Genomic DNA, 104,626 nt, shown 5'->3' with positions numbered 1-104,626 from the left:
AATTCAGTGCAAGGTATCATATGGGTATAAAGTATATTTAATTATATTCAGTATGATGACCCAACACCATACAGATTTCATACATATGTTTTAAAATTTTATACATTCTAGTATACATTTTCTTATTTGGTTCACCAGAATTTTTTTTTTTAATTTCTTCGTGTTCCTATTGTGAATGTATTTTTTTAATGCAGGATGGATGAAGAGTAATATGTAATTGACTACCGTGAAGGTTAATTTTTTTGTGTTTTGGGGAGTTTTGCTAAACTACTCCATAATATTCCTGCCTCAGCATCCATTATTTATGGCCAAGAGTCCTGCAGGAACCTTGAACTGACACTTGCCCTCCCAAGAATGCCTTCCCTAGGTAACAGCCCACAGAGTTACAAATGTAAGTTCCTGATATGACTACCTCAACTGCTCTTGTGATAAGCATGCTCCCCATCTGCCAGAGCCTTCCCCTTCTACGCCTCTTATATAAGACCCCCAAGAAACTTACCAAAACCCTGCTCTTTTTGGTTTGTGTTGTCCAATCTGACCTTAGCCTGAGAACCCCAAAGCACTCTACCTGCAGACCCTAATAAAGGCATGTGCCCCAGGTCCTTCCCTGCTCTCTCTGCCTGCACCCTGCCTTGAACTCCCCTGTGTAGCCTCTTGAGGATGCTATGCACCTCTTCCAGGACCTGTGAATAACGAAGTTCTCTATTTCACTTTCCCTTGCGGTCTTTTGTTGAGCTGTGAATCACCATTTGACAACGTGCAGTTCTTAACAAATGTTAATTTAACAAAGCTACAGCAGGCTTCAACTTGACTGGGCTTAGTGATGCCCAGATAGCTGTTAAAACATTTTTTTTCTTGGTGTGTCTGTGAGGGTGTATCCAGAAGAGATTAATATTTGATTCAGTAGACTAAATAAAGAATATCTTACACCTATGTGGGTGGGCACCATCCAATCTGTTGAGGGCCTGAATAGCACAAAAAGACAAAGGAATTCTCTCTCCTGCTCTCAGACATTGGAACTCCTCTTTCCCAGGCTTCAGACGCCAAGACTTCTACCAGCACCTCACCCCCCTCCCCTAGACTTTCTTTTTTTTAAGATTTTATTTATTTATTTGACAGAGAGAGAGAGAGAGAGCAGCAGAAGGAGAAGCAGACTCCCCGCTGAGCAGGGAGCCTGATGCCGGACTCCATCCCAGGACCCTGAGATCAGAACCTGAGCCGAAGGCAGATGCTTAACCAACTGAGCCACCCAGGCGCCACTTCCCTAGACTTTCAATCTTGACTAAGAGTTAAACCATTGTTTCACCTGGTTCCCAGAACTTCAGACTCAGACTGAATTATACCACCAGATTTTCCATTTGTCCAGTTTACAGACAGCACATCATAGGACTTCTACATGAACCAAATCCTGTAATAAATCTCCTTTTATACATTTGTATATATGTGTGTGTATTTATGTATATATATACACACATATATGATATATATCTGTATATATATTTGATATATATGTATATATACATATATATTTATCTGATATATATCACAAATAAACACACACACACACACACACATATCAGAAACAGAACACTATTTCTCTGAAGACCCAGGCTAATACAACAACCTTATGTGTGTGTAAAGTGAAGTAGTAAATAACACTTTCAAATTTAAATCTCAGGGCTTAGAATGCTCAAATTAATTTTGGAAGACTAATTTTTTTTTTTTTTTTTTTTTTTTTTTTTTTTTTTAGTTCATGTCTTTTATTATTAACCCATATACAATTACTTGTCTTCTGGTTTGTTGAAGCAGTAAGTCAGACAACATTTGCCACAATAATGTCTGTCGAAGTGGCTAGCCATGAAAACTCCAGCACCACACTCATCTGAAGGGCACTCCCGACGAAGGCGACTGATTTTGCCATTCTCATCCACCTTATAGTATTTCAGGACGGCCAGTTTAACCTTCTTTCTCTTATGCTTATTCTTCTTGGGAGTGGTGTAAGACTTCTTCTTCCTTTTCTTAGCACCACCACGAAGTCTCAACACAAGATGAAGAGTGGACTCCTTTTGAATGTTGTAGTCAGACAAAGTGCGTCCATCTTCCAGTTGCTTGCCAGCAAAGATCAGTCTCTGCTGATCAGGAGGAATTCCTTCCTTATCCTGAATCTTGGCCTTTACATTTTCTATTGTATCCGAGGGTTCAACCTCGAGAGTGATGGTCTTCCCCGTAAGGGTTTTCACGAAAATCTGCATCTTGGCGGCGGTTCCACCTGAAGTTGAGGAAAAGGAAGAGAGGGGTCAAAAGTGGGAACATAAGGGGGCGCCCGGTAGGCCACTGGCCGGAGAGAGGCCAAGAACACACACTCTGGAAGACTAATTTTTAACCGTTAGATTAAAATTCTCATTTCTATTTCTTAATATTGTCAAATGTTAACATTAAAAGGTTAAGAACAATTATAATTAGAAAAATTTACCAGTAGATGGGGTGTCTGGGTCGCTCAGTCATTTAAGAGTCTGACTCTTGATTTTGGCTCAGGTTATGATCTCAGTGTTGTGAGATTGAGCCCTGCGTTGGGCTCTGTGCTGGGCGTGGAGCCTGCTTAAGATTCTCTCCCTCTCCCTATCCCCCCCCCGCCGCTAAAAATGAAAAAGAAAAATTTACCAGTAGAGCAATTACACTTCACTCTGGCAAATTTATTTGAGAACCATTATAACCACTTATTAGTGTTCTTAAGTTGGGCTATATTAATAATACCTTATCCCCAAAATAAAATATTTTCTAATATATTCAGAAGTGTCTGCCATCAAGATTTTTTTGTAGACTAATAGAAATAAAGTTAATGTTTTGTTGTGTTTTTTTTTTACTGTAACACTATTAAATGTGCCAATTATTATTGAAGACTAAATTGCAATTGTAGGCATTAATAAAAACATTGGAAAGCAAATAAATTACTTTATAAACAGAGTTCAAAGTACCTGGGTATTTTCTTTTTTTTTTTTTTAAGATTTTATATATTTATTTGACAGAGACAGCAAGAGAGGAAACACAAGCAGGGGGAGTGAGAGAGGGAGACGCAGGCTTCCCGCTGAGCAGGGAGCCTGATGTGGGGCTCTATCCCAGGACCCTGGGATCATGACCTCAGCTGAAGGCAGACGCTTAACGACTGAGTCACCCAGGCGCCCCAGCTGGGTATTTTCTTAAGTCTGGGAAATATGTCTATGTAACAACACCCCTTGGTCCTGTCATTTTTCAGTATAAATTTGTAGCAAACAGACCATAAGGTAACCCCTAGTGATTTCTTATCTACTAATATTCACACCTTTGTTTATTCCCTTCTCCTTGTGTGCACACAGTACCTGTGACTTCTAACCAAATAGCAAATTATAAACGATGGCAAAGTTGATGGAATGTCACTCCCTAGATTAGGTTATGTTACATGGCAAAAATCACTTCTATAATTGCATCATGTTGTATAAGATTGTCTTAGAGTGGAGGAAAAGATTCTCGTTGCTGGTTTGACAATGTAAGCAGTTATGTAAGAGAAGCAAATGGGAATGAGAACTGTGTGTATCATTTCGGATCTGAAGACCATCTCCTGCTAGCAGCCAGCAAAAAGCTTGAAACTTTGGTTACATGGCCACAAGAACATGAATTCTGCCAACAACGTGAATGAACTTGGAAGTATATTCTTCCGTAGTCATTTTTCCAGATGAGAATGCAGTCCGGCTAACACCTTGATTACAGTCTTGTGAGACCCTAAACAGAGGATGCAACTAAGCTGTCACAAAACCTTGGCCCATAGAAAACATGGTGGAATATATGTGTGTTGTTTAAAGCTGTTAAGTTAGTGTTAATTTTTAGGCAAGAATAGAAAACAAATACAGAGCTTAATGTGAATCTTAGCTGGTTCTCTGTAAATAACCTATCTTTCAAAAAAATCATTTCCCAAGGTAAATATTTAATTGTGATTTACCCTATAGGGAACCAAATGAAGAATTCCCATGACATACAATGGGAAGAGGCTATTTTGTCTTGAATGACATTTTCTAAATATTAAACATACCCACAAAGACCTCTATATCATTGAAGATTGTCTTCATATTAAGTGGCATGGGAAGCTGTTGTATAAATAAGCCAAAGATGGCCCCTGTATATTTCCAGTATTTCCTTCACAACAGGCCAGAACAGTTAGCTTAAACGCCCACTAGTGGCAAACTCAATTTTTTACACATTTAAAAATTCGTACAATTTTTACAAATGTATACATTTTATGCAGTTGCTTTAAATGTAGCCCTTATAAGCATATGGTTAGCCCTTTGGGGCTTGCCTGATTTGCATGCTTTGTGAAACTGCCCTTATAAATCTGCTGGCCACAGATAAAGTAAACCCCAGTGCTATAAATGACTCCAAGCCACTTCTGCCCTGTGGAGCTCTCTGACCAAGAGTCCCCATCTTGATGCTGAGTGGTATTACCTAGACAGTAAGACCCCTTTCCTATTCCCTTCTTTCCTTGAAGTTTCTTTGCTTCCTCCTTTTCTGAGTGTGAGACTCTGGAAGTTCCCATGCTGTAAGGAACTAACCCATCCCCTATTCTTCATAGAAATCTATTAAAGTACTACCTGAATAAAGCTCATGGTATGCTACTGCCACCTTGTGGTCACATATTTTTCCTAGATCAGCTCAGAAACTTCCAAACTCACTAGAGAAACTGACCCTCTGCTTATAAATGTTCTCTCCTTCTCTATAGAGATCATTTCAGAAGTATAACACATAGTTGTCAAGAACTATATCTAGAATCCATTTGAATAGGCTTTGACCTGATAATATTTGATTAGCACTGGAAACGATTATCATCTCTTATATTTTTCAGGACTGCTCTTTAAAAAAGTTTAATCTTCTTTTTGTATAAGAGGGTTCATGAGCTATCTACTGTTCTGTAACAAACATCGCCCAAAATTTAGTGGCTTAAGACAACAAACATTAATTACATAGTTTGTAGGAGTTAGAAATTTGGGTGTAGCTTAGTTGATAGTTCTGGCACAGCATCTCTTGGGCTCTTAGAGATAGGGAGTCTGCTCAGACTGCAGTTATCTTGAAGGTTTGACTGGGTTGTAGGATTAACTTATAAGATTGTTCAATCACATTGTTTTGGGTAGAAATACTCCCTTCTATGTGGGCCACACCATGTAGCAGTTGGCTTTCCCAAGAGTGAATAATCCAAGAGAGAGAGAGACAGAGCAAGAGAGATGCTTTTTGTGACTTAGTCCTTCTGAGTCATGTATCATCACTTCCAGTTTTTTCTATTTATTATGATTGAGTCACTAAATACAACCCACATTTATAGAATGATAGCCTCCACCATTTAAAGAATGAATGCTAGAGAGATTGTAGACTTTTTTTTTTAGAGAGAGAGACACACAGAAAAGTAAGCAGGCTCCACTCCCAGTGTGAGCCTGATGCAGGGCTTGATCTCACAACCTTGAGATCATGACCTCAGCTGAAATCAAGAGTTGGACACTTAACCAACTGAGCCACCCAGGTGCCCCTGTAGACATGTTTTTAGACTATTATAGGAGAGATGTCAGCAATCATGACAGAGTAAAAGACTCATAATCTTGTCCCTCCACAAAATCAATGAACAAATGGACAAAAATTGTCAAAATCAACATTTTTTTGAACTGTGGAAATTAACCAAAGTCTTAAATCAACCTGGACAATGCTTATTCCAAAAACTGTAGTTGATTCTCAACAAGAACAGCAAATTGTGCCATTTTAATTTACCAATAAATCCTTTATCTTGGGGAAGTAATCCCTAATCAGATCCAGGAAACACAGAGAGCCCCTAACAAGATTACCCTAATGAGGTCCATGCACAGATACATAATTAAAATGGCAAAAAGTAATGATAAAGAGAACATTTTAAGAAAAGCAAAAGAAAACAGTTACATACATAGGGCTCTCAGTTGATTTGTCAGAAGAAACTTTGCAGGTCAGAAGAGAGTGGCATGAAATATGCAAAGTACTGAAAGGAAAAAACCCTGCAGCCAAGAATAATGTATCCAGCAAGGTTTATATTCAAAATAGGAGAGAGAAAGAGTTTCCCAGAAAAAAACAAATTTAAAGGAGTTCATCACCACTAAACCAGCCTTACAAGAAACATTAAAGGGCATTCTTTGAGTGGAAAGAAAAGGCCATAACTAGAAGTAGGAAAATTATAAAAGGAAAGAATTTCACAGGTAAATGCAAACTTGTACTAAAGGTAGAAGATAAGTCATTTATAAAGCCACTACAGAGAATAAAGCACAAAAGTAGTAAAATAATTTCTGTCTACAAAAGTCAGTCAAGGGATACACAAAATTAAAAGATGTAAGATATGACATCATATATGTAAACATGGAAAGGAAAATAAAAATTTAGTGCTTCTAAAATGTTTTTGAACTTAAAGAACCATCAACTTAGTATAGACTGCTATACATATAATATGTTAATATGAGCCTAATGGTAACCACAAATCAAAAAACTATAATACACACACAAAAAGAATGGAATCCAAGTATAATACTAAATAAAGGTATCATCCACAGGGGAAGAGAGCAAGAGAAGAAGAAAGGAAGAGAGAACTATAAAAATAATGAGGAAACAATTAACAAAACAACATAGCTATCAATAATTAATGTAAATGGTCTAAATATGTCAGTTAAAAGACAGAGTAATGGACTAGGTTAAAAAAGACTCTGTAGATGGCGGTAGAGTAGGAGGACCCTAGGCTCATCTTGTCCCATGAACACAACTAGATAACTATCAAATCACTGTAATTACCCCAGAAATCGACCTGAAGACTGATAGAACAAACTGCACAACTAAAAGGAGAGAAGAGGCCACTTTGAAGAAAGTAGGAAGTGTGGAGACTTGGTTTAGGGGAGAAATGGATCATGGGTGCTGCGGAGGGGAGGGAGCTATGGTTGAAGAGAAGGGCAAGAGAGAGTACAACACACATGGGAACATGGAGGAGAACATTTCCCTAAAGCCATTGGCTGGAAAAATGAGAGAGGCTGATTTCCTGAGTTCTTGAAACCAGCAGGTCTTGAGTTTTAAAGGTCAGCAGGCTTGGTTGGGATAGAGCACTGAGGGCACTGCCCTGCTCCTGGAGAGAAGGGAGGCAAACAACCTGGGGGCAGACAGCATGGAAACAGCTATCTGAAGAACACCTGGGGCACACAGGGGTTAGATTATTTGCTCTTCTCCCAGTGCATCCCTGAGAGGCAGTGTTTACAGAGACACCTCTCCAGGGACAAAGGAGCTGGCTAGCACCATTTCTCTCCCCCACTCCTCAGCATAAACACAGAGCCATCTGTGGGAAGCAGGGCAGTGCTGATACTGGCTACTTAACTTGCTTACACCAAGCCCCACATCCCTGCACTCTGATGGGACTGCCTTCCTCGGTCAAGCTTGCCTCAGTCCCAGTGCGGTGGGATCCTTCCCCAGGAGACTCTGCCCACAACGTATCTCCCAACCAGAGAGTTCTGCAGGGCTTCAGTTCTAGTGGAAGTAGTATCAGGTCTCATTTAACAAGCAGGCCAGAGCACACCTAGTTAAAACTTGCTGCATTTAGGCCAAGGACCAAACACTGGCCCACTGCAGGCAAGGAGAGCTTCTGCAGACAACTGGCCTGAAGGATAGAGCAGCCAAAATACAACAGCAGAGTGCACACAGCACACACTAGAGACACTCCCTGAAGCACTAGGCCATGGATACTACATGACCTCTTCATAAAGCCATTACTCTCAGAAGCAGAAAACAAAACTGGCTTTTCTAACACAAAGAAGGCAGACACTTAGACAAAATGCCAAGATGGAGGAATTCATTCCAAATGAAAGAATAAGATAAGGCTATGGCCAGAGATCTAAGTGAAACAAATATAAGTACCATGCCTGATGGAGAGGTTAAAGCATAAGGGTACTCACTGGGCTTGAGAAAGAATGGAAAACATCAGGGAGACCCTTACCACAGAGATAAAAGAGTTAAAAAAAGAATCAGTCAGAAATCAAGAACGTAATAAATGAAATTAGAAACAGACTGGATGCAATGAATAGCAGGCTGGAAGAAGGAGAGGAAGGAGTTAGTGACCAAGGAGTCAAAATAATTGAAATCAATGAAGCAGAACAAAAGAGAGAAATAGTTATGGAACATAATAGACTTAGAGAACTCAGTGACTCCATCAATCATAATAGCATTCATATTATAGGAGTCCTAAAAGAAGAAGAGAGAAAAATGGGGGCAAAAATTTATTTGAGGAAATCATAACTTAAAACTTCCCTAATCTGGGGAAGGAAACAGACATGCAGATTCAGAAGGCACAGAGAACTCTCATTAAAATGAACAAAAGCAGACCAACACCAAGAAATATTATAATTAAATTTGCAAAATACAGCAATAAAGAAAAAAATCTCAAAAGCAGCAATGCAAAAATTACTTTTTAACTTACAAGGGAATACCCTTAAGACTATCTGGGGATCTTGCAACAGAAACTTGGCAAGCCAGAAGAAAGTGGCATGACATATATTCAATGTGCCGAATGGGAAAAATCTACAGCCAAAAATATTCTATCTGGCAAGGCTATCATTCGGAATAGAAGGAGAAAGAGATTCCCAGGGAAACAAACAATAAAAGAATTCATGACCGCTAAACCAGCCCTGCAAGAAATATTAAAGGAGACTCTGAGTGAGAAAGACCAAAAGTGACAAAGACAAGAAGGGATCAGAGAAAATCTCCAGAAACAGTGAAATAACAGTTAATATAATGGCACTAACTTCATATCTATCAATAATTACTCTGAATGTAAATGGACTAAATGCTGCAAAGACGTAAGTTGTCAGAATGGATTTAAAAAAAAAAAGCAAGACCCATCCATATGCTGCCAACAAGAGACTCATTTTAGACCTAAAGACACCTTCCGATTAAAAGTGAGGGGGTGGAGAAACATTTACCATGCAAGAGGATGTCAAAAGTAAGCTGGAGTAGTAATACTTATATCAGACAAACTAGACTTTAAAACAAAGACTGTAACAAGAGATAAAGGGCAATATATCATAATAAAGAGGACAATCCAACAAGAAGATCTAACAATTGTAAATATTTATGCAGCCAACATAGGAGACCCAAATATATAGCACAGTTAATAACAAACATGAAGGAACTCATTCATAATAATACCATAATAGTAGGAGACTTTAACACCCTACTAACATCAATGGGCAGATCATCTAAACAGAAAATCAGCCAGGAAACTATGGCTTTGAATGACACACTGGACTAGATGGACTTAACAGATATATTCACAACATTCCATCCTGAAACACCAGAATACATATTCTTTTCAAGTATACATGGACATTCTCCAGAATAGATCATATATTGGGTCAGAAATCAGACCTCAACAAATACAAAAAGATTAAGATCATACCATGCAACTTTTCTGACCAAAATACAACAAAACTTGAAGTCAACCAGAAGAAAAAATTTGGAAAGACCAGAAATACATGGAGGTTAAACAATGTGCTGGTAAACAATGGATGGGTCAACCAGGAAATCAAAGAAGAAATTAAAAAAAAAAAAAAAAAAACAAATGGAAACAAATGAAACCGAAAACACGGTGGTACAAAACCTTTGGGATATAGCAAAAGCAGTCCTAAGAGGGAAGTATATAGCAATACAGGCCTACCTCAAGGAGCAAGAAAAATCTCAAATAAGCAACCTAACCCTACACCTAAAGGAGCTAGAAAAAGAACAAACAAACGAAGCCTAAAGCCAGCAAGAGGGAAATAATAAAGATTTGAGCAGAGGGGTGCCTGGGTGGCTTGGTCATTAAGCATCTGCCTTTGGCTCAGGTCATGATCCTGGGGTCCTGGGATCGAGCTCTGCATCAGGCTCCCTGCTCCGTGGGAAGCCTGCTTCTCCCTCTCCCACTCCCCCTGCTTGTGTTCCCTCTCTCGCTGTCTCTCTCTCTGTCAAATAAATAAAATCTTAAAAAAAAGATTCGAGCAGAAATAAACGAATAGAAACTAGAGACACAATAGAACAGATCAAAGAAACCAGGAGTTTAGTACATAGAAAAAATTAATAAAACTGATAAACCTCAAAAAAATGATAAACCTGTATGTAGCTAGACTTATCAAAAAGAAAAGAGAAAGGACCCAAATAAATAAAATCATAAAGGAGAGAGGAGAAAGAAAAACCAACACCACAGAAATACAAAAATTATAAGAGAATATTATGAAAAAGTATATACCAACAAATTGGAGAACCTGGAAGAAATGGATGAATTCCTAGAAACATATAAAATACCTAAACTGAATGAAGAAGAAACAGAAAACTTGAACAGACTGATAACCAGCAAAGAAATTGAATCAGTAATCAAAAATCTCCCAAAAACAAAAGTCCAGGGCCAGTTAGCTTCAAAAGTGAATTCTACCAAACATTTAAAGAATAGTTAGCACTTATTCTCAAACTATTCCAAAAAATAGAAAAGGAAATAAAACTTCCAAATTCATTCTATAAGGCCAGCATTACCCTGATACCAAAACCATACATACATACTAACTGTATGTTTAACTGGAATTTAAATAAAAACTTCTAAAAAATTTCTACCATCTGTCCTCATACAACACTATCAAAATATCATTGAATATATTCCTTATGCTGTAACTTTTATTCCTGTGTGTGTGTGTGTGTGTGTGTGTATGTGTGTGTATATATATATATATATATATATATATATATATATATATATATATATATATATATATATACTTGGATTACTTCCAAGTATATATATATCTTCCACTTGGATTACTCCCATATTTTGGCTATTGTAAATAATGCTGCAATAAACAAAGGGGTGTATATATCTTTTCAAATTAGTGTTTTAATTTAATTTGGGTAAATACCCAGTAGTGGTATTATTGGATCATATGGTATTTCTATTTTTAATTTTTTGAGGAAACTCCATAGTGTTTTCCACTCAGCTGTACCAATTGACATTCCCACTAAGGGTTCCTTTCTCTCCACATCCTTCCCAACACTTGTTATTGCTTGTCTGTTTGATTCTGGCCATTCTGACAGGCATGGGTAATATCTCATTGTGGTTTTGATTTGCATTTCCCTGATGATTAGTGATGTTGAACATCTTTTCATGTGTTTTTGGCCATCTATATGAGGGGAAGACATAACAATTACCTCCTAATAACAGATCCTCAAAATGTATGAAGCAAAAATGAACAGAATTGAAAGGAGAAACAGACATTCTTCAGTAAGAAGTGGGAGGCTTCAAAAGTCTACTTTCTATAATGGATAGACAACCAAAGAGAAGATAAGTAAAGAAAGAGAAGACTCAAACAACTCACTGGACCAAATAAACCTAATAGACATATAAAGTACACTCAGCTCAAGAATAAGAGAATAAACATTTTCTCATATGCACATGGAACATTCTCCAGGATAGAGTACATAGTAAACCACAAGTCTCGATGTAAAAAGATGGATATGATACAAAATATATTAACTGACCACAGCAGGATAAAGTTAGAAATCAATAACAGAAGAAACTAGAAAATTCACAAATATATTAAAATTAAACTCTTAATTTTAAACAATCAATCAATGGGTAAAAGAAGGATTCACAAGGGAAATTAGAAAATACCTAAAGACAAGTGTAAATGAAAGCACAATATATCAAAATAATAGGATGCAGACAAAATAGTTCTCACAGGGAAATTTATAGTTGTGAATGTCTACATCCGAAAAGAATAAAGATCAAATCAATAACCTTACTTCAACCCTGAAGGAACCAGAAAAGAAAGAGTGAGCTACCCCAAAGCTAAAGAAAAAAGGAAATAATAAAGATTAAAGTAGTGATAGCAGTGCCTGGGTGGCTCAGTCATTACGCGTCTGCCTTTGGCTCAGCTCATGATCCTGGGGTCCTGGGGTCGAGCCCTGCATGGGAGCTCCTGCTTCTCCCTCTCCCACTCCCCCTGCTTGTGTTCCCTCTCTTGCTGTGTGTCTCTCTCTCTCTGTCAAAGAAATAAATAAAATCTTAAAAAAAAATTAAAGTAGTGATAAACAAAATAAAGACTAAGCAAACAATAAAGAAAATCAATGAAATCAAAAGATGATTCTTTGAAAAGAAAAACAGAATCACCAAATGGTTAGCTAGACTGAGAAAAAGACGAGAAGATACAAATAACTAAAATGAGAAATGAAAGTGGCAGCATTACTACTGACTTTAACAAAATTAAATGAATTATAAGAAAACAGTATGAAAAATTGTACACCAAATTAGATAACAGAAAAATGGACAAATTCCTTGAAAAGCACAACTTACTCAAACTAACTCAAGAAGAAATAGAAAATCTCAACAGACCCATAACAAGTAGAAAGATTCAATAACTAATATAACACCCAACAAAATAAAATCCTGAGTTAAATGGCTTCACTGGTGATTTCTACCAAACATTTAAAGAAGATATAATACCAGTACTTTTAGAACTCTTTCAAAAAATTAAAGAGAAGAGGACACTTGTTAGTATATCCCATAAGGCTGGCATTACTCTGATCCAAAGCCAAATAAAAGCACTACAAGAGGGGCTCCTGGGTGGCTCAGTCAGTTGGGCATCTGACTCTTGGTTTCAGCTCAGGTCATGATCTTGGGGTCGTGGGATTGTGGGGCTCGTTGCTCAGCAGGGAGTCTGCTGGAGATCCTCTTCTTTCCTCTCCCTCTGCCCCTCCCCTCCCACTCTCTCTTTCTCTCAAATAAATAAATCTTTAAAAAGACACTACAAGAAAGAAAACTACAAATCAATGTTCTTTATGAATATAGATGCAAAAGTATTCAACAAAATAATAGCAAACCAAATCCAGTAGCATATTAAAAGGATCATTCACCATGACCAAGTGGAATTTATCTCAGCTATGCAAGGGTGTTTCAACATAAGGAAATCAATGTAAGATATCAGATGAATAGAACAAAGAAAGAAATCCTCATGATCATCTTAATTGATTCAGGAATGGCATTTGACAAAATCCAACATGCTTTTGTGATAAACACTTTCAGAAAACTGGGAACAGGGGAAATTTCTCAACATAAGAAAGGGCATTTATGAGAACCCCACAGTTAACATCATATTCAGTGCTGAAACAATGAAAACTATACTCCTAAGGTCACTAGCAAGAAAAGATGCCCACCTTCACCCTTTGCAATTGAATGTTTTACCAGAAGTACTAGTCAGAGCTATTAGAAAAGAAAAATGGAAAGGGCATCAGAATTGGAAATGAAGGAGTAAAATTATCTATATTCATAGATTATATGATCCAATTTTTAGAAAACCCTAAAGAATCCACTAGAAGCTACTAGAACCAGAAAACAAATTCTTTAAAGTTGGAGGGTACAAATCAACATATAAAAATCATTTATATTTCTATATGCCAGCAACAAACATTCCAAAAATGAAGAATGCAGTTCCACTGATAATATTTTAAAATATTAGATCTAAGGAGAGTATAGCAGGAGAAGCTGTGGCCTCTGACACTTTCACCAGAACAGCCATGCCAGAACCAAGGGGAGGCCCAAGCTGCCACCCTATTGTTCCTCCTTTCTGCTGATTGCTCCTGCATCCTCGGACTCATTCCAACAGCCTGTTAAAACATGTGAATTACTATGAAGTTCTAGGCATGCAGACACATGCCTCAGCCAAGAATATCAAAAAGGCATATTGAATACTGGCCCTGAAGTGGCATCCAGATAAAAATCCCAAGAATAAAGAAGAAGCAGAGAGAAAATTCAAACAAGTAGCTGAGGCATATAAGGTGTTAACAGATGCTAAAAAATGGGACATCTATGACAAATATGCAAAGAAAGATTAAATTATGGAGGTGGAAATGGAAGTAATTTTTTTAAAGATTTTATTTATTTATTTGACAGAGGGAGAGAGCAGGGAGAGTGTCAAGCAGAGGGAGGGGGAGAAGCAGACTCCCCACTGAGCAGGGAGCCTGATGCGGGACTTGATCCTGGGACTCCAGGATCATGACCTGAGCCGAAGGCAGTTGCTTAACCAACTGAGCCACCCAGGCGCCCGGAAATGGAAGTAATTTTGACAGTCTGCTTGAGTTTGGCTTCACATTCCATAATCCAGATGACTTTTTTCAGGGAATTTTGTGGTGGAAGACACCTGTTTTCATTTGATTTTCTCAGAAACCCTTTTGAGGACTTTTCTGGGAATCAAAGGAGCCCCTTCACCGTGGGAGCAGGAGGCAAGGCACGGGGTTGGTTTTCTCTGCCTTCAGTGGATTTCCATTTTTTGGAGGTGGGCTTTTTTTCTTCTGATTCAGGATTTACTTCCTTTGGTTTACTAGGTCAGAAATGGGGGGGTGCTCAATTCATTTTTTTCCATGTCATTTGGTGGTAGTGGGATGAGCAACTTCAAATCTATATCAACTTCTACTAAAATGGTTCATGGCAGAGAAATCACTACAAAGAAAATTGTCAAAAATGCTCAGGAAAGAAATTAAAGAGGGCCAGTTAAGTCCTTAACAATAAATGGCAAAGAGCAGCAGCTATGCTTGGGTAACAAGTAATTCAATGCATGCAGTTAACAGAAATGTTAAGCTATAACAAGCATCATTTGAGGATTAACAGGAACATTTTTTGAAGATTTCAAAAGAGTTCAACTCTCAGTATAAGTGCACCTTATCTACAGTTTTTATAAACAGCTCATCAGAGCCCCTATTTGTTATAGACTTTTGAGTTTATTTTGGGACTACATGATAGTAGCATTTTTTATCTTTGAAATTGTTGTAAACTCTGTATGTACTTTGCTTTTTTTTATTAAATGTAATCAAAGGTGGCCCTGACACTTTCATTCACTAACACCCATCAGAGACTTGCTTTTCCATTGTGTTTGAAATGTGAGCTAAGTAGTGTCAGTGTTCTGTGAAGTTAATAGTGCCAGGATGAATCTTCTACAAAAATAATTTCAATTATTTTTAGTATTACTATTAGTAGTGAAAAATATTAATGTATTAATCATAATACATGTCTGGTTTAATGTAAATTGAGGATTTTTCTAGTTGTGTATGAATACTGGCATCTTAGCAAGTTTTAACAATTGTTCAAGTATGTAACATTAAGCTTATGTTTAAAAAAGTGTAACTGGTAAACTGGGTCTTTGTCATTTGCTTAAAAAAAGAAATGTGAATGTGTTTGGTGCATACTTTCCTAAGTGAGACGTGTAAAAAGTAAATTAATTAAAAATTAAATAATTAGCAATAAATCTAGCCAAGGAGGCAAATGACTTGTACACTGAGAACTATAAAACATTCCTGAAAGAAATCAAAGAAGACCTAAATAACCACAAAGACATTTTGTATTTATGGATTGGAAGACTTAATATTCTTTTTTTTTTTTGTATTGATTGCTATGTTTACTTTTTTTTTTACTTTTTTATTGTTATGTTAATCACCATATATTACATCATTAGTTTTTTGGTGCAGTGTTCCATGATTCATTGTTTGTTCATAACACCCAGTGCTCCATGCAGAACATGCCCTCCTCAATACCCATCACCAGGCTAACCCATCCCCCTACCCCCTCCCCTCTAGAACCCTCAGTTTGTTTTTCAGAGTCCATCATCTCTCATGGTTCGTCTCCCCCTCTGACATACTCCCCTTTTCTTCCTCTCCTGTTATCTTCTTCTTTTTCTTTTTCTTAAAATATGTTGCGTTATTTGTTTCAGAAGTACAGATCTGTGATTCAAGAGTCTTGCACAATTCACAGTGCTCACCGTAGCACATACCCTCCCCATTGTCTATCACCCAGCCACCCCATCCCTCCCACCCCCAACCACTCCAGTAACACTCAGTTTGTTTCCTGAGATTAAGAATTCCTCATATCAGTGAGGTCATGTGATACATGTCTTTCTCTGATTGACTTATTTCACTCAGCATAACACCCTCCAGTTCCATCCACGTTGTTGCAAATGGCAAGATCTCATTCCTTTTGATGGCTGCATAATATTCCATTGTGTATATATACCACATCTTCTTTATCCATTCATCTGTCGATGGGCATCTTGGCTCTTGTCACAGTTTGGCTATGGTGGACATTGCTGCTATAAACATTGGGGTACATGTACCCCTTCAGGTCCCTACATTTGTATCTTTGTGGTAAATACCCAGTAGTGCAATTGCTGGATCGAACGGTAGCTCTAATTTCAACTGTTTGAGGAACCTCCATACTGTTTTCCAGAGTGGTTGCACCAGCTTGCATTCCCACCAACAGTGTAGGAGGGTTCCCCTTTCTCCACATCCCCGCCAACATCTGTCGTTCCCTGACTTGTTAATTTTAGCCATTCTGACGGGTGTGAGGTGGTATCTCATTGAGGTTTTGATTTGGATTTCCCTGATGCCGAGCGATGTTGAGCACTTTTTCATGTGCCTGTTGGCCATTTGGATGTCTTCTTTGGAGAAATGTCTGTTCATGTCTTCTGCCCATTTCTTGATTGGATTATTTGTTCTTTGGGTGTTGAGTTTGATAAGTTCTTTATAGATTTTGGATACTAGCCCTTTATCTGATATGTCGTTTGCAAATATTTTCTCCCATTCTGTCGGTTGTCTTTTGGTTTTGTGGACTGTTTCTTTTGCTGTGCAAAAGCTTTTTATCTTGATGAAATCCCAATAGTTCATTTTTGCCCTGGCTTCCCGTGCCTTTGGCGATGTTTCTAGGAAGAAGTTGCTGCGGCTAAGGTCGAAAAGGTTGCTACCTGTGTTCTCCTTTAGGATTTGGATGGACTCCTGTCTCACGTTTAGGTCTTTCAACCATTTGGAGTCTATTTTTGTGTGTGGTGTAAGGAAATGGTCCAGTTTCATTCTGCATGTGGCTGTCCAATTTTCCCAACACCATTTGTTGAAGAGACTGTCTTTTTGCCATTGGACATTCTTTCCTGCTTTGTCAAAAATAAGTTGACCATAGAGTTGAGGGTCCATTTCTGGGCTCTCGATTCTGTTCCATTGATCTATGTGTCTGTTTTTGTGCCAGTACCATACTGTCTTGATGATGACAGCTTTGTAATAGAGCTGGAAGTCCGGAATTGTGATGCCGCCAGCTTTGCTTTTCTTTTTCAGTATTCCTCTGGCTATTCTGGGTCTCTTCTGGTTCCATACAAATTTTAGGATTATTTGTTCCATTTCTTTGAAAAAAGTGGATGGTATTTTGATGGGGATTGCATTGAATGTGTAGATTGCTCTAGGTAGCATTGACATCTTCACAATGTTGGTTCTCCCAATCCATGAGCATGGAACGTTTTTCCATTTCTTTGTGTCTTCTTCAATTTTTTTCATGAGTATTTTATAGTTTTCTGAGTACAGATCCTTTGCCTCTTTGGTTAGATTTATTCCTAGGTATCTAATGGTTTTGGGTGCAATTGTAAATGGGATAGACTCCTTGATTTGTCTCTCTTCTGTCTTGTTGTTGGTGTATAGGAATGCCACTGATTTCTGTGCATTGATTTTATATCCTGCTACTTTACTGAATTCCTGTATGAGTTCTAGCAGTTTTGGGGTGGAGTCTTTTGGGTTTTCCAGATACAGTATCATATCATCTGCAAAGAGTGAGAGTTTGACTTCCTCTTTGCCGATTTGGATGCCTTTGATTTCTTTTTGTTGTCTGATTGCTGTGGCTAGGACTTCTAATACTATGTTGAATAGCAGTGGTGAGAGTGGACATCCCTGCCGCGTTCCTGACCTTAGGGGAAAAGCTCTCAGCCTTTCCCCATTGAGAATGATATTCGTTGTAGGTTTTTCATAGATGGCTTTTATGATATTGAGGTATGTACCCTCTATCCCTATACTCTGAAGAGTTTTGATTAAGAAAGGATGTTGTACTTTGTCAAATGCTTTTTCTGCATCTATTGAGAGGATCATATGATTCTTGCTCTTTCTTTTGTTAATGTATTGTATCACGTTGATTGATTTGCGGATGTTGAACCAGCCTTGCAGCCCAGGAATAAATCCCACTTGGTCATGGTGAATAATCCTTTTAATGTACTGTTGGATCCTATTGGCTAGTATTTTGGTGAGAATTTTTGCATCCATGTTCATCAGGGATATTGGTCTGTAATTCTCCTTTTGGATGGGGTCTTTGTCTGGTTTTGGGATCAAGGTAATGCTGGCCTCATAAAATGAGTTTGGAAGTTTCCCTTCCATTTCTATTTTTTGGAACAGTTTCAGGAGAATAGGTATTAATTCTTCTTGAAATATCTGATAGAATTCCCCTGGGAAGCCATCTGGCCCTGGGCTTTTGTTTCTTGGGAGATTTTTGATGACTGTTTCAATTTCCTTAGTGGTTATAGGTCTGTTCAGGTTTTCTATTTCTTCCTGGTTCAATTTTGGTAGTTGATACATCTCTAGGAATGCACCCATTTCTTCCAGGTTATCTAATTTGCTGGCATATAGTTGCTCATAATATGTTCTTATAATTGTTTGGATTTCTTTGGTGTTGGTTGTGATCTCTCCTCTTTCATTCATGATTTTGTTGATTTGGGTCATTTCTCTTTTCTTTTTGATCAGTCTGGCCAGGGGTTTATCAATCTTGTTAATTCTTTCAAAGAACCAGCTCCTAGTTTCGTTGATCTGTTCTACTGTTCTTTTGATTTCTATTTCATTGATTTCTGCTCTGATCTTTATGATTTCTCTTCTCCTGCTGGGTTTAGGCTTTATTTGCTGTTCTTTCTCCAGCTCCTTTAGGTGTAGGGTTAGGTTGTGTATTTGAGACCTTTCTTGTTTCTTGAGAAAGGCTTGTATTGCTATATACTTTCCTCTCAGGACTGCCTTTGCTGTATCCCAAAGATTTTGAACAGTTGTGTTTTCATTTTCATTGGTTTCCATGAATTTTTTTAATTCTTCTTTAATTTCTTGGTTGACCCATTCATTCTTTAGTAGGATGCTCTTTAGCCTCCATGTATTTGAGTTCTTTCCGACTTTCCTCTTGTGGTTGAGTTCTAGTTTCAAAGCATTGTGGTCTGAAAATATGCAGGGAATGATCCCAATCTTTTGGTACCGATTGAGACCTGATTTGTGACCTAGGATGTGATCAATTCTGGAGAATGTTCCATGGGCACTAGAGAAGAATGTGTATTCCGTTGCTTTGGGATGGAATGTTCTGAATATGTCTGTGAAGTCCATTTGGTCCAGTGTGTCATTTAAAGTCTTTATTTCCTTGTTGATCTTTTGCTTAGATGATCTGTCCATTTCAGTCAGGGGGTGTTAAAGTCCCCCACTATTATTGTATTGTTGTCAATGTGTTTCTTTGCTTTTGTTATTAATTGCCTTATATAATTGGCTGCTCCCATGTTCGGGGCATAGATATTTACAATTGTTAGATCTTCTTGTTGGATAGACCCTTTAAGTAGGATATAGTGTCCTTCCTCATCTCTTATTACAGTCTTTGTTTTAAAATCTAGTTTGTCTGATATAAGGATTGCCACCCTAGCTTTCTTTTGGTGTCCATTAGCATGGTAAATGGTTTTCCACCCCCTCACTTTCAATCTGGGGGTGTCTTTGGGTCTAAAATGAGTCTCTTGCAGACAGCATATTGATGGGTCTTGTTTTTTAATCCAATCTGATAACCTGTGTCTTTTGATTGGGGCATTTAGCCCATTTACATTCAGGGTAACTATTGAAAGGTATGAATTTAGTGCCATTGTATTTCCTGTAAGGTGACTGTTAACTGTCTGTTGTCTGTGTTCGTTTCTGCTCTTTGCTGCTTTTAGGTTCTCTCTTTGCTTAGAGGACCCCTCTCAATATTTCTTGGAGGGCTGGTTTCGTGTTTGCAAATTCCTTTAGTTTTTGTTTGTTCTGGAAGCTTTTTATCTCTCCTTCTATTTTCAGTGATAGCCTAGCTGGATATAGTATTCTTGGCTGCATATTTTTCTCGTTTAGTGCTCTGAAGATATCTTGCCAGTCCTTTCTGGCCTGCCAGGTCTCTGTGGATAGGTCTGTTGCCAATCTAATGTTTCTACCATTGTAGGTTACATCTCTCTTCTCCCGAGCTGCTTTCAGGATTTTCTCTTTGTCTCTGAGACTCGTAAGTTTTACTACTAGATGTCGGGGTGTTGACCTATTATTATTGATTTTGAGAGGGGTTCTCTGTGCCTCCTGGATTTTGATGCCTGTTTCCTTCCTCACATTAGGGAAGTTCTCTGCTATTATTTGCTCCAATATGCCTTCTGCCCCTCTCTCTCTCTCTTCTTCTTCTGGGATCCCAATTATTCTAATGTTGTTTCGTCTTATCGTATCACTTATTTCTCGAATTCTGCCCTCGTGTTCCTGTAGTTGTTTCTCTTTTTCTCAGCCTCTTTATTTTCCATCATTTGGTCTTCTATATCGCTGATTCTCTCTTCTGCCTCATTTATCCTAGCATTTAGTGCCCCCATTTTTGATTGCACCTCATCAATAGCCTTTTTGATTTCGATTTGGTTAGATTTTAGTTCTTTTATTTCTCCAGAAAGGGTTTCTCTAATAACTTCCACGCTTTTTTCAAGCCCAGCTAGTATCTTTAAAGTCATGATTCTGAACTCTAGGTCCGACATCGTACTAATGTCCGTATTGAGTAGGTCCCTGGCTGACGGTACTACCTCTTGTTCTTTTTGCTGAGGTGATTTCTTTCGTCTTGTCATTTTGTCCAGAGGAGAATAGATGAATGAGAGGACAAAATGCTAACAGGTTTACAACGTCTCCAGGAAATATACTGTATACAAATCAGAAAAGACCTGAAACCAGGGGAAAAGAAAGGGAAAGAAAGAAAAAAGAAAGAGAAAAAGAAGAAAAAATAAAAAAAGAAAAAAAAGATAAAAACAAAAACAAAACAATACAAAAAAAAGCAGAATATGATCAAATATGATCAGGCTAGTGCATAGATCAGTGCCACACACTAGATTTTGGGCGTATTTTGGTCTGTTAGAAAAAAGTGCCTCCTAAAATTTTAAAGGAAGAAAGACATATATGTACAAAATAAGGGTTGATACAATGAAGGGATGGAAGATGACTCTAAAGATGAAAGTTATAAAAGATTTTATAAAAGGACTTGGTAAGATAAGTTGTTTGAAAAAAGAAAGAAGATTTAAGAAAAAAAAGAAAAAAAAAAAGGAAAAAGGGAGAGAATGTGATCAGGCAGGAGACTAGAACAAAGCCATACACTAGTGATTTAGGGTATATTTTGATCTGTTAGAAGAAACTGTACCTCAAAATTTTAAAGAGAGAACAACTTATATATATATGCCAAAAATAAGGGTAACTACTATGAAGGGATAAAATATGACTCTAAAAATGAAAAATAAAAAATGTTTTTTTTCTTTTTAAAAAAAAGGGATTGATAAGATGTTGGTTGAAAAGGGGAAAAAGAAAAATAAAAAAAAAACAGTCAACAAAAATTAACTTTGATGAAATAATGAATCATGGTAAAAAAAAAAAAAAAAAAAGCCATGAATCTATGTGCAGTATTCCCCTAGCGCTGGAGTTCTCCCATTCTCCTTGATCGATCAACTTGGTCTTGGCTTGCTGGCTGTTTGTGCTGATCTTCTGGGGGAGGGGCCTGTTGCTGTGGTTTCCAAATGTCTTTGCCGGAGGTGGAATTGCCCTGCCCTTGTCGGTCCGGGCTAAGGAAGCTGCTCCGGTTTGCTCTCAGGAGCTTTTGTTCCCTGCAAGCTCTCGGTACAGCTTTGGAGGACCAGGGCAGAAATGGTGGCCTCCCAATCTCCGCCCGGAGGAGCTGAGAACTTGGGGCCCCGCTCCTCAGTGTGCCCCCAGAGAAAAGCAGTCACTTCCGTGTCCCCGGTCTCCGGCCACACTCCGTGCTCACCCGGCCTGTGACCGAGTATTGCTATCTCTGGCACCCGACCCCGCACGGAGTCTCCAAACCCAGCAGATCCCTGCAGTGCGTTCCCGCACCACTCCTCCCCGGGAAGGAAGGGGAGTCTCCCCGGATCTGCTGCTTGTTGGGTCCCTGCTGGGGGAGCCGTGCCCCGACTGGGCCGCGGATCACAGTTTATGGCAACCCCGAGCTGAGAGCCCACGACTCTGCTCCGTCTCTGCAGCCGGCCTCCCCGCTCTGATATCTGGGAGCTCTGGCGCACTCAGGCACCCCCGGTCTCTCTGTGACCCCAAGGGTCCTGAGACCACACTGTCCCGGGAGGATTCCACCCCCCGCTTAGCCACTGCAGCGACGTCCCTCCGCCGAGCCAACTTCTAAAAGGTCCGATTTTGTGCTCCGCGGCTTTATCACTTGCCAGAAGCGGCCGGCGGAGGCCCCTCCCCCGCCGTCTATCCTCCCGAATATCGCCTCGGATTCACTTCTCCGCACGTCCTACCTTCCAGTAAGTGGTCGCTTCTCTGTTCAGAGAGTTGTTGCTACTCTCCTGTTCGATCTCCTGTTGAGTTCGTAGGTGTTCAGAATGGTTTGATCCCTATTCAGCTGAATTCCTGAGACCAGACGAAATCTAGGTCTCCTACTCCTCCGCCATCTTGCTCCGCCCCGCCTTAATATTCTTAATATGAAAATACTACCCAAGATGATCTACAGATTCAATGTAATCCATATCAAAATTTCAATGACTTTCTTTGTAGAAATAGAAAAACCTATCCTAAAATTCATATAAAACTCAGGAGACCCATGTTAGTGCAAACAATTTGAAAGAAATGAATAAATTTGGAGGACTTAGAATTCTGAACTTCAAAACTTACTACGAAACTACAGTACGTAAAACAGTATGGTATAGGTATTATGGACAGACATATAGAGCAATGGGATAGGATAAAATCCCAGAAATAAACCTGCACATATATGATTAATTCCTTTTTGACAAAGTTGCCAAGATTCAATGGGGGAAAGACAGTTTTTTCACAAATGTGCTTGAAAAACTGGATATCCACATGTAAAAGAATAAAATTAGATCTTTAACTTACACCATATATGCAAATTAACTCAATGCATCAAAGACCTAAAATTATAAGGTAAAACTATAAAACTCTTAGAAGAAAACCCTGAAGAAAATTCTAATAACATTGGATCTGGTGATTTCATGGATGTGATACCAAATACACAAGAAACAAATGAAAGAATAAATTGGATTTCATGAAAATTAAGAAATTTTGTGCATCAAAGGATGCTATAAAGAAACCAGAAAAACAACCTTTAAGCCATATATCTGATAAGAGATTAGTATCTAGGGTAAATAGAGAACACCTAAAACTCAACAACAAAAAGACAAAGAACCCGATTCAAAATTGGGCAAATGACTTAGACATTTTTCCAAAGAGGATATACAAATTGCCAATAAGCTCATGAGAAGAGGCTTAACATTATATGTCACTAGGGAAATGTAAGTAAAAACCACAGTGAGATGCTATTTCACACCTACAAAGATGTCTATAGTTAAAAAAAGAACAAGTGTTGGCGAGGATATGGAGAATTTGTAACCCTTGTGCATTCATTGCTGGTGGAAATATAAAAAGGTACAGCTGCCATGGAAAACAGTTAGGCAATTTCTCAATAGGTTCAACGTTGAACTACCATATGACATAGCAATTCCACTCCTAGGCATATATCCAAAAGAATTCAAAACACGGACTCAAACAGATATTTGTACAGTGTTCATTACAGCTGTATTCACAATAGCCAAAAGATGGAACCAACCCAGTGTCAACCAACAGAGGAAAAGAATATTATTTGGTCATAAAAAGGAATGAAATTTTGATATGTGATATAACATGGGTGAACCTTGAAAACATTATGCTTAGTGAAATAAGCCAGACACAGATGACAAATACGGTGTCCTTTCAATTTTATGACATACCTAGAATAGGCAAATTCCAAGACTGATAGTAGAATAGAGGTTACCAGAGACTGGAATTGGGGGAAGGGCAAGTCTTTGTTTACTTGGTACAGAGAGTTTTTGTTGGGATGATGAAAAAGTTTTGGGTATTGATTTAGTGGTGATGCTTACAGAACATTGTGGAGTGTATTTAATGCCACTGAATTTTACACTTACAAATGGTTAAAATGATTAAAAAATACATATATTTTACCACAATGAAAAAATGAAGGAGAAATTAAGGCATACTCAGATCTATAAAAACCGAGAGTTTGTCACTACCAGACCTGCCCTTCAACAAATGCTAAAAGGAGTCCTTTAGGCTGATACGAAAGGATACTAGATGATAACTCAACTCCACATAAAGAAATGAAGAACAGCAGGGAAGATAACTAAATAGGTAAATGTAAAAGCCCAAAATTTTGGGCTTATAGCACCTTTTCCTTTATACATGTACATGTATGACATATACATACATCATACCTGATGATTTATAGCAGCATTATTCATAATAGCCAAAAAAGAAAACAACCCAAATGTCCATCAACTCTTGAGTGGATAAATAAAATGTGGTATAACCATACAGTAGAATATTATTCAGCAATTAAAAAAATGAAGTACTGAGACATGCTGCAACATGGATAAACCTTGAAAACATTACACTGAGTGAAAGAAGCCAGATACAAAAGGCCACCTGTGGTATGAAATAATCAGAATAGACAAACACATAGAGATACAAAGTGGATTAATTAATTGCCAGCATATGAGAGGAAAGATGAATGTGGACTGCTAGTAGGTATGGTTCTTTCTTTTGGGGGTTGTCCATTGAAGTATTCTGGAGTTAGATAGTGGTGATGGTTGCAAAACTAGTGAATATACCACAAACCACTGAATTATTTAAAATGGTGAATTTTTTGTCATGTAGTTTATTTGGATTAAAAAACCCTATAGGTGTTTCTATGGCCACAAGTTATTTACAACCCTCCCACATGCAAAATACACTCACCTCCTACAAAGGCCCACAAAAGCCTCCTCTCATTACATCTCATTACACCATTAGCTCAAAGTCCATGATTTCATCATCTAAATCAGATTCGTGTGCAGATGAAGTTTCTCAGGTGTACTTTCTTAAGTAAATCACCTCAAGTATGGTTCCCCTGAATCTGAAGTTGTGTGCATTTCCTTCATTCAACATACAGGGTGAGACTATGAAAAGGAAACCCCAATAGACATTCCTATTCAAATAGGGAGAAAATGTGAGGCACGGAGGAATACATAGAAATTCTGAAATGTAAGCAGGAAAATTTTAGAAGTTTCTTTATTAGGACTCAGTCCCATTCCTGCCCAAGAATAACTTTCCATGGGGGTGCCTGGGTGACTCAGTTGTTAGGCGTCTGCCTTCGGCTCAGGTCATGATCTCAGGGTCCTGGGATTGAGCCCCACATCAGGCTCCCTGCTCTGCTTCTCCCTCTCCCACTCCCTCTGCTTATGTTCCCTCTCTCACTGTGTCTCTCTCTGTCAAATATATAAATAAATAATCTTTTTTTTTTCCCCAAAAAGTAATTTTCCATGGTTCTTGGTTCTCCCTCAGGGTTCTTTGTTCCACCCTCTATGTCATCTTTCCTTATATGATAGGTAACCTGTACTTTCAACTGTGTAGCTTTTGCAGTTTGCTCACTGCAAGTAGGTTTTGAGGGTTCAAAGTCCTTTTTCTCTTTTTTTTGTGGTATTTCTATCCTTATCATTAAAAGTTGGTGATGTGTCTGGAAATACAATTATTTCAAAATAATTTTTGGTCTCCTGTGAATAAACACCACACCCCGAAATCGCTTCCATTAAGCCCTTCTTCACCTTGGTCTTCTTTTGGGAGGTTTGTATAATAAAGTCTTTACATTTCTTTTTTTTTTAATTTTTTACATTTTTTAAAATTTTTAAAAATTTAATTTAATTTTATTATGTTATGTTAGTCACCATACAATACATCATTAGTTTTCAAAGGTACAGGTCTTTTACCTCTTTGGTTAGGTTTGTTCCTAGGTATCTTATTATTTTGGGTGCAGTTGTAAATGGGATTGATAATCCTTGATTTCTCTTTCTGTTGCTTCATTATTGGTGAATAGAAATGCAATAGATTTCTGTGCATTGATTTTGTATCCTGCGACTTTGCTGAATTTGTTCTGTTCTAGCAGTTTTTTGGTTGAGTCTTTCAGGTTTTCTATGTATAGTATCATGTCATCTGCAAATAGTGAAAGTTTTCCTTCTTCCTTGCCTATTTGGATGCCTTCTGTTTCTTTGTGTTGTCTGATTGCTGGGGCTAGTACAATGTTGAATAAAAGTGGTGAGGGTGGACATCCCCATCTTGTTCCTGCCTACAGAGGAAAAGGTCTCAATTTTTCCCCATTGAGGATGATATTAGCTGTGGGTTTTTCATATATGGCCATTTTGTTGAGGTTTATTCCCTCTAAAACCTACTTTGTTGAGACTTTTTATCATGAATGAATGTACTTTTTCTGCACCTATTTTTTTTTTTTATCATGAATGAATGGATATTGTACCTTTTTCTGCACCTATTGAAATGATCATATGGTTCTTATTCTCTCTTCTTTTTGTGATGTATCACGTTGATTGAATTGTGAATATTGAACCACCCTTGCATTCCAGGAATAAATCCCACTTGATTGGGTGAATTTTTAAAAAAAATGTATTGTTCCATTTCGTTTGCTAGTATTTTACTGAGAATTTTTGCATCCATGTAGAGGGATATTGGCCTGTAGTTTTCTCTCTCTCTCTCTCTTTTGTGGTGTCTCTTACCTGGTTTTGGTATCAGGGTAATGCTGGCCTTATAGAATGAATTTGGAAGCTTTCCTTCTTTTTCTAGTTTTTGGAATAGTTTGAGAAGAATAGGTATTAACTCTTCTTTAAATGTTTGGTAGAATTTGCCTGTAAAGCCATCTGGTCATGGACTTTTGTTTGTCCAGAGTTTTTAGATTATTGATTTAATTTCTTTGCTGGTTATCAGTCTATTCAGATTTTCTATTTCTTCCTGCTTCAGTTTTGGTAGTTTATATGTTTCTAGGAATTTATCCATTTCTTCTAGGTTTCCAATTTGTTGGTATATAGTTTTTCATAATATTCTCTCTTTCCTTTATTTCTTTAGGCATAGTTTCCTTTAGTTCTTTGAAGTGAATTTCTTTGAACTAATGGTTACTTTTAAGTCTTTGTCTCTTAAATATGTCATCTGCTTTCTTTCACAGGCAGTTTTTCTTACCTACTTCTCTCTCCCCCCTCTCCGCCCCCTCCCCCCCCCCCGGTTTATGAGTTAGATGTTCTTATTTCCTTGAGTATCTCATTTTTTTAAAAAAAGACACATTCATTCAGCATCATGATCAGACTATTACATTTAGCAATCAATAGCATGGGTGCAAAAAAAAATCTACATTAAAACCCTTTGTTGGAATGCTTTACACTTTCCACAGAACAGAAACTAAAATAACCTGTTATACAATTAGTCACAAATACAGTCCTCGAGTTTTTTGCCCATACACATGAGTATCGTCTAAAACATGTCTTCTTTGTAGCAGCTAGGCCCTGCCACCACTGTGCTTGGCTGAGTTCACAAATCTCTTGTAACCTGCAGCTTCCCTGTCACTTCTCTGGCTCTCCTCTCCTGCTCAGCTTTGTTTCCTGGCAGTAATTAAAACCTTCTGCCACTGCCATAGCTACTGCTGCTGCTGGAACCACCATAGCCACCTTGGTTTTGTGGTTTGGCAAAGTATTGGCCTCCACCACCATAGGGGCCAGAGCTTCTGCCTCCAAAATTTCCTCCTTTCATGGGTCCAAAATTTGAGGATTGATTGTTGTAATTGCCAAAATCATTATAGCTTCCGCCACCTCCAAAGCTGCTTCCATCATTACCAAATCCGTTATAGCGATCCCCACTGCCACCATATCCACCACCACCTCGACTGCCACCAAAGCCACCTCGACCACTGAGGTTCCCTCCACCACCAAAGTTGTCATTCCCACCAAAACCACCTCCACGACCACCACCAAAGCTTCCAGAACCACTTTGACCTCTTTGGCTAGATGAAGCACTAGCCATCTCTTGCTTAGATAGGGCTTTCCTTACTTCACAGTTGTGGCCATTCACAGTATGGTATTTTTGAATGACAATCTTGTCTACAGAGTCATGGTCATCAAATGTTACAAAAGCAAAATCTCTCTTTTTGCCACTGCCTCAGTCAGTCATGATCTCGATCACTTCAATTTTCCCATACTGTCCAAAATAATCTAGATGATATTCGTCAGTGTCTTCTTTAATGTCACCAACCAATGTCACCAAAAAGATTTTTATCTTTTTCACAGTTAAGTGGGCACCAGGTCCTTGAGAATCTTCTCTTGAGACAGCTCTCTTTGGTTCCACAACTCCTTCCATCCACCTTGTGTGGCCTTGTATTCATGGCTGCATCCACCTCCTCCACAGTAGCATACGTGACAAACCCAAAGCCTCTGGAGCGCTTGGTGTTTGCATCTCTCATTACCACACAGTCTGTAAGCGTTCCCCATTGCTCAAAATGGCTCCTCAGACTCTCATCGGTTATTTCAAAGCTCAAACCTCTGATGAAGAGCTTCCGCAGCTGTTCAGGCTCTTTGGGAGACTCTGACTTAGACATGACAGTGGTGGGAGGGGAGACTTTAACGATGCTTACTCGGCGGCATCCACGGGTAGAAAGCGAATATCTCCTTATTTTTTGTGAAAACTAGACATCTTAGGTAATATGTTGAATACTGGATCCTAACTTCTAACCCTCTCCAAGACTCATTTTTATTCTTGTTTACTTGGTTGTTGTTGTTTTATGGCTCAGCTGTTTTAGTGAAGTCTATTTCTTTGTGGTGTGAAGCACTTGTATTGTTCTTCACAGGGTGAAGACTTGAGCATGTGCGTAGTCATCTTGGGATCACAGAGAGTGTAGCAGTGCTTTTTGACTCTTTTTCTGACCTCTCTTCTCAGCTGTCTGCTTTATTATACTTCACCTATTAGGCTCCACTAATTACCAACTGACTGTTATGTTTTCAACAGTGCTCTGAAGCATAAATTGCTTAGCAGTCTGATTTAATTAAATTCACATAGGTATAGTTTGAAGCCAATCTTTGTAGTTTATTCCACTCTCAGGAAAGTTCTTTTTAGCTGTATCTTTCCCTGGTTTCTCCGGCAAAGTAGCCAGCTTATGGTATAACGTCTTGCTCTTAAAGGGGAGAAACTAATTTTTTAAAAAAAGATTTTATTTATTTGTTTGTCAGAAAGAGAGTGAGCAAGCGAGAGAGCACAAGCAGGAGGAGTGGCAGGCGGAGGTAGAAGCAGACTCTCCACTAAGCAGGGAGCCCAACTTGGGACTCGATCCCAGGATCCTGGGATCATGACCTGAGAAGGCAGACGCTTAACCAACTGAGCCACCCAGGCATCCCAAAACTAATTGTTTCAAGAGTGCCTCTTAGATTTGAACTTCCTACATTCTCAAATAGTCATTTGCCTTGGGTATCGCTTGGAGCTCACTTTTCTTATGGACTGTCTCTGCCCCTGGAAAACCCTCTGAAAAACTACTATGGGTACTGGGTGAAGTGGTAGTCTCTTGGCTTTTTCTCTCCCTGCATGGACCCTCTGCCCCATGAAAAAGCTGGAGCAAGGATGAGAAGTTAGGGTTCCAGGGTTCTAGTCCTGCCATACCTGGAGTAAAATCTCCATCCTATCAATAGGAACTGGTTGAAGGAAAAGAGCCCTCAGACCCTTGGCTGTACTCACCAGGAATTTGATCTTTACAACTTGGAATTGGAGGGCAGAAGAAATTCTGGCAGCCAGGTGAGATATGGTAAACCTTGACTGGGAGCTATACACAGACCTTATATGCTCCACAAAAATTTACCTAAAATGCATCATAGACCTATATGTAAAATGCAAAACTATAAAAATTCTATAAGATAGAAGAAAATCTATATAACCTTGGTTTGACAGTGGCTTTTTAAGATACAATGCCAAAGGCATAATCCATCAAAGAAAGAAGAGATAAAGTGGACTTTTTTAAAATTAAAAATTTCTGCCCTACAAAAGGCACTGTCAAGAGAATGAGCAGATAAGCCACAGACTGGGAGAAAATATCTTCAAAAGATATACCAGATAAAGGACTGTTATCCAAAATGTACGAAGAACTCTTAAATCTCAACAGTAAGAAAATGAACCTGATTTTAAAATGGGAAAAAAATCTGAACAGACATCTTACCATAGAAAATATACATATGGAAAATAAGTGTATGAGAAAATGCTCACCATCATGTCATTAGGGAATTGCAAATTAAAACAACAGTGAGATATCATTACATATCATTCTATGGCTAAAATCCTAAATACCGGCAATACCAGATATTGTCAAGGATTTGGAGCAAGAGGAACTCATTCTGGGGGGAATGTAAAATGGTAGAGTCACTTTGGAAGAAGGTTTGGCAGTTTCTCATAAAGCTAAACATAGACTTAACCATGTCATACAGCAATTGCCCTTCTAGGTATTTATCCAAATGAATGAAAACTTATGCTTACACACAAAAATGTACACATGAATATTTATACTAGCTTTATTAATAGTGGCCCCAAATTGAAAGCAACCAAGATGTCCCATAATAGGTGAATGGTTAAACTGGGATTCATCCATAAAATGGAATGTTATCTAGGGATAAAAAGAAATGAGATATTAAGCCCTGAAGAGACATGGAGGACATTTAAATTTATATTAAGTGAAAGAAGCCAGTCTGTTAGTTTATGAATTAGGATATAGTTTATCATGGTGAACATTCCATGTGAATTCTACTTTTAATGGGTATAGTGTTCTACAAATGTCAGTTATTATAAGTTGATTCTAGTGTTGTTTAGATTTATTCTTATTAACTTTCTAGCTAATTCTTCTGTTACTTCTTCAAAGTATTGAAATCTCCAAATACAATTGTGGATTTGTCTGTGTCTCCTTGCAGTCTGTCAGTTTTTGCTTCAGGTATTGTTATGTTTTCTTGGTAAATTGCCCTCCTTATCACTGTGTAATGCCCCCTCTTTATCCTGAGAATATTCTCCTTCTGAAATCTACTTTTTGATTTAATATAGCCATTCCAACTTTCCTTTGAATAGTGTTTGCATAATATAACTTACCCATGCATTTTTATTTAAATTGTGTTTCTGATAGAAAGCGTATAGTTTGGTATTGAGGAAGATTTGAATAACTACTTAAATTATCTTAATGTTTTATGTGACTATACAAGCTATTTTTTATTGTCAGTTTTGTCATTACATTTTTGTAAGAATTTATTTCCTCTAAATTTACAATAATACTAGCATGAATTATTAATACTGTTCCCTAATCTTTGTGTTTTTATGTTCCCTCTTTTTTCATATTATTACTATGTACCTTATATTAATGAATCAGCCAAACATTTGTCTATTTTATTATTTTTTAAAATAATTTATTTGAGAGAGTGAGTGAGAGCAGGAGAGAGGGAGAGAATCTCAGGCAGACTCTGCACTGAGCACAGAGCCCAACACGGGGCTTGATCTCATGACCCTGAGATCATGACCAGAGCCAAAACCAAGAGTCAGATGCTTAACCGACTGAGCCACCAGATACCCCTTATTAGTTTTGTAAAAGAAACAATTGTGGGGTTTTATTTTACTTATTTTTCCAATGTTAGGTTTTATTGATCTTCTTTAACGTGTCTTTGTTTTCTATTTCATGAACTGATGCTTTTACCTTTAATACCTCCTTTTCCCTTTTCCTGTTGTTCTTACTATATTCTTAGCCTGGATACTAAGCTCATTAATTTTCACCCCCTTTTCTTTTCTAAGTATTTAAGGCTATAAATTTCCCTTGAAACATGCTTTCACCATGTCTCATAGGTTTTTAATGTATTTTCATTATCGTTAAATTTTAAGATGTCCCTCATGATTTATTTGATCCATAGAAGGAACCCTCATGTGCTGTTGATGGGAAAACAAGCTGGTGCAGCCTTTGTGGAAAACAGTATGGGTGTTCCTCAAAAAATTAAAAATAGAATTACCACATGATCCAGTAATTCCACTACTGGATATAGTTTTTAAAGATTTTATTTATTTATTTCAGAGAGAAAAAGAGTGAGCACACAGACAAGCTGGGGAGATAGGCAGAGGGAGAGGGAGAAGCCGACTCCCAACTGAACAGGGAGCTGATGTGCTGCGCTATCCCAGGAGCCTGAGATCATGACCTGAGCTGAAGGCAGATGCTTAACTGACTGAGCCACCCAGGCACTCCCCTCCACTACTGGATATTTACCCAAAGAAAATGAAAACACTAATTCAAAAGGGTATGTGCACCCATTTATTGCATTTACAATAGCCAAGCTATGGAAGCAACCCAAGTGCCCATCCAGAGATGAATAGATAAAGAAAATGTGGCATAAATACGCAATGGAATATTGTTCAGCCATGAAGAAGAATGAAATCTTGACATTTGCAACATGGATGGAGCTAGAGTACAAATAATGCTAAGTGAAATAAGCCCATCAGAGAAAGACAAGTACCGTATTTAGAAATGTGCTTTAAATTATGAAATATGTGTAGATGTCTTATTTACCTTTATCAGTGTGGTAAGACAGCCATGAATCCTATAATGCCAGTTCTTTAAATTATGAAGTAATCTTTCTGATCTAATGCAGAATCATTTCTTGTGACTATTGCAAATGTGCCTCAGATGAATTATTTCTGTAATTCTTGAAAGCAGAAGTGCATATGTTTCCATTTCCATTTGGTGAGGCTTATGGATTGGGTTGTTTAAATCTTCTGTATACTGTTGATTTGTATGTGTGATTTCTCAATAATTGAAAAGGTGTTGAATTATTTCACTCACTTTGTGGATCTGCAATTTCTCCATGGACTTCTATTAATGCTTTGTATATTTTGAGGGTATTTCTAAATGTATATGCAATATTACATAACATTTTCATGGAAGTAACATCCCATCAACTTTGCCATACCCTGTTGGTTAGAAGCAAGACACAGATCCTGCCCACTTTTAAGGGAAGGAGATTACACAGTGTAAGGGTCATGATAGATCTTTTAGATCTACCTTTAGAGTCATAGTTTTACAATAAATATTTGTTATGATTAAACACCTCCTGGATCATTTAAGTGGCTTAGAACACTTACACTTCAACTCCATTTATACCCATCCCAACTTACATTGTCATATATTTGACAAGGTAGACTTCATTAAATTAAACACTTTTGCTCTGAGCAAAGTATTGTTAATGGAAAGACAAGCCACAGACTCAGAAAACCCATTTCCAAATAACACACCTGGCAAAGGACTTGTATCAAGAATATATGAGGATTGCACTCACATGTGGAATTTAAGAAACAAAACAAGCAAAGGGGACAAAAATTGAGAGGGAGACAAAGCAAGAAACAGACTCAATTACAGAGAACAATCTGATGGTTACCAGAGGGGAGGGGGGTTGGGGGATGAGTGAAACAGGTGATGGGGATTAAGGAGGGCACTTGTGATGAGCACGGGGTGTTGTATGGAAGTGTTGAATCACTATATTGTACACCTGAAACTGATATAATACTGTGTTAAATGGAATTAAAAAACCTAAAGAATAGGGGTGCCTGCGTGGCACAGTAGGTTGGGCTTGAATTCAACTCTTGGTTTCGGCTTGGGTCATGATCTTGGGGGCATGGCACTGAGCCCTGCATTGGGTTCTGCACGCAGTGCGGATTCTGCTTGGGTTTCTCTCTCCCTCTCCCTCCGACTCTCTCTCCAAAATAAAGAGGTAGATCTTAAAAAAAAAAAATACATAAGGAAACCTAAACATGGAATAGTAAGGAACAACCCAAGAAAAACGGGAGGCAAAAGATAAGAAGATACTCAGATGCAGGCGCCTGGGTGGCTCAGTTGTTAAGCGCCTGCCTTCAGCTCAGGTCATGATCCCAGCGTCCTGGGATCGAGTCCCACATTGGGCTCCCTCCTTGGCGGGAAGCCTGCTCTCCCTCTCCCACTCCCGCTGCTTGTGTTCCTGCTCTCACTATCTCTCTGTCAAATAAATAAATAAAATCTTTTAAAAAAAGATATTCAGATGCCAAATAAGCATATGAAAAGATGCTGAAACTCATATGCCATTAGGGAACTGCAAGTTAAATCTACAGTGAGATAACACTATATACCTAGTAGAATGACTACAAATTTATTTTTTAATTAAATAATTTTTCTTTTTATTTTTGTTAATCACCATATATTACATCATTAGTTTTTGATGTAGTGTTCCATGATTCATTCTTTGCATATAACACCCAGTGCTCCATTCAATATGTGCCCTCTTTAATACCCATCACCTTTAAAAAATATATATTTCCAAATTCCGGGGAAGATGTGGAGCAACTGGAACTCATGTATTTGTGGTGGAAATGCAAAATGACACAGGAAGTTTGGAAAAGCCTGGTGCTCATTCCCACTCCTAGGCATTTACCCTATAGAAATGAACATTTATGTTGACACAAAACCAGTACTGAAAGTTTATAGCAGCTTTATTCATAATTGCCCAAACTGGAAACATCTCACACGCCCATCAATTAGTGAATGTATAAAATACTGTGGCACAGTCCTAAAATGAAGTACAACAATAAAAAGGGATAAACCAATGATTCTCATAACATGGATGAACCTTTTTTTTTTTTTTTTAAGGCTGGAGAAATCATTTTTCATTAGCTCAGAGAACCTTGTACATATATCTCTCAGAACAGGATCCCACTGAGGTGAAAGAGAAATGTCACTCTCACTGCAAAGATGATCATGACCTCACATAGTGGTCTCCTTTTTTTTTTTTATTATGTTATGTTAATCACCATACATTACATCATTAGTTTTTGATGTAGTGTTCCATGATTCATTGTTTGTGTATAACACCCAGTGCTCCATTCAATACATGCCCTCTTTAATACCCATCACCAGGCTAACACATGCCCCCACCCCCTTCCCCTCTAGAATCCTCAGTTTGTTTCTGAGTCCATAGTCTCTCATGGTTCGTCTCCCCCTCCGATTCCCCCCCTTCATTTTTCCCTTCCTGCTGTCTTCTTCTTTTTTTTAAACATATAATGTATTACTTGTTTCAGAGGTACAGGTCTGTGATTCAACAGTCTTACACAATTCAGAGCACTCACCATAGCACATACCCTCCCCAATGTCTATCACCCAGCCACCCCATCCCTCCCACCCCACACCACTACAGCAACCCTCAGTTTGTTTCCTGAGATTAAGAATTCCTCATATCAGTGAGATCATATGATACATGTCTTTCTCTGATTGACTTATTTCGCTCCGCGTAATATCTTCCGGTTCCATCTATGTCGTTGCAAATGGCAAGATCTCATTCCTTTTGATGGCTGCATAATATTCCATCATATATACATACCATGTCTTCTTTATCCATTCATCTGCCGATGGACATCTTGGCTCTTTCCATAGTTTGGCTATTGTGGACATTGCTGCTATAAACATCAGGGTGCATGTACCCCTTCGGATCCCTACATTTGTATCTTTGGGGTAAATATCCAGTAGTACAATTGCTGGGTCATATGGTAGCTCTATTTTCAACTTTTTGAGGAACCTCCATACTGTTTTCCAGAGTGGCTGCACCAGCTTGCATTCTTACCAACAGTGTAGGAGGGTTCCCCTTTCTCCGCATCACCGCCAACATCTGTCATTTCCTGACTTGTTAATTTTAGCCATTCTGACTGGTGTGAGGTGGTATCTCACTGAGGTTTTGATTTGGATTTCCCTAATGCTGAGCGATGTTGAGCACTTTTTCATGTGTCTGTTGGCCATTTGGATGCCTTCTTTGGAAAAATGTCTGTTCATGCCTTCTGCCCATTTCTTGATTGGATCATTTGTTCTTTGGGTGTTGAGTTTGATAAGTTCTTTATAGATTTTGGATACTAGCCCTTTATCTGATATGTCATTTGCAAATATCTTCTCCCATTCTATCGGTTGTCTTTTGGTTTTGTTGACTGTTTCTTTTGCTGTGCAAAAGCTTTTTATTCTAATGAAGTCCCAATAGTTCATTTTTGCCCTTGCTTCCCTTGCCTTTGGCGATGTTTCTAGGAAGAAGTTGCTGTGGCTGAGGTCGAAGAGGTTCCTGCCTGTGTTCTCCTTTAGGATTTTGATGGACTCCTGTCTCACACTGAGGTTTTTCAACCGCTGTGAGTCTATTTTTGTGTGTGGTGTAAGGAAATGGTCCAGTTTCATTCTTCTGCATGTGGCTGTCCAATTTTCCCAACACCATTTGTTGAAGAGACTGTCTTTTTGCCATTGGACATTCTTTCCTGCTTTGTCGAAGATTAGTTGACCATAGAGTTGAGGGTCCATTTCTGGGCTCTCTATTCTGTTCCATTGATCTAAGTGTCTGTTTTTGTGCCAGTACCATACTGTCTTGATGATGACAGCTTTGTAATAGAGCTTGAAGTCCGGAATTGTGATGCCGCCAGCTTTGCTTTTCTTTTTCAACATTCCTCTGGCTATTAGGGGTCTTTTCTGGTTCCATACAAATTTTAGGATTATTTGTTCCATTTCTTTGAAAAAAGTGGATGGTATTTTGGTAGGGATTGCATTAAATGTGTACATTGCTCAAGGTAGCATTGACATCTTCACAATATTTGTTCTTCCAATCCATGAGCATGGAACGTTTTTCCATTTCTTTGTGTCTTCCTCAATTTCTTTCATGAGTATTTTATAGTTTTCTGAATACAGACTCTTTGCCTCTTTGGTTAGATTTATTCCTAGGTATCTTATGGTTTGGGTGCAATTGTAAATGGGATCGACTCCTTAATTTCTCTTTCTTCTGTCTTGTTGGTGTATAGAAATGCCACTGATTTCTGTGCATTGATTTTATATCCTGCCACTTTACTGAATTCCTATAATAGTTCTAGCAGTTTTTGGATGGAGTCTTTGGGTTTTCCACATAAAGTATCATATAATCTACAAAAAGTGAGAGTTTCACTTCTAGAATTGCCGATTCGGATGCCTTCTATTTCTTTTTGTTGTCTGATTGCTGAGGCTAGGACTTCTAGTACTATGTTGAATAGCAGTGGTGATGGTGGACATCCCTGCCATGATCCTGACCTTAGGGGACAAGCTTTTAGTTTTTCCCCATTGAAAATGATATTTGCTGTGGGTTTTTCATAGATGGCTTTTATGATATTGAGGTATGTACCCTTTATCCTTACACTGTGAAGAGTTTTAATCAAGAAAGGATGCTGTACTTTGTCAAATGCTTTTTCTGCATCTATTGAGAGGATCATATGATTCTTGTTCTTTCTTTTATTAATGTATTGTATCACATTGATTGATTTGTGGATGTTGAACCAAACTTGCAGCCCAGGAATAAATCCCATGTTGTCATGGTGAGTAATCCTTTTAATGTACTGTTGGAGCCTATTGGCTAGTATTTTGGTGAGAATTTTTGCATCCATGTTCATCAGGGATATTGGACTGTAATTCTTTTTGATGGGGGGGTCTTTAGTTTTGGGATCAAGGTAATGCTGGCCTCATAAAATGAGTTTGGAAGTTTTCCTTCCATTTCTATTTTTTGGAAGAGTCTCAGAAGAATAGGTATTAATTCTTCTTTAAATGTTTGGTAGAATTCCCCTGGAAAGCCATCTGGCCCTGGGCTCTTGTTTGTTGGGAGATTTTTGATGACTGCTTCAATTTCCTTAGTGGTTATAGGTCTGTTCAGCTTTTCTATTTCTTCCTGGTTCATTTTTGGTAGTTGATACATCTCTAGGAATGCATCCATTTCTTCCAGATTATCTAACTTGCTGGCATATAGTTGCTCATAATACGTTCTTATAGTTGTTTGTATTTCTCTCCTCTTTCACTCATGATTTTATTTATTTGGGTCATTTCTCTTTTCTTTTTGATAAGTCTGGCCAGGGGTTTATCAATCTTATTACTTCTTTCAGAGAACCAGCTCCTAGTTTCGTTGATCTGTTCTACTGTTCTTTTGGTTTCTATTTCATTGATTTCTGCTCTGATCTTTATTATTTCTCTTCTCCTGCTGGGTTTAGGCTTTATTTGCTCTTCTTTCTCCAGCACCTTTAGGTGTAGGGTTTGGTTGTGTATTTGAGACCTTTCTTGTTCCTTGAGAAAGGCTTATATTGCTATATACTTTCCTCTTAGGACTGCCTTTGCTGCATCCCAAAGATTTTGTACAGTTGTGTTTTCATTTTCATTTGTTTCCTGGTTGACCCATTCATTCTTTAGTAGGATACTCTTTAGCCTCCATGTCTTTGAGTTCTTTCCAACTTTCCTCTTGTGACTGAGTTCTAGCTTCAAAGCACTGTGGTCCAAAAATATTCAGGGAATGATCCCAATCTTTTGGTACTGGTTGAGACCTGATTTCTGACCTAGGATGTGATCTATTCTGGAGAATGTTCCATGGGCATTAGAGAAGAATGTGTATTCTGTTGCTTTGGGATGGAATGTTCTGAATATATTTATGAAGTCCATTTGGTCCCCTGTGTCATTTAAAGTCTTTATTTCCTTGTTGATCTTTTGCTTAGATCTGTCCATTTCAGTGAGGGGGGTGTTAAAGTCCCCCACTATTATTGTATTGTTGTCGATGTGTTTCTTTGCTTTTGTTATTAATTGCCTTATATAATTGGCTGCTCCCATGTTAGGGGCATAGATATTTACAATTGTTAATCTTCTTGTTGAATAGACCCTTTAAGTAGGATATAGTGTCCTTCCTCATTTCTCATTATAGTCTTTGGTTTAAAATCTAATTTGTCTGATATAAAGATTGCCATCCCAGCTTTCTTTTGGTGTCCATTAGCATGGTAAATGGTTTTCCACCCCCTCACTTTCAATCTGCGGGTGTCTTTGGGTCTAAAATGAATCTCTTGCAGACAGCATATCTATGGGTCTTGTTTTCTTATCCAGTCTGATACTCTGTGTTTTGATTGGGGCATTTAGCCCATTTACATACAGGGTAACTATTGCAAGATATGAATTTAGTGCCATTGTATTGCCAGTAAGGTGACTGTTACTGTATATTGTCTGTGTTCCTTTCTGGTCTATGGTACTTTTAGGCTTTCTCTTTGCTTAGAGGACCCCCTTTCAATATTTCTTGTAGGGCTGGTTTCGTGTTTGCAAATTCCTTTAGTTTTTGTGTGTCCTGGAAACTTTTTATCTCTCCTGTCATTTTCAATGACAGCCTAGCTCGATATAGCATTCTTGGCTGCATATTTTCCTAATTTAGTGCTCTGAATATATCATGCCAGTCCTTTCTGGCCTGCCAGGTCTCTGTGGATAGGTCTGTTGCCAATCTAATGTTTCTACCATTGTAGGTTACAGATCTCTTGTCCCGAGCTGCTTTCAGGATTTTCTCATTGTCTCTGAGACTCGTTAGTTTTACTATTAGATGTTGGGGTGACCTATTTTTATTAATTTTGAGGGGGTTCTCTTTGCCTCCGGGATTTTGATACCTGTTTCCTTCCCCAAATTAGGGAAGTTTCCTGCTATAATTTATTCCAATATACCTTCTGCCCCTCTCTTTCTTCTTCTTCTGGGATCCCAATTATTCTAATGTTGTTTCATCTTATGGTATCATTTATCTCTCAAATTCTGCCCTCGTGATCCAGTAGTTGTTTATCTTTTTCTCAGCTTATTTTCCATCATTTGGTCATCTATATCACTAATTCTCTCTTCTGCCTCATTTATCCTAGCAGTTAGAGCCTCCATTTTTTATTGCACCTCACTAATAGCCTTTTTGATTTCAACTTGGTTAGATTTTAGTTCCTTTATTTCTCTAGAAAGTGTTTCTCTAATATCATCTTTGTTTTTTTTCAAGCCCAGCTAGTATCTTTATAATCACCATTCTGAACTCTAGTTCCGACATCTTACTAATGTCTGTATTGATTAGGTGCCTGGCAGTCAGTACTGCCTCTTGTTCTTTTTCTTGAGGTGATTTTTTTCCATCTTGTCATTTTGTCCAGAGGAGAACAGATGGATGAGAGAACAAAATGCTAACAGGGTAACAATGACCCCAGAAAAATATACACTAAACAAATCAGAAGAGACCTAAAACCAGGGGAAAAGAAAGGGAAGGAAAGAAGAAAAGAAAAAGAAAAAGATTAAAAAAAATAGAATATGATCAGATATGATCAGGCTGGTGAATAGATCAGTGCCACACACTAGATTTTTGGCGTATTCTGGTCTGTTAGAAGAAACTGCCTCCCAAAATTTTAAAGAAAGAAAAGCTTATATATGTACAAAAATAAGGGTAAATACGATGAAGGAATGGAATATGACTGTAAAGATGAAAATTATAAAAGATTTTATAAAAGGTGATAAATTGTTTGAAAAAAGAAAGAAAAATTAAAAAAAAAAAGGGAAAGAATGTGAACAGGCAGGAGACTAGAACAAAGCCATACACTAGAGATTTAGGGTATATTTTGGTCTGTTAGAAGAAACTGTATCCCAAAATTTTAAAGAGAGAACACTTGTATATGTACCAAAAATAAGGTTAACTACTATGAAGGGATAGAATATGACTCTAAAAATGAAAAATAAACAAGATTTTTAAAAAAGGGGATTGATAATATGGTTGAAAAAGGGAAAATGAAAAATAAAAAAAAATTAAAAAAATGAACTTTGAAAGACTAAAGAACCAGGGGGGAAAAAAGCCATGAATTCTATGTGCTGTATTCCCCTAGTGCTGGAGTTCTGCCGTTCTTATTGATTGGTAAACTTGGCCTTGGGTGGCTGTTCTTGCTGATCTTCTGGGGAAGGGGCCTGTTGCCGTGGTTCCCAAATGTCTTTGCTGGATGCGGAATTGCCCCAACCTTGCTGGGTCTGGGGGTCCGGGCTAGGTAATCTGCTCATGTTTGCTCTCTGGAGCTTTCCTGCAAGCTTTGCGTACAGCTTTGGAGGATGAGAGTGAAAATGGCGGCCTCCCAAGCTCCGCCCCAGAGGAGCTGAGAACTCGGGGCCCCAATCCTCAGTGAGCCCCCAGAGAAAAGTCAATCACTCCCGTCTCCCCGGTCTCCAGCCGCACTCCGTGCTCACCCGGCCTGTGACCGAGCATTTCTATCTCTGGCACCCGACCCCGTGTGGAGTCTCCAAACTCAGCAGATTCCTGTGGTACGCACTCACACCACTCCTCCCGGGGGAGGAAGGGGAGTCTCCCCGGATCTGGCCCTTGTTGGGTCCCTGCTGGAAGAGCAGGGGCCCAACTGTGCCGCAGATCAGTTTATGGCAACCCCGACCTGACAGCCTGCGCCTCGGCTCTGTCTCTGCGGTCCACTTCCCCGCTCCGATACCTGGGAGCCCTGCCACACTCAGGCACCCCAGGTCTTTCTGTGACCCTGAGGGTCCTGAGACCACACTGTCCCACGAGGGTTCCACCCCCGCTTAGCCACTGGAGCGACATCCCTCAGAGGAGCCGACTTTTAAAAGTTCCGATTTTGTGCCCTGCAGCTCTAGCACTTGCTGGTAGTGGCTGATGGAGGCCCCCTGTCCCGCCGTCTATCTTCCCGAATAACGCCTCGGAGTCACTTCTCCCCACGTCCTACCTTCCAGAAAGTGGCCGCCTTTCTGATCAGACAGTTCCTGCTGTTCTTTTTTTCGATCTCCTGTTGAGTTTGTAGGTGTTCAGAATGGTTTGATCCCTATCTAGCTGAATTCCTGGGACCAGACGAAATTCAGGTCTCTTACTCCTCCGCCATCTTGCTCCACCCCCCAACATGGATGATTCTTAAGCGCATTTCACCAAGTGAAAGAAACCAGACCAAAATATCTACATATTGTGTGATTCCAATCATAGGACCTCTTGAAAGGGAAAAACCATAGGGATGGAGAACAAATCAGCAGTTTTCAGGGATTGGGAATGGGGAAAGTGGTTTACAACAAAAAGAACAATTGAAATTATTAGTGATAAAACTGTTTTCTAATGGTACCTAAGTAGTATACATGACTATACTTGTCCAAAACCCATAGAACAGGGGGCCTGGGTGGCTCAGTTGGTTAAGTGTCTACCTTCGGCTCAGGTCATGATCTCAGGGGCCTGGGATCAAGGCCTACATCGGGCTCCCTGCTCAGTGGGGAGCCTGATTCTCCCTGTGCCTGCTGCTCCCCCTGCCCCTCCCCCCATGCGTGCGTGTGCACACTCTCAAATAAAATCTTTTTAAAAAACCATAGAACTATAAATCACGACTGACTTTTACTGTATGTAAATTACAAATACAAATCTCTAATAGAACAGATGTATATTTGTACCTATTAAATGAGCAGACATTTACAAAAAGAGAGAAAGGCCATATTCTGATGAATGTGTGGAGAAATATGAACATTTATACACCACTGATGGGAATGTAATTTTTACAACTATACTGAGGACAATTCAACAGTACTTTTCAGATACCCTAATAATGCTCTCATCAAACTCAGTAATTCCCATTCTAGAAATTTAGTGCAAAGAAATAATTAGAAATATACACAACGATTAATGTACAATGAAGTTTATTACACTTTATAGGCAAAATTGGTAATATGCAAATGTCCAGCAGCATGTAATCATCTACCTAAATTTTGTTAGATCCGTATGAAATATTATGTAACAATACTGTGTTTTCAAAGAACGCTAGTAACATGGAAATATGTTATTTTCAAACGAAAAAAAGATGGGAGAACAACATATACAATATGATGTCAATTTTGTTTTTAAATTGTACACCTGAAATGAACAGAACACTATGTTTACTAACTGGAATTAAAATGAAAACTTGAAAAAACTGTGTTACAGACATTCTTTTTTAAAGGGGCAAAAGGAAACACACTCAGATGTTGAGTTGTTTTGTGGGTTATAAGATTATAGGTGTTCTTTACTTTTTAATTTATACCTTTGATTTTTCAACAGTGATCATCTGTTACTTTTATCAACAAGAAAAAAAGTATTTTTTAAATTCTGAAACAACAAACAAGCCCAGCCCAATCCAGCCAACTCCATGATCTTTTCTGTTGCCATCTTCACTTCGAAGACTACACTGCTGTCTCCTGGATGCCTGCTGTCCTCTTGTTCCTTCAAGTACTGGACTCATACTGCAGATGAACACCTGTCAAAGCAAGAGAGTGGCAGGATCTCTCCAAGAGCATGAAACCTCGAAGTTAATACTGGCCTAGTCAGCCACAGGCTGATACGATTATCAATCTTCATGACCTACGTAGGGAACAGATGTTTTTAAAGCTGTAATGCTCATATTACATAATTGGAAGTTCCCCTCTTCTAAATCTCTTCTAGAAAAGAATCTTTATAACTTTTAGATATTCTATCATGCTCTGGGGATTGACAAATAATAGGTCTAAGGGTTGACCTTTCAGTGTACTGTTTCCTTACACCTTGCCAGGTGTTTGGAGTTGCCTGGAACCACTGTGCTCTCCGCCTCTACCCCATCCATCCTATATATAAAAAACTGAGCTATTTGGTACTACTTGTGCTACCTTCTCTGTCCTCGGCCCCTCTAAAACCGTCACTGATCCAGAGAGTTCTAAGCTGAAAACCTCGTTCTGGGTTGTTTCTCAATAGGGGTCAAGAGGAATCTCTACAAAGGCAGCTGTACCTGAGAAGAGGGCTTGGAACAGCGACTCTCAAACAGCAACGGAAGTAGTGCACTGCAACTTAAAAGTCACTGGTTTAAGAAGCAAGCCTCAGGGCCTCCTCCAGGGACATAAAGGACCCTCACTTTTCTCCCCTCTCTTCCTCCATTACTAAGGGCAATAAGGAATTCACTCCTATCTTCACTCAACACACATCCAAGATCTCTCAGGTTTGTTTAACTTCCTTCATGTAGGCTTCTAGGTCCAGTATCTACTAAAATGTCAAATTTTTGTTACTCCATTATAGGATTTCATGGCCTCCTTCCCTCCTATATTCAGAGAAAAACATGGGTGTCACTCCAAACACTCACTGAGGCTTCATTCACAACAAGGCTCCTCCCAGATGATGACTGTTACAGATGGCCTGAGGAAGGGAAAAGAAAAAAAACAGAACAAAACCACACCCACTGAAACCCACCAGGGTCTGGCAGGGAATAAAAGGTGATTAGTGAGAGCAAGATGTGCACTAGAAAAACTCTGAAGAAGAGGCAAGACCCGGGATAAGGTACCAGATGGTGTGACCCAGGGTGTCCTGAGGAATCACTGGGAATATATTTTAAAGGCACAAGACTTTCCACTTGCCCTATTCTGCCCATCCCCAAGAGAGATAAAAGGTAACCTGGACTCCTGATACTGTTCACTATTAACCCCTGAGATAATCTGTTCTTATGCAACATATGCCCTAAGACAAGTCCTGATCTCTGATGGCTAACTCAGAAGGGGGGCTGGGATGGGGCAAGCCCTCCTACTAGTATTTTGTAATCAGCTGAGACCTCAGGAGTAAGTCCTGGGGCTGGGGTCCGCAGGGCTGCTGGCCTTGGCTACAGCTTCTCCAGTAACTGTCATGGTATAAGGAGGAAGTGGGTATCGGGCTGATTAACGTTAGTATTCCCCAACCACAGAGGCAAGTAGGACAAATTCGACCCCAACTCTAGCATTCATGACTCTCTGGGTCTTAAGAGATGGGAGGAAGGAAGTGCTAATGAAAGAGAGTGATTCCTAACAGCAGCTACGCAGGCCAGAGAAGTGCCAGTGGAAGGAGAAGGTATGGCTTTGGTTTGCTGTTGTCAGTGGTCTTATCTGAGTCAAGGAGCTGAAGGAAGAAGGAATAATGTGAAGTGCAGGGATAGGGGTTACTTTCAAGTCAGTTGACTGCCTTCCTTCCATGAAGCTGGGGGCCTTTGTTGCTGAAACCCAAACTCCTCCCTGGTGGCCTATATTCCAGCATTGGGGATCCAGCAATTTTTGACTACTGGAAACCTAACACAGCGAGCCTTATACCTTCTTTGAGGGATTTTTTTTTTTTTAACTGGGAATGTGGAGTACTCTTTATGGGAAGTGACAGTTCACATATGCACATACAGTATGATTTCTGAACAGAAAAAGTAGCTGAGAGGTCTAAGCATGCAACTGAAAGGAGCAACCTGGGTCTGGAGACTCTCCAGAGGATGATCCCTCCCTCTGCTGAGTCATGCCTTGTGAAGCTGAGATGACGACAGGCTGGAGTCACTCTCTGCTTCTTGCCTTTTCTTCTCCCTCACACGAAGTCTTCTACCAGGTTCTCCTGAGGAATAAATATAAAGCAGCCCCCACAGGAGGGGATGGGCTGTCTGAGGGCCTGGTCACTCTATCACAGTGGCTCTAAACCTTTAGTGAAATACTGAATCATGTGAAGACTATAACCAAAGAAAAATGACTACGTGCAATGTCGCAGGGTTCACAGAGACTCTCTTCTCCTAAACTTGACCTTCCGGGTCCCAAGGGACATCTCTCTGCATCAATTTCCAGTCCTTCCCAACAGCACAGCAGGTATCTACAATATGTCCACTAAACTGGATGGATCCTGACCTCAGAGTGGCTTTTGCAAAGTGGTCTTGTTTTTCACCACCCATCGATGCGAGCTTCTCTCGTCTATCCTTTATCTTAAAAGCTCAATTAGGTAACTGGACTGTCTTGTTCTAGTCAATCCATATGTGCGTTTTTGAAAGTGCTGCGCCTGTTTTATTTTTTTTAATTTTTTTTTTAAGGACAGTACCAGCCCATACTCCTCAACTCAGAGGCTCAGAAGCGAGAGTACATTATGGAACAGCCAACACGAGCTTGTACCATGTAACAGAGTTAGGTCAAGGTCAAGGGAAAGTTTTGATCCTAAGGAAACTTTTTTACGCCACTTCAAGCTGCCCAGTCTGCTGAGATGGCCATGGCATCCCCTCAGTTCTGAGGGCCAGCAGCTCCCCTAGCTGTCCTTGCTTGGGACTGCTGCTCATTCTCTCACACCCGGTATGTGACAGACCCAGATGGGGTAAATGGCAGAGCACAGAGCAAGGTGCCGGGGACAGACCAGGCGCTCAGTAAACGAGGGGATCGTTTCTGCTGGGCGTTCTGCAAACCGACACCGCAGTGCAATGTGCAAATCATAGTTTCTGTAACTTCGAAGACTCCCTGCCACTCTTCTGCGGCTCCCACTACTAACCCACTACATCCTTTCCTCTTTTGCATCTGCACAGCTGCCGTGAGCCAACCTCTAACCATTCCTCAGGCACTGAAGCCTTAATTCTAGCTGGCCCACAGTGCTCGTTCCCAGTCCAGCTTTCGCTATAACCCTGGATCACTTCAGTATGTAGGTAACGGACCATCTGACATCCCAGCTTCACAAGTATCTTGCCCGCTCCGGTTTTGAAATCTCAAGGCTTCAAAATCCACTCTCCGACCACAGGTCCTATTATTCCAAGTTTCCAACTACTCAACATCCATCTTGATCACGCCCAGTCCTCTTTTTAGTCACAGACTTTGAGCTCACTTTGGACCTACACTGCCTTCCACAGAGAGTCTGGATTTTCAAAGTCATTTCTGCATAACCCTTCTCTTGCTAGCTGTCCACTCCTCAATCAAAGGTCAGGCCCAGGCAATCAAATTTACTTGTGACAGTGGCCTAAGACCACTTTACAATTCCCTGAGTTTCAAGCTAGTTTCTCGCTTTAACTGAGTCATATCACATCTCACGTATCATTTAATATAATAGTACCCCACTTTAACATGCCAAAAGGCCCCACTCCAGCCTTTTGGCCCGAATATTCTGTAGACTCTGATTTGTCTCTGTAATCCTGTCCCTGGTCGGCTTCCTCTCCCCATCAGTCACCTCGACAATTACAAATCTTCAACCCCCTTCTCAGCTCCTCCTCCTAACTCTGAATCCCTGTGTTCCCGCAAGGAGGTAACTCCTTTCAACCAAGGCTATCCCAGCACCCCCATTCTGGAGCCAGAGGTTTCACCCTCCCAGCCTACATCGGTTCCCAGGATCTGATTCCATCTGCTATCGTCTTTCTCTCCCACATCTACAACACCTCCCTTCTCAGTGCTTCCCGCCCCGAAGTCTGCCAATTTTCTCCCACAGTAAAGGGGAAGCTTATATGACTCACTGAAGCGCCCTGATGGAATCGTTTAACTTGTATTCTAGCTGTCACGTCTTCTAACAGAAAGAAGGCTTCTCACGGAACAAGAACAATTAATCATTCGGAAATAAGAAAAGAAATGTGAGCCTGTTGGGTGGTGAACGGAAAGGGGAGGCCTACCTGTCAGTGTAGTAGGTAAGGGGATAGCTGAGGTAAAGCTGAAAGGGGAAACTGTGAATACCAGCCACAGGAGCAAACCCTGGACTGTGAGGATGAAGTTTCTGATCAGTGATCACTGTGGTCCTACCCAAGGAGCAACCAGCAGCAACTGGGGTGGCAGCGGCAGCCATGCAACATCTGCAAGTAGCCAAGACTAAAATGCAGGCATAGAGACAGAGCAGTTCACGGAAAACATAGTACCAAATATGACCCAGATGTGGCCCTTGTGCTGTTACGGCCCCTTCTCCCACCCTCGGCAAACATCACCGATGAGTCGTTAACGCTCTTTCACACTGCCCTGAGAGCTGGCTTCGGAATCCTTTTTATAAAACAGAATCAAGGCAGGTACTCCCAATCGGCTGGAGATAGTACTTGAGATGAAGTGAATATATTTGCTATGCTTGCACTACACAGAAAAGTCCTCAGCAAAAGGGTCAGAAGATAGGAGTAAGCTTCGGGAGAAAGCGTACTGAAGACAGCTTGGACGTTGTAGGCAACTGGCGGGGAAAAGCTGAGCCCATGGAGATCACAGAGCAGGCGCCCAATTAATGTCTGTTGATGATTCAGGTTTTCATTCAACAAACATTTAATGAGGCCTACAATGTGCACGGGATTAGGCACCGAATACAAAGATGAGTAAGGCACTGTCCTTGCCTGTAAGGAATTTAGAGTCTGGTAGACGAGAGCCATAGACCCGGACAATGATAATACAACCTGATAAGTGCTAGGACACTTAGCAGGTTGTATTATATCCATCCGAGTAGGATTTCTTCAGAAGAGCACAACTCCAGGTTGAGGTTGGATCCATGCCGTCCTCCCAGCCACCAGGGCCTGCTGTTGTCTCTGTCACGTGGTGAGCATCCCAAGAACTAACAATGATAGCTATGATTGATAGAGTGCTTATGACACACACTTGACAAATGTCCTCATAGAAACCCTGCAAATTAATTATGATATTAGATGAAGCAACTGAGGTTCAATGAGGTTAAGTAACATGCCTTAGATCACACAGCTAGTAAACAGTTGAGTCAGGTTTCAAGTCCAGTTTTGACCAACTCCAAAGCATTTTTCTACATTTTTAGGATAAGCTTTATTCAGGTGTAACACAACTTTTCAACAGGTTTCTATTTGGAAATAAGAGCAAAGGCAATAGATTAGTGATCAGGGCATGGACAAAATTCATCTGGTTTCCCAAGCCATTTGGCAGAGAAGAAAAAGAAGGCAGAGAACTGACTTCATACTAGCATACCATTGAAAACCTTCACGTCGGTTCATTTTCTTTTCTTCCTCGAACCCCAAGAGTTTCATTGACAATGCAAAATATAAGCACCTCTAGTTAACTATCTTCTTTTAATCCTTCTTTTAATCACAGTCAACATCATTATCAGCAGCAACTATAGTTGATACAGCATTTGACATACTTCTGACTCGTTCTAAGCAATTTACATGAACAATCCCATTAAATCCTTAAAAATCATTGCTATTACCACCCCCCAAACCACTGCAAAAGAAGATTATTACCCCTATTTTACATAAGTGAAAGGAAAGCCCCAGAGAGGTGAAAAACCATGCTTGACACCACACTGGTGAATCTAAAAGCAGATCTGAGCCTAGGCTATTTAGTCCCAAGGCCCAAACTCTTACTGTCCTGCTCTGCTGTCCTACTCGGAGCTTCCTCTCCCACCCCTTCTTCCCCTTAGTGCCCTCTAGGATGGCTACCTACACAGGGTCCACTGAAAATACCTAAGGTCTACTTAACTATAATCTCCTGTTAATCGTTCTAGTCACAGAAATCCATTCTCTGAATCCCCAGGGTCACTACTCTGAGCCCTAGGTGGAGAATCTTCTAAAGGACATGTTCCTCTTGCTTTGAGGAAAGAGGAAATGAATACTGCATCTACAGATTTTTGATTACTGAACATGTTTTACTGGGAGGTGTAACCATAAACACTGTCAAGTCCCTAAGCAAAACAGAACTGAGACAGTAACAATGAGGGCCACCTCTTCCCCGAGTGGGTTTTAGATAAGGAGAGCCTCTGCTCTGACTTTGGGCGACATGTGGTCATGAGGGAGGGCAGCTACTGATGAGAAGGACCAGGAACTAAGTAATCCTATGAGAGGTCTGCAGCTGTTCAGATGTCTGAGAATCAACATTTCCTATACAGCTGCACCCCAAGAGAAACCTGCAAAGCACGGTCCAGTCAAGCCCTGGTCCAAAAGAGACCAGGAGCAATGCCCATCTAGAAAACATGAGGGGGATTTCTCATCAAGGCCAGGGATGGAGGTAGGCGAATGCACATTTGCCCAAGTCTGAGAGCCTTAACTGGCCCCTCTATAAGGTCCGTGTTTGTACAGCCTCTAAGAAGTCAGGTCCTCTTCTCCACTCCCACTCCTTCTGGCCTCAGATCATTTATCATCTTACTTACTACCGTAGCCTTCTCACTAATCTCCCTGTCCGGATTTGAAGATCTTCCAGAACATACTCTATAGTACTGCCAGAGTGACCATCAAATGCATCTCCTACTGAAACACTCAAAATGGAATCCGCATTTCATGGAATACTATATAAGGATCTATCATCAGCCTACATTTCTAACCCAATTTCAGGAACTACTCGTAGTCCCCCCATTTCATCATTCTATCTCCAATGTCCATGCCTTTGCTTAAAAGGTCCTTCCCTGTTTTCTTCCTGGTCAAGCTTTACTTCTTTTAAGAATCCCCTGAAGCATCAGTTCCTCCAGCCTCTGGCATCTCCATACTCAATCAAATGATTTCTCTTCCGAACCCCATAGTATCTTGTACGTACCTCCACTGTAGAGCATACCATACTGTTGTAATTATCCGTGTACATGTCAAACTCTCTCACTAGACTGAGAACTCCTGAGGGCAGGGACTGTGTCTAAATTCGTCTCCATATCCCCATCTCCCAGCACCGTGTCGTAGCTCAAAAGGCAGCAGAGAGAAGAAACTGCAGATGCAGGAGAGAGAATAAAGCAATATTTTTGACTTGGGGTACAATACAAATATGCTGATTAAGCTGAAGCTATAGAAGAACATTTCAGCTCAGTACTGCACGTGAGTCTTCAAAGAGACAAGGTGACTTAGGAAGGACTTCCCCATCACTAATTGTACTGACCCACTGGATAAATTTAAGGCCATTTGTTGGGTATATCTTAAAAGAACTTGAATTAGGATCAAACTGAAATAAGCAGGCTTGGATATGAGGCTCTTAAGGTCCTTCCATTCCTGAGGTTCTAAATCTGCAACCTAGGCTATATCCAAGGGAGCCATCATGCCGAGCCTATGTCACAGACCCATGAGTGACTTGGCTCCCAGAATCGTGGCAGGGGCCGAGGTTTCACTCCCATCCATACCAGACTGATTGCAAACTAACAATATAACCCATTCCCTCAGGCCCTGCTTTCCCAGGTGTCCCTTGAACCAGGAGCAGGAAATACTTTAAATGCTTTCAGGGTTACCAAGAAGGATCTCATGACCCCGAGTATCTTCCACAACTTGCTCCCTAAAGCCTTAGTTTTCTCCTTGAACCGTTAGTGCCTCTGATCAATGTTTGTTAAAATGCCATTTAATCTAATGTGGTGAGTTGGCATTAATCAAGTGTATACTAAAGGATGGATAAAAGCAACACAACCCTTCTGTCCCCCACAGGAAATCATTTAGCCTGATCTTCCCCTCCCTCCAACACAAATCAATGAATACCCACAAAATAACACTGATTTTTAATTCTGGTATTCAGTTTCCTTAACTGCGAAATATGGAGATTGTACTGAATGGTCTCCCAAATCCCTCCTACCCCAGAGAAACTCAAAGAGTTTTCAAACCCATGTTTTTCCATTTGTAAAATAAACACATGAAATCTGTTCTTCCAAATTCACCCAATTTCTATAAGGGTCAAATAAAACCATGTTTGTGAAAGGTTTCCAAATGATAAAGTGCTATACAAATTTAAGGAATTACTCTTGTGAATCAAGATATACTAGAGGAGATATATTGTAAATTAAGATATACTGGAGAAGTATGCTCTGCCATTAATTAGATAAGTTACCCTAACAAATTTATTCTCTCTCTCTGGGATGCCTCAGAAAGTTGTGGTGATGATGAAATGGGAACATGTGAAGTAGGCACACAATAATACTCAGTTTCATTTGTCCTCATTGAGATAGTCAGAATCTCAGAAACAAATGTGACCTTTAAGTGCATGTAATCCAACCTCTCATTACAATGCAGGGAGATTCTCGGGGCACCTGGATGGCTCAGTTGTTAAGCATCTGCCTTCGGCTCGGGTCATGATCCCAGGGTTCTGGGATCGAGCCCCGCATCAGGCTCCCTGTTTGGCGGGAAGCCTGCTTCTCCCTCTCCCACTCCCCCTGCTTGTATTTTCTCTCACGCTGTCTCACTCTCTGTCAAATAAATAAATAAAATCTTAAAAAAAATGCAGGGAGATTCTCAAATTCCATTCCAAGTGGTCACAGAAAAACCATTAGGTATCACTTCCAAGAATACTGTCATCTTTGTGGACAGTTCTTAAATCTGTTTATCCATTAACTAGAACTACCTTCAAAAGCAGCAAAAATCAACTATTCCTGACTCTATCAAAGATCTGAAAACAGATTATCAAACTCTTTATTTTGGACGTGTTGTCTCCCACAATCTAAACAGCCCTAATTCCTATGATGCTTCTCATAGGATCTAAGTTCAAAATCCCTCTCAGAATCCTGGATGTTCTCTAGCTCCCTCTTGGAGAGGTGCTCTTAAAATTGAAACAAAACCATCAGGTAGAACAGGACTCTTACCTCTCTGATTCTAAACTTTTGTAGTGAGAACACAACAAGTTAGCCTTATATTGGAGGGCATGAAGGTCTTCAATGGGTACATATCCTGTATACAATGGGCACCGAGTTCCCAGAAGCTTAAGTATAGAGGACGCACTTCTAAATGGGAAAGAAGAATTGATGGGATGCTGGCAGCACTAAAAACAAATGGCTTACTACATAATTTCCCTAGTATTAGAAATCATCTCTGTAATTAATACAAAACAAGGATATGGAACACTATAAATAAGGCAGACTCCTAGGGCCACGTGGAAGTAATGTTACCATGATATCCAAAAAAATACATTTTGTATGACCTTTTATACTGAAGAATCTAGTCTACGCAGATGACATCTTCTGTACTTTTCGAAACAGAATCTCAGTTCCTAGGACATCTGCCTATTTCCTTCAGAAACTAGGAAAAAATATTGAAGATAATAAGTATAACAGATACACACAATACTTAAGACCTGAATAAAAGGAGAAACATACCACATTCATGTATGAGATTATACAGACGATAGCTCTCCAAAAATCAATCTATGCATTCAGTGCCATTCCAACTGCAATTCCAATGGTATTCATGGTGAGGACTTGACAAGTTGTTTTTAAGGGTCTCCTGGAAGAATAAGTACATGAAAATAAAGACTTTTTTTTTTTTTAAAAAGAAAGAAAGAGGGACTCGCTGTACTAATGTTATTAAGAACTAGGCATGTACAGGGAGAGGAAAGATGGCGGAGGAGTAGGGGACCCTATTTCAACTGGTCCCCGGAATTGAGATGGGTATCTTACCAGACCACTCTGAGCACCCATGAAACCAGCCTGAGATGTAAGAAGATCTCGATCTCTACAAACAGAATATCGCAGGCGATTGGTTTCGAGGTACGAAGTGGGGAGCCCTGATTCTGCGGGCACATATCGGAGGATAAACAGCAGCGGGAGGGAGTCTGTCTGTGGGGATCCTACACTGCTATTGAGCGACAGCCTCGCGCACTGGGGACGGGGCACAGACTCGTAGACTGGTAGCGGCGGGGAAAGGACTTTAGGGCAGTCCCCGGGGCAGAAACCCGGAGCGGTGGGGTCACGCGCGCGAACTGGGAGCAGCTGGCGGTTTTAGAAGCACAAACGGCAGAGACGTGCCCGACCTGGAGGCAGGACTGGGAGCGCTGCGGAGGGGCGCACAACCCAGGCGGCTGCAGGTTATAGCAGCACAGACAGAAACGGAGACGGTGTGGCCTGGAGAGCTCACTGAAGAACAGACTGCGATCTCTCTGCTCTGAGGCAGAGGGTTGGAAATGGTCTCCTCTGCTCTGACTCCCGGAAGAGATGCCAAAAGCCACCAGGGAAAGCCACCAGAGAACAAAAGCCCCCAAAACTGATTCCCGCTGAGCCCATCCCCCGCCACAGGGGGGCAGGGCAACTCTACCCAAACAGGGTTACCTGAGTAACAGTGTGGCAGGCCCCTCCCCCAGAAGAGAGGCTGGGAAAACAAGAGGCCAGCAACCCTAAGGTCCCAAGAAAACAGGTGCATCTTGCTTGGGTCCTGGTCAATAATTTGGACTCTATACATTCTCTCAAACACAAAACAGAATGACTAGGAGGAGGAAGCTCCAAATTAGAAAAGACTCAGAGATTATGACTTATGCCTCAGATTTACAAATGGATGCAGATATAACCAAGATGTCGGAGATGGAATTCAGGCTAGCAATTGTGAAGACAATGGCTAGAATGGAGAAATCAATTAATGGCAACATAGAGTCTCTAAGGGCAGAAATGAAAGCTGAATTGGCAGAACTTAAAAATGCTATCAATGAGATCCAGTCCAATCTAGATAATCTAACAGCTAGAGTAAGTGAGGCAGAAGAACGGATAAGCGACCTGGAAGACAATATAATAGATAAAAAGGGAAAAGAGGAGGCCAGGGAGGGGCGCCTGGGTTGCTCAGTTGTTATGCGTCTGCCTTCAGCTCAGGTCATGGTCCCAGGGTCCTGGTATCGAGCCCCGCATCGAGCTCCCTGCTCGGCGGGAAGCCTGCTTCTCCCTCTCCCACTCCCCCTGCTTGTGTTCCCTCTCTCGCTGTGTCTCTCTCTCTCACTGTCAAATAAATAAATAAAATTTAAAAAAAAAAGAGGAGGCCAGGGAAAAACAACTCAGAATCCATGAAAATAGAATTAGAGAAATAAGTGACACCATGAAGCATTCCAATGTCAGAATAATTGGAATCCTGGAGAGAGTGGAGAGAGAGAGAGGACAAGATGTATTTAAGCAAATCGTAGCTGAGAACTTCCCTAATCTGGAGAATGAAACAAACATTCGCGTCCTAGAGGCAGAGAGGACCCCTCCAAAGATCAAGGAAAATAGGCCAGCACGCCAGCATGTAATAGTAAAAGTTGCAAATCTTAGAACCAAGGAAACCATTAAGGGCAGTTAGGGGGAAGACATTCCTTACTACAAAGGGAGGAACATCAGAATAACATCAGACCTATCCACAGAGACCTGGCAAGCCAGAAAGGCCTGGCAAGACATATTCAAGGTACTAAATGAGAAGAATATGCAGCCAAGAATACGTTATCCGGGAAGGCTGTCATTTAGAATGGATGGAGAGATGCAGAGCTTCCACGACCGGCAGAAACTGAAAGAATATGTGACCGCTAAGCCGGCCCTGCAAGAAATATTAAGGGGGTTTCTATAAAAGGAGAAAGACCCCAAGAGACATATACAACAGAAATTTACAGGGACAATCTATAAAAACAACGTCTTCACAGGCAACATGATGACAATTAATTCATATCTTTCAATAATCACTCTCAACGTGAACGGCCTAAATGCTCCCATAAAACGGCACAGGGTTGCAGACTGGATCAAAAGACAGGACCCATCCATATGCTGTCTACAAGAGACTCATTTTGAACCTAAAGATACATCCAGACTGAAAGTGAAGGGATGGAGATCCATCTTCCATGCCAGCGGACCTCAAAAGAAAGCTGGGATAGCAATTCTTATATCAGACAAATTAGATTTTAAAGTCTGTAATTAGAGACACAGAAGGACACTATATCATGCTTAAAGCGTCTATCCAACAAGAAGATCTAACAATTGTAAATATCTATGCTCCCAACATGGGAGCAGCCATCTACATAAGCCAACTGTTAACCAAAATAAAAAGTTATATTGATAACAATACATTAATTGTAGGAGACCTCAATACTCCACTCTCAGCAATAGACAGATCATCTAAGCAGAAAATCAACAAGGAAACAAGAGCTTTGAATGATACACTGGACCTGATGGACCTCATAGATATTTACAGAACATTCCACCCTAAAACAACAGAATACTCATTCTTCTTGAGCGCACATGGAACTTTTTCCAGAACAGACCACATACTGGGTCACAAATCAGGTCTCAACCGATACCAAAAGATTGAGATTATTCCCTGCATATTCTCAGACCACGATGCTTTAAAACTGGAACTCAATCACAAGAAAAAAATTGGCAGAAATTCAAACACTTGGAAGCTAAAGACTACTCTGCTCAAGAATGTTTGGGTCAACCAGGAAATCAAAGAAGAACTTAAACAATTCATGGAAATCAATGAGAATGAAAACACATCAGTCCAAAACCTATGGGATACTGCAAAGGCAGTCCTAAGGGGGAAATACATAGCCATCCAAGCTTCACTCAAAAAAATAGAAAAATCCCGAATTCACCAACTAACTCTACACCTTAAAGAACTAGAGAAAAAGCAACAAACGATGCCTAAGCCACGCATTAGAAGAGAAATAATTAAGATTAGAGCAGAGATCAATGAATTAGAAACCAGAAACACCTGGTTTCTGATCAGATCAGATCAATGAAACTAGAAGCTGGTTCTCTGAAAGAATTAATAAGATCGATAAACCACTGGCCAGACTTATCCAAAAGAAAAGAGAAAGGACCCAAATTAATAAAATTATGAATGAAAGGGGAGAGATCACGACTAACACCAAGGAAATAGAAAACAATTACTGGAAATTATTATCAACAACTATATGCCAATAAACTAAGCAATCTGGATGAAATGGAGGCCTTCCTGGAAACCTATAAAGCTGCCAAGACTGAAACAGGAAGAAACTGACAACCTGAATAGGCCAATAACCAGTAACGAGATTGAAGCAGTGATCAAAAACCTCCCAAAAAACAAGAGTCCGGGGCCTGATGGATTTCCTGGGGAATTCTACCAAACATTCAAAGAAGAAATAATACCTATTCTACTGAAGCTGTTTCAAAAAACAGAAACAGAAGGAAAACTTCCAAACTCATTCTATGAGGCCAGCATTACCTTAATCCCCAAACCAGGCAAAGACTCCATCAAAAAGGAGAATTTCTGACCAACATCCCTGATGAATATGGATTCCAAAATCCTCAACAAAATCCTAGCTAATAGGATCCAACAATACATTAAAAGGATCATGCACCATGACCAAGTGGGATTTATCCCCAGGATGCAAGGGTGGTTCAACATTTGCAAATCAATCAATGTGACAGAACACATTAATAAGAGGAAGGAGAAGAACCATACGGTCCTCTCAATTGACGCAGAAAAAGCATTTGACAAAATACAACATCCTTTCCTGATTAAAACTCTTCAGAGCATAGGGATAGAGGGAACATTCCTCAAGTTCATAAAAGCCATCTATGAAAAACCCACAGCGAATATCATCCTCAATGGGGAAAAGATGAGAGCCTTTCCCTTAAGATCAGGAACCTGTCAAGGATGCCCACTCTCACCTCTATTGTTCAACATAGTACCAGAAGTCCTAGCAACAGTAATCAGACAACAAAAAGAAATAAAAGGTATTCAAATTGGCAAAGAAGAAGTCAAACTCTCTCTTTTCGCAGACGACATGATACTTTATGTGGAAAACCCAAAAGACTCCACCCCCAAATTACTAGAACTCATACAGCAATTCAGTAATGTGCCAGGATACAAGATCAATCCACAGAAATCAGTTGCTTTCTTATACACTAACAATGCAACTGTAGAAAGAGAAATTAGAGAAACGATTCCATTTACAATAGCACCAAAAACCGTAAGATACCTCAGAAAAAACACAACCAAAGAGGTAAAGGATCTATACTCTAGGAACTACAGAACCCTCATGAAAGAAATTGAAGAAGACACAAAAAGATGGAAAAATATTCCATGCTCATGGATAGGAAGAATAAACATCATTAAAACGTCTACGCTACCCAGAGCAATCTATACCTTCAATGCCATCCCGATCAAAATTCCAATGACATTTTTCAAAGTGCTGGAACAAACAATCCTGAAATTTGTATAGAATCAGAAAAGACCCCGAATCGCCAGGGAAATGTTGAAAAAGAAAAACAAAGCTGGGGGCATCACGTTGACCGATTTCAAGCTATATTACAGAGCCGTGATCACCAAGACAGCATGGTACTGGCACAAAAACAGACAGAAAGACCAATGGAACAGAATAGAGAACAGAATAATCTTTGACAAAGCAGGAAAAAACATGCAATGGAAAAAAGACAGTCTCTTCAGTAAATGGTGCTGGGAAAATTGGACAGCCAAATGCAGAAGAATGAAACTCGGCCATTCTCTAACACCATTCACAAAGATAAACGCAAAGTGGATGAAAGACCTCAATGTGAGACAGGAAGCCATCAAAATCCCAGAGGAGAACATAGGCAGTAAGCTCTTTGACATCGCCCACAGCAACTTCTTTCAAGATACATCTCCAAAAACTAGTGAAACAAAAGCAAAAATGAACTTTTGGGACTTCATCAAGATCAAAAGCTTCTGCACAGCAAAGGAAACAGTCAACAAAACAAAGAGGCAACCCACAGAATGGGAGAAGATATTTGCAAATGACACTACAGATAAAGGGCTGGTATCCAAGATCTATAAAGAACTTCTCAAACTCAACACCCAAAAAACAAATAATCAAGTCAAAAAGTGGGCAGAAGATATGAACAGACAGTTCTCTGAAGAAGACATACACATGGCTAACAGACACATGAAAAAATGTTCATCATCATTAGCCATCAGGGAAATCCAAATCCAAATCCAAATCAAAACCACATTGAGATACCACCTTACACCAGTCAGAATGGCAAAAATGGACAGGGCAAGAAACAACAAATGTTGGAGAGGTTGTGGCGAAAGGGGAACCCTCTTACACTGTTGGTGGGAATGCAAGTTGGTACAGCCACTTTGGAAGACAGTGTGGAGGTTCCTCAAAAATTTAAAAATAGAGCTACCCTATGACCCAGCAATTGCAGTCCTGGGTATTTACCCCAAAGACACAGATGTAGTGAAAAGAAGGGCCATATGCACCCTAATACTCATAGCAGCAATGTCCGCAATAGCCAAACTGTGGACAAAGCCGAGATGCCCTTCAACAGATGAATGGATAAATGAAGATGCGGTCCATATATACAATGGAATATGACTCAGCCATCAGAAAGGATGAATACCCAACTTTTACATCAACGTGGATGGGACTGGAGGAGTTTATGCTACGTGAACTAAGTCAAGCAGAGAAAGTCAATTATCATATGGTTTCACTTAGGACATTAGGAGAAGGAAGGGAACAATGAAGGGGGGGGAAATCGGAGGGAGAGATGAACCATGAGAGACTTTGGACTCTGAGAAATGAACAGGGTTTTAGAGGGGAGGGGGAGGGGGGATGGGTTAGTCCGGTGATGGGTATTAAGGAGGGCACGTACTGCATGGAGCACTGGGTGTTATACGAAAACAATGGATCGTGGATTGCCACATCAAAAACTAATGATGTATTGTACGGTGACTAACATAACAATAAAATTAAAAAAAAAAAAACTAGGCACGTACAAAAGGACAGCAACCACACTAATCACAATGTGAGCAGTTTATTTTATATATAATTTTATATGTTAATTATAAAAACATGGAAGTTTATTCATTATATGCTTATATACAATAAATACATAATTATGTAACACATATATCATATATACATGAGGTAGTTCAAACCAGAAATTCTCAATATGAAACACCACAGTAAATAACTATTGGGTCAAAAAAGAAATGTAAATTACGATCAAACACACTTAACAAGCAACAAAACAAGACCACCACTAATGAGATTCAGCCTGTACTACATAAAGCCTTATGTTCTCTTATTTATTATAAAGTAGTGAAAAAGAATTACCTCAGTAAAGATGACAAACACAATGGGAGCCAAACAAAGGTGAGAAGAGGACAGAAAGATTATGTGAATGAATAATGGCCAAAACTTGCCAAATTTGATGAAAAAGTATTAATCTATACATCATGCAAGAAGATCAATGTATGCCAAGAAGGATAAACTCAACGACATTCAAATCAAATCTAGACTCATAATAATCAAATTGTCAAAGTTACTTCAGAATCTTGAAGGCAGCAAGAGAAAAACTCATCATATGTAATGGATCTTAAGTTAAGTTTTCATAAACCATAGAGAGCAGAAAATAGTGGGATGATTATATTCAAACTACTGAAGGAAATGAACGTTGACCGAGAATTCTGTATCCAGCAAAACTATCCTGGAGAAATGAAGGAGAAATTATGACACTCCCAGATACACAAAAATTAAAAGAATTCAGTGCTAACAGACACGCCTTACAAGAGATACAAAAGAGTCCTACAGGCAGAAATGAAAGGACACTAGACAGTAACTCATATATATATGAAAAATAAAAGAGCACAAGTAAAAGTAAATGCATAGATAAATTTAAAAGACAAAAAAATTCAATTTTAATTGTAACATTTTTTGCTCATTTCTGACTTGAAGACAGTAGCATAAAGGAGTAACTAGAGGACTGTGTTAATGTGTTTACATTGCATACAGATGTAATCTGTATAATAATAACAGCACAAAGAGGGGAGGGAACAAAGATACAGTGGAGCAAATTTTGTCCACAATTGAAATTAAGTTGGTATTAACCTGAAAACAATTATTTTAATGTAAGATGTTAATTGAAATACCAGAGCAACCATGAAAAGAATGTTAGAAAATACAGTAAAAGAAACAAAAAGACGTAAGACACATGGAAAACAAATAGGAAAACAATAGACATCAGTCCTACCTTATCAGTATGTTTAATTACATTACACATAAAAAGACACAACCAAATCTGACTCAAGAAGAAAAATCTGAATAGACCTATAAAAATAAATATGATAATTAATCTATAAAAGTCCCCCCAAAAAGAGTCCTTGAACAGATGACTTTAATAGGTGAAACGTTTAAAGAATTAATACCAGTCCCTTGCTTAATGTTCCCAAAAAAATATTAGAGAAGAAAACACTTTCCAACTCATTCTGTGAGGTCCACATTAGCCTGATAACAAAGCCAGACAAAGATAAAATGAGGAAACTATAGAGCAAGCTACCTTTTGAATACAGATTTCCAAAAATGTCCAACGTAACATTAGCAAACCAAATCTAGAAATGAAAATGATCATATACCATGACCAAGTCAGATTTACCTCAGTACAGCAAAGTTGGCTTAATATCTGAAAATCAATGAATCTAATACACTGTATTTACAGAATAAAGAGGAAACCTCATGATCATGTCAACAAATGCAGAAAAAGCATTTGACAAATTTGATGACAACCACTCATGATTTAAAAAAATGAAAACCTCAACAAACTAGAATAGAAGGGAATTTTCTACATTTGACAAAGGGCATCTACAAAAACTGTACAGCTATCATTGTAATTAATAGAAAAAAAGTGTATTTCCACTAAGACCAGGAAGCCTGCTCTTGCCAATACTGTACAGGAGGTTTTATCCAGAGTAATTAGGCAGAAAAAAGAAGTAAAAATCAACAAGATTAGAAAGAAAGAAGTACAATGATCCGTATTTGTAGGGGATATAATCTTATACATAAAAATCCTAAGGAATCTACCAAAAAACCCATACCCCACCTAATATTAAATTGGTGGGTAAAATCACCAAAACATGCTACGTGATAGAAGCCGTCGACATAAAGGCCACATACTGTATGATTCCATTCATATGAATGTCTAGAACAGACCAACCCACAGGGACAAAAAGTTAGATTAGTGGTTTCAGGGATTGCGGAAGAGGAAAATGAGGAATTACTGCTACTGGGTGTGGGGCTTCTTTCTGGGGTGATAAAAATGTTTTATAGTAATACAGAAATAATGACTGCACAATTCTATGAATATACTAAAAGCCACTGAAATGTAAAAGGGTAATTTCAGAGTATATGAATTATATCACAGTAATTATTATTTTTTTAAAAGAAGTTATTTGCCTTATTCAGAGTCACACTGATTAGCAAGGTTGCTAAGATAGGCATTTAATTTTATGACAAAATTGAGAGGACACTTGTTAGCTATAACCCCATTGACAGGCTGCCCCCAAATAGTGCTTACCAGTATCTTGGCCATGAGTGCAGGTAAAGGATTTGTCAAAGTATCAAACTGCCCAGTATGTGTAGGCATAACATGTAAACATGTAAGCAAAGATTAGAGATAAAGGAATACCACATGGAGATTAGCCCTATCATTGAAATATTCTCATCCACTAGGACATGTAAATTTTCCAGTGATACCATGAAGTCACAAGATGATCCCTTTTTTTTTTTAAGATTTTATTTATTTGACAGAGAGAGCAAGAGAGCACAAACTGGGGGAATAGCAGAGGGAGAGGGAGAAGCAGGGCCCCCACCAAGCAGGGAGCCTGATGCGGGGCTCAATCCCAGGACCCTGGGATCATGACCTGAACCAAAGGCAGACGCTTAACCATCAGCCACCCAGGCGCCCCTGATGATCCCGTATTTTAACTGGGCTAAATAATGATCCAGTAGTGAAGTAACAGAGGCAAGATTTGACAAAGAAGAGTCACTAAAGAACCTCAAAAACAGAAGGTACCCCTACATGTGACCACAGGTGGTAAAAAGAAAATCTTAGCAGGACCAGATCTACAATACAGAGGAACTGCTGAGTCAACAACTAGACAACATATATTTCCGGCAACAAACAGGAAAAATATGACAACTCACAACCAAACAAGACAGTGGAATACCAAAATTTTCTTAATGTGGAAAAAGTCTAAGACTCAACAAATATATTTGAATCACCTTGGTGACTATGCTTTAGATGAATACTATTCAACAAATGATGGCTCACCAAGATAAAATTCTGGGTACATTTTTTGATTAAATGAATAATGGCAGTATAACAACTCATGGACCTGTGGTTTCATAATACGGCTAAGAACAGTACTTCCAGAACCACTCAACCCACGGGTGGCAGATCCTAATATCTAATGTTTTGCTAATAGACATTATTCCAGGCAGTCAACTGAAGGAGCAAAGGTAAATAGTTAATACTAAATAGTAACAGCTAAATAGTTAATACTATTAGAATATACCCAATCTACTGAGCAACACTGAACTAAAAGTAAACAACAGTTACACACGTGAAGCACTATAATGTGCTAAGCAACACAGATGCCAACACAAAAGCACGATAATTTGCAGCAAATTCTTTAAGAGCCTCATTGTACTGGCACAGAATGGAGGGATTCTAATGAACTGCAACCGGCAAATACGCTGGTAAGTTGGCATGTAATGTCACCCCTAAAGGGGCAATGCAGAGTGGACCATTAGGAACTTCATAAAGCCAGACTGTTATTTGTAAGCCTCTAGGCAGCATCATCAAATAAAGGGAAGAGGACTGAAGTTATAGCATAGGACATGAGCAACGTGAGTTAATGTGAATACATAAATATGTGAAAGTATAGCTATCCAGGTTTTTGATATTATCTATCCTAGTGTCTGATCAGAATGCCAAATTTCCCCACAGAAGACTGCCATCTGATAGCAAAAGTCTATGTTATTGCACTACAAAATGCAGTTAATGTCTCAGTATTTAGAAAATGGGTGTCCAACCTGTAATCTTATTGGGCAACATGACTGTACTATTTGCACAGGATGGAAATAGCCCAACTAGGTAATAGGTTTTCTAACTAAAATTAAACACTGCACCTAAAAACAGTGACTGATGTATCACTATGTGTTTACACGTGTATGTATGACTACAGTTCCAAAAATCAAAAGCCCTTAAGATGCAATGCTTTTTTTTTTTTTTTTTTAATAAGCAGCAGTTTTTACTAAAATTTTATTTGGTCTAAACTTTGGAACAGAGCTGTGCTCCAGAAATTTCCAAAGGACAAGGTCACAATTACATATAGAAGATTTGCTTCTCATTTGTCCACACAAAAACCAAAACTGGAAATTCATCACAACTATATACATGGCAAGATAATCCTTTGCTGAGTTTAGTTGCTGATTGGGTGTTAAATCCCATCTGAAGAATCAATTCAGCTAGAAAAATAAAAGCAGCACCATGTCTGAGATGTGCATCCTATTTCAGGACAGCAATTCTCCAGTGGAGGCTGTTGGCAATACAACAAAGCAGTGTCTACAAGAGCATGCTTAGGAGGGGCAAATGGATAATTAGAAGAGAGGGATGGCAGTAGCACACTTTCAAGAAAACAAAATATTCCAAAAGCATTTATTAAAAAAAAAAAAAACCTGCTAAGCTTAGCTGTACTACCAATGTAGGAAAATGGCTGTAAAATCTTAGAGGAACCATAAGAGCTACTGACAGTGATAGACATTTACTAACTAGAAAAATACAATCAAGCCCATCAGTGGATAGTCGAGAACCACAGTGTTTAGAAGAACCCCGGCTGGCTCAGACCAAAAGTGCTAGCACTATACTAAAACAACTTCCTGTTCACTTGCAGGAAGACTGTCCTTAAAGCCAATGGGTGGAGATGCCAATTGTGATCATATGGTTCCCATAGAGCAGGGGCGCTACAGGTGACAAAATTATATTAGAACCTTTTCAGATAGCAACCATGTTGAAGACAGGAACTCATACTAATTAGGCATTGCAGAATTTCATCACCTAAGAGATTGTTCCGTATTTGTTGATGGCAAACTCCCACCTGGAGTTTTGCTTCCTAGCTCACTTGAGGAGACATCTTATCAATGTTGTCCTGAGGCAATTCTGATTTCTTATTAATATTGAGGTGTGCTGGGAGGCACCTCACAATATGCCAAGGGGTCCTAGAAAGGACCTTTGTATGGATGGGGTCCAGGACAGACTACAGGGAGACCTATGTGTTTCTGATTCACATACTCTACTGCAAAACAGGGAGGGAGCAATGAAGGTAAACTGACCTTAACTTCCAAGGATGAGAGAGCTTCAGGCACAACAGGGGGCTTCTTTTAATCATTAAAACGGCCAAGCAGGGAAGCATGTCCATGAACCCCACCCAAACTGCAAGAACGCAGTAAAAAGTATTTATCCCTCTCTCCTTGCAGGAAGCTTGCCCAGTTTAGAGTTAGCCCATGCATAAAAACTGATGCTTTTCACTTAAAAATGCCCCTTTCTCCTTCTCTCTCTCTCTCTCTCGTAGTCTAAAACTGACAATTCAGAAGCTGGTTTTATTCCCACCTCTGCCAGTATCACTTTTAAAGCTTAAAATAAACCAAATCTTTTTGACAGGTAATTGATGGCGAGATGTGAGCCAGGAAATGGAAAGGAAGCTTTCAGAGCCTTTTTAAAAACCAAGCACAGTAAAAGCACCTCATCCAAAGGGCAGACAACTCAATACAGGAAGGGTCCTGAGTACAGAGTACACTGGGCATTCTGGCTGGCAGTCATCAAAGATTACCTTTATTGGTGTTTACGGGCATCAAAAAACATTTTGCGCTAAGTGTACCACAACCAAAAGGCATCAGGCTCATCCCTCCTCCCGATGAAAGCAGGGCTAGTCTTTGTCCTTTTTACTGTAAGTGTTCTGGATGATTCTTGGGGTCAATGCCCACAACCATCCTGACGAAAAGCCACCTCACTACATTCTTTACCACACGCTCTCGTCCTAACATAAGGTATGGGATTTCTTAAATCTTTTATTTTGGAATCTCATCCAAGACCTCCTAACTCTAGAGTACATCCTGCACTACTGCACTTAGTTAAAAGCCAGTGGGGGAGTGTGCCTGAGTGGCTGAAGTCGGTTAAGCGTCCAACTCTTGATTTCAGCTCAGGTCATGATCTCGGGGTTGTGGGATCGAGCCCCGTGTTGAGCTCTGCACTCAGCGGGGAATCTGCTTGAGATTCTCTCTCTCCCTCTGCCTCTCCCCCTCATGCTTGCTCACTCTCTCTAAAATAAATAAATAAATCTTTTAGAAAAAGGCAATTCTTAAAGAGTTACTGATCTTCCTAGGAACACAGTCATCACCAGACACTGATAAGGACCTCATGTTTTCTTTTTTTTTTAACCACAACTAAAGCATCATTGATAAAGAAGAGAGAGAGCCTATGGAGCAGAGACTTTGGGGCCAAAGTGCCTGATTCTGTGACATTTGGGGGCAATGTTACTGGGTGTTAACTGACCTCAATTACCCCATCTGAAAAAATAAGGGATAATATTAGAATGTACTTCCTGAGCATTGAAACTGAGCTAATGCACATGTACAACAGTGTGTTAATGCTTACTGTGTGTGCTCAGTTGATGTGAACTGTTGTTATCCAAACAATACTCTAAAAAAAGAATACTGCATAAAATGGAATGCTGCCTGAAATAGAACAAACAAATAAGAGACAATGAAGAGATACTGAAATGAGAAAAAAATAGTTGAATTTAGTAGGAAGTGAAAAATTAATTAGAAGGGTAAAATAATCTTATGATCATTAAAAGTGTATCATTTTGTGAAAGAGAAAGGAACAGAGCCAACTCGTTACACAGGGCTGTCTCGGAAAGCAAAGAATAGTGGATAAATAGCAGGGCACAGGATGATTATGCTTGCCAGAGGTGAGAATGAATTAAGTGTGAAGAGATGTAGGGGGTATATGAACAATATCTGCTTCTTGAATGTGGGTCTAATTACTTTACACTCGATTTCATTCACATAGGCTAATCAAGAGATGCAAAACAGACAAAACACAATCGGTCTCTAACAAGATTATAATAAAAGAAATCATCAAGGAGGCATGCACACAAAAATGTTCCCAGAAGTATGTTAACTACATTGTTACATTCAAATTTTATTTAAAAAATTTAAAATAATCGTAATGTTTAAAAAAAGATGTAAATATTATATAAAAAATCATGGCCCAAAGACTTGTATGCATTCATATTTAAAGATAGGAAATGTTCTTCTTAACTCGAGTCATCTAATCACTAAGTTGTTCACCTGAAACTGATGTAACACTGTATTTCAACTGTACTCAAGAAAAGAGTATCTAAAAACATTATTAATATACATAAACATACTAGAAAGAAATGTACCAACAACCTGAGTACTTCTACATATTCTTTTTTTAATTGTGCTATGGTTCTTTTTATTTCAATTTTTTTACAATGAATACCTACGCCTTTTCTAATTTTTTAATACATTTTATAATGGAGGCAAGAAAATAATTCTTTGAGCAATAGGTATAGATTTGAACTTATTCTTCCCTAGAGAAACTGACTAAAGGCCCTCAGAAAGTAAAGAGACTAGGAAGGAAGGAAGGAAAGAAAAGAGATGTTCAGGAAGTGGGTAATAATTCTACATAATGTACTAGCCTACATTAAAAATAATAGCTGAGGCACTTGGGTGGCTCAATTGGTTAAGTGTCTGACTCTTGGTTTCGGCTCCACGCTCAACATGGTGTCTGCTTGTCCCTCTTCCTTTGCCCCCACCCCCCACTCTCTAAAATATTTTTTAAATCACAAAACTATTCACCCAATTAGTGTTACTGTTTACTTTTAACTAAGACAGTGATGCCAAAGGTATCACATCTAGAATAGGAGAACATTTTTGTTAATTTTTGACAGCCTGTGCTAAAAGGAATATGGATGCTTCATAATTCCAGTGGACTGAAGTTTTATCCAGAGACAATTTCAGGATTTTATTGCAAGAGTTAAATAATTTCCTATTGTTCAGTTTACTATGACCAATTTAGACTAATAAAATGTGATAACAATTAACCAAAAGTATGTTCTAGAGCAGTGCTATCCATTAGACAGATGGTGGATAAACAAAATATGTATGTAAATAAATATATGCTAATACATGTATATATAAGCAAAATGTGGCATATACATACAATGGAATATCACTCTGCCATTAAAAAAACCATGAAGTTCTGGCACATGCAATAACATCGATGATGAACCTTGCAGATATGTTAAGTGACATAAGCCATACACAAAAGGACAAATATTGCACTGCTCCAATTATATGAGGTAGCTTGAACTGGCAAATTCAGAGACTGAAAGTAGATTAGAGTTTACCAAGGGCTAGGGAGAGGGGGAATGTGACAAATGTACCATAGTAAAATATAAAATGTTAATGTAAGATGACCTGAGTATGGGGTATATGAGAACTCTTTGTAACTTTCACATAAATCTAAAACTTTTCTAAAAACAAAAAAGTTTATTTAATAGTGAAAAGAATGGGGACATCCACTCAAAAAAATTTTTACTCTATAAATAGGTTACCATACATTTTGATACTCTGTGTGTGCTAAAAATGAGACTTACTCATTACAAACTGAATGAAGTTTGTATTATCCTTGTGAGATCCCTGGTGTGCAAGAAAATTCTGGAAAACCCGTTTTGTGATACAGTCCTAAAATACAGGTTAAGCAGTCCACAATCTTGTATATTTTGAAGAAAATTACTTAAGCAACTATAAAATAGTTAAATAAAAGCACTGTGGCATATATTAAAACATTTTTAGATGGGCAATTTGGAACTTTAATAAACAAAAACTGTTCATATTTTTATCAACTTTTGCAAGGATTCCACCATGTTGTCATACAGAAATAAGGATACATGGATCAAGTTTTCACTACACCATGACTTATGAAAGACAACCAAAAGGTTTACTAGTAAGTAAACTCTTATTATGGTATACATGAATTTTCATTTCAAATAGCCATGTATTCTGATGCACAGCCTATAGTCACATTAAATGCTAAACCAATGATTTTTAGAACGTAAAACTGAATGACTTGTATATGACAAAGGGTCCTGTTTGAGCCATGCAAAGACACATCGCAAGGGAGAGGGCTCTTTATGACTAGGACAGCCATGGAACATCCCATAAAAATTACTTATTCACTCAACCAAGAACACAAGCAATGTGCAGCAACTAGGCATGCAAGAAAGCCTAGATCATGAAACATTACCTATACTGTTTCTGATGTAACTCTATTACATGTGTTCTGATTAAAATCACCCTGAATATTAATTTTAACATGTAAATTTTTCTATTATAAAGTCTCTCTCCACACACACACACACACACACACACACACACACACACACACACACACACACACCCCATGTGACATCTTTATGGGACATCTGGCAGAAAGAAAATAAAATAGCAGCTGAGAAAAAGGAACAAAACCTTGGGCAGAATTGACACAAAATAGAATGAAAAAACTCAAGATGGAGCCTATTCTAGTAAACTATTGACTTATGTATGTAAGGAAGTCAGGAACCATAATGAATAGACATTGATACAAAAATTATTGTGTAGAACCAAGAAATTTGGAGTCTACGAAATGCTATCACAAATGAATCTAAATGTGGACAGGCAGCAAATGAGCACAGCAAAAAGTGACATTTATAATACTTATAAATCAAAATAATTCCATAACTGCCACAGGAAAAGAGAGTTAATGACAGAAGCCAGTGAGCCCAGATGCAGACCCAAATTATGAGAATTTAATATTTGACAGATATAATTTTAAATGAGTAAGCAAAGGATGGATTTTCAATAAATAGTACTGGACAACTGGCTGTCCCTTTGAAAAAAATCAAATGTGAGATTATATGATGACTGACATCAAAATATGATCCATATGATCCAAATGGATTGGTAATTTTACTTAAATCAAAAAAAAATACTAAAAAGGTCAACTTGTAGAGCTACTCTTGTGATAGTTTTTCCTTTGACCTACAATGTCCTAAATGATAGTCACAGATTTCCTAAAATTGAACCATCCTTGCAGTTGGCATGAATACCACTTGCCTGTGTATTCCTCATGAATTTGCTTGTGGAATTTTTTTTTTTAAGCATTTATTTGTCATAGAGAGAGAGCAAGAGAGAGCACACAAGCAGGGGGAGCAGCAGGCAGAGGGAGAAGCAGGCTCCCCTCCGAGCAGGGAGCCTGATGCGGGGCTTGATCCCAGGACCGACCTGAGCCAAAGGCAGACGCTTAACGACTGAGCCACCCAGGCGTCCCTGCTTGTGGAATCTTATCACCAAACTTATATTTGGGTTATCTGCTTCTATATCACTATCAGAGGTTGGTCTACAGATTTCTTTCATTTTTTTTTCAGTTTTTATCAGGCGATTTTTCTACAATATGCTGACTTTTTAACCAGACTATTGACTTATGTATGTAGAGACTATCTCTGAGATTAGTAACAATACTTTCTATCTGGAAAGATGGAAGATTGAGGACTAGAAAACCGGGGGTGGGAAGGAAATTTTAACCAAATTAACTTTAGTACAAATTGATTTTTATACTATTTACCATTTACATGTACTATTGTTTTTGAAAAAACATAATCTATGAGAATAAGACTGGAACACTTTCAAAGGGTAATCTACCAACCTAATGAATCAAATTATTAAAACTACATATTCTTTACTCATAAATTATGATATAGAATTACTAGTGCCAAGTACCCAAAAACAACTGTATAAGATATATAAAAATATAAATGTGTAACACATTGTTTGCATTTAGGGGATGATACATATAGTATCATATATATGTGTATTGGTATTATATCCATACCAATGTTTATTCAACATTTAATGAGCATCTACTACGTGCCAGTTTTAAGAGTTGGAATCACAACATTCTAAAAGGACAAAAATCCTGTCTACAGATGCACAAATCCTTGTATACATCAGCAAGAAGTTTATGTATCAGCAACAGCAACCAAACTGCCACTAGGCTGCCAAATCAGCCAGGGGTTATAGGAAAATACACCAAAGTAAGATGGCAGGCTGCCTTATGTAATTCCAACCTAACTAGAGTCAAGTGTTAATGCTTAGTGGACTCCTAAGGTGTATTCTAAAATACACCTTTGACCTCCATGACTCTGGCAGAAATTCATTGGTTTTAAGAGGTTCATACAACTTGTTGAAAGTGGCTAAGTCTATAGCCTACATTATAACAATGTAATTTCAGATCCAGGGTGCAATGCTTATATAATAAGATATAACAATTATTCAATCCCAGTTACTGACATATTGTGTAGTCTCGTAACTAGAAATAATCAATCCCAAAGTATCAAATTACCAATTAAAGATCATTCACTAAAATTACTACAAGATATACTGACCCCTTGGGATCACTGTATTTGGCCTATGTCAGAGGGGCCATTCTGGGTCAAAGAAATGCCCAAGCAGAACTTAAGTCAGACACTTAACACTATGTCAACAGATTTTTAAGTTTCTACAAAATGAAAAATAATCTGGAAATCACTCCAGGCCACCAAAGTACCATGACTCCAAGAGAAAGGAATGGATGACGACCAACAGCTTAACATGAAATAAAAATGGACAAAATTTTATCTAGGGACATCATGAAAAGGGCTACATTTATGAGTGACATGATTCCTTATGCAAAATTACAGTAATTTTAGCAGAACACCCAATGTACAAAATTAGGTCACATGATTCCTTATGCAAAATTACAGTAATTTTAGCAGAACACCCAATGTACAAAATTAGGTCCCTTGGAACCTCTAAGAGTTGCAACTTAAGCCCTAAAAATATTATCCTGTGGAGATATATATATAGTGCTAAGTCCGTTGTGACAATACCAAAAGTCCTTCAGAGAACAAGATATACCAATGTTAGCCTGGTTAGTTATTCCCAAAGTGGGATCCTGCCTTAGGATGCCATTTTGGTGAAAATTCCCCCGAGGTCCAGTGTTTCAAAGTCTTCCTCTCCCTCCTACCTTGGCTTCCTATCTTCTGTACTGTCAGGCAACCTTCCTACATACCCTACACTTCCCCTAGCATACTGAACTCCCTGAGAAAATCTAGAAATTACTACGTGCATAACTCTATGTTCAGTAGCCATGGCATGGGAGGCATTTAATTAATACAAGTTGAACAAAAAGCTAATCAAAAGAACAAATGAGTGAACACTACCACAATTGTTTTTCAAAAACACGTATTAAAACATAGTTTAAAGACCAGTAGGTAAAAGAAATCAACAGATCAGTGAACACAATACACTTAGAAATTTACACAAATATATAAAAGAGTAAAAATTAAAGGTGTATTTTGTCACTGGAACCTTCCAAACATATTCTGCTACCTTCCCCCACCAAAAAATTATATATAGAAAATTCTTGCCCTTATCCCTGAATGCCCCATTCCCCCAGCACCAAGAGGTAACCACTTTTATATTACCCATGTTTTTTTTTCTAAACATAAAGCATGTATATTTCACTAGTTTCACTTAAAAACATATCACTGCTTCCTCATTCATTTTTACAGTAACCTAGTAGTATTCTGTTGTGTCAATGTATCAGTTTAACTAGTTTCACACTGATGGGCCCCTGGGTGGTTTCCAATCTTTTGCTATTATAAAACACTCTTCAATGTTACATAGGCAATTTGTTTCACATTTTCAGATATGTAGGATAATTTCTAAAGAGGGATCATTAACTCAAAGAATAAAGGCAACTATAATTTTGATAAATATCTCCAAAGTGCCCTCTATAAGGATCATACACTATTTTGTAGTACAACAAACATTCTATGAATGCCAGTTTTCCCACAGTCCTTCCAACAAAGTTCTCAAATGTTAACTTTCTGTAGTTTTATTTCACATTTCTCTTATAAATGAGCTTCAGCATTCTTTCACAAAGGTTTGGGTGTCATTTGTTTTTCTATGAACTGTCTGTTCATGCCCATTGTTCATTTTGAACTACAGTCTCTTGTTTTTATTTAGAAGCTTTTCATATATTAATGGAGATCAAAACTTAATAATGTGCTGCAGATATTTTTCCAAGTATTTCATTTTTCTTTCAAATTCATTTACAGTGCTTTTTGACATGAAGTATTTTATTTATACAGCTGCATTTATCAATCTTATTTTATGGCTTCTATGTTTGAAGACATAAAAAGATAAAGGTGCATTTATAAACCAGTGAGCAAAGGATGGATTAATTAACAAAAGGAATAAACAATTGAGAGAAAAAAGCAAATCCTTTTCACTTAAAAAAAAGATTAAATATTAGGGGGCACCTGGATGGCTCATTAGTTAAGCACCTGCCTTCAGCTCAGGTCATGGTCCCAGGTGCTGGGATCGAGCCCCACATCGGGCTCCCTGCTCCGCGGGAAGCCTGCTTCCCCCTCTCCCACTCCCCCTGCTTGTTGTTCCCTCTCTTGCTATGTCTCTGTCAAATAAATAAAAATTTTTAAAAAAAGATTAAATATTAGAAGACTTTGGAAGGATAGAAAAAATACATAAGCAAACATAGTCAGTCAGTCTTGGCATTTAGAATTCCTTTCTAAAAATAAATCCAAAGTCAAACACTTATTTAAGTACTTTAAACTTGATTAAATTTTATGTCAAGACATTTACCAATCTTTCATATTAAGAATTTTGCTTTAAAAAAAAAAGAAAAAGAAAAAAAAAAAAAGAATTTTGCTTTGGGTTACCTAGGTGGCTCAGTTGGTTTAAGTGGTTGTGTGTGCCTTTGGCTCAGGTCATGATCCCGGGATCTTGGGATCGGGCCCCACGTGATTCCGCAGGGAGCCTGCTTCATCCTCTCCCTCTGCCCCTCCCCCCTGCTTGTGCACGCGACCTAAGCTCTCCCTCTCTCTCTCTCTCAAATAAATATCTTAAAAAAAAAAAAGAATTCTGCTTTCGGTATTACGAAAAGGACTGATACCCTTAATATCCTTAATGTTTTAAGTACTCTTTATAAAGAGAAACATTTTAATGTTGTTTTAGAAGTGATTTCCAAGCCTGTCTTCCCTTGGATCCTAAGGGAAGTCTCTCTGTCTTCTAAGCCCAACACTAGTACTCCCAACCCCCAGCTGACTAGCCTAAGAAAGAGCCAGTCAGGATGAAAGGCTGACAATTCCTAAGCACTCAAGTTTTAAATATGCATAGCCAAGTAAGAACTAGAACTGGACCTAGTTCATGAGGAAGCAGAAACCATGAGTATTTTGGATACTAACCCTTCATTGGATACGTCATTTGAAAATTATCTTCTCCCATTCAGTAGGCTGTCTTTTAGTTTTGTTTCCTTTGCTCTGCAGATGCTTTTTATTGTGATTAGTCCCAATCATTTATTTTTGCTTTTGCTTTCCTTGCCCAACAAGACATATCTAGAAAAATGTTGCTATGGCCGATGTTAGAGAAATTACTGCTTGAGCTCTATTCCAGGACTTTTATGGTTTGAGATCTCACATTTAGGGCCTTAATACATTTTGAGTTCACTTTTGAGTATGGTGTAAGAAAGTGGTCCAGTTTTCCCGGCACCATTTGTTGAAGAGACTTTTTCCCACTCCATATTCTTGCCTCCTTGGCTGAAGGTTAATTGACCATATAATCGTGGGTTTGTTTCTGGGCTTTCTATCCTGTCCCACTGAACTATGTGTCTATTTTTGTGTCAGTACCATACTGTTTTGATTACTACAGCTTGATAGTATAACTTGAAACTCTGGAATTGTGATACCTCCACAGCTTTTTCTTAAGATTTTTTTTTTTTTAATTTTAGAGAGAGAGAGAGTACAAGCAGGGGGAGCGGCAGGAAGAGGGAGAGGGAGAAGCAGGCTCTCTGCTCAGCAGGGAGCCCGATACGGGGCTCGATCCCAGGACCCTGGGATCATGACCCGAGCCAAAGGCAGACGCTTAACCGTCTGAGCCACCCAGGCACCCCACAGCTTTTTCTTTTTCAAGATTAAAGCACTTTGGCTATTCAGGGTCTTTTGTGGTCCCATGCAAATTTTAGGATTGTTTGTTCTAGCTCTGTGAGAAATGCTGGTGGCATTTTGATAAGGACTGAATCTGTACATTACTTTGGGCAGTATGGACACTTTAACAATATATGTTCTTCCAATCCATGAGTATGGAGTATCTTTCCATTTGTTTGTGTCGTCTTCAATTACTTTCATCAGTGTTTTATAGTTTTTAGAGTGTAGGTCTTTCACCTCCCTGGTTACGTTTATTCCTAGGTGTTTGTTATTTTGGGTGCAGTTGTAAATGGGACTGTTTTCTTAATTCTTGTTTCTGCTGCTTCATTATTAGTGTATAGAAATGCACCTGATAAAGGGTTAGAATCCAAAATATATAAAGAACTTCTACAACTCAACACACACATACACACAATAATCCAATCAGAAAACGGGCAGAAGACATGAACACACATTTCTCCAAAGACATACAGATGGCCAACAGACACGTGAAAAGATGCTCAACACCACACATCATCAGGGAAATGCAAATCAAAACTACAATGAGATACCACCTCAAACCTGTCAGAATGGCTAAAATCAAAAACACAAGAAACAGTGTTGGCAAACATGTGGGGGAAAAGGAATCCTCATGCACTGCTGGTGGGAATGCAAACTGGTGCAGCTGCTCTGGAAAACAATATGGAGGTTCTTCAAAAAATTAAAAATAGAATTACCCTATGATCCAGTAATTGCACTACTGGGTACTTACCCAAAGAATATGAGAACACTAATTCCAGAGGATATATGTACCCCTAATGTTTACTGCAGCATATTTACAATAGCCAAATTATCGAAACAGCCCGATTGTCCATCTATAGGTGAATAAAGAAGATGCTGTATATATAGACAAAGGAATATTATTCAGCCATAAAAAAGAATGAAAGTTTGCTATCTGCAACAACGTGGATGGAGCTAGAGAGTATACTGCTAAGTAAAATAAGTCAGAGAAAGACAAATACCGTAAGATTTCACTCATATGTGGAATTTAAGAAACAAAAGAAATGAAAAGGGAGGAAAAAAGAGACAGGCAAAAAACAGACTCTTTAAACTATAGAGAACAAACTGATAGTTACCAGAAGGGAGGTGGGTGGGGGATGGATGAAATAAGTGAAGGGGATTAAGCGTACACTTATCTTGATGAGCACTGAGTAATGAATATATAGAGTTGTTGAATCACGATATGGTACACTTGAAACTCATACAACACTATATGTTAATTATCCTGGAATTAAAATAAAAAAAATACAATTAATTAAAAAAAAACCCTACAAGTCAGCAAAAGCTCTAGGGTGAAGAAGGACATAGAAGGAGGGAACAAAAACAATCAGAGGCAAGGTGATGATAGAGCAGAAATGCAGACCAAATATGGCCAATAAAGAAACAGAGAGGGTTTTTCCAGAAGCCTCCATTTCCTGATGGCTTTCTAGTTCTCATCCCAGAGAGGCATAGCCACTCACCAGTTCCTTTGACAGATTTCCACCAAAATCCCTACCTCCCTTACTGCCCACTATCCTCTGTAGCCTTGCAAATCATGATCCCCTCATTGGATCTACCACTTTTGCTCCTCATAACAAAAACCTTACAAAACCAGAGGCAAAATATAAAACTGTGTAATAAATCTGGGTTTTGTCCCCTGTTGGTAGCATGGAGCTCCAAAAAACCACCGAGCGAAAAGGAGTTTTCTTTTGTTATTCATAAGACGCCCCTTTGGACCACACCTGAGTTTATGCTGACGAGATGACTCAAGGTGGGCCCTAGGATAGTTTCCACGGAGAAGGGATGGCCATGCCAGAGAGAGCAAGCATAGGATTAGAAGGCTGAAACTTTCAGCCCCAGCCCCTAGACCTCTAGGGAGAGAAGGGCTGGAGACTGAACTTAATCAAGTGGCCAATGACATAATAAGATCCCCGATAAAACTCTGGACACCCACACCACACAACAGGAGTTTCCTGACTGGTGAACACACTGATGTGCCAAAAAGGCGACGTTACCCGAGTCCAAGGCGAGAGAGCATAGAAGCTCCTTATCTAACCCCCCCCCCCAAGACTTGTCCTGTGTATCTCTTTCATTTGGCTGTTCCTGAGCTGTATCCTTTATACTGAAACTGTAAGTATAGTGCTTTCAGGGAGTTATGGAAATTGTTCTAGCAAATTAACAAACTTGAGATGGTTGTGGGAACCACTGAATTTAGCTAGTTAGTCAGAAATACAGATGGACCTAAGACTTGCTGAAGGGAAGGCAGTTTTCAGGAAGGCTCTGCCCCTTAACTTGTGGGATGTGGCATTAACTTGGGGTAGTTAGCCTCAGAAGGGAACTGAATTGCAGGACAGCCAGGTGGTGTCAGAGTAGTTTGTTAAACTACCAAATTAATTATTCACTTTTTCTCAACATAGTATATTTTCATTAAGAAAAAGAAAATCAAGGAAACCAAAACACCTCTCCCCCAAAATAACAATTACTTACCTAAACCTGCCTCAAAAGATAACTAATGTGAACATTTTGGTGTGCAGACTTCAACATTTTTAAAAAGATTTATTTATTTGAGAGAGCGAGAGAGAGAGAGAAAGAGTGTGGGGGGGAGGGGCTGAGAGACGGGGAGACAAGCAGGCTCAATCCCAGGACCTCGAGATCATGACCTCAGCCAAAACCAAGAGCTGGATGTTTAACCAACTGAGCCACCCACGTGCCCCTCAACATTTTTAACTGTATCAGGAAAATGCATGAAAGAGGTTACAGCAATTCCTTTAATTTCTGATAATGGGCAAAAATATGATTACCTAAATTGACTTATGTCCAGATAGCCAGTTAATCTGTTTTTAAATCTTGTCAAATGGAAAGGCCTGTTTATTTTAAACTAGCTTTCAGTTTTCTAATTAAATTCATGTGAGACGACAGAACAGTAATTTCATTCCCTTAGACTTATTTCTTAAAGCATGGTTCCTTGAATGTCAAGTTCCAAATTAACGTGTGGGGAAGGAATGACACAGGAATTTTAAAAATTAACACACTTTTCACGGTTAACTGTCACCATAGCATGAGAAAAAAAGGAAGCAAAAAAAAAAATAGCTAGCGTATCAAAGATTTTGTGACAAATACTTTACACATAAGCTTAGATCACACTTTGACATACAAGTGTCCCAAACAGACACTCTCCAATTTTTTCACATGCCCCAAACAGAACAGAAATCATGTATTTAAACTCACTCTTACCAAAGTGGCCCACCCTCTCTTCCCTTAAACAGGGTCTGAATGTGATCAATTACAGAATGCTCTAATTTCGACCTTTTATTATACATTCAACCCATGTACACAGAAAAGAGTTAACATAAGCAAGCCTAAGACTACTATCCTCAAAGAGGCCTGCTTTGCAAGGCTGGCCTTGGCTGGCATCTGGGAACTTTACAGGCAAACGGTTCCCTACACCGGTAGAAAACTTTCCCTAACGGATAAGAGTGGCTCACTGTGCCTAGAAATGCATCTTCCTAGCTAGGCAAATCATTTGGTTTTGTTTTGAGAGGGCATCTTTCTAAAAAACAAACAAACAAACAAACAAAAAACAAAAAGAAGAAGAAAAGAAAAAAAAAGGCGGTACATTTGTTTCCTTAACTTGTTCCCAGCAAGATACTTTTCTTTAGTGATGCAGAAGTTCTTTTTAGATATTAAGCTGTTGGTCTCAGTTGTAATATTTTAATTAGTGACATTACTATCAAGTTCCAGATAAAAAGAGTCATTCTTATTTTTATTTTTTTTAAAGATTTTATTTATTTATTTGACAGATAGAGAGAGAGCACAAGTAGGCAGAGTGGCAGGCAGAGGGAGAGGGAGAAGCAGGCTCTCCGCTGAGCAGGGAGCCGGATGTGGGACTCGATTCCAGGACCCTGGGATCATGACCTGAGCCGAAGGCAGCCGCTTAACCGACTGAGCCACCGAGGCGCCCCGAGCCATTCTTATTTTAAATTTAAAAAAAAGTTCAAGCAATTCTCTCTACTTGGAGGACTTCAAGGAGTGTAAAAATCCTTTGGTGGCCCATTGTAGCTAACTTCCAGCAACCGTGCCTCAGAGATTTATATGCTATCTCTAAACTGTCTAAAGTAATTCTCTAGGTTCAGTTAGAAAATGAGGGAGTTTCTCCTAACAAACTACAGCCGTTGATTTTTATTATCAGATTATCTTCTCTTAATACTTCCAAATGCATACTTACCCTCATCCCTGATGCCAGAAACATGTCCACGCTATCAGTCTTCAGTTAGGTTCTTTTCCATGGGAACAAAGCATACTTCAGGGCCATGACAGAATTCATTGCAGCTTCTGTGACTAAAAATTAGTGGGTAAGGAAAAGATGAGTCAAGTGTAAAAATAAATTACAAGGGCATTCACCACAGCTGACATATAATAAGAAGTAAATAATCTTCAACACGCCAATTTCTTAATTTACAAGATTGTAAACATACCCATCAATGCAACCAGAATACTTGTTTCCACATGAAGAACATTCTTTTCCTGTAGCCAAATTATATCATAAAATTGCTTAACCGGTACAGAATTTGAACAGGTGGCATAATTAGATAAAACAAATGCTCAATAACATTAGACAAAGACAGCCTCACATTCAGGAAGTTTACATACCAGAAGTTTAACAGTGGTTTTAGTTGAATGATGGGATTATAGCTTATCTTGACTATATTTTTTTATATCCTGTGTCATCTGAATTGTTTATAAGTACCTCTTCACTTTATAAGCAGGAACAATAGCACTTCCATTTTGAAATAAGCTAGGAAAAATAACCACTTATTAAAATTAATAGAAAACAATCTAATTTTGGCTATATAAGGCATGAAATAACTAAGGAATGACATAAGAAATATTGGAGAGTCACATGATGAAAATTATGATTATCAGGATATAAAAAGAGTTTAATAAATGTTTTTAGAAGGGGAGAAGAAATGTTGCAAACATGTTAATTCTGACCAAATGAACATCCAAATCAAATGCTATTACAATATCTCCAAGTGAATTTTTTAGACAAAGCAGAATTTTACAAAATAATTCTTGTAATAGATTTATTTGCGAGAGAGAGAACGAGAGAGAGCGAGAGCACACAAGCAGGGGGGGGAGGAAGAGGTAGAGAGAGAATCCTCAAGCAGACTCCCCACTGAGCAAGGAGCCTGACACGGGGCTCGATCCCAGGACCCTGAGATCATGAACTGAGTTGAAACCAAGAGTCAGCCGCTTAACTGACTGAGTCACCCAGGCGCCCCTACAAAATACTTCTTAAATTCAGTTAATAACAACTTAGGGAATAGTAGCTAAGAAAATATTGAGAAAGAATAAATAAGTTTTACTATAAACAAGAAGGGCATAGATTAGGGGTAAGCAAACTAGAGCCAATGGGTCAAATCTGGCTGCCGACAGATTTTGCATTCATTGTCTGTGGTTGTTTCTCCAAGTGAATGGTTGCAGAAGAGACTGTGTGGCCCACAAGCCCAAAGTATGAACTATCTGGGACTTCTACAGAAAATGTTTGGCAACACTTCAATGATGCTGTCATATCCATAGCCTCTTCTCTAAGGGAGTTCATGAAGGCCAAGAGAAGGCAAATTTATGAGCTACTACAATCCATGAGTACCACAAGGATGCAGAAGGTAGAGAAATAAAGGTTGGGGAAGCCAGCTGATCGCAAAAGTAGAATGAAGAGTGAGGAGTTTTAAAAACGCAGGTGCCTGGGGCCACTCGAGGCCAATTAAATCACAATATCTTGCTCTGGTTTATTTTTAAAGTTCCCCAGTTAATTATAAAGTACAACCGTGACAGAAAACCACTAAGCTAGGGGAAACAGCCAATGTAGAGCAGCTGAGTGATGTCAATGGTGAAGCACAAGAATAATGATCCAAACGTACTGCCGTTAACGTACCTCAGGGCTGCTTGAATCTAGTTAGTTCCCATATTTAATACTGTTCATTTTGAGTCCCACTAAATCCCCATCCTCCACATGTTTACATACAATAAACCCCTACCAACGTGGCAGGCTGAGTGATTCTTCATTTCTTGGGACCAACAGAATCAAATTAGTATAGAAATTAGTATCAGGTATATAGTTGCATGAAACAGACCCTCAGCAGAAAAAGAAACATTTGAAATTGTTAGGGTATGACTGTAGTATGAAAATCACACACAATCCCTGCCACATACCAGGATGAAACGTTTTTTAGAAGTCCAGCTTATACTGTGGCAAAGCCGCTAGTTATCCAATTGCCTTTGTGACTCAGACATGCACCCATTTAGGGTGAAACTCTGAGGCAATCAGTAGTGGCTGGTATTACAGCGACTTCAAAGAAATAAGCAAGTAGGGTTTGACAGTTTCTCTTCTGACAATGATGTACAAATTCTGATATAACCATGAGGTGCTGACACTGGAAAGCATGGTTTTGTCTCTATTATGGCTAGGCATGGTTCTCAGTTTACCATTCCAACAGGCATGGAATAACATGGATAGATAATAGATTCACAAATCTGAGAATCATTGGACTAAATGTGGCAGTTCTGGTTCCTCCCAAACATATACCCATTTCCTTCTTTTTTTAAAAAAAAGATTTATTTGCAAGAGAGAGTGCGTGGTGGGGGGAGGCAGAGGGGGAGAGAGGGAATCGCAGGCAGACTCCCTGCTGAGCGCAGAGCCCGACGCGGGGCTCCATCTCATGACCCCGGGATCACGACCTGAGCCGAAACCAAGAGTGGGACGCCTAACCGACTGAGCCACCCAGGTGCCCCTGCCCATTTCCTTCTAAAGACCGGTTTATTGTCACAGCTGTAGCACAGCCCTTTAAGATCAAGTTTTGTTTCACATCATCCAGTATTATACCCTCTCCACTGAGTACTGCTGGTGGGATCTATCCATACACTGCCAGCAGCCTAGGAACTGTCTAAGCATGAAAAAGCACTGCACAAATAAAGATAAACTAAGCCAATTAGATGTGCTCAAACTCTTTGAAATTTGAGAAGAAACCATGAGAATGAGTAATTAATGGTGAAATCTGAAGCTAAAAGCGTCACCAAAGACAAGGTAAGGGCAAAGCCAGGCATAGGGAAGATGAATGAGGGAAAATGTAGATAAGACAGGAGAACAGAAAGCTGAATCAAGTCAATGGCACAGTGGAAAAGGTCCACTAAGTCCATGTGCTTAAGTCCCTAGAGCCACCATAGATGAATTCCCATGCCACTCTGTTCTTGAGATTCCTATAAAATCCCTATTTTCCTCACTATGTGTATCTATGTGATAAACACCTGTTTCTTGACCTAAAGCCTGTGTCTTATTTCTTAAAACCAGAAATCCTATGTAATTTAGAAAACAGTATGGAGTTGGGCTACATGAACAGAACTTTGGCAGGAATGTGAACTGTTTAGACCTGGTTATTACCTGGTGGTGGGACAGACAGTAGATACATCCACCACAACCCTGGCTGGAATGTTTTAAGAGCCTCAAACCGTGGCAAAATTATTGTCGCAGGACCACACATCCAGTGAACGTCAGTTGTGATACAATCACAATGACAGACAGACAAAAATTCAAGTGGCCAAGGAAGGTCAAAGATAGGTGAGTGCTTCTGAAATCGGAAAGTAAATTTTAAAAGTGGCTTTATGACATTACTTCAGACTACGGCATCTGGCTTGACTTAGTTACCCTCCAACATTTATACTTAAGTACAAGTTGCAAAAGTATAGACAGAGCATCTTTAGAAATGAATATATGAAATGAGGAGCATTATTTACTTAGAGGTCAAGATGTAAAAATGTAATACAAACACATCTGAATTAAACGGTAGCCACACTCATTGTCCCATCTAAGGTAAACTGTCCCAGCCATAGGTAGTTCTGGAGAAAAGGCAGTCCTAGACAGCAATAAATTTTAGAATATCACCTGTCCTGTCATCCAAAGTAGAACGTACCAGGTGTAGAATACACTACCCAAGTGCTGTGTTATTGCATGACTCAGAAAGTGACTACCCAAGCAGGCATGAGCTAAGCCACTGAAATTCTTGCATTGAACAATGAAGTTTGTGAAATGCAAAGAGAGTGAGGCCCACAGCCAAGGGAGTTGAACCGTGAAGGACAGAATTGGGAAACATGAGATACAGCTAAGGACACCAGAGAGATAAGCAAGGTTTAATGATGAGTAATTGAAAATTTATGAGGAGGCAGAATACAAAGCTAGGAGGTAAACTAAAGCTTGAATAGATATGAGGAAGCAGAGACAAAAAAAAAGAAAAAAGCAGAGATAAAGAGGAATTAAGACACGATGTATGAAATGGTATCTACAATTAATACTGTACTGAATACTGAAAATGTGCTGGGAGAGTAGATTTCAGGTGCTTTCCTCACACACACAGAAAATTTTAACTAAGTAAGAACTTTGTTTGGCATCTGACTATAGTAATCATTTCACAATGTATATCAAAACATTGTGTTTATATTAACTATGTCCAGTTTGTAGTTTTAAAAAAGATGTTAAAGGTGACATACTAGATGTAGGATACAAACCCCTGTTGCCAACATTCCCAGATCAGTCTTGGAACCACCATTTCTAATCCTCAAAACATTTTCCTCAGAGGGTAAACTGAATTTTATTTTTTAAACTGTCTTTACTCGAATACAGGGTTTTCTGTATTTGAATTCACAGGAGATCCTTGTCTATCTTAGAGGCTGGCCATGCATAGCTGTGGGTGGTCCAGATTGCTTGGATGGCCCAAGAGAAGTCTGTTTCTTGAAAACAAAGGAGCCAACAATACCAGAAATTGCTAACAGGATTCCAGCCACAACTGAAGTTCACCAAGAATGTGAGTTTTCCAGAATTTGTTAGGGAGTCACATTTGGGAAAAAGGAAGTGAGATTCTCCCCCACATATTAGAATAGAATAACAGTCCCTAGTAGTCCATGACAAAACTGCTAATTAGGCATTTAAAGCCATCAAAGATGGTCCTTGTGAGGGATCTGGTAACTACTGAAATAGAGCAACCTCAAAGTTTTCCTGTTCACGGCCAGGTAGTAAATAATTTAGGCTTTGCAGGCCATATGGTTTCTGTCACAACTACTCTATTCTGCCACTGTAGCATAAAGCACGCATAGACAATACATACATCAATGTGGTGCTATGTTCCAATAAATGTGAAATTTGAGTTTTTGTCTATTTCACATGTCACGAAATATTATTCTCCTTTTGATTTTTTCCCAACCATTAAAAAATGTAAACATCTTCACTCACAGGCTGTTAAAAAAAAGAAGTGGTGGGCCACAGTTTATGAACAGACCCTTGGTATACAGAAATGGAAGGATGGTCATGAAACTCTTAAAATTTGAAGGTGTTATATTTAACATACACAAGGATATTCTGATGACTGTGTAAATTTTCTGTTTAATGGGACTATTCTTGTTTGATTTTTTTTTATACCATCTCAACCACTTTTAAGTTCAGTACTGTTAAGTATAGTCACATTGTTGAGTAACCAATCTCCAGAACTTTTTCATTTTGCAAAACTGAAACTCTATACCCATTGAACAACTCCCCATTACCCCCGCCCACCGCAGCCCGACAACCACCAGATTTTTAGGACATATTATGTGGGTCTAGAGCTGTGGATCCAGACCAGAGGATGCCAGTTTGCTCACAATGTTTCACTCAGTGTCTTAAAATTTCAGAGTACTTACCCTTTGTCAGATCTATTCTTTCCTAATCTATCCCAGTCTAATCTATACAATTCCATTCAAAACTGTGACCTAGTTTTAAACACTACCTAAGGGAAACTGCCAACCCCCAGGTTAAGTTGAATGGGTAGGGCTACACACCCATTTCTCAATACCACACATGAAGAAGGTAACACTACGAATAAGCCAAAATTATGAAGAAGCAGATGCTATGAGGTCATAAAAACATTTATAAACATGCTATGTTGGCCTGTGGAATTTTTTTTTAAATAAACTAACAGGGGCGCCTGAATGGCTCAGTTGGTTAAGAGTCTGCCTTCGGCTCAGGTCATGATCCCGGGGTCCCTGGGATCGAGCCCTGTGTCAGGCTCCCTGCTCCACGCGGAGCCTGCTTCTCCCTCTGCCTCTGCCTCTCTCCCTCTCATGAATAAATAAATAAAATCTTTAAAAAAGCCAACTAGCAGCTCAAAATCAGGCTCCTTGTAGAGAGCTGAAAATCCTGTCAGTATTGGGCAGGTTTCCCACTGGGTAACAATCAAGAGCCAAGGAATCATGGCCTTGCTCCTTTGTATCAAAAGTGCATGTTCCATGGAACACCAATCCAAAACACTCCCTACTAATCCTCTCAGAAGCATCAGCTGCTCTTACCATCCAATTTGCACTCTTGTTTTTAAGAGTAGAGAAATCTCTTTTCCAAGGTCTCTATCCAAAGTAGATAAACAAAAGAAAAGCTCCCTGCCAAAACCCCTAAGCAGCATCTGAAGAAAAAGGGAGAAAATAAAAATCAGAACCATGTTATGCATTTACCCCATCTGGACCCCACAGGCATTTGCAATTGAAACCCCTGAAATAAAGGATGGAGAAGCCAGTTGTTAATGGATGCATTAGAAGCCGGAAGAAATGAAACAGAGTTAAAAAAAAAAAAAAAAGCAGAGACAGAGTATAATAATCCTATTAATTGCAGAACACTACAGTGAAGACCCACAAACTGCTGCTATGGGCATATATAACTAAGCTAAGTCAGGCCTAATAAAATTTGTGTTCTCAGTATTAGACGTGGGCTCTTAAAATCATCATAGTAGCAAAGGAAACTGAAACTGAGAGGACACAGAGCAAGCAAACGCGATGCAGAGGTGAGGCCACGAGGGCCACAGGCAAGTAAAACTTAAACGATGAAGGTAAAGCCTGAAGTAAGCAGAACTGATGAGTAAGCTACAAATGTGAGGATTAAAAAAGATAAAACAGGCAAGCCAATATGTAATGGGAGAAATAAGACACAAAAGCTAAGCAGAAAGAGTAGCTCTGTTACATAAATGGCACAATCCTAACATGAAGACCCACAAACTCCTGCTGCAACTTTACTACATTCATTTATTCAGATAGCTTTTTGGTGAAGACTATAGGGTTGTCTTTTTTCCATGTATAATAGGTCATCTGCAAATTGTGACAGTTTAACTTCATCTTTACCCATTTGGATGCTTTTTATTTCTTTTTCTTGGCTGACTGCTGTGGTGGCTAGGACTTCCAGTACTATACTGAATAAAAGTAGTGAGAGTAGACAAACAACAAAAACACTAAACACTTACAAATATAGAGAACAAAACTGGTGGTTGCCATAGGGGAGGTGGGTGGGGATATGGGTGAAATGTGTGAAGGAGATTAAGAGAACACTCACCATGAGGAGCACTGAGCAATGTACAGAATTGCTGAGTCATTATATTGTATACCCGAAACTAATAACACCGTATGTTTAATTATACTTGAATAAAAGTAAATAAAATAGAATAAAAAACAACTTCCACACCAAATTGGGGAAAAGAGCTACAACCTATGGTAGATTCAAAATCTGTGTGAAAAAAGAAAATCATTTTTGATTTTGATTTTTGAAGTCCCCAGTAAGATGTTTAACTGTTCTTTCTCACTAGGAAACCAAAGAAATAAAAACTAGAAATCAAGGAAGACCACTTTTCACCTTTGCAATTGGCCGATTTTTTAAAAAAACTATATAATAGCATATTGGTGAGGATATGAAAAAACAGGCATTTTCATACATTACTAGAGGGAGTGTACATTTAATTCAACCTTAGTAAACAAATATGGATACGTGCAGAGATTTATCTACAGAGAGGTTCACATCAGTATTATTTGTACGATATTAAAAGAGCAGTAACTGAACAAGAGCCCAAATATTAGATAAGAATTAAAATTTTACATTAATGCAGTGGCATATTATGTGCCATTTTAAAAGAGATGTTATGAAAGTCTATTTAATGGCGTGGAACACGTTTGAGGTCTGCTAAACAGAAAAGATACGGCAACAAGATTTCTTTAATGATCCTAACTTCAACAACTGACAAAGACTGCCACTCCAACTGTTAAACCCCGAAACAAAGTAGTAAAAAAATAAAATAACAAATAACATTAAAAGTAGCAAATTTAGGAAACCTAATTCAAAATCCTTGAAAAGTAAAAGATTTTCTTCTGGAAATGCAAGGTAGGTTCATTGTTAAGAAAGCCATTAAATATAATACATACAACAAAAGGTCAAAAAAATACTCACTTCCACATCAAAATAATCACTTACTTGGCTGAGATACCTGTTCCTTTGTCCAGATCACATTTTTAGATATTAATTCCTCCTATCCTGAATGAGAAATTTAGGTTTTGACACAGTAAATTATCAAAATCACAGCCTCCTACCTTGACCTTAGGATAGGATAGTGACTATATCTAAAGTAATCTCTGTATTAGACTCACTTATGGGCCTAAGTAGTGTAGAAAACATGCTGGTGAAGAAGGTAAACACTAGAGCTGATAATGTAAGGATAAGAAAAAAAATGAAATAAATATTCCAAGTCATACAAAGAAAAACCTACTGTACCAAAACCAGACAAAGAAGCTACAAAAAAAGAAAACTACAGGCCAATAGCAAACCACATTCAACAGTACACTAAAGGATCATTAACCACAATCAAGTGGCATTTATTCCAGGGATGCAAGGATGGTTCAGTATCTGCAAAATCAATGTGATACACCACCATTAACTAAACAAAGGATAAAAATCCTAAGATCTCTCAATAAATGCAGAAAAAGCACTTGACAAAATTCAACATCCATTAAACACTCTCAATGAAGTGGGTTCAGAGAGGACATATCTCAACATAAATAAAGCCATATATGAAAAACCCACAGCTAACATCATACTCAATGGTGAAAAGCTCAGAGCTTTTCCTCTGAGATTAGAAACAAGACAAGGACGTCCACTCTCTACTTTTATTCAACATAGTACTGAAAGCCCTAGCAACAGAGAAATTGGTTCCATTTCTATACACTAATTGTAGAATAGCAGAAAGAGAAATTAAGAAAACAATCCCATTTACAACTGCATCCAAAATAATAAAAACACCTAGGAATACATGTAACCAGGGAGGTGAAAGACCTATACTCTCAAAACTACGAAATGTTGATTAAAAAAAAATTGAAGATGACACAAACACACAGAAGCATATTCCATGCTCAAGTATTGAAAAAATTAATAGTTCAAATGTCCATGCTAACCAAAGCAATCTACAGATTCACTGTAATCCCTATTAATAGCAACAGTATTTTTTACAGAACTAGAACAAATAATACTAAAATTCGTATCGGGGGGGTGCCTGGGTGGCACAATTGGTTAAGTGCCCCGACTCTTGGTTTCAGCTCATGATCTCAGGCTTGTGAGATCTGAGTCCTGGGCTCTGGGCTCAGCACAGAGTCTGCTTTGGATTCCCTCACTTCCTCTCCCTCTGGCCCTCCCTCCCGCTCCTGTGCTCTCTCTCTCTCTCACAAATAAATACATCTTTAAATAATAAATAAATAAAATAAAGTTTGTATGGAACCACAAAAGACCCCAGATAGCCAAAGCAATCTTGAGAAAGAATAAAGCTGGAGGTATCGCAATCCCAGATTTCAAGATAACACTTCAAAGCTGTAGTGATCTAAACAGGAATAAGTCATGGGGATAAAAGGTACAGCGCAGGGAATACAGTCAATGGTAGCGTAATGGCATTATATGATGACAGATGGCAGCTACACTTGTGGTGAACATAGCATAACATACAGGCTTGTCAAATCACTATGTTGTACACCTGAGACTAATGTAACATTGTGTCAACTGTATCAAAAAAATAAATAAATAAAGGAAAACTATGGCAAGGAAGAGAATCCTCTAAGGGATGGTAATAACATGCCCCATGAAAATGCTATCACTCTACCAAGAACTCGAGGCAACATTTAGATAACTTTTAAGTCTTGTACATAATGCATAGATTACAAGCCACTTTGGAGGGCTGACTAAGCACAGCGTTACTTTTACTGTATCACACGAATTGTGTGTGTGTGTGTGTTTTAGATTTTTATTTATTTGAGAGAGAGAGAGACACAGTGAGAGAGGGAACACAAGCAGGGGGAGTGGGAGAGGGAGAAGCAGGCTTCCCGCCGAGCAGGGAGCCTGATGCGGGGCTTGATCCCAGGACCCTGGGATCATGACCTGAGTCGAAGGCAGACGCTTAACGTTCTGAGCCACCAAGGCGCCCCTGTATCACACGAACTGTTGAGTAAAAATTACCCTTAATGTTTGCTTTAATGGATCACCTCAAATCCTCTTGTTCTTGTATGTATAATGTAGAGTGGGGATGGCATACTATAGCCCACGGGCTGATTCCAGGCTGCTATCTGTTTTTGTAAATGATGTTTTGTTGGAACACAGTCCTGCCCATTTGTTTCCATATTGTCTACAGCTGCTTCCATGCTACAGAGTGGGGAGATGTATTAAAATTAGGTAAAGTCATAATTAGGAAACATGAGCTCTAACTTTTTGGATACCTAAGAATGGTTAAATTTTAAAATGGTTATCTCTGAAAAGAAGAAAAAGAATGGGGGCACCATATATGATAAATGATTAACTACAATGAGGCATATGAAACACAGTTCTTTCTGTATGTATGGCCCAATCTGTGAATGTGCTTTCTTGGTGAACTTAATCTGAGTGGGAGGAAATCCAGAGGCAAACTGACCACTATGAAATTCCGTACTTTCTAGGATTAGTTAGCTGTAAATTCGAGCCCTACAGAAAAGAAAATGGGAGGGGGGAGGCAAGGATTTGTAGACATAGTACATCTAACCTGTGCCAGGAGTTGACACACTTTCTGTGAAGGGCCAGATGATAACGCTTCAGGCCGTGGACCACAGAGTCCATCACAAATACTCAGCACTACTGCAGCCCAAAAGGCAACCGTGGGCAATAGAGAATAAGCATGATCCTGTGTCCCAACAAAACTGCGGATTTACAAAAACAAGCTGCTGCCATGTGGGCCATAGCTTGCCAAAACTAAGTCTATGCCAACTATCTGGACACCGTTACCTTACCAGCAATAAAATTTACGCCAAGTGTTAACTGATAGGTATCCCTGTTATTTTCCACTCGATACATACACAGAGTAATCTTATCAGTACCATCCGCTAGCAGAATGCAATGTTTATGCTGAATTCCAGCTGGGACACAGTGATCTGCACAGCAAGCTGCTCCAGCCCTTGGTGCACCTACACCTGAGCTAACATTCTGTAAGCAGTGGATTTTCAGTTGTGACTCTGACTCTCGTGATTCCTTTTTGTTGGGGGGGTAGAAAAAAACATAACCTCATAGAAATTGTGCAACGCAAACATCATGCAGGACGGTGGGGGGGAATACTGAAAGGTGAAAAGCCAACAAAGATAAGCACACAGTGAATAGCTGGGGGTGGGGTTGGAATAAAGGCTAGTTCACCCAGAGTGGTTATTTCTAGAAACTGAAGGGACCTACACAGCCCTCACACCATCTCTCGCACATCTGAATCCCCTTTTGAAAACAAACCCTTCACATGTGCCCCCCGTGTCCCGGAAGAAGACAGTGACAAGGGCCCCATGAGAAGGCAGGAAGTCCCAACAATGAAGAATACGCTCCCCACATCTAGTGCTTCAAGGACAGTAAGGTAGTTCAGATCTTTGGAGTGTGACACATACAGCTCCACCACTGGCTACCTGTGGCATGCTGGGGACACCACCTCTCTGGTCCTCAGCTTTACTGTCTGTAAAGCAGGAACAAATCAGACTTCCCAGGGTTACTGTTAAGTTAAAATGAGATGACAAATACATTCAAACCCCTTGCCTAGAACATAAAAGGCACTTATAATTAACTGATAATCACTGTTATTGTTATATGACCTCAGACAGAAAATCTTCAAAAGTTGTGCATGGGTGCTATTACAGGGGTGATGGCAAGCCTAAAAAGAACGACAAAAGAAAAAAAAAAAAACCACAACAGACCTGCTGTCACAAAAAAAAAGAGCAGATAATGGGAATATGGAAACCCTAGGAAAAGAACTGGGGTTCAGATAGCAAAAGCCAGATTTATATAATCCATTTTGGCCCATATAGAGAAAGAGATAGGAAGACTTGGTTTTTGACAGCATGCTAACATTCATATCCTTATACAAGACCAATGTCATTTTAAAAATAAGCTGTGAAGGGGGACACCTGGGTGGCTTGGTCGGTTAAGCGTCTGCCTTTGTCTCAGGTCCTGATCCTAGGGGCCTGGGACCAAGCCCCGCATCGGGCTCCCGGCTCAGTGGGGAGCCTGCTTCTCCCTCTGCCTGCCACTCCCCTTGCTTGTGCTCTCTCTCCCTCGTTCTAACAAATAAATAAAATCTTAAAAAAATAAGTTGTGAAGGACATGGAATATGGGAACTCCCTTTGTATGAATGGCTATCCCAGGCTTCTCCTTAGGGAAAAGACAATTTTCCTATCATTCAGGTTCCCGGCGCAGGTTAATTATCTAATTCTGTCAGTAGGAATTATCCAAATATTCCAGAGATCATATGGGGAAACTTATGCTATGAAGGCACCATCTCAAGACCATCCTCATGGGAAAAGGTGACCTTTATTACTTTTATGAAAAATGGCAGACACCAAGGAATGATCTGGCATTCTTTAAAAGAGCTTACAGTAGGGGTGGGCCTCTACAGAGATAGCCCAGGGATGGTCATACTATATATGCTGCCCACTTTAACTCTGGACCATGTAAGTGCTCCCTGGAGCCTATCAGGGGCTGTACCCCTTAGGAGCCAAAAATGAATACTAGTCCAGCTGGTTTAAGTGCAATCCAGAAGACCCTGCTGCCTCTGAAATTAGTAACCCAAAGTGCTATATACTTGGCTGCTGCTGAAATAATGAGCCTCTGCTATGAGCTGACTTTTGACAAGATGTATGTAGCTCCACTGTCTAATAAAAACTCCCAACAAATCTGGTTAGAAAGAATAGACTCTCCCCTTATGGGTTATGTATCTGTGACATGTAACTTATGCAACCCTGTTTACTTGGGAACCGCTTCAGTCCTGATCCTTTGCAGGGGTGATCATAGACTGGGTAAGCATGTAATTTACCCCAATTGTTTTGAGGAGGATGTATGACGGAATAAACTGCAGACTTTATAAAGGTACTGGCCCCTGGAAAGGACATTTCTACGAACCTCCCTGACAGGAGTCAGGGCAGTCATCCTTTCCTCCCCTATTTACCTAGTCACTGTGTTACCTTAATCACTGAGAGGACCCCCTCTTCTGCTACATGTTCACTCGTGTGGAAGAGCTGGCAGACTCTCTCAAACACTTTCCAAAAGACATCCTTCCCAATTCAACCTAGTGAGGGGTTACAAAAAGGAAAAAGATTGCTTTCATCATCTACGACCCTGCCCCCATGCTCAGCTTGCTCGGCCTCCAGTGTACTGAAAGACAGTGGCAAGTATTAGAAGGGAAAATGGGGGTGGGGCGTCTAGGTGGCTCAGGCAATTAAGCATCCGACTCTTAATTTTGGCTCAGGTCATGATCCCAGGGTCGTGGGATTGAGCCCCGCGTCGAGCACCAAGCTCAGTGCGGAGTTGGCTTGAGATTCTCTCTTTCCTTCTCCCTCTGCCCCTCCCCCAACTTGTGCGTGCTCATTTGCTCTCCCTCTCTCTCCCCCAAATAAATAAATAAAATCTTAAAACAAAAAAGGGAGAATGGGAAGTGGGGAAAAAACACAAGGTGTTGCTTAGTCTAACCTACCCATTTTTAACACAATTTTCATACCGTAATGGAAAAACTTCAACATTTATGATACTTTCTGCTTTTACTCGTTCTTTATTCCGTTGTCTACTCTCACAAGAATGAAAGTTCCATGATGGCAGAACTGTTAATATCTAGAATAGTCTCTGGCAACTAGTGAGCAATTAATAACTGTCTAAGGAAGGGAGGAAGTGCCACATCACAACCATCTCTTCTCTACTCCCAACTGGGGGACCCCCACCCAAACCACCAGCGACTTACCAAGGCTTCCCAACTGCCTCACAAGGACATCCATGGCAATGGTGATTCGTTCTGGCTTGCTGATGAACCCACTGGGCAGGAAGCCTCAATATACGTGACAGGTAGGTCTTAGTGTTGCTCTTGACCAATGACAAGGTTTCTGGCTGCCCAGGAATCTGCATTTTTAACAGGCATCCCAGGTGATTTTCTGCATAAAAAATTTTTACACCATGAACATTTCCTTCATTGGGCAAGAACCACCTCAGAGGCTATTATAAAAATTTTTCAGTGTGGAATAAAAAACATTTCTGTCTCACACAGCCTCCTTGGACTCAAATGGGACCTAGAGGAAGCACTGGGTAGAAGACACAGTACTGGCTTACATTAAAATCCACTTCCTACATCAACTAGCTATAATCTTGGGCAAGATAAGCAATTCGCCCATCTGCAAAAATGGGAGAATGAAAAAAATGAAAGGTTAGGCTCATTATTTTCTAGTGCAGTCTGAACATTTTAAGACCTTTTTTATTCATACCATGATGGGGAAACTATCATGTAATCGCCTAATACCTACTAAGACCACCTTCCCTGCCCCTTCCCACCAACTGGGCTAGCCTGCCAAAGCCACTAGCCACTTACCAAGACTTCACACTGATTTGATAACCATGTGCAGGATGTTGATCTAAGCCTCTCCCAATTCTCTAGTAACCTCACTGGGCCAGGCGGGGCTCAATATACCTCTTCACCAGTGGCATGGCTTCTGACCACATCTGGTGTCACCTGTAGGATAGAGAGAAGGAAGAAGAAACAAATATTAAGACAATAGCCAAGGTTTGAGATACAGCTTCGATTTACTTTTACCACCTTGGTCAAGTCATCCAGCCCACACCATGGACCTCAGATTTTGCTCTCTTCTTTATATGGCAGACTGTTGCAATGCCTACAATTATTATTTAGTAAGAATTCGTATATCCATTTTAAATGGGTAACTCGGGTACAGAGACACCAAGTAACTGGCTGTATCAAAGGGTTAGAACTCAGGTATTAACTCATGCTGATCTGCCTAGCTGCCTGCAAGTCTTTCCCTCTTTAGACTTCAATATCCCTACCTCTGAGTGGGGTAAACTTGATTTCTTAGGGGCCCTTTTCTGTCTGGCAGTTATGACCCTCCATTCTGTAATCCTGGCTAAAAAGAGCTCCCTAAAAGTGGATGAAACCTCCCTCTATCTAGTCATTGGATGGCATTTGGTTCACACTAATGAGGAAAAGTATGGGCTCTGGGCCAAGGCCTGTCATTCACAATCTCAACTCCCACCAGGACTCACTTTACCTGTGTGTGAAAGGAATCAAACCTATCTATTGCCTTATCTGCTGCCCAGGTTATCAAAATGATCAAAGGGAGCTAGGCAGGCCAATGGCTACTCCCCTATCTCCCAAGACTCAACCACTAGGAAGGAATGGGACTCTGAGACCTAAGACCCACACAGGATAAGCCAAAGATCCCCAGGGGTCCTTTCTTTCTAAGAAAGCCGCCTAACGCCTCTAAGTTTCCCAGTCCCTAGCTGCTTAGCATGAAAAGCAACCCAGAAATCTGGCAATTCAGCAATGGCCCAAAGCCCAAGCTATTAAAATCATTAGATGCTGGCAGCACCAGTGAATGCAACTAGGTTTCCTATTACCCAGTGAAAGGCAGACAACCCTTGAGCCCCAGGGAAATTCAAGGAGCAGTTTCTCAGGGCTCATTTTTAACTACTGCATTCCCCATCAGCAAAAATGTCTTAGAATGTCTACTAGTAATCTTGAGAGCCTGGCAGAAAGCTCTCCTGCTGCAAGTGGGGAAGGGGAGCAGGAGACTTGATGAGTCTGAGCCATCTCTTTACTAGATAAAGTAAAGCAGCTGTTACTAGAGCACGATCTGCACACCTACAAGCAGCACCTGCCGACAGCAATTCCTGAACTTATTACAGCCCAGAGGGACAAGAAGGGGAGAGAAATTTGTACCGGGCATAATTGGGAAATAAATGGCAAATGTCAGTGTAGACACCTTACTATGAAATGCCTGCACTAAGGAGCCAAGAATAGAGTAGTTGGTAGTTAGTGCCTCTCTCTGAAGACAGAGATCTTATTTCCATTCCCTTCTCCCACTCCACCTAGCTCTCTTCTAAACTAAACTACTCCAGTTTCCAGCCCCCCTGCTGCCCGATTTATTCCACTTCTGTTTAGGTCAACAAATTTCAAAAGGGAAATACTTTCCGTTTGTCTAACTGTGAAGGTCATAAATACACACCGTGAAAAAAGTTCCAGAAATATATTAAGGATGGAAAGTAAAAAATCCCAGAATCTCAGAAAGTTTAACACTCGGGGTATGTTCTCCTAATTACTTTCATGTACACAAACAAACATGAATTTTTATTTCACAAAAACTGGATGAAAACCATACTATTGCCCTCTAGCTTTTTTTTCAACTAATACACCTGATACATTTTTCCAAGTAAAATATTCGTCTACAAGACTATTTTTACTTTTAATGCCATGTTGTAATATTACATGAAAACATCAAAATTTATCTACCCAAATGATTATTCATGAAGAGGCAAGGTGTTTTTCCATTTTTTATTGCTATGAACATTGTAAACATTCCCATACCTACATCTTTTAGAATATCCTTAGAATATTTCTTTAGGATTTCTTTAGAATATTTCAGGGTATATCCCTAAAAATGAAACTGTGTGGTCAAAAAGACATACAATTTTTATTCTGCCACATTATATATTGCCAACTGACCCTACAAAGGATTACACTGAAACTGGGTAACCCCACCAACATCAGTATAACATTTTTTTTAATATTTGCCCATGTGATAGGTATTAAATGTAACAATACATTTTTAATGATTCAAACATTTATTACTATGAGAATTACAAAGATGAGTACGATACAGTCTCTGCCCTTGAGTTTAAATGAAGGGAGACAGACACAAACAGGTAACGTTTACCATTATCATGTTCATGACGAAGAGAAATTAAGATTTCAGTTCGTGGTGCTTCCCAAATTGACTCTGCGGCTATTGCTAATAGAAAAGGTCCAAAAGAATATGATTCGACCGTACTCCAAATTAAAAATCCATCTGCTAAAATTCCAAGGAGTTGTGCTAATCCTTAATCACCTAGGGGGCATTCTGATGTGACCCTGTTGTTTTTCCTTCAAGTCTAAGAACCAGGCAGAAGCTGCTCAGAAAACGACCTGTTCCCCTCCCCCCAGGCAGTGAAGTGAATGAAGTGTAGGGCAATATTTGATTGGAAAGATTCACTGAGACTGGACCTGGACTTCCATCTTTTCTTCTGCTACCATTTCCAGTAAACAGTGAACTGTAAACATTTTCTTTCAGGCGTCAAATGGCTTCTCTCCCTGGAATCTCACTACCAGGCAGATCTGCTTATACATAGTTAGGCTGCAGCAGTATCCATTCCAACTTGGGAAATATAGATAAGAATAAAAAGAAACTATTTTTCAGTACCATGTGGGTCAGATACAGATGAGCTCAAAATGGACACCACCACAAGCATTTAAAAAACCTATCCGACAAAGATGGATAAATATACAATAAAGCAAATATAGCAAAATATTAATTGCAACATCCAGTTGGTAGTTAGATGGGTTTTCAATGTACAGTTCTTCAACTTTTCTATACGTACATTTAAAATTTTTCACAATAAAATGCTGGGGAAAATCCAACAAGCAGCTTGAAAAACAATGCTGTAAGGGCCTTTCCCACCATTTTACTTCTAGAATGAGACTATCCTATATTCTTTCCTTTTTGTTTGTTTTTTAGATCTAGCTTCCTTGAATTGGACTTGGGAGCTCTCAACTTTTTAATGACACGAAATGAATCACAATACACCCATAGGCAGGTTTCCAAGACAATGTGTGGAAGGTTAGGGAGGGTAAAGGGGAAGGCCCTAAGCTCTTGGAAGTCCAGGCTCCCTAACTGTATGAAGTCTAAGTAAGTATTTCAGAAACCCCATTTCTTTGTGTATTAGCATTCAGACCCCGTAAACATTTGCCTTGGCCTACCTTTCTGCCTTAGCTCACATTAACTTGTTACTTTCCATATTCTCATTGCAAAGAGCTGTGCAGGAAGGGGGGGGGCAAGGGATAAGGCACCAAGGTATGATATGGCCACGGTCTTCAGGTTAGGATTTAACAAACGGAATTTCTAGAGATGAAGCTCCAAACTTGATGCTGAAGTACATGGTATAACTGACTAACTGTCGGACCCTGGTAGAGGCCTTATAATCAATCTAGTTTGAAGTGTGTTCTAGCTGGCCCACCTGTAAAATAGGAAAAAGACCTGTTATAAGCAATAATGAATGAGGTAAATAAATGAGTTTCTGAGATGTGAGAAATATCTTTGGTGAATGGAGAGGCACATGAAACCATCACAGTCGAGTAATGATCCAAAGCTGGGCAGGCAATCTTTTTCGGTAAAGGACAGGCTTTATGGGCCACCAGGTCTCTGATGTAGTCATTCAACACCGCTGTTGCAGGCCGGAAAGGCCGCAGACAAAATAATCAACAAATAACATGTGTTCTAGCAGAACTTTATTTGCAAAACCAAGCAGCCCACGGGCTGCATTTGCCTACCCCTGATCTAGAACGTGCAGCCCTACCTAGGAACACCATTTGAAGGATGACCTGAAGAGAAGTGAAAAGGGGATGAGTCTACAGATAGCTAACACTGGGCAGTGAGGATGAGGCTCCTGATCTGGCAGCTACCACCCAGGTCCCACCAAGGAAGAGAGTGTCAGCAGCTGCAACGGTAGCAACATCTGTAAATACCAAGGACTGAAATCCAAACACAAAAACAGCATTATCTCAGAAAAACTCTTTGGATGCATAACCACAAAGAAATAGCACGTTTCTGACCACATGCATTTTGAATAAACAGTTGACAGTCCAGAGCCTGTGGAGATCACCTTAGCAGGCACACGATAAATGTTTGTTGATGACTCATTCATTTATTCATCCAATAAACATTTACTGAGGCCTACTAATGTGCCAGGCTGGGCTCTGGAGAAGACACTGTCCCTGCCCTCAAGGAGCTTACAGTCTAACTGAGAACATAGGAAGGGAGACAGGCATATACACAGACAATTACAATACAACCTGGTAAGTGCTGCAACACTTATCAGGTTGTATTATAATGGCCGATGTAAAATTTCTTTCCAGGGGGCGCTCCTCCAGGCTGCTGCTGGCTGTAACATCAAGAGAGGGAAGGAACAAATAGTAGAAATCAAAGGTTAAAGGCTTTTAGGCTATTTCAAATACCCACACTCTCCCTAACTCCTGATCAGAGATGGGTTTGGGAACTCCCACGCTTAGGATGGGCAGAGACATCCCGTAAAGGATCTTCTTCAACCACCTCCTCTACAATACAAGCTCTGTTGTTTTGTTTTGCTTATTATACATCTGTCAACCTCCCCCCCACACACAATAAGCCTCGTTTAATACCTGCAACTAACAAAATGCTGAAAAATGGGGGCTAACGACTGCCTGGACTAACCCAGTGTAACTGGATAGCAAAAAGCAGTAACAAATCACTTGGCACCTCTAAATCCTACCCTTCACTGAAAAAGTAAAAATTAGAATGTTATTAAATATATGAGATAGTATAGAGCCCATGTATTGGGAATAATTTAGAGAGGTTTACTTAATAAATAAAATTAAACAGATTCTCTGAACCACAAATAACAGACCCAGTTTCAGGAAACCTTCCAAGACACCTCACCCCAAAACCTTTAGGAATATCTATTCTAAATTACCTACATAATCGTAAATAACAAAATAAATAAGAAAAATGAAACAAGGAGGTAATGCACTCTTCCCAACCACTTTTCAACACTGAGTGATAGTAAGAGACTCCCTGAGGAGAGATTACTAGTGTTAACTAATCATTTGGTTCAGATGGTCTTATACAAAGGATGGACTTTTTCCCGTGTCCCATACTGTTCCTAATAAGGCCTAGGATTTTAATGGCTCTTCCGTCTCTGCACCAGCAAACTGAGCTGATGACATCAATAGATTGCTGCCATTTACACTGAGATCCCCGTCTTGGGACCCAATGTCTCTGAGGCCACTTTTATATGCTTAACATGCTATTTCCCCCTAAAGTAATCATACTGCTCTTGCCTACACTGTTCCATTCTGCCACTGTCAGCCCACATTCACAAGGCCTTCTCAGGCGTTGCAGTTTGTTCCTCCTAGCATTTTACACCCCCAAAGAGCTTAGTGTTATCTATAAATGTGGACATTACACTATGTCCATATCCTCCTCCAGATCACTCCTAAGTATTCGAAATAAGATCAGTCCCAGAACGGATGGGGAGAGGGCTCTATTGTTTTGTGTCTTGTCTAAGTTGGTTTCTTATTAGGGACAAAATGTTGCCAAGTCTTCTTTCCACACTCATAGCCAGGACGTACCAATGCTATGCAGCACTCAAGAGTGCTCTCTTTTTAAATAAAAAGACATGGCTATCTATTTAAAGGACAGACAAATGTTATCTCAAAATGGCTACCAAGAATCTGACATGTATCCCACGAAGCAGTTGTCCCTGGAATCACAAACATTTCTTAAGACTCAATGGCAACATATACCGGGAGTATATGTGCAACAAATCGCATCTGTCATTTGCAATAAATGACAAGGGATAATAGATCCTTTTACAGCACACATAGTATAGAGCTCTTACAAATACATAACATTCAGACCCAAATCGAATAGTTCACAAAGAGCTAATAATTAACATTTGAGAATCCAGCCTCACCAGGAATCAGAGAAATGGATCGTAAAACAAAGATACCATTCTCTTACATATAAGGTAGCAAAAAAGATTTTTCTAAATACCTAAATAACTGGGTACAGAAAAAATGACAATTTTTTTTCAAATGTTACTATAGCAAGTCTTTATAACGTTCAAACTTTTTGATGAACAATTCTAATTCTGGAACTCTATTCTATAAAGAAATAACTCAAAATAGATAAAAACTAAATGAAAATGAAAAGGCATTCATTACATCATTTAAAATACTGAAAATTTAAAAATATTTTCAGGCATCAAGGTATCATGAAACCATTATATAACAATTGCAAGAATGTTTAACGTGGAAAAATGCATGTTATAATGTTAAACTCAAAACACAACTTAAAATAGTACAAATATATGATCAACTGTAGAAAAATGCAGGGAATAAAAAGACGTGAACACATTTATAAGCACTGGGTTATCTCTGGGTGGTGAAATTACAGATCCTTTTTCCGCAAACTTGATGGTTATCCTCAGACAAAGCTACAATGAATATTTACCAAATTTCTAGATTGAGGGAACTATTCAAACTTAAACAACGTTAGAAAAATCACAAAATAGAAGATAAGAGATTTGACCACTTGCTTTCGAATCTCTACTAACCCCAAATTTAAAAACAAAAATTAAAAGGCAAACAATAACTTGGAGTATGTAACACTGCAGAAATTCGAGTAACAGCCTTAATTTGAAGAACACTTTCGAATAGATGATAACAGTAACACTAAACTAAAACTGCAACAGATAAATCAGTATAAGACCTGAACTAACATCACATGAAAGAAAATGAAACTGCTAAGAAATATATGGAGGAAAAAGGAGTCCAAACTCCCCAATAACCAAATTAATGCAAAATTAAAATAATACTGGTTGTTATCCGTAACATATATTTTTCAAAACGAACACGACCCAATGCTTGTGTGAGTAAAAATTGGTACGACCTTTTCAGAATGAAATCTGTCAGTATACGCGGAGTGTTAAAAACACTGACAGAGTGACTGCACTTCAGTGAATCCATCCTAACTAATAGTAAAAGAAATGCATGTATTTTCAGTCTTTTATTATAAGAAAAAAAAAAACAAGAACCTTTCCTTTACTATTGGACATTTGTATTAACACACCGAAATATTAATAATGGGTAAGAAAAAAAATCTCTACTGCAGCAAAAGACCGCTGTCTCAGAGCATTTGACCAGATCTCAAATCAGGCAAAACAAGAAGGGTGTGTCCAGCCTGCCGCAGTCGGCCATTTTAAACCCTCTGCAGAACAAAAAGCATAGAAGACAAGGGTAGATAAGGATGGCCACCCCCGTAGGCTCCAAATCAACAATTCTTTACTTTTTGTCTTCTACAGCTGTAACCCTGTACAATGCACGGAGTAAAAAGCAGCCAAGAGCAAACAGGTCTCCTTTCTTAAACAGCACAGGTAAATTACAAACAAAATCTGAAATCATAAAAGAAGGGTCTTTTAAATTTTGAACCCTCATTTCAGGGGAATAAAGCATAATGTTCAAGAGCACAGAATTATGGAGCCATACAACCTGGATGAAAATCCAGTTTCAGCCATTCAGATGGATGTAAAGCCTTGGACAAACTACTTAATCTTGTGTCCCCCCCATTTCTCATTTGTAAAATATGAATAATGGTACTGCTATTTCTTAAGATTGTCGAGAGTACTAAATGAGTTAAGGCACACGTAAAAGCACTTAGACCAGTAGCTGGCATATAGTTTTAAGTGCTATAGACGTTTAAATATAATTATTACTATAGCGAAATGGGCTTAGAGAAGTAAAAGGACCAGTATGAGATCATAGCTAGGATGACTGGGCAAGAACGGTTTCTTCTATTTTGAATTCTGTGCCCTTTGTGCTACATATTTAAGTGCTAAACTATTAGTTTTAGCGATTTACAGTAGATCCTCACTGACAGCCCTCTGAGATCCACGACAAGTACAGCTACCTCAAAAAATCTTCCCCCTAGGCTAAAGTTTTACAGAAAAAAATAATTTGGAGGAAAGGTCACCTTCATACCATCATTACCATTTGCCCAAATCCTAGGTTTTAAGTGTAACAAGCACTTGGAAACACAGCCAAATCCTCACACCAATATTCTGCAGTGGGGGACATCAAGAGCTTCTGCCTAACCTAACAGTAGATTCTCACAATATTACAATCACTGTGTTCTGCTACTCTGATGGGATGAGAGAATGTGTCCAGAGCCAAGTACAGTGGCCCAAAGTCTGACAGAGAGCCTTCCAAATGTGTATTACCGGAATGTAGCCTAGCTCCAGTGGTCCCATTTTACCCATTTCCTACACACAGCCAGCTGCCGAAACCTTTTGTACAGTCATCATCGCCTCGGCATTTTCAAACCCATATATATCAATGGGCCAGTGAAAGGCTAAGATTCTGAGTTAATTTCTGGTGGATTTGGCCACAGCCTAGGACATCTCCCGCTCGGCAGATCCCCTCACCCAACCAGAAAGGCAGATTCTACTTCTCTGCAGGGCCCCCTAGCCCAAGACGGCCAAGCAAAGACAACTTACCTCCCCCCTCGCCATTTTGCAATCTTAATTACACCTACGGCGCGCGCCTCCCCTCCCCGTCATTCTGTCTGAAATACGCCTGCGCTCCTCTCTCCTCCTAAAGCCAACCGTCACAATGTCGTCTCAAATACGCATGCGCGCCTTCACTTTCCCTCCCAACTGCGGCTGCCAACTGTGTACTAGAAACTTTGCTTTCTTAGCTACGCTTTCGACGCCGCCTCCCCCCCCCCCCCGCAACGCCCCAAGCTTACGCGTGCTTACCTCCCATTCTCCCCAACTGGGGGCCCTTCCCCCTCGCATCAGGCCTTCTCAAATATACGTGCGTGATCCCGCGCCTCCCCCAACCTCTCAAATACACATGCGCACCAAGGCCATCCTCTCCAATTCCCTGCCCTCCCTCCTCCGCTTCTTATACACATATGCCTGACGCTATCTGGACGTATTTCTCGCCATAGCTGTGCCCCACTACTCAAGGAGAGACACTACGAGCATTTCCTAATGGGAGTTACGTGTGATACACTAGGGAAGTGGAAACACTGCAGGTGACCGCAGAGAGCAAATCTAGATGGAATCCGCCCCGGCCCCCAGGGAGGAGCTGGAGTACCCTCAGACTCAGTAGTAAGACCCACCACCCGGAACAAAGGCAAAGAAAGCCCTTATAATTGGATGAGCCTAGTACTAAGGCCCATCCTTTAAATACACCTTCTGCTACGTAAGAGGAACCCCAAATTTCTAAACAGAACGTTATGGAAAACAGCGACGCTCATGTGCCTCAACCCTGATTAGAGTCTGTATCCTTTCACAATGGAAAGTAAACGCTCAACATCCTTTTGTAGGCTTGAGGCCCATGCTGTCCCCCACTTTTTCCTCTCGTGAACCGGGAGAATACACAGATCAAGAATCTCCCCGTCCCGAGCTCCCTCCGCCGCCCTCCATGTTCTTCTCCTACCTCCTGGCTGAACCGAGTGTCGTAGCGTGAATTCTTAGCGCTGGCCGCCGCAAGACAGGGTAGAGGGAGCGGCGGCACAAAGTTCGCGGATCTAGGGTGGCTGCACAGGCCAAGGTAGAACTGGAAAGGCGAAAGAGAACCAGCGGCGCCTGCAGCCACAGCGAGGATGCCAGTTAAAGCACGGCCTCCCCGGGACCGCCGCAGTATGCTTCTGGCGCATGCGCGGAGTACGCCCTCTTCTCTCCACCCCCACCCATTACCGCCTTTCAGGGGTTAACCCTCGGGCCTTCTTCACCTTTTCCCCAGGGCCCAGGGCCCTAGCCCATCCTGCTTCTTCCACCTCTCCTCCCCTTGGTCTCACCGGCCTCCATCACCATCCCTTCTGCAGCCCATCCTTCCTTCGTCAATCCCATTCCTATTCTTAGCTCACCATTTCCTTGCCAAGTCTCCCCGTTGGCTACCTTTATTTGCTCTTTGCGTTCTTTTCGTTGTTGTTAAGTTTTATTGAGATATAATTTTGTGTCATACAATGCACCAACTTAAGGTGTACAAAGCAATGGATTTTAGTATGTTCACAGAGTTGTACAGCCATCACCACGATTTTAGAATTTTTCATTACTCCAAAAACAAACCTCATGCCATTAGCATATCTTTGTGTTCTTTACATTTTTGTTTAAACATGTAATGTTTTAACATCGATATTTCTATTTTTATAGCTGTAACAATGTGTCATCTTAACTATTTTTCCATGTTTCTAATTATCATCTTTATTTTTTTAAATAAATGGACAGCGTTCATTTCTTAAGTAGTGTAAAAATGAGGTCTGACCTCAATAATAATTCTTGCAGATGGAGTTACTCTTTCCACTTCTCTTCCTTTTGACAAAACTTCCCTAATCTACAATGGTCCCATCTGAAGAAAAATTTAAAAAGGAGGCACAAGTTGTAAATTTTGAATCCTATAAAATACTTAGAGTCCTGGGCCTACCCATTTGTCTGAACTTCCCAGTTCATAAGCAGTTCCTCAGAAGTGGTAATGGAGAAATTTGGAGACCTCTAGTGTATTCACCCACTTGCGGCTAACATTCTGAGGCTCTATTTCCCTCACCCTACACTCTTAGAGGACATGATGGTTACTTTTATGTGCCAACTTGGCTGGGCCATGATGCCCAGATATGTGGTTGAATATTATTCTGGATGTTTCTGTGAGGGTGTTTTTGGGTGCGATTAACATTTAAATCTGTGGATTTTGAGTAAAGCAGGTTACCTGCTATAATGTGGGTGGCCTCATCCGTCAGTTGAAGGCCTGAATAGAAGAAAAGACTAACCTTCCCCAAGCAAGAGAGAATTCTGCTAGCAGATAGCCTTTAGACTTGAACTGCAACATCAACTCTTCCCAGATTTTGGACTTCCCAGATAGATACAAATATATAATTATAATTATGAATATGTGATTATAGCCATGTTGGAGATATATATGTGTCATATTGGTATGGTCATAAATATCTATATGTAGATAGATAAAGATATCATGTTGGTTCTGCTTCTCTGAAGAATCCTGAGTAACACAGAGGATTTCTTGAAACCTGTGAATACCCTGAACTGAGGTTGGGGTGCAGGGAGAAGAGGCAATCAAGAATACTCTATTAATCCCTTGAATACAGCTTTGCATTGTCAAATTGTACATCAACTAAATCTGACAGAACTGGACTTAACTTTGCAAAAGCTATCGTTACAAGGACATAAAACAACTGAGGAAATAAGTATCCTTGTCTTCTCAGAGTCCAGTAATTTTTCCATGTTAGTACTAGTCTACTTTGGTACAAGAACTTGTCTGTTCTTTGTGATTTTTGAGGAATGAGGTAATGGGAAAGCAGAGACTGGCAAGATGGTACAGTAACAAACTCATATTAATAAAGGCCTTACTTTCATTGCTAACAGTTAATTAGTTTGAATATGTGAACAAGATGGCTAAGAGACCAAGTAATGGGATTGATTTATTTATTGACACCCTGATAAATTACTTGGAGAAAAACCTCTTGCAACAAAATCCAGCCAGGGGACAAAAATTAGATA

General features: G+C 39.5%; 1 protein-coding gene, 1 long non-coding RNA gene and 1 pseudogene across 11 annotated transcripts; 1 reads left to right on the top strand and 2 right to left on the bottom strand.

Annotated features, from left to right (window-relative positions):
• Window positions 1–1,746: 1,746 nt before the first annotated feature.
• Window positions 1,747–2,311, bottom strand: LOC113930621 (ubiquitin-40S ribosomal protein S27a). The gene has a single exon (XM_035725420.1). It carries the CDS (start codon window positions 2,250–2,252, stop codon window positions 1,782–1,784), a length of 471 nt encoding a protein of 156 aa, XP_035581313.1. The 5' UTR covers window positions 2,253–2,311; the 3' UTR covers window positions 1,747–1,781.
• A 6,488-nt stretch (window positions 2,312–8,799) lies between these two features.
• LOC113930418 lies at window positions 8,800–15,314 on the top strand (annotated as a pseudogene).
• A 26,155-nt stretch (window positions 15,315–41,469) lies between these two features.
• LOC113930622 lies at window positions 41,470–102,765 on the bottom strand. Of its 10 annotated transcripts, XR_003522545.2 has the most exons (8): window positions 102,552–102,765; window positions 92,838–92,978; window positions 92,220–92,406; window positions 91,450–91,553; window positions 78,775–78,919; window positions 78,350–78,462; window positions 52,563–52,689; window positions 41,470–50,206 (listed from the first exon to the last, which is right to left on the bottom strand). It is a non-coding gene; the product is annotated as an uncharacterized LOC113930622 (long non-coding RNA). The 10 variants fall into 10 exon arrangements; XR_003522553.2 differs by lacking the exons at window positions 78,775–78,919; window positions 91,450–91,553 and having other exon boundaries at window positions 41,470–43,086; window positions 43,591–50,206; XR_003522546.2 differs by lacking the exon at window positions 78,775–78,919 and having other exon boundaries at window positions 41,471–50,206.
• Between the last annotated feature and the right edge of the window lie 1,861 nt (window positions 102,766–104,626).

The sequence above is a fragment of the Zalophus californianus genome, chromosome X (assembly GCF_009762305.2).
Source record: "Zalophus californianus isolate mZalCal1 chromosome X, mZalCal1.pri.v2, whole genome shotgun sequence".
Lineage (NCBI taxonomy): Eukaryota > Metazoa > Chordata > Mammalia > Carnivora > Otariidae > Zalophus > Zalophus californianus.
Note: the sequence above shows the minus strand (reverse complement) of the source record. Positions and strands in the feature narration are given on the sequence as shown.

Excerpts from the sequence above, each read along its gene's own strand:
- LOC113930621 (XM_035725420.1), bottom strand. The coding sequence starts at position 2,252 with ATGCAGATTTTCGTGAAAACCCTTACGGGGAAGACCATCACTCTCGAG.